This window comes from Oncorhynchus gorbuscha, linkage group LG02 (genome assembly GCF_021184085.1).
Source record: "Oncorhynchus gorbuscha isolate QuinsamMale2020 ecotype Even-year linkage group LG02, OgorEven_v1.0, whole genome shotgun sequence".
NCBI classification, from domain to species: Eukaryota; Metazoa; Chordata; class Actinopteri; order Salmoniformes; family Salmonidae; genus Oncorhynchus; species Oncorhynchus gorbuscha.
In genome coordinates this window covers 60,684,892-60,794,046 of record NC_060174.1, presented here as the reverse complement: position 1 = coordinate 60,794,046, position 109,155 = coordinate 60,684,892, and the positions used below count along the sequence as shown (strand labels likewise).

The 109,155-nt window shown below is 42.9% G+C and overlaps 3 protein-coding genes across 7 annotated transcripts; 2 read left to right on the top strand and 1 right to left on the bottom strand.

Annotated features, from left to right (window-relative positions):
• Positions 1–29,040: 29,040 nt before the first annotated feature.
• Positions 29,041–35,667, bottom strand: LOC124005753 (homeobox protein CDX-1-like). The gene is made up of 3 exons (XM_046315271.1): positions 35,139–35,667; positions 30,260–30,408; positions 29,041–29,852 (listed from the first exon to the last, which is right to left on the bottom strand). The coding sequence occupies exons 1-3, from the start codon at positions 35,548–35,550 to the stop codon at positions 29,655–29,657; spliced, it is 759 nt and encodes a 252-aa protein (XP_046171227.1). The 5' UTR covers positions 35,551–35,667; the 3' UTR covers positions 29,041–29,654.
• An 11,621-nt stretch (positions 35,668–47,288) lies between these two features.
• Positions 47,289–68,201, top strand: LOC124005726 (platelet-derived growth factor receptor beta-like). Of its 5 annotated transcripts, XM_046315253.1 has the most exons (24): positions 47,290–47,766; positions 50,641–50,719; positions 53,619–53,692; positions 53,869–54,150; positions 54,528–54,785; positions 54,932–55,062; positions 56,597–56,756; positions 56,968–57,151; positions 57,278–57,393; positions 58,956–59,076; positions 59,381–59,592; positions 60,026–60,120; positions 60,718–60,850; positions 60,985–61,089; positions 61,227–61,337; positions 61,438–61,600; positions 61,795–61,946; positions 63,673–63,791; positions 63,955–64,077; positions 64,733–64,844; positions 66,656–66,755; positions 66,869–66,974; positions 67,063–67,334; positions 67,600–68,201. In XM_046315253.1, the coding sequence occupies exons 3-24, from the start codon at positions 53,644–53,646 to the stop codon at positions 67,760–67,762; spliced, it is 3,267 nt and encodes a 1,088-aa protein (XP_046171209.1). In that variant the 5' UTR covers positions 47,290–47,766; positions 50,641–50,719; positions 53,619–53,643; the 3' UTR covers positions 67,763–68,201. The 5 variants fall into 5 exon arrangements, with proteins under 5 accessions (XP_046171192.1, XP_046171183.1, XP_046171209.1 ...); XM_046315236.1 differs by lacking the exon at positions 50,641–50,719 and having other exon boundaries at positions 47,289–47,766; positions 57,305–57,393; XM_046315227.1 differs by lacking the exon at positions 50,641–50,719 and having other exon boundaries at positions 47,289–47,766.
• A 9,071-nt stretch (positions 68,202–77,272) lies between these two features.
• Positions 77,273–106,629, top strand: LOC124005720 (macrophage colony-stimulating factor 1 receptor 1-like). The gene is made up of 21 exons (XM_046315214.1): positions 77,273–77,405; positions 88,422–88,688; positions 88,771–89,049; positions 89,154–89,290; positions 89,427–89,595; positions 89,861–90,071; positions 90,206–90,321; positions 90,462–90,573; positions 90,730–90,887; positions 91,080–91,207; positions 91,299–91,425; positions 91,511–91,618; positions 91,812–91,922; positions 92,035–92,215; positions 94,573–94,652; positions 104,378–104,487; positions 104,590–104,712; positions 104,820–104,931; positions 105,039–105,138; positions 105,234–105,339; positions 105,772–106,629. Exons 1-21 carry the CDS (start codon positions 77,354–77,356, stop codon positions 105,919–105,921), a joined length of 2,937 nt encoding a protein of 978 aa, XP_046171170.1. The 5' UTR covers positions 77,273–77,353; the 3' UTR covers positions 105,922–106,629.
• Positions 106,630–109,155: the final 2,526 nt, after the last annotated feature.

The following is a 109,155-nucleotide window of genomic DNA, read 5'->3' as shown; positions in this document are numbered from 1 at the left end:
CTCTGTAAAGTAGACCTTCCCATTACTTGTCCGGGTAGCACAGTATGTATTGAGTCAAGCTTTGAGGGTCACGAATATCAATCAGGGGATAGGATACAGAACAAAAACAAAAAAATAATAAATGTCTTCCGAAAGTATTCATACCCTTTGACTTATTCCACATTTTGTTGCGTTACAGCCTGAATTAAAAAAATGTATTACATCCCAAATTGGTTGTTGATTATTGCTGGACATCCATTTTCAAGTTTTGCCATAGATTTTCAAGTAGATTTAAGTCAAAACTGTAACTCGGTCACTCAGGAACATTCCCTGTCTTCTTGGTAAGCAACTCCAGCGTCTGGCAAGGAACCAGGTTTTCCTGTTGGATTTTGCCTGTGCCTAGCAACACTCTGTTTCTTTTTTATCCTGAAGAATTCCCCAGTCCTTAATGATTACAAGCACACCCATAACACGATGCAGCCACCATTATGCTTTGGAATATAAATGGTGGTTTCTCAGTAATGTGTAATTTGCCCAAACATAACACTTTGTATTCAGGACAAAAAGTGCATTTTTTTGCTACATTTTCTTGCAGGATTACTTTTATGCCTTGTTGCAAACAGGATGCATGATTTGGAATATTTAAATTCTGTACAGGCTTCCTTCTTTTCACTCTGTCATTTAGGTTAGTATTGCGGAGTAACTACAATGTTGTTGATTCATCCTCAGTTATCTCCTTTCACAGCCATTAAACTCTGTACCTGTTTTACAGTCACCATTGGCCTCATGGTGAAATTCCTGAGTGGTTTCCTTCCTCTCTAGCAACTGAGTTAGGATGGACACCTGTATCTTTGTAGTGACTGGGTGTATTGATACACCATCCAAAGTGTAATTAACGCTCAAAAGGGATATTCAATGTCTGCTCTTTTTTTTACCCATCTAGCAATAGGTGCCTTTCTTTGCGAGGCATTGGAAAATCTCCTCTTGTCTTTGTGGTTGTATCTGTGTTTGAAATGCACTGCTCGTCTGTACTGTGGGTACAGAGATTGTCACGTCCTGACCATAGTTCCTTTTGTATGTTTCTATTTTAGGTTGGTCAGGGCGTGAGTTGGGGTGGGCATTCTATGTTTTGTTCTTTGTTCTGTTTATATTTCTATGTGTTTGGCCTGGTATGGTTCCCAATCAGTGGCAGCTGTCAATCGTTGTCTCTGATTGAGAGCCATACTTAGGTAGCCTGTTTTCCCACTCTAGTTTGTGGGTGGTTATTTTCTGTTTCAGTGTTTTGCACCATTCGGGGCTGTTTCGTTTTCTTTATTCGCTTGTTCGTTTGTTTCCTGTGTTCAGTGTAATAAATATGGCGAACACTTACCACGCTGCATATTGGTCTGATATTTCCTACTCCTCCTCAGAAGAGGAAGACGACAACCGTTGCAGAGATGAGGTAGTCATTCAAAAATCATGTTAAACCCTATTATTGCACACAGAGTGAGTCCATGCAACTTATTATGTGACTTGTTAAAAAAATACATCTGAACTTATATTTTTATTTTTATTTTATTTTTATTTCACCTTTATTTAACCAGGTAGGCTAGTTGAGAACAGGTTCTCATTTGCAACTGCGACCTGGCCAAGATAAAGCATAGCAGTGTGAACAGACAACACAGAGTTACACATGGAGTAAACAATTAACAAGTCAATAACACAGAGAAAAAAAAGGGGAGTCTATATACAATGTGTGCAAAAGGCATGAGGAGGTAGGCGAATAATTACAATATTGCAGATTAACACTGGAGTGATAAATGATCATGTACAGGTAGAGATATTGGTGTGCAAAAGAGCATAAAAGTAAATAAATAAAAACTGTGGGGATGAGGTAGGTGAAAATGGGTGTGCTATTTACCAATAGATTATGTACAGCTGCAGCGATCGGTTAGCTGCTCAGCTAGCTGATGTTTGAAGTTGGTGAGGAGATAAAAGTCTCCAACTTCAGCGATTTTTGCAATTCGTTCCAGTCACAGGCAGCAGAGTACTGGAACTAAAGGCGACCGAATGAGGTGTTGGCTTTAGGGATGATCAATGAGATACACCTGCTGGAGCGAGTGCTACGGATGGGTGTTGCCATCGTGACCAGTGAACTGAGATAAGGCGGAGCTTTGCCTAGCATGGCCTTGTAGATGACCTGAAGCCAGTGGGTCTGGCGACGAATATGTAGCGAGGGCCAGCCGACTAGAGCATACACGTCGCAGTGGTGGGTAGTATAAGGTGCTTTAGTGACAAAACGGATGGCACTGTGATAAACTGCATCCAGTTTGCTGAGTAGAGTGTTGGAAGCAATTTTGTAGATGACGTCGCCGAAGTCGAGGATCGGTAGGATAGTCAGTTTTACTAGGGTAAGCTTGGCAGCGTGAGTGAAGGAGGCTTTGTTGCGGAATAGAAAGCCGATTCTTGATTTGATTTTCGATTGGAGATGTTTGATATGGGTCTGGAAGGAGAGTTTGCAGTCTAGCCAGACACCTAGGTACTTATAGGTGTCCACATATTCAAGGTCGGAGCCATCCAGTGTGGTGATGCTAGTCGGGCATGCTGGTGCAGGCAGCGATCGGTTGAAAAGCATGCATTTGGTTTTACTAGCGTTTAAGAGCAGTTGGAGGCCACGGAAGGAGTGTTGTATGGCATTGAAGCTCGATTGGAGGTTAGATAGCACAGTGTCCAATGACGGGCCGAAAGTGTATACAATGGTGTCGTCTGCGTAGAGGTGGATCAGGGAATCACCCGCATCAAGAGCAACATCATTGATATATACAGAGAAAAGAGTCGGCCCGAGAATTGAACCCTGTGGCACCCCCATAGAGACTGCCAGAGGACCGGACAACATGCCCTCCGATTTGACACACTGAACTCTGTCTGCAAAGTAATTGGTGAACCAGGCAAGGCAGTCATCCGAAAAACCGAGGCTACTGAGTCTGCCGATAAGAATATGGTGATTGACAGAGTCGAAAGCCTTGGCAAGGTCGATGAAGACGGCTGCACAGTACTGTCTTTTATCGATGGCGGTTATGATGTCGTTTAGTACCTTGAGTGTGGCTGAGGTGCACCCGTGACCGGCTCGGAAACCGGATTGCATAGCGGAGAAGGTACGGTGGGATTCGAGATGGTCAGTCACCTGTTTGTTGACTTGGCTTTCGAAGACCTTAGATAGGCAGGGCAGGATGGATATAGGTCTGTAACAGTTTGGGTCCAGGGTGTCACCCCCTTTGAAGAGGGGGATGACTGCGGCAGCTTTCCAGTCCTTGGGGATTTAGGCTTGCCATAACAAAGGGGTTGAATACTTATTGACTCAATACATTTCAGCTTTTCAGTTTTAATTCATTTAATTTTTTATTTTTTTTACGTAATTCCACTTTGACCTTATGAAGTATTGTGTGTAGGCCAGTAACAAAGAAAGCAGAATTTAATTCATTTTAAATTCAGGCTGTAACACACCAAAGTGTGGAAAAAGTCAAGTGGTGTGAATACTTTCTGAAGTCACTGTACCTACAATTCAACTGTGGCACTTGTTTTGGAAAAAGGTCACATTTCAACTGTAGCTGCATTTGGACTCTTTGCATTTGCACTGATGACACTGGCCGTCGCCATTTTGAATTTGAAAAAGAGGTGTCAGGAGACAAAGAAAAAAGGTACAAGTAATATCCTCAATTGTATGTCGTTTTGTTGCAATACTATAGAGCATTCACATTAAACATTCTATTCCCCCAAACTGCACTGATGTGTTTTTAGATGTGGAGGAGAACATTTCTATATTGAGATGCATGAGGATTTATACAGCCCAAACGGTCACAGGAGGAGACCAAGACCTACCAAGACACCCCCCATTACGGTAACTCACAGCAGAGAGTGACACAGTACATTTACTTTATATTTGAATTGTTCAGTAATAAGTATCATCACTTTATGATTATAAAAGTATATTTTGTAAGTTGTCCCTCTTCAAGCTCGGATAAAGCGAAGACTACGCAATTATTTACCATATTCACTGATCATATTTACCAATCAATGACGGTATTTTGAGGTATATATTTTCTTCATACAAATAGATAATAGTAGAGACTACAGGAGAGAAACAGTGCTATTTTTTATTTACCTGTATTTTGATATGGTATCGTTCCCTTATTTACATTACTTTAGTATCGTACTGGACCACTAGGTGGAAGCATTAACGTATGATAAAGAAACAGTGTTCATCTGTGACAATTGCTGTGAAGAAACATCTCAGGATTACTGTAATTACATCAATAGTTGTTTCCAAACATATGGACACACTTGGACAACTGGAAATTATTCCATTTCTAATTTTCAAACCAAGCTGTTCTGGCCATTAATTGTCAAATTTATGTTTTTCGTCTTCAAAATGAAAGTCGCCTATTCTAATGTTCTTCGTTACATAGTTCAAAATGTTTAAGTCAGCAGTCTAGTTTCATTTGAAGTGATGTTAGAATGAAGAATGTAAATACATGTAAATATTCTTACTAAAAGTACTCAAAGTGTCAAACAGACTACACATGCGTACATATCGTTTGTATATTTGTACAGTGTGAATTGCCATGTCAGCTTGGTGAATTGTTATTATTTTTAAACCTCATCTTTGCCGATTTTATCATTCAAGCCATTGCTGTCGGTAATCCTGAAGAAAACTATTCAAAGCAGTGTAGCAACAGATTTTATTGTGGAATTTAGTAAATAAGTACAAGGACTTGCAAAATTTAAAAAATACGTTTTGAGAAGACAGCAAAAATCAATGGTTGTATAGCTAATTACAATTGGAGGGTCATTTTTCATTAAATAACTATGTAAATAATTAGTAGCTTAACTATTTACACATCAATCGTCATAATAAAAGGCCATTTCAAAACTATTTTTCAAAATTGGTATAATGAACATATTAATATAGTTGATTTATTTCCCTTGATCTTCCATAGACGTGTGTACATGGAGAAGGAAATATGTGTATTTCGTTTTTTTTTGAAATACCTTGATTTATTTTTAAGTGCAGGTAATACTGCAGAAATAGCATGAAATGATTGCTAATGACTTTGTGCATTTCAAATCTCAGGAAATAATATAAGTTTAAAAACATGTGCTCAATATGTTTCTAAATATATATACACAAAATATGTATTATAAAAGGAAAAAAACTACTCAAATTCTGTAGCTTATAGAGTTATGGAAAATTAGCATTCCGTACTCCATTTTAGTATCATCTAATTTTTGGTATGTTATAAAAACCAATGAATTACATCCAAAACAATTCATATTTATATTTGGGACATTACTATTAGTTGGGTCTGTTTTGTAACACACTGTAAACGCTGTTATTCCAAGAAGGAAATGGACCTCTACAATTGACAGTCACCTGACAATCTATGAAACATCCTTGCGTACCCAAGGGATACATGCGTCTGTCACGTAACACTACACGCATGGCCAGAAGAAGACACCCAGTGCATCCACATTCTCAGAACGATGCAAATACTGCAGGGAGAAGAACATGTTGGGAAATCTGGAGAAGAGAGGTGTATAGCAAAACATGCATTTAGCTAAGGAAGCATTACATCCCCAGGCAGTTACCAGCATACATAAAACAAACAGATAAGCAAAAATGCAAAACACCCAACAACGACCTCTGGCTTCCACGTTTGTAGCTGCCAAGGGAGGTTAAAAGAGTAGGATCACATGCATATTGTGTCAAGGTAAGATCATGCAATGGGCCCCGCCCAGGGGGCAATAAAAGGCCCGATCTTTACGACCCACAATGATCAAACTTTCCATAAACTACAGCTTTATGACCTGGCTTTAGTTAATGATTCAACTGACAGGTGACAAAGATCTACAAAATGTACATGGCAAAAGGTCTGTCTCTTTGACTTCATTTATTTGACCTTCATTAATTTTTCTCATGGGAATCATGATGGGAGAGAGAGGAGAGAATAAATCATATATTGAGGTGGTAGATTATATTTCTTTCCCCCCACTTGTCCAAAAATACCTCACAGAGCATTGCAGCATGATAAACATTATTCCCGTTGTGACTCATCATCACAACTTCACATTTTAGCTCCCTAAAAACAAAGCACCTCACACATCTTAATACATTTAATAAAGTATGGTGTAAACTTTAATAAAAGTGGAAACAGGTAAATAAAGCACACATTTCTTGTTGGTCACTGTTAGGACCTACTTTTCCTTTTTTCAGAGAACTGTCATTAGTAATTACCATACATGGTCGGTATATCTCCTTAACCTTAATTTAGTTCTTAGCCTACCAAATACTTATTTTGGTGATTTCCAAAACAGAACTCAATTTAAATTACAAATCAGAAAAGGTTCCCTTTTAAAAATGTTATTCAAATAATATTTGGACTTTATATGGCAGTTTAAAATATACATGTCTTCTTTTTTTGAGCAATCTTGAGCAATGTTATACCATCCAATGCTCCTGTAGATCCAATTATAATTCCTTAACCAGCATTACATGTTGTCATAATCTACAAAGAACTGTAATGAACTGCATTACCATAAGTGTATTTTTTTACAGCTATCTACACACACTGAGGAATCCTACATCCGGAAATGCTGTGAAAACCCCTGAAAACCACCCACCCACTACTGGACTAATAGCTAAGCATATTCAGCAAGCCGCCTGACACTAAACTAAATGTCTCATCTCTGTAAAACAATAAATCTACCATAAATCCATAAAGACAAAGATAATCCCCCCACGGGGTGATTCTCTATATCGGACTGATTAGTCAACTTGTCACACAACAAATGCTGCATGATGGGTCTCCCTGCGCGTATTAAAAATAAATAATTCACATGAGCAACACGATTCCTGCATCACCCATGCTCTACCAAGGTTTTCCAACACACAGCTTTGACTGTGTGGTCTGTTGTACTTCAGAAAATGTGTAGGCAGGTTGCTTTAGATTCAAACCTTCTCAATCAGCCTAATTCATACTCTTAAAGGAGGTGCTCCCACAATCATGTGATTTGTACTGAATACAAGGTTGTTGGATTCTTCACCGCACCACACTAAGACATTATTCAGATTTTTTAGAATATGCTTATAAAGACTTCTACATTCATGTGGATGCTCCCATAATCACAGATTATTATTTCACCTTGATTTAACCAGGTAGGCCAGTTGAGAACAAGTTCTCATTTGCAACTGCGACCTGGCCAAGATAAATCAAAGCAGTGAGACACAAACAACAACAGAGTTACACATGGAATTGTCATGTTTTGTCTTATATTGTCTTGTCATTTTGCTTTCCCTTCTGTTCGTTTTCCCCCTGCTGGTCTTATTAGGTTCGTTCCCTTTTTTCTCTCTCCCTCCCTCTCTCTCTTCTCTCTATCGTTCCGTTCCTGCTCCCAGCTGTTCCTATTCTCCTACTCACTCATTTAGTCTTTCCACACCTGTTCCCTATCTTGTCCTCTGATTAGAGTCCCTATTTCTCCCCTTGTCTTCCGTTTCTGTCCTGTCGGATCCTTGTATATTGTTCGCCGTGCTGTGACTTCTTTCCCTCAGATGCTGCGTGTGAGCAGGTGTCTGAGTCTGCTACGGTCGGTGCCTTCCCGAGGCAACCTACAGTTTATGGTCGAGTCTCCAGTCTGTCCTCGTCACTACGAGTGGAATTCGTTTTTTATGTTTTGTTTTCTGCTCTGATTTGTCTAGGAGTATTGCCTATTTCCTTTACTGGAATAAAGACTCTGTTTTCGCCAAGTCGCTTTTGGGTCCTCATTCACCTGCATAACAGGAATAAACAAATGTACAGTCAGTAACACAATAGAAAAGTATATATAGAAACACAATAGAAAAGTATATATACAGTGTGTGCAAATTAGGTAAGATTAGGGAGATAAGGCAATAAATAGGCCGTAGTGGCGAAGAAATTTACAATTTTGCAATTAAACACTGGATTAATAGAAGATGAATGTGCAAGTAGAGATACTGGGTTGCAAAGGAGCTGAGGTAGTTAGATGGGCTATTTACAGGTGGGCTATGTACAGATGCTTTGATCTGTACGCTGCTCTGACAGCTGATGCTTAAAGTTAAAGAGGGTGATGCTGCTATTGTGACTAGTGAGCTGAGATAAGGCAGAGTTTTACTTAGCAAAGACTTATAGATGGCCTGGACCCAGTGGGTTTGGCGACGAATATGAAGTGAGGGCCAGCCAACGAGAGCATACAGGTCGCAGTGGTGGGTAGTATATAGGGCTTTGGTGACAAAACGGATGGCACTGTGATAGACTGAATCCAATTTGCTGAGTAGAGTGTTGGAGGCTATTTTGTAAATGACATCGCCGAAGTCAAGAATCGGTAGGTTAGTCAGTTTTACGAGGATATGTATGGCAGCTTGAGTGAAGGATGCTTTGTTGCAAAATAGGAAGCTGATTCTAGATTTAATTTTGGATTGGAGATGCTTAATGTGAGTCTGGAAGGAGAGTTTACAGTCTAACCAGACACCTAGGTATTTGTAGTTGTCCACGTCTTCTAAGTCAGAACCGTCCAGATTATGTGTTATGCTGGTGAATGAGGACCCAAAAGCGACTTAGCGAAAACAGAGTCTTTATTCCAGTAAATGGCAAAAGTAATAATCCTGGAACACTAAAGAAGAAAACAAAACAGGAAAAAACTTAAATCCACTCGTAGTAACGAGGACAGACTGGAGACTCGACCATTGACTGCAGGTTGCTTCGGGAAGGCACCGACCGTAGCAGACTAAGACACCTGCTCACACGCAGCATCTGAAGGAGACAAGACACGACAGGGCGAGACAAGGACACAGCACAGCGAACATCATACAAGGATCCGACAAAGACAGAAGTGGAAAACAAGGGGAGAAATAGGGACTCTAATCAGAGGACAAAATAGGGGACAGGTGTGAAAAGACTAAATGAGTGAGTTAGGAGAATGAGGAACAGCTGGGAGGAGGAATGGAACGATAGAGAGAAGAGAGAGAGGGAGGGGGAGAGAGAGGGATAGAAAAAGGGAACAAACCTAATAAGACCAGCAGGGGGAAACGAACAGAAGGGAAAGCACAAGGACAAGACAATATAAGACAAAACATGACAGTACCCCCCCCACTCACCGAGCGCCTCCTGGCGCACTCGAGGAGGAATCCTGGCGGCAACGGAGGAAATCATCAATCAGCGAACGGTCCAGCACGTCCCGAGATGGAACCCAACTCCTCTCCTCAGGACCGTAACCCTCCCAATCCACTAAGTACTGGTGACCACGTCCCCGAGAACGCATGTCCATGATCCTACGTACCTTGTAAATAGGTGCGCCCTCGACAAGGATGGGGGGGGGGGGAAGACGAACGGGGTGCGAAGAAAGGGCTTGACACAGGAGACATGGAAGACAGGATGGACGCGACGAAGATGTCGCGGAAGAAGCAGTCGCACAGCGACAGGATTGACGACCTGGGAGACACGGAACGGACCAATGAACCGCGGAGTCAACTTACGAGAAGCTGTCGTAAGGGGAAGGTTACGAGTGGAAAGCCACACTCTCTGGCCGCGACAATACCTAGGACTCTTAATCCTACGTTTATTGGCGGCTCTCACAGTCTGCGCCCTGTAACGGCAAAGTGCAGACTTCACCCTCCTCCAGGTGCGCTCACAACGTTGGACAAACGCCTGAGCGGAGGGAACGCTGGACTCGGCGAGCTGGGACGAGAACAGAGGAGGCTGGTAACCCAGACTACTCTGAAACGGAGATAGCCCGGTAGCAGACGAAGGAAGCGAGTTGTGAGCGTATTCTGCCCAGGGGAGCTGTTCTGCCCAAGACGCAGGGTTTCTAAAAGAAAGGCTGCGTAGTATGCGACCAATCGTCTGATTGGCCCTTTCTGCTTGACCGTTAGACTGGGGATGAAAACCGGAAGAGAGACTGACGGAAGCACCAATCAAACGACAGAACTCCCTCCAAAACTGTGACGTGAATTGCGGACCTCTGTCTGAAACGGCGTCTAACGGGAGGCCATGAATTCTGAACACATTATCGATGATGATTTGTGCCATCTCCTTAGCGGAAGGAAGGTTAGCGAGGGGAATGAAATGTGCCGCCTTAGAGAACCTATCGACAACCGTAAGAATCACTGTCTTCCCCGCAGACGAAGGCAGACCGGTAATGAAGTCTAAGGCGATGTGAGACCATGGTCGAGAAGGAATGGGAAGCGGTCTGAGACGACCGGCAGGAGGAGAGTTACCTGACTTAGTCTGCGCGCAGTCCGAACAAGCAGCCAAGAAACGGCACGTGTCACGCTCCTGAGTAGGCCACCAAAAGTGCTGGCGAATAGAAGCAAGTGTACCTCGAACGCCGGGATGGCCAGCTAACTTGGCAGAGTGAGCCCACTGAAGAACAGCCAGACGAGTAGAAAAAGGAACGAAAAGAAGGTTACTAGGACAGCGCGCGGCGACGCAGTGTGAGTGAGTGCTTGCTTAACCTGTCTCTCAATTCCCCAGACTGTCACCCGACAACACGCCCATAAGGAAGAATCCCTCGGGATCGGTAGAAGCCACAGAAGAACTAAAGAGACGGGATAAGGCATCAGGCTTGGTGTTCTTATTACCCGGGCGATAAGAAATCACAAACTCGAAACGAGCGAAAAACAACGCCCAACGAGCTTGACGTGCATTAAGTCGTTTGGCAGAACGGATGTACTCAAGGTTCTTATGGTCAGTCCAAACGACAAAAGGAACGGTCGCCCCCTCCAACCACTGTCGCCATTCGCCTAGGGCTAAGCGGATGGCGAGCAGTTCGCGGTTACCCACATCATAGTTGCGTTCCGATGGCGACAGGCGATGAGAAAAATAAGCGCAAGGATGGACCTTATCGTCAGACTGGAAGCGCTGGGATAGAATGGCTCCCACGCCCACCTCTGAAGCGTCAACCTCGACAATGAATTGTTTAGTGACGTCAGGAGTAACGAGGATAGGAGCGGACGTAAAACGCTTCATGAGGAGATCAAAAGCTCCCTGGGCGGAACCGGACCACTTAAAGCACGTCTTGACAGAAGTAAGAGCTGTGAGAGGGGCAGCAACTTGACCGAAATTACGAATGAAACGCCGATAGAAATTAGCGAAATCTAGAAAGCGCTGCAACTCGACACGTGACCTTGGAACGGGCCAATCACTGACAACCTGGACCTTAGCGGGATCCATCTGAATGCCTTCAGCGGAAATAACAGAACCGAGAAAAGTGACAGAGGAGACATGAAAGGCGCACTTCTCAGCCTTCACGTAGAGACAATTCTCTAAAAGGCGTTGGAGTACACGTCGAACGTGCTGAACATGAATCTCGAGTGACGGTGAAAAAATCAGGATATCGTCAAGGTAGACAAAAACAAAGATGTTCAGCATGTCTCTCAGTACATCATTAACTAATGCCTGAAAAACAGCTGGAGCATTAGCGAGACCAAACGGCAGAACCCGGTACTCAAAATGCCCTAACGGAGTGTTAAACGCCGTTTTCCACTCGTCCCCCTCTCTGATGCGCACGAGATGGTAAGCATTACGAAGGTCCAACTTAGTAAAGAACCTGGCTCCCTGCAGAATCTCGAAGGCTGATGACATAAGGGGAAGCGGATAACGATTCTTAACCGTTATGTCATTCAGCCCTCGATAATCCACGCAGGGGCGCAGAGTACCGTCCTTCTTCTTAACAAAAAAAAAACCCCGCTCCGGCAGGAGAGGAAGAAGGCACTACGGTGCCGGCGTCAAGAGAAACAGACAAATAATCCTCGAGAGCCTTACGTTCGGGAGCCGACAGAGAGTATAGTCTACCCTGAGGGGGAGTGGTCCCCGGAAGGAGATCAATACTACAATCATACGACCGGTGAGGAGGAAGGGAGTTGGCTCTGGACCGACTGAAGACTGTGCGCAGATCATGATATTCCTCCGGCACTCCTGTCAAATCACCAGGTTCCTCCTGAGAAGAGGGGACAGAAGAAACAGGAGGGATAGCAGACATTAAACACTTCACATGACAAGAAACGTTCCAGGATAGGATAGAATTACTAGACCAATTAATAGAAGGATTAAATCAAATCAAATCAAATTGTATTTGTCACATACACATGGTTAGCAGATGTTAATGCGAGTGTAGCGAAATGCTTATGCTTCTAGTTCCGACAATGCAGTGATAACCAACAAGTAATCTAACTAACAATTCCAAAACTACTGTCTTATACACAGTGTAAGGGGATAAGGAACATGTACATAAGGATATATGAATGAGTGATGGTACAGAGCAGCATACAGTAGATGGTATCGAGTACAGTATATACATATGAGATGAGTGTGTAGACAAAGTAAACAAAGTGGCATAGTTAAAGTGGCTAGTGATACATGTGTTACATAAGGATGCAGTCGATGATGTAGAGTACAGTATATACATATGCATATGAGATGAATAATGTAGGGTAAGTAACATTATATAAGGTAGCATTGTTTAAAGTGGCTAGTGATATATTTACATCATTTCCCATCAATTCCCATTATTAAAATGGCTGGAGTTGGGTCAGTGTCAATGACAGTGTGTTGGCAGCAGCCACTCAGTGTTAGTGGTGGCTGTTTAACAGTCTGATGGCCTTGAGATAGAAGCTGTTTTTCAGTCTCTCGGTCCCAGCTTTGATGCACCTGTACTGACCTCGCCTTCTGGATGATAGTGGGGTGAACAGGCAGTGGTTCGGGTGGTTGATGTCCTTGATGATCTTTATGGCCTTCCTGTAACAACGGGTGGTGTAGGTGTCCTGGAGGGCAGGTAGTTTGCCCCCGGTGATGCGTTGTGCAGTCCTCACTACCCTCTGGAGAGCCTTACGGTTGAGGGCGGAGCAGTTGCCGTACCAGGCGGTGATACAGCCCGCCAGGATGCTCTCGATTGTGCATCTGTAGAAGTTTGTGAGTGCTTTTGGTGACAAGCCGAATTTCTTCAGCCTCCTGAGGTTGAATAGGCGCTGCTGCGCCTTCTTCACGACGCTGTCAGTGTGAGTGGACCAATTCAGTTTGTCTGTGATGTGTATGCCGAGGAACTTAAAACTAGCTACCCTCTCCACTACTGTTCCATCGATGTGGATAGGGGGTGTTCCCTCTGCTGTTTCCTGAAGTCCACAATCATCTCCTTAGTTTTGTTGACGTTGAGTGTGAGGTTATTTTCCTGACACCACACTCCGAGGGCCCTCACCTCCTCCCTGTAGGCCGTCTCGTCGTTGTTGGTAATCAAGCCTACCACTGTTGTGTCGTCCGCAAACTTGATGATTGAGTTGGAGGCGTGCGTGGCCACGCAGTCGTGGGTGAACAGGGCTCAGAACGCACCCTTGTGGGGCCCCCGTGTTGAGGATCAGCGGGGAGGAGATGTTGTTGCCTACCCTCACCACCTGGGGGCGGCCCGTCAGGAAGTCCAGTACCCAGTTGCACAGGGCGGGGTCGAGACCCAGGGTCTCGAGCTTGATGACGAGCTTGGAGGGTACTATGGTGTTGAATGCCGAGCTGTAGTCGATGAACAGCATTCTCACATAGGTATTCCTCTTGTCCAGGTGGGTTAGGGCAGTGTGCAGTGTGGTTGAGATTGCATCGTCTGTGGACCTATTTGGGCGGTAAGCAAATTGGAGTGGGTCTAGGGTGTCAGGTAGGGTGGAGGTGATATGGTCCTTGACTAGTCTCTCAAAGCACTTCATGATGACGGAAGTGAGTGCTACGGGGCGGTAGTCGTTTAGCTCAGTTACCTTAGCTTTCTTGGGAACAGGAACAATGGTGGCCCTCTTGAAGCATGTGGGAACAGCAGACTGGTATAGGGATTGATTGAATATGTCCGTAAACACACCGGCCAGCTGGTCTGCGCATGCTCTGAGGGCGCGGCTGGGGATGCCGTCTGGGCCTGCAGCCTTGCGAGGGTTAACACATTTAAATGTCTTACTCACCTCGGCTGCAGTGAAGGAGAGACCGCATGTTTCCGTTGCAGGCCGTGTCAGTGGCACTGTATTGTCCTCAAAGCGGGCAAAAAAGTTATTTAGTCTGCCTGGGAGCAAGACATCCTGGTCCGTGACTGGGCTGGATTTCATCTTGTAGTCCGTGATTGACTGTAGACCCTGCCACATGCCTCTTGTGTCTGAGCCATTGAATTGAGATTCCACTTTGTCTCTGTACTGACGCTTAGCTTGTTTAATAGCCTTACGGAGGGAATAGCTGCACTGTTTGTATTCAGTCATGTTGCCAGACACCTTGCCCTGATTAAAAGCAGTGGTTCGCGCTTTCAGTTTATGATTATGACATACTAGCCAGGGATGACCCAAAACAACAGGTGTAAAAGGTGAACAAAAAATCAAAAAGGAAATAGTCTCACTGTGGTTACCAGATACTGTGAGGGTTAAAGGTAGTGTCTCATATCTGATACTGGTGAGAAGACTACCATCTAAGGCGAACATGGGCGTGGGCTTCCCTAACTGTCTGATAGGAATGTCATGTTTCCGAGCCCATGCTTCGTCCATAAAACAACCCTCAGCCCCAGAGTCTATCAAGGCACTGCATGAAGCAGCCGAACCGGTCCAGTGTAGATGGACCGACATAGTAGTACAGGATCTAGATGGAGAGACCTGAGTAGTAGCGCTCACCAGTAGCCCTCCGCTTACTGATGAGCTCTGGCTTTTACTGGACATGAATTGACAAAATGTCCAGCCAAACCGCAATAGAGGCACAGGCAGTTGGTGATCCTCCGTTCCCTCTCCTTAGTCGAGTTGCGAATACCTCCCAGCTGCATGGGCTCAGTCTCTGAGCCGGAGGGAGGAGATGGTTGCGATGCGGAGAGGGGGAACACCGTTAACGCGAGCTCTCTTCCACGAGCTCGGTGACGAAGATCTACCCGTCGTTCTATGCGGATGGCGAGTGCAATCAAAGAGTCCACACTGGAAGGAACCTCCCGGGAGAGAATCTCATCCTTAACCTCTGCGTGGAGTCCCTCCAGAAAACGAGCGAGCAGCGCCGGCTCGTTCCAGTCACTAGAGGCAGCAAGAGTGCGAAACTCTATAGAGTAATCCGTTATGGATCGATCACCTTGACATAGGGAAGCCAGGGCCCTAGAAGCCTCCCTACCAAAAACTGAACGATCAAAAACCCGTATCATCTCCTCTTTAAAGTTCAGGTAATTGTTAGAACAAATTGCCTCCCAGATAGCTGTGCCCCACTCTCGAGCCCGGCCAGTAAGGAGTGAAATGACGTAAGCAATCCGAGCTCTCTCTCTTGAGTATGTGTTGGGTTGGAGAGAGAACACAATATCACACTGGGTGAGAAAGGAGCGGCACTCAGTGGGCTGCCCGGAGTAACATGGTGGGTTATTAACCCTAGGTTCCGGAGACTCGGCTGACCAGGAAGTAGCTGGTGGCACGAGACGAAGACTCTGAAACTGTCCAGAGAGGTCGGAAACCTGAGCGACCAGGGTCTCAACGGCATGACGAGCAGCAGACAATTCCTGCTCGTGTCTGCCGAGCATAGCTCCCTGGATCTCGACGGCAGTGTTACGAGAATCCGTAGTCGCTGGGTCCATTCTTGGTCGGATCCTTCTCTTATGCTGGTGAATGAGGACCCAAAAGCGACTTAGCGAAAACAGAGTCTTTATTCCAGTAAATGGCAAAAGTAATAATCCTGGAACACTAAAGAAGAAAACAAAACAGGAAAAAACTTAAATCCACTCGTAGTAACGAGGACAGACTGGAGACTCGACCATTGACTGCAGGTTGCTTCGGGAAGGCACCGACTGTAGCAGACTAAGACACCTGCTCACACACAGCATCTGAAGGAGACAAGACACGACAGGGCGAGACAAGGACACAGCACAGCGAACATCATACAAGGATCCGACAAAGACAGAAGCGGAAAACAAGGGGAGAAATAGGGACTCTAATCAGAGGACAAAATAGGGGACAGGTGTGAAAAGACTAAATGAGTGAGTTAGGAGAATGAGGAACAGCTGGGAGCAGGAACGGAACGATAGAGAGAAGAGAGAGAGGGAGGGGGAGAGAGAGGGATAGAAAAAGGGAACGAACATAATAAGACCAGCAGGGGGAAACGAACAGAAGGGAAAGCACAAGGACAAGACAATATAAGACAAAACATGACATTATGACGATGCTAGACGGGCGGGCGGGTGCAGGCAGTTATGGTTGAAGAGCATGCATTTAGTTTTACTTGCAGTTGAAGGCCACGGAAGGAGAGTTGTATGACATTGAATCTCATCTGGAGGTTAGTTTACACAGTGTCCAAAGAAGGGCCAGAAGTATACAGAATACTGTCGTCTGTGTAGAGGTGGATCAGAGAATCACCAGCAGCAAGAGTGACATCATTGATGTATACAAAGGAAAGAGTCTGCCCGAGAATTTAACTCTGTGGCACCCCCATAGAGACTGCCAGAGGTCCGGACAACAGGCCCTCCAATTTGACATACTGAGCTCTGTCTGAGAAGTAGTTGGTGAACCAGGTGAGGCAGTCATTAGAGAAACCAAGGCTGTTGAGTCTGCCAATAAGAATGTGGTGATTGACAGAGTCGAAAGCCTTGGCCAGGTCGATGAATACGGCTTCACAGTATAGTTTTTTTATCTATGGAGGTTATGATATCGTTTAGGACATTGAGCGTGGCTGAGGTGCACCCATGACCAGCTCGGAAATCAGATTGCATAGCGGAGAAGGTACAGTGGGATTCGAAATGGTTGGTGATCTGTTTGTTAATCTTGCTGTCGAAGACCTTAGAAAGGCATGGTAGGATAGATATAGGTCTTTATCATTTTGGGTCTAGAGTGTCTTCCCCTTTGAAGAGGGGGATGACTGCGGCAGCTTTCCAATCTTTGTGGATCTCAGACGATACGAAAGAGAGGTTGAACAGACTAGTAAAAGGGGTTGCAACAATTGCGGCAGATAATTTTAGAAAGAGAGAGTCCAGATTGTCTATTCCAGCTGATTTGTCCAGATTTTGCAGCTCTTTCAGAACATCATCTATCTGGATTTGGGGGAAGGAGAAATGGGGGAGGCATGGGCAAGTTGCTGTGGGTGTTATGCTGGTGAATGAGGACCCAAAAGCGACTTAACGAAAACAGAGTCTTTATTCCAGTATATGACAAAAGTAATAATCCTGGATATATCAAGGAGAAAACAAAACAGGAAAAACTGAAATCCACTCGTAGTTGCGAGGACTGACTGGAGACTCGACCATAGACTGCAGGTTGCTTCGGGAAGGCACCGACCGTAGCAGACTAAGACACCTGCTCATACGCAGCATCTGAAGAAGATAAAACACGACAGGGCGAGACAAGGACACAGAACAGCGAACATCATACAAGGATCCGACAAGGACAGAAGCGGAAAACAGAGGGAGAAATAGTGGCTCTAATCAGAGGGCAAAATAGGGGACAGGTGTGAAAAGAGTAAATGAGGAACAGCTGGGAGCAGGAACGGAACGATAAGGAGAGAGAGCGAGAGAGGGAGAGAGGGAGGGGAAGAGAGGGATAGAAAGAGGGAAAGAACCTAATAAGACCAGCAGAGGGAAACGAATAGAAGGGAAGCACAGAGACAAGACATGATAACCAATGACAAAACATGACAGTGGGGGGTGCAGGGCTGTTGACCGGGGTAGGGATAGCCAGGTGTAAAGCATGGCCAGCCGTAGAAAAATGCTCATCGAAATTCTCAATTGTTGTGGATTTATCGGTGGTGACAATGTTTCCTAGCCTCAGTGCAGTGGGCAGCTGGGAGGAGGTGCTCTTATTCTCCATGGACTTTACAGTGTCCCAGAACTTTTTGGAGTTTGTGCTGCAGGATGCAAATTTCTGTTTGAAAAAGTTAGCCTTTGCTTTCCTAACTGCCTGTGTATATTGGTTCCTAACTTCCCCGATAATGCTGAATGAATTGTGAATAATGATGAGTGTGAAAGTTACACAGGCATAAATATCATACCCCCCCAAAATGCTAACCTCGCCTGTTATTGTAATGGTGAGAGGTTAGCATGTCTTGGGGTTTGATATTTGTGTAAAAACATTTCATAACCAAATATAGCTAGCTACTTTTCTGTGCCTGTTTGCGAGCTAGCTAGCTTTCAGCTGACTGGTGTTAGCTAGCTACAGAAGCTAGCTGCTGGACTTTGGAAAAGCAAGCTAACTTTAGCTAATTTTAGGTAGCTAGCTAGCTACCTAGCTAATCAAAATATATGTTTTCATTTATTGATTAACCTCAGCTTGAATACCACCATATATAGCTATCTACAGTAGCCTCGGTTTATTCTAATACACTTCTTATGACTGGCAACCTGGTGAAGCAGTAGTTGTGCTGTTGCTGGTTTCTTGACCCAGTGTTAGAACTCTGAGCTTTGGCTGAAAAATATATTAGTCGTTCTAATCCGACACCTAGATATTGAGCTAGATCAGGGAAGACGTTCTATTTTTTCCTAATGCTAATGAGCCTGTTATAAATCAGGTATCTGGTTTTTGGTAACAGCTGGACGGCTCATGGAGAAGCAGAGAGTGTGTTGTGTACCGCCAATCAATGAGATTTGCAAATTTTCATAAATGTTGGTGTCATATTGGCTTAGATATGATGGTAGGGAGATTTGAATTTAACATGGAGCTTCAACCAAAGCCAAAAATGTGGACATTTGCTTTGGTATTATGCCTCATTGAAACACGGAAATCTTGTTAGCTAAATGTCATACAGTCTTAATATATTTTGTAGGACCACTGGATTTAAAAACATATACATATACTTGAATGCAACCCCCAAAATAATACAATTGGAGATTTAAAAAACAATGTATTCATTTATGCACCAATTACATTACATTACATTTAAGTCATTTAATAACATAATGGATGTTTCAATTGATTTTTCGACCCCCATTTTACTTTTATACTGTATATTGTGGCGTGGTCTTGGAATATTTTTCTTTGTAGAAGAAAGGTCAAGGATTAGTGGAATGAAATACAAAGTAAAAGGCTTTGCAAATTACAAAACCAGTAATTACTGCAACAATATGTAGACATTTTGGAAATATTGTAAACCGAACTCATCCAAGTTTTATAAATATAAAAACCTAGCATAGGCGACATAATATTAACAGCAGGTGGTAATGCTATCTAATCATAATCCTCAACCACACATGAGATTTGTCGCACACAATAGAACAGATACCTAACTACTCTTTATGGTGCAATACCCTCGTTAACATCCTTAGCGTGTCATATACAACCACCTACAAGTGGTCTTATCATCCCAGAAGGTTGATTCATATTACCGGTGACTATAAATCTCATGAACCTTACCTGATATATTGTATAGCCTACTGAATGCTTACAGGAATGTTTAGTAGGGGTATTAATGGTATCCTAATTATTACACCTGTAATTATTAGACTCCATCCAATTTGATGAATTGCATTCAAACTTAAGGTTGTATAAACTACAGAATAGTGGAAATTTGGCCCGTTCATGCTCATGTAAATCTGTCATTGGATACCTCTGTCACAAAAGTAAAAAAGTCAAATATTCATATCAGATATTGTATTATTCTTACAGTGGACTTCTTATAGGTTTAATCTATACTTCCTGAAAGGAGGTGATGTATTGTCTTGGTTTTTTCTTTTTGGAACTCTCCAGTTCTCAGGTAAATGGGTGGAGAACAAGGGTAGGAGAAGGGGAAGGAGAAGGGGACAGAGCACAGAGACAGGTCATCCTGCCATCAAGGGCTAGGAAGTTCTTTGATCTCTGCATTTGAACAGCCAATGGGGAAGTGACACAGGAACAGTCAGTGACACAGGAACCATACAAGAGAGGCCAGGGCTTTCCACGGGAAACTCTGACCCTTCACTATCAACGGTAGCTCAATATAATGTTGTTGCAATGTTCTGGCCCAGAAATACAGTATCGTTAGGGTTTAACACTTCATTAAATGTTGGCGCTGGTCCATTCTCTTCTCTTTTGATTTCCCAGTTGGATCATTCCAATGCTTCCCTGAAAATGTCAGATGTAGTTGACTTTTACTGTTTATGAACAAATAATCGAAATGTGTGTTATAATACATGTATGTAAAATAAAATGCTGTTGTAAAATTGACAGGGATAATAGCAGTTATTCATCACCTGTGGAGTCTCACATATAATGGTGAATAAATATGAACTGTTTTTCCACAGATAAGTAACTGATTCAAATAATGATTTATTCAACCATTAAAGTGTCTTCTATTTCTTCTTGAGGTTTACAGAAATAGTTCCACATAGTAGCTCTAGCTATAACACCATGAGAAAACTTGCCATATGAAGAACTGCTGTGACACAGTGCGAGAAGTATCCCCTTTGAGCTTGTAACCGGAGTAGAAAAATGATTAACTTATATTGCATCTCACCTCCTCCAGGTATGTTTCTCTCACGTGGTCATAAAGCAATCCGTTGATTTGCACCTGACTTTCGCATTCGCTTTGAGGCGCCCCTGTCCCTGCCTGGCCAAGCTAATGCCAATGAAAGCTTGTTGACTCACAGCTAGCAGATTTACCCTGGCACCTGCTTAATGAGACTCCAGAGTTAGGGTGACAGAGACACCTAAAACCTCTCCTGTCTTCTTATAGGAGCTGGCTGTACACACACTCTCTTTGTAGATGTCTGTACAGCGGTGTCGATAATGAAAATTGAAGCACTACTTATGTTTCATTGAGCAGGGTACAGCATTCAATAAAAAAACGTACAGAATAATTCACACTCTTCTAGCGCTTGTAGTAATTGTAGTACTAAAATGAGGCAGGTGCGTTATTGAGACCACATGGCATCACACTGAACTGGTAGAGCCCCAGGTGCGTAGCCTAAACACTGTCTTCTCCGTACTGGATGTCTCCACCTCAATTTGCCCATATCCACTGTGTAGATCGATTGTGCTGTTATACTGGGCACCGCGGATAGCGTCCTCGACTACTTTCACGTTGGGCACGGAGAAAGCGTTTGACTGTGTCACACATTATTCCGTTGTCTGTAATTGACAAAGAAGCAATTGCCCTGATTTCCTTTCTTCACAACAACCACTGGGGCTGCCCGTGGCGAAGTTGACGGCAGGTTATTATCGTGAGTAATCTGGTTTCAAAGAGGTGCCCATGTGCCAGCACAGTGGCCATCTTAAATAAAAACCGAATATGTGCAGGGAAAAACAACTCTGTTTATTTGATACCTTTTTGTTCTGCAGCACGGAATCGGTCCCATCTTGTTGCAAGACGTGCCCCATTAAAATCCCTCCAAGGTAGCAGCAACATATCGAGGATTCCTATGTATTCAAAACATGGTGTGACAATTTTCACCTAGCACAATGGAATTTTCATTTGAGGTTTGAATATTGCAATGAGGTCCATTGGGACCATTCTATTAGCTAGAGGTGGAGACCTTTATGTAGCTAGCCCTGGGGGGGCTCTGATGCCAGGGTGAGTCCCTCAGTAGCACGCCAGCAGTAAAACAGGAGTCCATTCTCAGGTCAACTAGACACATCTGAGAATCGCCTGCTAAAACCAGGAATGACGATATAAAAAGCAGAGGCTGTCAAATAAATGAACTGAATATCAGAAACGTTTGAATGTAGCTGGTTCAGCATGAGGAAGCAGGATTCAGGCTTCTTCAACGTGTCTCATTACTTCACAGCTATTTCATTGTGATTACAACAATAATGAAACTCTTCAGTGGGGATCTGTAGCAGACATCACATTAACGATCAGTGAAAATTCAGCGGAAGAAAATCGTGGAAATGAAAGGGGTTAATAGTTGGCCTGTTAATTATTACCATGGATGCGGATATAACCTCAGTTCCTCCAATATGACTGTGTGTGGTGAGGCTGTGCATGGATTACTGTGCAGCTCAGTGACAGAGGGCAGGTCAGGGCCAGCTATTAAAGGCCTGTTAATGTGGTTAATTAGCGGACTGAGGGGCCATAAACCTCAGCCAGCCACAGAGATCAGAGCTCTGTCACCATGTTTGCTCTACACTGCTCATCTGTTAGCATGCTGGGAAGACTGGAACAATAAAAATAAAAAAAACTTGTTTTGATTATTCATGTGTTCCTCTATACACAGTGTTGCTAACTCTTAATGTTCTTGGGAGTTCGTGGGGGCAACAATATTCATATTTGCTTGTTATTAAATCAGTTTCCTAATTCTTATCTGTGTTTTCCCTGAAATAGGTTATCTGTGGTTCCCAGAATTTCTGGCCACCCTGTCTATCTTATTGACAGTGGCCGATATATAGGCTAATATGTCAAATATGACACTTGCTTGTATTCGATCACTCTGCGCACTGTTTCTTTAACCTTATTGCGAGGGAGAGGTCGACAGAGCCCTTGACCTCAGGCTTGTTGGGTAGTTTACAGAAACACTCCTTTATAGTCAAATCAAACGCGGAGGTAGCCCATTGTTGCCGTCTCAGAAACTGATTAACAATCGGCAGTAAAACACAACGACCTCAAAGGCTACTTATCGCAGGCTTGTCTTTGTCAAAAGACTGGCAGACGCAGCATCAAAGGACAGTGGAAAGGTATGGGGTCAAATATTGTTTTGTTTATTCATTTATACCATTGAGTGAAGAGTTTGTAAAATCATTTAAATATGTTCTGGCACTTACCGTCCCTAATCGCCTTTTAAATCATGATTAAATGTTGGTTTCAACTATTTGTTTTTAAACTAAATTCATTTTCACCTGAAATGGTTTGAAACACCAGTAGCAGATCTGACATGCCTTGGGAGCAGGCTTGTCATGGCCAATTCACACTATACTGACAGCCCTGGCCTGATGTTAGCCCATATCACAGACTTCATTCACAGGCTTTAGCAGAAAGACAAAGCCAGGGCATAGCAGGATCAGCAATGCTAATCATCATGTATGAGTGTATAGTGTCCCGTTCCCACCATTGTCTCCTACAGTAGACTGCATCTGCAATATCACTGATCCTCTAGGCCTCTTATCCTATCCAGAGAGCCGTGAAGTGTGGCTGACTACACCGGTTTAGTGATGCGGTGTGAACTTTGACACCAGGTCAGAGGAGGTGAGGAGGAACTCCAGCTCATGGAGCAGACAAAAAGACATATAAAACCATGTTATACGAACGCTCCCCATTCATTGTTGACGTCTGGTTAACGTACATTTCATCCGACTTCATAATCCATCTAAACCGCTCAAAGCATGGATCGTTCTTCGTGCCAATGCTTGTTGTCCGGTGTACGATTTCCCATCACAGTTTAAACACAGTTTATGAGTCCATATAACGAGACCATAGAAAAACGAAATCATTTGTGTAAGAAAAATCTTGAGAAATGCCTGCAGGTCTGACTTTAAAGGGAGAAGAGACAGTCTTCATGGAGCTCCTTGTACATCCCAGATAGCAAAACATGTGAATGTCTGAGTGGAGACGAGACGTAGGATTCCCTTTCCTCTCTTTTTATCACAGTCGGATCCTCTGGCTGATCAGGGGGAGCCAGGTTAAAAACTGACATAAATATGGGTTAGAATCCATCTAGGCATTCTCAGATGTGTCAGTGGCTTTTGCCACACTTATCGCCTGACGCGACGTCCTCTACACCTGACCAAGACAACCACTCTCCACGTGAAGTGTAAAAGAGGGGACAACGGTCACGAATTTAACCCGACGGCGAATTTCAGCATGGAGACATCTTGTCCATTTTCATTACAAAGCCTCAGCTGAAGAGACATTTCAAATAAAGTGTGTGAAGACGTCAAGTGAGCTCAGTAAAACATTCGAACACAATGGGTGACAAATTGTGTTTCTATTGGGACTTATTTTGTAATATGGGGAGAATATCAATATCTTTGACTGAAAGCGTACTGAATCTCCAATAGCCTACTGTTGAAGTGTAGACTTCAGAGCTCTTTTTGACATATTTACTTGATTACTTACTTCCTTTTACTTTTCAATGGTTAAACATTGACATTTTACTACCTATGGCACAGGGAGTATGTCAACCCCAAGCCCCATATCTCCCGAGTTGCCAAACATGAACTTGGTTTGGATTGGGTTCTGTAATGTCATGTCGAAATCGTCTAAATTACCAACAAGACAAAGGTTAATTACCCAGGCAAAAGGTAAGTCTGTCAAAAGTGCCATGAGGCATTTTCATGGCTGTCTCACTTGAGGAAACTAAGTGTACCCTTCTGCAAAGCCAAAAAGCCTCCATCATAACCATAAACCATGCACAAATGCCATGTCCAATTGACCCGTTATTTAACATTCGTATTAATATTACCTTACGTAGTGATAACTCTCGATGTGCTATTTACAATACCTCTAACACTTCATAAAATATTGGCTCGGTCACAACAATTGGCCAGTGTGAGCGTAGTATGTAGCATTAAGTCTATGTAGCCTGTTAGGGGGGATTCGGAGTTGATTGTTACAGTCTGCCAGACATCTGTAACTGGTACAGACTAAAAGCTTCTGGTATATACAGCTTCTGGCCTTAATCAGGCCCCGTGCAACTGACACACTACAATCAGCGACATACTGATAGGATGGTCATGACATTGCTCTGACATCGCTCTGTAATACCTTGTGTAAATGTTGTGTGAAACCTTCTATATTTTCACATATTGCCCGGCATAGACGTAAATATATATATATATTATGTTGTTTTTTTTATCCACATATATGTACTTCGTATTATTATTATTTTAAAATAACGTGCCGTTTATCATCCTTTAAAGAAAATATGTAATCTAATAAAGTGCCTTCAGTCCGTGAGTCTCTGCGTTCGTTGGTATTTCAACAGGCAGGCGCGTGCTGTGGAATACCAGTAATCTCAATTAAAGGGTTTACCTGACAAGGGCACTTAAGCATATCTAGCATTTATAGACAGCTACTGCATTAACCCTATTCTGATTACTATTACTTTACAGCTCCCGTGTTTATACAGAATAAATCTGACCAGTATAGAGGATATTAGGCAGCAGTAAGTATATTGTAAATGAACGTTTATGGTAAAACTGCCCCATAAACACGTGGCTATATAAGCTAGTATGAGCACTGCAGAGGCAATTGTTTTTTTATTGAAGGTGGTAAGAGTTATTTGCTCGGTTTGGTTTCTTTTTATTTGCTTTAAATAATTGTCTGTTTACATAGATTGTGATAATATTCCCTTCTTTGATTGTCTGTCAACAGATTCCATTCGGATTGTCTTAAAAGTGACAGTTTAAATGAATCCACGAGGGCACTCGTAACTGAGAGTCAATTTAGCACCTAAATAGGCTGGTTTTGTTAAAAGTGAACGTATTTTATTAAGAAATCATTATTTCCTGTACGCGCATGCAAGATCATTTGGTTTTGAACGGCCATCTTGATATTTGAACAGTAAAGCTACAGTAATTGCCTTTGGCTGATCCAGGTAGGCCTATTTATTTGGAGGTGTGCGGTATTTCAACATGTTTCCATAAGCCGCTTTTAGGAATCCCCTATACTATCAGAGCATCAGACTCTCTCAACAACCATATCTCTGTTACTGTGGTGAGGACATTTTTTTTAGCATTACCCCCCCCCCTCCCCCAATAACATTTACAGCCTTAAGGAAGCTGAGAGCAAGCATCCTATTGTTTATACAAATTATTATCTGTTTACCTGGGAAAAGACACCACTGAAGAGAGAAAAAGGCTTATCAAAAACGTTGTGTTTAAATTCATTTTCAAGACAAAATATATATTTTTAGCAACTACCTTTGAATCCTAGAGACTTTGGATCCAGTTTTATTTGTATCCTAGAGCCACCATCATGACTACTTCTTGGCAAGGACCAAATGATTATAATGGTAGGAAACTATCACATAAAAACACCATTACACCACTACACTGAACATGCCTCTGATGGTGCTGACCTGTGCGTAAAGATGCCAGTGTTTCTGTGGCAAGACCAACCTCCTAGCGAGACTCTGGGAGAGCTTGTAAAAGTAACTAAACATACAGCAGATCATCTGGGGCTTTCCTCTTGTCATGTCTTTAGTGTTTAGATGATAGACCGATAAGTCTAAAATACTTTCCCTTGGAGACCAGAGGAAAAACAACCCCACCCACCAATACCTGTCAGTCCAACCTCGTTGTGTGTCACTGGCAGTGGGTTCCAGCTCAAGTTGAAGGTTACTCTTTTTGGAGGTACTTCCTGGTGTTCAGGAGGGCACTGATATGGTTCTATCTCATTGATACCACCCGTGGTGTTTAACACAATACGGAACTTAGAGCTGCTGAAGTTCAAAGTTCAGAACCATTGTCATTTACAATTTCCAGGCATCCAAACAAGACCTGACACACAACAGGAAATGCTTTGTCCTAACCAAGTGTCACTCCACATTGGGTTGTCAAGTCTAGGTAGAAACGAATAACAACCTTGCCTCAGTGAGGGGAGATTACTGAATCCAAGGTTCCTAATGCATTTTTATGGTTTCAAAAATATGTATGAGGCAGATTTCTCTCATATATTAGATTTACAGTACCACATTAAAACACTTTACTTCTACATGTTATTTCATCCGTAGTATTACTTTTGGGTACCTTCCATGTGTGTGTAAAATATTACTGTTTCAGATTTTTTATTCATACATTTTAGATGTGTATGAAAATGTTTTTTTTGTTTTTTTTGCCAAACGCCATGTATTCATTGTTAAGACGGAATGGAATGTTCGTATGCTTTATATTTGACCTTGATATGTTTCCCCAAGCTACTATCTTAAGTTGAATTCCCTTCCTGTAAGTCGCTCTGGATAAGAGAATATGCAAAGTGACTAAAATGTCAAATGTAAATGTTTTACATAATGATCTCATTATACTTTATATCATTTTGAGTTTTTTAAATATTTTTTACATTTGTTAAATATTGATGTCACAAATGTATAATTTGTACATTTCTTTATAAAAATGTAGTTATTTGTTACATTTGACTGTGGAAAGCCTAGCATTGCTACTTGTTTCTCTGAGAGTGAGGGAGATATATAGCATTTTGTAAAAAAATCTAATAAATACTTATTAGTCTCTAGGAAAAGAAACCACCAAGTGATAGATTTGAAACAAATACCTGTCGCTCATTGAACAGTCTCATGATTAGATAGTGAAAAAACACATTGATTTCTTACATAATTTCTTTAAGCAATAAAAGCTAACATACAAACATTTCGGAGAATGGATATCCTCCTGAGAAATGAAAAAAATAGTTTGGGATTCTTATATATATATTATTACATTGTTTGCGGTGGGAAGGAAACATGTTAACAAGATTTTTAAAGATTTTGTTTGTGTTATTTATCTTTTATTGCAGGTACCAAATTGTCCTCTCTAGTGGTCATTAGGACATCAATATGAAAAAATGACATTACAGTCAATGGGTGCAGTAGGTGAAAAACATTAACATTACTGTCAATGTGTACAGTAGGTGAAAAACATTAACATTACTGTCAATGTGTACAGTAGGTAGGAAACATTAACATTACTGTCAATGTGTACAGTAGGTGAAAAACATTAACATTACTGTCAATGTGTACAGTAGGTGAAAAACATTAACATTACTGTCAATGTGTACAGTAGGTGAGAAACATTAACATTACTGTCAATGTGTACAGTAGGTGAAAAACATTAACATTACTGTCAATGTGTACAGTAGGTGAAAAACATAGTTGCGGCACCCAGGTGTCCAATACAGAGGACATTTCTTGATTAGCTCTAATTTAGAACATTTTTTATAAGAGCCAGGAAGATGAAGTTGTCAAGGTCACACCCACACGTGGTATCATTGTAAAGCCCAGAATGCCCTCTCCAATGTACAACAAGACTTAATACAGTGGCTTGTAGATAACGACCAAGAACTGATGTCTACTAGAGAGGACAGAAAATGTAGGGCATGGTGTTTTGGAATGAAACTTCATATCGCCCTCTGTCAGTCTTACAAGCAACACGTTGGTTTGGGCCTCATCATTCAAATAGGCCTTTCTTATCTTTGTGGGTGTGAGGGGGGACTAAAGCATGCTTACTCCATGTTTAATGACACTATAGAGATAGTTTCTAACATTGTCTGCTCACATAGGACTCCAAATGGAACAGTATTGGCTCTACCTTCACAGTTTACAGGGTCCTAGAATCTCAGCACTCTCTGTACTCCTTCCTGGGCTCAGAATCTCACCCAATGGCCTTCTTCTCCCTGGCCTTGGGTCAAGAGATGTTCCCAAACAGATGGATCCTCCTGCTCTGTTTACTCACCGCCTTTCGCACCTTGCCCTTTGGACGCCGCGCCCTGCCTTTGGTAAGTAGATTGGCAAATAGGCCTGTGCGTGGGACGCAGCAGGGCTGATACCGCAGGCCTCCACAGAGTGCGCCTCTCCGTCGCGGGGCCGTGATAACGGGTAGAGATGATATTAAAAGGACTCTATCCTCCTGGAGCCAATCGCTCCTTATCATGCCACTCAGTTTTACTGTGCAAACAGTCCTGCCTCCTTGGTGAGTTGTCACGGGCCCTGCCTGTCTCGCTGTCACTTTGACCACTGACTCTATCACTTTTATTTTATTTTTTATGACATGATACCTCTCTTTGAACCTGCTGATGTTCGCACAAAGACCCACACAATAATGATCCAAAATACTACATTGTAAATCTATAAGGTCACAACGCAAACCCCCGAATAAATTCAATTCGATACGCAATGATCACTTACGTAGTTTTCTTTAACTTTCTCACTTTAGGTGGATTCAGAGATGAAGTGTCGGCTGAAATCACATTTCTCCAATGATGTTCGTCCCAATCGTTCCCATTTGAAATGCACTGTTGCCACTTGAGTGCCTCGAAAACAACACACGCTGCACGGTACGCTTATGGCCACACTTATGTAGCCTTAAGACATTGAAGGAGGATTGTCCCATTGGGGACACTTTTGAAATGATGTACTCCTAAGTGTGTGACAGATGGTCATAATATAAACGTGTGATCCAAATCTCTTCCGTTGTCCTTCTGTAAAGAATGAGCTTCAGAGTTGACAATAAAGCTTTTAATACAAATGACTTAAAAAATATACACTTTATTATTCTGGCTTGGAATCAGAACCATTTACAAGTATTCCCAGTATGTGATGGGCAGAGCAGAAGAGATATCAACAACAGAAACAGTAGAAGCCATTATAACAGTGAAATACAACAATTTAATATCTATATATGTTTATAGCAGTTCTTTTTCTCTGTTCATTGTCTCCCTTTCGGACAAGACAGACCAACACGAACGTGTGCAGAGCGGGTGGCCGTCCTATCGCCTTCAACCACAGCACATGGGCCGCCATTTTCTGTTTATTTCCCGATGATTCTGCGAATTGAATTCGCCATAGTTTTTCGACACCCAGCAGGTGATCTACTGCGCATGGCCGACGTTCGTGTTGGTCTATCTTGTCCTTTAGACGTTTGTTATTATTATTATTTTTTTTTTACAGAAGCGAGGGAAACAGCAGCAAGTCTATATTTCTTGTCTGTCTTTGGAGCTGTAGACTCCTGCATTTGACCCCATGATGCTCGAGCTGTTGACTGGGGGGCGGGGTCACTATTGCAGGTTAGATTTGGACAAAAGTATTTTTTTCCCCATCAAGTCAGACCATCGTCCTCAGTATTCTTCTTTGATAGTCATTGGTATAGACGGAGACACTAAGCCGCCACTGCTGCTGGTCACCATGGCAATGTTGCCGGGCATGCCAGAGCCTGGGGGTGTAGGTGTTGTTGTGGACGCAGGCTGAGGCTGTTGCATCTTCTTCTTGTTCACTTTCCTCTCTTTGGCACGCCGATTCTGAAACCAGATTTTTACCTATGGAATCAAGAAAAGATTTGATGTAAGTGCTCCGTGACTGGTCCAGTAAACTTTTGAGAAAGGCGTGTGTGCGTGTGTGTAAGAGAGAGAGAGAGAGAGAGAGAGAGAGAGAGAGAGAGAGAGAGAGAGAGAGAGAGAGAGAGAGAGAGAGAGAGAGAGAGAGAGAGAGAGAGAGAGAGAGAGAGAGAGAGAGAGAGAGAGAGAGAGAGAGAGAGACACACACACAGACAGACAGACAGACAGACAGACAGACAGACAGACAGACAGACAGACAGACAGACAGACAGACAGACAGACAGACAGACAGACAGACAGACAGACAGACAGACAGACAGACAGACAGACAGACAGACAGACACAGAAAATTGAGAGATTGTCCCCTGTCCCATGATGTTGTGTCTGACCTGTCGTTCTGAGAGGCTGAGAGACGTGGCCAGCTCTGCTTTCCTCCTGATGGTGATGTAGCGGCTATAGTGGAACTCTTTCTCCAGCTCCAACCGCTGGTGATCTGTGTACACCACCCGGTACTTGTCTTTCGTTCTTGTCTTACCACCTGCAACAGAGTACGGCCATCTGTCAACTTTTATATTGCATGTGTCATGTAGAAAAACAACTTATATTTTGACTAACTTTTATCCTTAAGAGTCTATTGACGCCACCCATGCGTCGATCGAAGTAACAGTAAAAATCTGTCCATTACAGCTGGAGATATGCACGGGCTGCATCTCAATCCAACGCATCCGCCTCTGTCGGCCTTCCACATCTGCGGTGGAAGGTGGCCGAGCTACAGTAGTGTTTGTCACATGAGACATCCCGAAAATCGGTCTTCTCACGAAAATGTGTGTAACGTCCCGAACGGTTTAGCCACCAAAATGAATATGACCACAAGATGAGACTCTCACGAACACGATGTGTCATGGGACTCATCTGAAGGTAACCCATACAAATGAATGAAAGTACGGAGGTAGTTTTGTGCCAACAAAAATAATGGGTTAATTAAATATGTGTCCAAAAAAACTCAAACATTTCCTGAGCTTTCTTATATCTCCTAGATATAGGACAGACACTTTAAAACCATATGAAACATTTTTTTACTGTCTTTCTTACCATTTATGAATATGTTAGTCCAGTGGTTTCCAACGTTTTACGATTACCGTACCAACAACTGAATTTAGCTTTGCCCCGAGTACCCTTGAAGGACCCCTTCATGTGCATTTCAGAGGCAGGCCTATGGTGTTATGTCTCTTCCTGAGGATCGGCCAACAAATACCCCCTGAGGATCGGCCAAGTACCCCCGGAGGATCGGCCAAGTTGGGCACCACTGTGTTAGTCAATGCGTTTCTATAGACTACAGCAGTAAAGGGCACATTCAATATTTTATCAAATCTTTTTTTTATATACATAAAGGGGTCCTAAAATAATAAATCAAATAGCTAAATGATCCATGGTATGACCATCTTAAAACAACTCCATATGTTAGCTTAGTAGACCCCAGTATAAACTAGCCGAACAGATGTGATTCTGAGTAGGACTCCTTTTCACTAGGAGACAGGGCTTGACCTGCATTGGCTATAATGGGAGGATGACTGGCCTACTGTCCAGTCACATTTCACATTAACTTGCATGCCGTAAATAAACAACATTAGAAGAGTAAATAAAGATGACATCAGACATCTGTGAAAATGTGGTGTCTGCTTCATTTCATACATGAAACCTTTCACTAAAACACACACACACACAGAGATAAAGTAGCAAAGCTCTGGGATCAACCAGGCCTTTTTAATTAGGTACCGTAAATCAAAAGTCACTTCATTCTGTCCATAGTGAATGAGGCACCTAAGTGCAGACGCAGCGACCAGGTTAAAGATTAAAATGTGTGAGCTGAGAGGGTGGGGGGGCTGCCTGTGAGGGCGCCAGGCCTGACGACCAGAGAGTTATCCAGACCATTAGGCTGTCGAAACACAGAACACACCCTCCTGCTCCCATGTTCCCCTAATTGTTCCTCTTCACCTCCTGATTCATAATTCTCTCATGACCGTTGTTTTCAAACGTCCACGTTGACCGAGGAGGACCGCTCCTAAACGGACGGCATCTGAGGTTAAGTGAATGAGGCACCTAATGAGGCACGTCATTATTTACGGCATGTATGTCTACGGGTTATTGACCCATACAATCGTAATGCTGCGTTGATCAAAAGCTGTACTGATTGCAGTGGCTCTCATCGCCAGCGGCGACACAGTTTGCGGTCACATGGGAAGGCCACCAAGGGGCTCACTTTGAGCCTGTACATTAGCATTTCATTTGAATGTTAGGTGGCAAAGCATTGTAACGCTGCACTGGGAGAGACGAAACCGTAGAGGAGCCAGAAATATTCAACAGTCCGGTGATAGTTTCTCTTGATGGAACTACTAAAAATGCCAAACAGCTTTCAAAGAACCCATAAAAAGTAAAAACATAATTCAGTCCAAATGTGAAAAGTTTGAGAAGTGGTGGTGTTTACATTGCATAGATAGGTGGAGATAAATCTATAACTCTGCTTATTAAAAATGGCAACCACTGATGGCAAAACATTGCACTGTCCATTAATCTATGGAGCGCTGTACTTCTGTAATTACTACCATTGACGGCTGCTGAGATAAATGGTTAAGCAGTTGAGGTTAAGGAGATTTCCTGGCCGGTACGATGAAGTGACATGGAGATAATCTGTAACATGGACCGTAGAACTCTCTGTCTGGGACATCCAGATAACCACATGGACTGGAACGACGAATTTTGGATAAAAATGTACTTTTGAAGCATCCACGTCCAATAGGTACAGTAAACTGGACATTTACGGAAGCCCAAAGTCTGTGTAATTACAAAGAGTTTGTAATCAGAAGCGGTCCCAGGCAGCCATTGACGACAACTTGATTTCTGTTGGGTTTTCTACACAGGAAGAAAAGCGTTAAGAGTCATCTAACTCTCAGTCTGGGCAGTTTGGTCTACAGGATTCACATGGGTTCAACTGCATTCCTGTAATTCAGTTTCAGTTATCTACCTATAATCTATGAGGCCAGAAGGAGCATGCATACTCTGAAATGATTTGCTATTTTCTCTTCGGGCATGCTTTCTTGAACTGATAAATGAGATTTAACACAAACTACTCCTGCCTTGAGACATAATTCCTAACAAAGTATTACAACATAGAAAACTATTCTAGAGCCCTAGGTCGCCCTAGGTAGGACATACAAAAAGACAACAAACCTCTTAATTTGCCTAACAAGATCTTCGAACCACAGCAGACTGTTTATTTAATTTGATCACTTGCAGGTTTAGCCGTCTCAGCTGACTCTAAAGAATTCTTATTGAAATTATGAAAAAATCCTGTAACATTATGAAATATGCAGATGTCGGGGGAAAAGGAATGATTGCTCACATAATAATTGTGACGTCTAAACCAGACAAAATCCAAATGAATTTGATGATGTGTATATTATGCCTATTATAGACTACATTATGCCTATTATAGACTACATTGTGCCTATTATAGACTACATTATGCCTATTATAGACTACATTATGCCTATTATAGACTATAGTATGCCTATTATAGACTATAGTATGCCTATTATAGACTATAGTATGCCTATTATAGACAACATTATGCCTATTATAGACTACATTATGCCTATTATAGACTACATTATGCCTATTATAGACTACATTGTGCCTATTATAGACTACATTGTGCCTATTATAGACTACATTATGCCTATTATAGACTACATTATGCCTATTATAGACTATAGTATGCCTATTATAGACTATAGTATGCCTATTATAGACAACATTATGCCTATTATAGACTATAGTATGCCTATTATAGACTATATTATGCCTATTATAGACTATATTATGCCTATTATAGGCTACTAGCCTACTACTATTACTATTCACTACTGATGATAGGCAATTATAATCATAACTATAATCATTGAGCGCTTATTATTTGAATAGGTCAACACACAATGCAATTCAAATGCATACCCTACTTTACCCTCAACTGTCAATACATTGATTGCCGTGATTGGGAGTCCCACAGGGTGGAGCGTCGTCTGGGTTTGGCCGGTGTAGGCCATCATTGTAAATAAGAAATTGTTTTTAACTGACTTGCCTAGAGGTTAATAAAGTTTAATAAAAAAAAAAAAAATATATATATATATATATTTTAAACATTACATAGCCCAAACTACACAGCTGTAGGATCTTCATTTGGGTGAGAGTTTGCTACAGCAGGAAAATTATTCTGCAGCAACAGGAAATGTGAATTATTAGGCTATTGTGTATGATAGAGTTTTCGTTGGGGCAATTCAAGTCTGACAATTCAAAGTGGAAATGACCAACTTTAGAAGCCTTTTTAAAACTCAAATACACTAGAAATGTGCATTTTTGGGGCGGCAGGGTAGCCTAGTGGTTAGAGAGTTGGACTAGTAACCGGAAGGTTGCAAGTTCAAACCCCCGAGCTGACAAGGTACAAATCTGTCGTTCTGCCCCTTAACAGGCAGTTAGCCCACTGTTCCTAGGCTGTCATTGAAAATAAGAATTTGTTCTTAACTGACTTGCCTAGTTAAATAAAGGTAAAATAAAATAAAATAATTTCCTGCTGTCCAGAAAAATTTGCAGTAACAAAAGAGTGATCAAATTAAGATCCCACGTCTGTACCCATAAAACGCACGAGATAATGCACTAATTGAAGATGGCATGCGAGGTGTGATTCATGTGTTCACACAAGCACTTTAGTGATGAGCCAATGAGCGCAAAATATAAAGATTATGTCAATGACATTTGATATTATATGACAATACACAGCAATGTCAAATACTTTGATGGGATTGGACAAATACTAAATCTTCATTTGGGTTAGAACTATGAAAAATAACCCGGTATTCCATCTTTCTGAGTTGAAAAACGAACTCGTCTCTGAATTTAGAGAACAGGTGCACGCATCATTCAAGGAATGTGACTCCCAAGGGCAGTGGTTCTGGTTTTGCTTTTCCCTCTCAATACGGTGCCTACAGTATTTCAGCATCTTTGATTTGAGAAAGAAAATGGGCTAAGATATTGAATTTAACCATTCATATTTCATATGTATGTGATTTGCTACATATACATATAGTTTATTATTATTTTAATAAACATTTTAAAACGTGATTTAGGCTTTACTTTCTATGGTTTTATGGACAACCAAATGATCCACTTTTGATGATTGATTACAAAAATGTATGAAACACCTCAGTAACCTACCTGAATTTGCCGGTGGTACGCTCCGCCTCATCCAATCATAAGGGTTTCTGCGCTGAGAATTGGGAGACAGCTGCCCAACAGATGAGTTGATAGACGGGAGAAGCCCGGATTGTGGGACTGGAGAGAATTCTGGGGGACTATAGCCTATTGGCCCCGGATTAGATGTGGACGGTCCTGTCCCCGGCCCATAGGGTGACCACTCTTCCCGGCTCGGAGGGTAAGCGGGGTTCCAGGCCCCCGTCTGGCTGTGGTGAGGGTCATTGTTAATCCCAGCAACGTGGTGGTATCCGCTGAAATCCGAATACTGTGGAGGTGCGGGGACAAAGTTCTGATGGTTCAAGTTTAGGCTTGGATGTCGCACTGAATTTGGGTACATGCTGGGTTCCTTCTCCAAAAGATAACTCACGTACATCTTTCCGTATGGGAACTCGTGCGCATAGTGTGCGTCAAGCGCGTTGCTCCTGCCTCCTCTACCCCAGGTTTCTGTTGAACCAAGGCCTCCTCTACCTGGCTGGTCTATAGCCTACTCTTCAACTTCTTGTTTGCTAAACACGCTGCCAGTCAAAAGGTGTCGCGCTGACGTCAACATTTTATAGCCCTCATCTCCCTCCCTCACCTTATCCCACCAGGGACAATTTGCATTAGAGACGGGCCTGCATTTCAAAGGCAACAGAGCACCGGCATCAAAGCCGTCACGGGCATTTAGAAGAATGCTACAAATCGCACAGGAGAAACTAACATGAGTTCATGTTGATTGTCTCAATGGGAGAACCTGTCACTGCATTGTCCGCATAACGCCCATACATGCCTTGTGGAATATAATGGTGAAGGGTCGAGGAACGTGGTAGCAAGGCCTGGGGTGGCCATGGCCTTAAAAAAAAACAAAAAGCAGATAGCCTATCTATAAAATCATGTTGTGCATATAAATGTGCCCCAATAAATCCCTATTAAATGTAAAAATGACCCTATATACTAACCATACAATTTCCTTAGATAGCCTACATCCTGCCATGTGCTCATCTCTTACTTGTTTTGGGTGATATACTTCTTGTGATATTAGGCCTATATGTATATTTATTTCATGAGTTGACCTATATATTTTACTCTTCCGCTGGAGCATAACATATTTCAAGTGACCTTACGCGAGAAAGTATTAATATGTTCTTTCTGTGCTGTGCTGAAACAGGTAGCGCGGCTCCAATGGCTGTATCCGGGGATTTCAAACAGATCGCTGAGGTGATATGCCGGTCTAGTCTCGTTGTTCTAAACCAGGAGGAAGTGGCTCATGGAATATTTCGAATTTTAATCAAACTCATTGCTCTCTCGGTGCCCCGAGTTTAAGCTTCTCTGTTGTTACCCCTCTTGTGCTTTAGGAATTGAATTGAACCAGTGAAAAAACATGCAGGTTGTAGCTGAGTTTCATGAGGGTCACACATTTCAAATAGAATTTGTCTAAATTTAGATACCATTGAAATACATCGACTTTCAAACGAAATACGACTTGAAAGCTAAATCAAACCGTCTATTTTGTAAAAACAATTAAAGGTTAAACATTAATGTCCATCCAGGTCATTAATTATATTGTAATTCATTCAGACCTTAATGTTCAAGTCATAATTACTAACGAAATAGAATATAATATTTCAAGTTTTCCTTTAAAAAATTCTTTAGATCTACAATTAGTTTATTTCAGTTGTATGTTATTACCGGTAATACAAAAACGTAATGGAATGTCTAGAAGATTTTTTTTTCATTGGTTGAAGCATTTCAATAATACCGTTTTTAGCTAAATTGTTCTAAAAATATAAATAATTGTAGCTATTTATATAAAAAAAAGCTATTTATTTAAAAACGACATTTTTGATTTATGAAGATTTAAAATATGTAAAATTGTACTTTCATTCCTGTCATACAATAACACAGGTGCTCATCGTAACAACTTCAACAGTATAAACAATACAAACGAAAAATAATTATAAACATAAAATTAGAACGATAACTATATAATAATAATTCATGAATTCAGTGTATTTCAGTTCAAGTGACAGTTTTGAGCATTCTGTCAGTATCAAAAGAAAATCAGACCTAGAAGCATTTGATCTATAATTCAACATAATATATTGAAGGCTGTTTATTATATAACACTTTCTTTCCTTGTGGTGAAGTAAGGAGGTTTAACAACCAGCACTAATCATTTTAAACCGTTTCGCCAGTTTGAACCAGTTAATGTTCATATAATAACCCTATAATAACCTAGTAAGAACAGTAGGAGCATACTGTACACCGTGAAGAAGCATTTGTGGGCAAGAGTACATTGCTACAAAGGCTTTGAGCTTCCCAGTGTCTCGTGGCATTCTACTGTTCTCTCTCCTCTCCTTGTCACCTGTGTAGCTTTCTTGGGAGCACTATGTTCTGTGTGGGCTAGTGTGGTCACCTGTGCTCTGCGAGGAGAAGGACTGTGCTGTGAGGTGACCTCTGTCTGGCCCCTGAGGGGGTTCCTCCACCAGGCTGAGGGCCCAGGGAAGTGGCCCTGCTCTGGTTCCCCATGGCTCCCCATGGCTCCCTGTCTGGGACAGTGTTTGTCGGGCTCCGGGAGGACAGAGCGACACAATGACATGGGGAAGCCTCTCCCATCTCACCCGCCCTTAATGGTAAATATGCGTCCCTATCTGCCATTCTCCCACTGCTTCCCACAGACTACCAGTCTGCCTGCCTCTCTCAATTCAACTCAATTCAAATGGCTTTATTGGCATGGGAAAAATTGCCAAAGCAAGTGAAATAGATAACAAACAAAAATGTAATAAAATAATCTGAAATTGAATGTAAACATTACACTCACAACAGTTTCCCAATAATAAAGACGTTTCATATTGTTATATTATTGGCTATAATAATGTATAACAATGTTCGAAAGGGAAAATAAATAAGCAGATGAATATAGGTTGTATTTACAATGGTGTTTGTGTTCCACTGTTTGCCCTTTTCATATGGCAACAGGTCACAAATCTTGCTGCTGTGATGGCACACTGTGGTATTTGGCCTAATAGATATGGGAGTTTATCAAAATGTTGTTTGCTTTCAAATTCTTTGTGAGTCTGTGTAATAAGAGGGGAATATGCATCTCTAATATGGTCATACATTTGGCAGGAGGTTAGGAAGTGCAGCTCAGTTTCCACCTCATTTTGTGGGCAGCGTGCACATAGCCTGTCATTTCTCAACAGCCAGGAACGTGCAACATCAACAGCAAGGCTATGGTCACTGAGTCTGTACATAGTCAAAGCTTGTATTATTTTTGGGTCAGTCACATTGGTTAGGTATTCTGTCACTGTGTACTCTCTGTCTAGGGCCAGATAGCATTCCAGTTTGCTCCGTTTGTTGGTTAATTATTTCCAATGTGTCAAGTAATTATCTTTTTGTTTTTCCCGTGATTTGGTTGGGTGTAATCGTGTTGCTGTCCTGGGGCTCTATAGGGTCTGTTTGCGTTTGTGAACAGAGTCCCAGAACCAACTGGCTGAGAGGTTCTCTAGGTTAATCTCTCTGTAGGTGATGGCTTTGTTATGGAAGGTTTAGGAGCCACTTCCTTTTAGGTGCCTCTCGAATTTAACAGCTCTTTTCTGGATTTTAGCGGGTATTGGCCTGATTCTGCATGCATTATTTGGTGGGTTGACGTTGCACACAGATGATGTTTATGCATAATTCTGCATGCAGAGAGTCTCAATTTGGTGTATGTCCCATTTTGTGAATTCCTGGTTGGTGAGTGGACCCCAAATGTCACAACCTTAGAGGGCAATGGGTTCAATAACTGATTGAAGTATTTTTAGCCAGATCCTAGTTGGGATGTCAAATTTGATGTTTCTTTTGATGGTGTAGAAGGCCTTTGTTGCCATGTCTCTCAAATCGTTCACAGCTTTGTGGAAGTTACCTGTCGTGCTGACGTTTAGGCCCAGGTAGGTAAAAGTCTTTGCTCTAAGGCAACTGTGTCTAGATGGAATCTGATGGAATTTCTCTCTGTGTTCCTCAGTCAAAGACACAACTGATTTATCAACATGTTATAGATGAACATGAATGTGTATTTCACCATTTTTCTTTCCCTGAGAAATGTAATTGTGAATTTTGACACATTTCCATGGGAAGAAATGAATAACACTCATGAAAATGGGTAAGATGATAAAAAAGTTCAAAGCAGGCTGGGGAGGGGTGACAGTGTTAGGTCACACTTCACAACCAAGTGTGACTTCCTCGTCAACGCAGGGTGCCATGGAGACAGTCAGGGGGAATGACCCGACCTGTGTGTCATGGAGACAGTGAAGTCCTGACTGACTGGCTGACTGCTCTATTGATTCAGCTCAATGCAACAGGTGGAGAAACGAAGGTGTACAGCCAAGAGGTCAATGTAATTCAGTGGAACAAGAGCAATGGTAAATTCACATTGTATACGTTTGTACAACATTATAATTTGGTCATTGCTTCACATTTAATTCACGCTGAATGGCGTACTCCATGACTATTCCAAATAAAATGTGCCTTGAGAGAGAGATCAAATCGTTTTAAAATAAGAATTTGAGTTTCATTAGGGACTAGTCAAAAAAAGGTAGATAGGTTTAGTTGAGATTTGTTGTTTGGCATGTTATGTTACCATTCATTTCGACAAGATGAATGTTTTTAAGGCATGTAGTTGTAGTATTTGATCATATTTAGATCAGATTAAGCGAGGTAGACTCCATTTGAAGCATTATTACACTCTATGTATTGCTTATGCTTATAACTAAATCTAGGATATTAACTAAATATCAATGTGAATATTTTAAGGAAACCAGGTGAGATGTTTTAGAACGGTGCTCTCAAAACAAGGGCACCTGTGATTTGAGTCATCCACATTTCAAATAGTCTGCAGTCAAAGTTGAAAGGGCCAATCTGGAGTTTACAAAGTGCCTGTCTTTCGGCAAAAACCTGAGGGATGGGGATAGAGAAATTTGATCACTCTCAAATTCAAAGACAGAGCTATGTGTGTAAGGGACTGCCCATCAATGATATCAAAATTATAGTTTTAACCATTTTTGAGACTATATAGAGTTTGTTTACAGTTTGCTTTGTTTACAAACATTGGACCAAAAAAAACCTTCCATTTTGGGTTCGATATTCTTCAAGAATCAATTGGAACATATTGTATCATTAATTTAAGGCCAAAAATGGATGTAGCAAATGCTGAATGCTCCTTTAACGATTGCTTGACACTACAATTTTCAATTCTAATGTCATCACATTTACTAATCGTTTATTTCACAACTGCCCACACACAGTTGTGCATGGCGGTCATACGAGATTGTATGTGAACTGCCCTCTGTCTCCCCCTGTTGCATAATTTAGGAAATTGCATGGGGTTTATTTATTAGTCGCACACCGTAGCAAAATGTTTTACATCGTAGTAAAACGTTTTGCACCGTTTCTATTGGACACATTTAGGTAGGTCCCTCCCTGTTTCATTGTGTTTGGTTCTGTTTGGTTCCTACACCCCAGAAGTGAGGGAGCAGATAAAGAAGGCATTTTCTTTAAACATAATTTTGTTGAGATAGTAATAGCAAACAAAACCTTGCATAGGCTTTATAAGAACACAGCAATAGAGTGAATAGAGTGAAACTGACAAATTGATTAAAGAAATCTAAGTTGAGAGAAAAGAGTGAGTGAACAGCAAATGTAAAAATGTGCAAAGAAATCATTATTCTCTGAGCTGCCTCCTTGGTTTGGGATTTTGTCTTCATACGTCATTTCTTTTCCTTCAACTCCATTGGCCAAAAGTTCTCTTAACTACTCCAAGTTAAAAATAAATAATTATGACCTCATATTATCTCTGTTTATCGCTGCAGATCACCATGGAAACCGAGGGTCATACTCTGGGCATGCTCCAGTATTGGGATGGATCTGTGCTGCTGGTTTTCATGTGCAGGATCCAGTAGGTTCTCTCTCGCGCACGCGCACGCGCACGCGCACGCACGCACACACACACACACACACACACACACACACACACACACACACACACACACACACACACACACACACACACACACACACACACACACACACACACACACACACACACACACACACACACACACACACACACACACAGCTGAAAGAGTCTTGTGTCTGCCTGCGGTCAAGCCTCCGCTCCGCTCCCAGTTTGTCCCACTTCCGGAGGAACATATGGACCTAAATATCCCACGTGTTGACAGATGTGCTGAGTTAGGCTGCTCAAGAGAGCTGCTGGACGAACCTCCAACTCACAGAGCCATATGTACAGTGGGTGCTATAACCCATTTCATTTGGTTTCTTTACATCAGTCTTTTTAGATAAATTGCACTGTCAGATATAGATTTCCCCTAATGGTCTCCCTCACATTCATTGCCATCCCACTGGGCACTGACTTGCTTTATGCTAAAGAAACATTAGAATACTGCCCACTGGGCACAGCCATCAATTCAACATCCATTCCACGTTGGTTCAACAATATTTCATTGAAATGATGTGGAAACAACATTGATTCAACCAGTGTGTGCCCAGTGGGATGCTACTATAATGTGCTCTGGTGCTGTACACCGCATTACTTCTCATGTCTATCTAGGCTTTGAGCACTCCAAATGAAATGTTGCTCTACCACTCCTTACTTAAGTCATACATTATTCTCTGATAAAACTGAATGGCAAGCTTGACGACATGCCAGATATGCCCAAGCACCATTATGGCAACAGTAGAATATGATGAAAATTACAGGCCTCTCTCATCTTTTTAAGTGGGAGAACTTGCACAATTGGTGGCTGACTAAATACTTCTTTGCCCCACTGTATATGGCCCAGGAGGCCTGTAAACAGTAGCTATAAAAAGTGATTGAGTAGGCTGCATTTTTGTAAATTGAAATTTTCTATAGTAAATGTTAGCAACACCTACACCTTTGTGAGATGTGTGGGGGATATGGACATTAGTGTAACCAGGAGGTGAGGCCTCATTTAGCACAGTATATTCATCAGGCTTAAGCCATGTTTCAGTCAGGCCAAATCACATCAACATTATGATTAGTGATTAGTTCATTGACTATAACTGCCTTGGAAGTGAGGGATCTAACATTAAGTAGCCCTATTTTGAGATGTGAGATATCACAGTCTCATTCAACAATGACAGGAATGGAGGAGGTCTTTATTCCAGTGAGATTGCTAAGGTGAACACTGCCATGTTTAGTTTTACCCAACATAGATCGATGCACAGACACGGTCTCAATGGGGATAGCTCAGCTGACTACACTGACTGTGCTAGTGGCAGACTCCACTAAGCTGGCAGGGTGGCTAACAGCCTGCTGCCTGGCCTGCGCCCTTTCTCATTGAGGTGCCAGGGGAGTTAGAGCCCTATCTATGTTCATAGATAAGATGAGAGCACCCCTCCACCTAGGATGGAGTCCGTCACTCCTCAGCAGGCCAGGCTTGGTCCTGTTTGTTGGCGAGTCCCAGAAAGATGACCAATTACCTACAAATTCTATATTTTGGGAGGGGCAGAATACAGTTTTCAACCAGCGATTGAGTTGTGAGACTCTGCTGTAGAGCTCATCACTCCCCCTAACTGGGAGGGGGGCCAGAGACAATTACTTGATGCCGACACATCTTTCTAGCTGATTTACACTCTGAAGCTGTGTTGCGCTTGGTGACCTCTGACTGTTTCATTCTAACATCGTTGGTGCCGACTTGGATAACAATATCCCTATACTCTCTACACTCGCCAGTTTTAGCCTTAGCCAGCACCATCTTCAGATTAGCCATAACGTCGGTAGTCCTACCCCCAGGTAAACAGTGTATGATCGCTGAATGCTACTAATACTACGAGTAATACTACAGGAAATGTAGTCGCCATTGACTAGGGTGTTCAATTTGTCATAGCTAATGGTTGGAGGCTTCGTCGTCTCAGACCCCGTAACGGGTGGAGGAGAGACCAGAGAAAACTCGGACTCTGACTCCGACTCGTTGCTTTGATACGGCAACATTTTCTCTACGCCCCATAGCAAAATGTGTAAATTGCATAAAGCATTTTTATTTATCCCCACTGCCAATAGGGGGCTGCTAAAATGTTTTGCTCGCTATGTGGTGGGGGGTATGTACATAGATACGCAGACCCGTGAGAAACTGCAGCCCCTCATGATGAGATCAGATTTTTTTTGTGGTCCCAACCCCTATCAAAGTTGCCCTTCTCTGATCTAGGAGGAGGAGACAGTACAGGTGCATCAACGCTGGGACCGAGAGACTGACAATCAGTTTCATCCCAAGGTCATCAGACTGTTAAACAGTCACCAACAGCCGGCCCCCGCCGAGTATTCTCTTAAGAACTTTAGTCACTGTTACTAGCCGGCTACCACCAGGTACTCTACCCTGTGCCTTAGAGACTGCTTTGCCCTATGTACATAGATTAAAGAATGGCCCTCTGATTTAACACGATTCGGAAAGGCACGCACCTGTCTATATAAGTGTCACGCCCTGACCTTAGAGATCCTTTTTATGTCTCTATTTTGGTTTGGTAAGGGCGTGAGTTGGGGTGGGCTTTCTATATTTTTGTGTTATATGTTTTCTATTTGTGTGTGTTTGGCCGGGTGTGGTTCTCAATCAGAGGCAGCTCTATCGTTGTCTCTGATTGAGAACCATCCTTAGGTAGCCTTTTCCCACCTGTGTCTTGTGGGTAGTTATTTTCTCTTTACGGACCAAGCAGCGTGGTAATAGTGAACAGAGGGTTCAGGACTCCTGGACTTGGGCGATGATATTGGACGACTGGGACCCTGGAGACAGGCTGGACAATATGAGGCAAGGCAGCACAGCAGGCACGAGAGGCATTCCCCAATTTTTTTTGGGGGGTGACACACGGGGAGATTGGCGGAGTCAGGCAATAGACCTGAGCCAACTCCCCGTGCTTACCGGAGGCAGCGTGGTACTGGTCAGGCACCGTGTTATGAGGTGAAGCGCACTGTGTCTCCAGTGCGCGTTCATAGCCCGGAGCGCTACATGCCATCCCCCCGCAAACGCCATGCGAGAGTGGGCCTCCAGCCAGGGTGGATTGTGCCAGCTCAGCGCGTTTGGTCTCCGGTGTGCCATTTCGGCCCACGGATCCTCCGGGACACTAGGAGGGTTCAGTTTGCCCTATGCCTTGCGCGAAAGTGGGCATTGAGCCTAAGGGTGAGGTGCGAGTGGTAAGCACCAGATCTCCAGTGCTCCCCCACAGCCCAGTTCGACCGGTGCCTGCACTCTGGAGGGGCCGGGCTAAAGTGGGCATTCAGCCTGGAAGAGTGGTGCCAAGGCTGCGCACCAGAGCTCCAGTGCTCCCCCACAGCCTGGTTCATTCGGTGCCTCCTCCACGCACCAGGCCTCCTGTAGGTCTCCCCAGCCTGGTGGGCCCTGTGGCAGCCCCACACACCAGGCTGTCTCTGCGTCTCCTCCCTCCAGGTTCATCCTCCTGTCCGGAGCTGCCAGGTTCACTCCGGAGCTGCCAAGGTCGCCCTCCTGACCGGAGCTGCCAGAGTCACCCTCCTGTCTGGAGCTGCCAGAGTCACCCTCCTGTCCAGAGCTGCCAGAGTCGCCCTCCTGTCCGGAGCTGCCAGAGTCACCCTCATGTCCGGAGCTGCCAGAGTTGCCCTCCTGTCCGGTGCCCGAGAAGAGGGTCCCCAGTCCGGGGTCGGCGGCGAGGGTCCCCGCTCCAGAGGCGCCACCTAAGTGGACCAGGCCTAAGGTGGAGCGGGGTCCACGTCCCGCACCAGAGCCGCCACCACGCATAGATGCCCAACCCTATAGGGTTAGGTTTTGCGGCCGGAGTCCGCACCTTTGGGGGGGAAGGGGGGTACTGTCACGCCCTGACCTTAGATATCCTTTTTATGTCTCTATTTTGGTTTGGTAAGGGCGTGAGTTGGGGTGGGCATTCTATGTTTTTGTGTTCTATGTTTATGCCGGGTGTGGTTCTCAATCAGAGGCAGTTGTCCATCGTTGTCTCTGATTGAGAACCATACTTAGGTAGCCTTTTCCCACCCGTGTCTTGTGGGTAGTTATTTTCTGTTTAGTGTTTTCTGCACCTTACAGGACTGTTTCGGTTTCGTTTATTCACGTTGTTGTTTTGTGTTTTAGTGTTCAGTCAAATAAAAATCATGAACACGTACCACGCTGCGCTTTGGTCCACACCTTCTTCATGCAACGATGACCGTTACAATAAGGTTCCACAGTTGACAATGTCAGGGCAAAAAAACAAGCCATGAGGTCGAAGGAATTGTCCGCAGAGCTCCGAGACAGGATTGTGTCGAGGCACAGATCTGGGGAAGGGTGCCAAAACATTTTTTTGCAGCATTTAAGGGTCCAAGAACACAGTGGCCTCGATCATTCTTAAATGGAAGATGTTTGGAACCACCAAGGCTCTTCGTAGAGCTGGCCACATGGCCAAACTGAGCAATCGGGGGAGAAAGGCCTTGGTCAGGGAGGTGACTAAGAACCCGATGGGAACTCTGACAGAGCTCCTCTGTGGAGATGTGAGAACCTTCCAGAAGGACAACCATCTCTGCAGCATTCCAACAATCAGGCCTTTATGGTAGAGTGCCCAGACGGAAGACTCTCCTCAGTAAAAAGGCAGAAGTTTGCCAAGTGGCACCTAAAGACCATGAGAAACACAATTGTTTGGTCTGATGAAACCGAGATTGAACATTTTGGCCTGAATGCCAAGCATCACGCCTGGAAGAAACCTGGCACCATCCCTACGGTGAAGCACGGTGGTGGCAGCATCATGCTGTGGGAATGTTTTCAATGGCAGGGATTGGGAGACTAGTCAGGATCGAGGAAAATATTAAAATAATAAAATACAGAGAGATCCTTGATGAAAACCTGCTCAAAGAGTGCTCAGGACCTCAGACTGGGGCGAAGGTTCACCTTCCAATAGGACAACGACCCTAAGCAAACAGCCAAGCAGGGGTGGCTTTGGGACGTCTTGAATGTCCTTGAGTGGCCAAGCCAGAGCCCGGACTTGAACCTGATCGAACATCTCCGAAAACATCCGTGCAGCGACGCACCCCATCCAACCTGACAAAGTTTGAGAGGATATGCAGAGAAGAATGGGAGAAACTTCCCAGATACAGGTGTGCCAAGCTTGTAGCGTCATACCTAGAAGACTCGATGCTGTAATCGCTGCCAAAGGTGCTTAAACAAAGTACTGAGTAAAGGGTCTGAATGCTTATGTAAATGTGATATTTCAGTTTTTATTTGTAATAAACTTGCAAAAATGTCTAAAAACCTGTTTTGCTTCGTCATTATAGGGTATTGTGTGTAGATTGATGAGAGAAAAAAATTAACTCAATCAAATTTAGAATAAGTCTGTAACGTAGCAAAATGTTGAAAAAGTCAACGGGTCTGAATACTTTATTTATTTGTTCCGGACTCTGACATTGCTCATTCTCATATTTCTTAATTTCTTTCTTTTTACTTTTGAATGATGTGCATAGTGTTTTGTATTGTTTTCTAGGTATTATTACTACACTGTTGGAGCTAGAAATACAAGCATTTCGCTACACCCACGATAACATCTGCAAATCTGTGTACGTGACCAATAAACTTCGATTTGATTTTCGCGGTTACCCCCACACACTGGTCGAAAACTGGTGAGGTCAGTAATCAGGGTCTGCCTCATATAATGTGGGTGTGTGTGTGTGTGCCAGTCCTCCCACAGAGCAGAGCCATGACAAACACTGCTGTGTCAGAGAGAGCAGGAACATGCCAGCACTAACATCTCCTTCTCTCTACAGCAGTGCTATGTGGGAAATCTCATATGAATATGATCCCGAACACAGTCGGGATAAATAAGATCAAAATGCGATCTCTAAAAACTCATACAAGTTTTGAAGTATTGAATTTAGTTTCACTATTGTATTATTTTAGCTAATGGAAGACGATTAAACTCATGCATACACAAACACACACGGAACATTTAGACGGTATCTGTCCAAGAGTGACTTCACAGAAACCAGTTAAATCCCTCCACTGACCTTGCTTCCCCTTCCCCCAAAAAAAACACAAATAAAAAAGCTCTAGCCAAGGTTCTGGCGAGCGCCCTGCATTTTCTAGCCAGCCACTCACATCCTGAGAAGGAAAAGGAAAAAGAAGGGCTGAAAAGCCAAGATTGAAAACAGATATAGAGCTTGGACCCTCAAAGAAAGGCAGCAGCCATTCTCTTTTCTCGCTCTTTATCGGAATGGAATGATATTGACTTTTACAAGGCAATAATAGACTTCCGCCAGTGGATAAGATATTTATTTTGTATTGATTTGTTTGTCCTTTTGTAGTAAGAACGGACATAGCAATTCTAGCCAGAATGCTGTCCTGTTCAAGGAGGAGGAACTGTTTACCCTAATGGCTTCAAGAGAATTGTTGTGTATTGTTTACTTCCCATACACCCACTCTTCTAAAGCATGCGCCAGACGGAAGGTTTCCACCCATATATCCCTGCAAATTGAAGGAGCTCTCTCAACATCAAAAATCAAGGACTTCTCTCCAACTCAGAAAGGATACGAGAAATCATACTAGTCAACAGACACGACAGGGTGGTGAAAAATGTGGAGAGGAACTCTCCCAAGGTAAGTGACAACACCGTCCTTATCACCTTTCTTCTTCCCACCCTTATTCTAACACACAAAAAGGAGGGTTTCAAGGCTGCGTCTCTCTGTCTACAACCAGCCCAGACTATTGTACAACTGCCAACCCACACTTTTGCATGTGAGACAGTACTGGTTTCTCTGCTCTCAGGCATTATAAAACCCCCCGACTTGGTGATGGGTGACAAAGCTTATCCACATCCTGATGGGTCTCTCTTGTGGCATTGCCAGAGTGAACAACACAAACGGGTGTTCTTCCGAATAGCTTGTCTCTCAGTGCAGCTGGTATGTGTATCCCCTGCTGTGCATCCCTTCCCATCAGGCAAGGCAACTAAATGATAACGAGAGGATTCGAACCAAATAGTACTTCCAGACACGGAAGGCTACTCAAAGTACTTCAGTTCGACGGACAAGGTGGTCAAAACTTGTTCCCAAGATAGATGAAAAGAAAACAGCATATAACATGGGCTGAGAGCCACGACGGCCCACACACATCTATCTGTTGAAAGATGTACTGACCCTCTATGGATATCACTCATCTCCTTCAATGGGGGCTGTTCGACATGAACACTTGGTTGGATTTCAGTTCAATGGCAAAATGGTCAAAGAGCACATAGACATGGCGTGTTACCATGCAGTTGCATAATGTGCCATAAGCCACACAGCTCATTATATATTGACTATTCCACTGCGGTTTCAGTGGCATCATTTACCAACAGTGTATTATTCTGCACATTGGAGTCAACACTGCTGTGTGCTGCCAGTGCTTCTTGCACACTTACAGAAGAACGAAGGCACGAGAAAAGGCATGCGTGGAATGTCACCGCGGATACACAATTCACGCGAAAGCATCAACAACAAAAAAGAAAGGAACCCACTACTGTAGCTGTGATAAAAACAGCTCGTCTAGATCACATGGTTCAAAAAGAAACCAAATTGCAATAGCAGATTGTGCAGTGTAGAGTTTCATGCCCATACGCACTTCCATCTTTACTAGACACTTACTTTCCATCACAGAATGTACTGACCTCAATGGGGTAAAAGTAATACCGCAAGACTTCCCTCAACCAAAAACAATGGCATAAAATACTCTTCTAACCCAGAACTGGGTACCGCTCTATACCCTGTATCCTGATTACTCTACGACCACCACCTAGCCCTCCCTTCAATCCAGACAATGCATGGAACATGTGTTAAATTGATTAAAGCCTTGTTTTTGTCACAGATGAACATTTGCTTAGTACTGAAAACGACAACGATCGATATACTGCTGCAGGGTCGTTTATGTCACATCTAGACAGGCCAAACTCTCAAGGAGTACAGCTTATTTACGCGTATTTGAAACGGTGAAATGATGGCCTCTGTGCGATTTCATTTCCATTGCATTTTGCTATAGCGGCTACTCGAGCGCCTATTACCATTTAATGGTAGGCCTGCGACGATCTAGGAGGAGCTTGTGTTTAATTTAGTACATATTTTAAAAAATATAAAAAATACAAATATGCCATACCCAATGAGAGGGTCTGCTGCAGACTGTACGTGGGCTGAAAATGTACCAGTCATGGAGTCCTTGACTGCTAAATCGGATACAGAAGCGTAGGCCATATGAAACAGAGGTTCAGTTTGTTTTGCAGCCTTTCCGATTGGTGGGAAACACATGGCATGCAGTGCGGCTATGGTAGGGTGCCACAGATCAGCATCTGTGTTCTCAGGCTGGTTGCGTCTGGTGTGTCAGTCACTCGCCCCCCACACAAGGGAGGCCAGTGTTCCTCATCACAGAGACACTGTGATGGCCAGGTTCTGCCTCCCTCACAATGATAAGAAAGCAGCTGGCTTCTTTAGCTCAGCTCAGAGGGCTTCGTAAACACCATGCTCCAGACTATAACTGATTGAACTGATGAGGTGATGCCCAGTTCAGTTCCGTTGGCAATTCAGTCTTATCCCGAATTTTCCTAGACCTCTAGATAAAGTATCTCTCACTTACTCAGTGGTACCTCCCTGGTGAGGAGGTAGTATGAGTGTGAAATGAGTTTGTGTGTGTTCATGTAAACAGCCTTTATTTGATCTGAGGTCAGTTCACATAGAGACAGTTTATTTTGTTTTATTAGACATTTTGACTCACAGCCAGCCCCTCTTGGGCAGCGGCCAACTAGCATTATAGGACCTGGGCCAATGTGCTTACATACTATTGATGCTTTTCTGAAAGAGTTCATTTGCAAACCTTTGCCAGAGAGAGGTTTTGGTTTCTGGTAAATAATGTTTGTTTTAATTCCTCAAAGAGCACTAGTCCTGAGAGGATGCTTGATTAGAAAAGAGCTGTTTATCTCAACGAGGTATTTTGATCGCATTGGCTTTCTGGCTTTCTGTGGAAAATTCCCCCTATCTTTGGGGCTCTTTCGCAACATCTCCCTCTATGTGGCCTCCTCCCTTAACCACTCGTCCTCTACCTCTTTATATTTTCCCCTGAAAACACATTGCTTCTTTCAGATGGAATTTCCTTATACTTGGCCTGCGTGGTCTAGTCATTAAATCCATGCCATATTCCGTTTGTTTCCAGAGGGAACACAAAATTGAAATGATCAGGTAGCTAGAGCAATTCTTTTTAATTCAGTCTGAAATGCCTGGGGTCTGTTTATTGAGTTGTTCATTCCCCAGAGAAAAAGGCAGTGTGATTGATGAAAGGATATAGGGGGGGAGTCTGTTTTTAGCCAGAAGGAGGGAAACAGGGAGAGAGAGAGAGAAGGGAGAGAGAGAAAGAGAGGCTAACAGGGCAGTCACATCTCAGTGAGGTTCTGTCTGTCTGCACCTCTTGCCTGCGAGTTGCCACCAATGCCCCGTCTGTACTCTCACTTTCAGACATACTGTAGCTGGGAAGGACATTAACTTCACTTGCTGAGGATCACGATAGCTGCCTGAAGGGTCTTGTAGCAGAGAGGTATGCTTTTGATTCATGGTACCAGACAGACAGCAGTGTCCTGCTGCTTTTTTGTTCGGCAGCCAGTGGTCTGAGACAACCAACGATGTTCGACTCCGAATAGCAATGGCCTTGACAACATAAGGTTACTATGACTGAATGGAAAAGATGAATCGTACAAGATACCATGACTCAGATTGTACAAACAAAATTGCTCTCAATAGTTTAATACAAACCTTTTCTAAAAGTGCAGAGGAAGAAAGACCTGCTGGTTGGTGTAGTGAATTCCAGAAGCAGTATGTCATACATTTTGGGAAACCCCAGCCGCGACATCTCTATTTTGACTGTGAGCTCAGCCTGGTCTCAAAGAGAAGGAGAAACATAGTAAATGCAGTGCCGTGTATCCATTCAATGCCAAGGGAAGCCGGGCTTCCCCCAAATATTGACAAAGAAACAAAACAAAATATTTAGTCTCTCTGTGTTTCCATAATCGTCCTTAAATTCGCAAGAGCCTGAATCTACCTCACCGGAGAAAGCATCCGAGCAAAACAGCGCCCCTCTGTCTCTGTAGGCCATGTATCTGGTCATAAAGAGTATGGCATTGTTGCCGCAAGTAGCATTTAAAAAATTTTAACTAGGCAAGTCAGTCTTATTTACAATGACGGCCTACTTTGGTCAAACCCAGACGATGCTGGGCTAATTGTGCGCCACAATATAGAACTCCAAATCACAGCTGGATACAGCCTGGATTCGAACCAGGTACTATAGTAGCACCTGATGCAGTGCCTTAGACTGCTGCGCCACTCGGAAGCCCAATGCAAGGAAAGCCAGCATGCATTTGGCCTGCCTTGAAAAAAAAGTATAAAATAATAGCTAATCAGTGTTGAGCTAAACTGAGTGAGCTCAACTGTGAATGGTCCTGGTGCACCAAAAAAAAGTGTAAAGGGAAGCCAGTTTGGATTTGACTTCACTCCTATCACATCGCATCAAGTGGAATTCGTCATTGATAGAAACATTCTTGAATTGTTGCATCTCGTTGTTTGTTGTCCTCCGGTGGCTAGCTAGCTAGCTAAAATTGTCCCTTTCCTAAATTAGCCATGGATGAAGATAGGGATTTGGACTTGTGGTTTTTCTTAATTCTCCGTGCTGGCCAATGATTATAACGGCAACTCTGATCTAAAAATTAATTCAGAGATTGTGTCTGAGACTCAGACTGTGTGTCTGAGACTGAGAGGATGGAAGTTCAAAATGTATCTAGATGTAGAAGGCTAATGTTAACTAGCTTACACACACAAATCAGAACCATGGAAAGCCACATCATATTTAGCTTATGTTGACTGAACTAAATTGTTTTTGGTATCCTTTAGTTGTCACTGTATTAGACTAACTATTGGTGAATTTGTGATGTTGAAATGGTGCTGGAATAGTGGAGGCAGCTTGTGTTTTCTTTGCGACTTGCTGTAACTCTCCGTGGTTCTAAATAAATAGTTGTTTAGCAGTCTGAAAATGCCGGAAACATTAACTTGCATGACCATGCTGTTGGTCATGTAACCATTTGCAATATGCTTATGCCTTGTGGATTTCACCGGACAGAGGTTGCTCTGGTTTTGTGAGGAAACAAAGGTGTGGTTGAATTTATTCTGCCACTGTATCTTCTTATTGTCTCGGTCTTAGGCCTATATATCAAGGTCACAAGGCAAATTAACTAACAGGTCACAGAGCAAACAATGTAATTCTCTGACTTTTCTGACTTGGCTTCCCCAGTGATTTTAGCCACGCACCGCTACTGAGTAAATGTAAATCTGTGACAGATGTGTTATATTTCGTATGGTTATTTAAGCCAAAAATGAAAGAAGGGAGTTTGGGCGGAGGGCGGGCGGGGAGGGATGATGGGTGGGCGTATACCCAAAGTTTGCGTGTTCGGATCACATCACAGACAACTTTAGCATTTTAGCTAATTAGTAAGTTTGCAACAACTACCTAAAACGCTTTAGCTACTTTGCAACTACTTAGCAGGTTAGCTAATGATTTCCTTAACGCCAACCTTAACTCCTGACCCAAACCTTATCCCTAACCTCAACCCCTAACTTTAACCTTAACCCCTAGCCTAGCTAATTTGTAACATACACTCTTAGGAAGAAAAAGGGTTCCAAAGGGATTCTGCGGATGTCCCCACAGGATAAACTTTTTTGGTTCCAGGTAGAACTCTTCTGGGTTCCATGTATAATCCTCTGTGGAAAGGGTTCTACATGGAACCCAAAAGGGTTCTACCTATAATCAAAATGTTTCTACCTGGAACCAAAAAGTGTTCAAAAGGTTCTCCTATGGGGACAGCCGGAGAACCCTTTCTGGTTCTAGATACAATACAACTTTTATTTTCTAAGAGAGTATCATACAAAATGGATGATGGACATCCCCAAATTAAAACATACCATACGAAACGTAACATATCATACTAAATGGATGATGGACATCCCCAAATTAAAACATACCATACGAAACGTAACATATCATACTAAATGGATGATGGACATCCCCAAATTAAAACATACCATACGAAACGTAACATATCATACTAAATGGATGATGGACATCCCCAAATTAAAACATACCATACGAAACGTAACATATCATACTAAATGGAGGAAGACAGATTTACACTTACTATGTTACATCTACCCCTGGTTGGTGAGCTTCCATTTCACAGACCTTACTTACTTGAGTTGACATGCTCTGTGCACTCCCAGTACACCCACTCATTCCTGCCCCAGTGTCCTCGCCATCTTTGTGCTCTCCACTCTTTGATTTGAGCCTAATTGTTTCCAGACACGGCAAGTCCTCCATGCTTACAATCCCTCTAAAAACATCACATACATAGTATTTAAAGGCACTCCTTCACCATTCAATGTTTATTTTCCAGAGTGTTATCAATTCACACTGGCACTATGGAGTTGGTCTTGGCAAAGTCTCTGCCTTTGGTGGCCATCTTTACAGGTAAGAAAAAGCTAAATGGGTTTTTACACTGTAGTTGGATCGTGAATTGGTCAAGATTGCACATTTGTAACGTGTTCACGTTGTTCATCTTATTATGTTTGAACCCCAGGAAGAGTAGCCACTGCCTTGGCAGCAGCTAATTCGGGATCCTAATAAATACTAAATACATTTCCCAGTGCTGCTGCAGTTTTGTCCAGAGGTCTTCAGTCTAGAGCTCAGCCCCAGTGAGAAGGAGGTCATACTGAGCACCAACTCCTCCTTCACGGTGGTCTGTTCTGGTTGGAGCAAGGTGACCTGGAAGTCTCCCCACGACCCCAGCCTGGAGGGAGTGGCTGTGGAGGATAGGGGAACCACCAGTGTGCTGGTCCTCCACAACGTCACCTGGAGGCACTCTGGGAACTATATCTGTGAAGAGCCCTCTACAGAGGAGGCCAAGGACATATCGGTGTTTGTACCAGGTGAGACCAAACACCCTCTATGAACCTTCTATTTTTTTGTCATGCATTTTTATTTTATTTGATTGGATAGGACAAAGGTAGAGAGGAAATATAGAGGAGTGAGTGTGCTGAAATAGCAGTGGGCCGGATTCGACCCATGCTGCAGCGATATATGTGATCTGGAGGCAGTGGCTTAGACCACTAGACCATCCTAGACCACTGAACCTTCTATTTTAGGAGGACTATGGAGGAACAAACTGTTACAATTCAAAGCTAATACAAATTAGTGCTGGTTTCACAATTGACACCACCCCCTACCGTTTGAACACAATGTCCCCGTGTCTCCAAAGGCTATTGTAGAAATGTCATTGTTTTTACTTCCCTTTTTACTTCCCCAGACCCTGAGGAATGGTTTCTTCCGCTGGAGCAAGCAGTAGTGATGAAGGAGGGAGAGGAAGGTACCATTCCCTGCGTGGTGACTGACCCTGGCATTAACGTGACCCTGTACGAGCGGGCCAGCAAGGCCCGTGTGGAGGGAACATACCACCCCAGTAAAGGGTTCACCGCCATCCTGAAAGACAGCTCCTACATCTGCCGAGGTGCCATGAACGGAGAGGAGAAGGCGTCCCAGGTGTATTATGTCTACAGCATTGTGGGTAAGGCTCTGTGTCAACCCTCAAAGTGAAACTTCAACCAAAATAAAAATGAAAAGTGTCTCAACGCACAATTGAACGCTTATTGAAGACCAGGCTGCAGGAAGGTCGGCCTGTTATAATGTCCTCTTCCAATTGACTCTTTCCAGTCCCCAAATCCATGAACGCCTTCATGACACTCTCAAAGACGGTGCTGAAACAAGGCGAGGCCTTAATGGTTAATTGTACTGTAGAAGAAGCAGAGATGGTTTACTTCGAATGGGATTTTCCTCGTAAAGAGGTGAGTGGACAATATGTGACCTATATGTCGTGACGTTGTATTAGTTAACGTGACGACTGTTGCTCATCGAATTATTACAAGTTTCTAATTACGTGTGATTAACTGAATTAAGCAATTATTAACTCATAAACCTGGGGCACCATGGGAAAACTAGTTTTTATTGAGTTTCTGTTTCCCAAATGAACTCAAAGAATATCAGAATATCGATTTTACAACAGCCGCTAATTAACCAGTTGCCTCTATCAGTCTCATAATCTGAACGTCGTATAGCCCTTGCATCTGCACTTACCCGGGTCCCACTAATGAATTCGCACCACATCAATCTTAGTTGAATATTTATTTACTAAAAAGCTAAAATGATGATAAAAGATACACATAGACAAAACACATTATAGGCTATTGATTTGAACTTAGCATAACGGGCCAACACACTATGGCGCGTGTTACCCACAATGGGGATTTCAAAAGAGAGAGAAAAAATTAAAAAGAAGTACGCAAGAAGTACACATTTGGTGAACTCAAACTGCCGCTCTCCTGGGATTCTCTACGAGGACCTTTCCACGGTTCGATGACGCACTTCTCCTGCGCGTCCTCCCGGTGTCACTGTCCTTTTTGGCTTAGGAGTCTGTTCCTCCACCCCTTTCTCTGGAAAGAGGACAGACAGCTCTGTAGCTCAGAGCTCACAGCATAGGAATGACACCCTTTAGATACCACGATTCGATAGGAGATGGAGGCTAGGTGGTTCAACTTGAATTCACCCGCTTAGACACAGCTACTCATCCGTAGCTTGGGTAGAAAATGATTGCGTTGCGTTCTGGGTTGGTTGACTTTTTCAGACCCTGCTGCAGCTGGGGTCACGTAGTCCTGTTGTAAATTCTATACTCACACGTTTTATACCCTTGGGTCAGAAGTGGGCTTAGCCGCCTTTAGGGCAATTCTCTGGGCGTACCAAGTTAATGAGGCAAGGGCTAGATTTTTCTCAAATACCATTTTAGACAACTAACTTAACATTTCATCTTCCCCAAAACATGTTCTTTGATTTGGATATTTTCCATACAACGTACAATGTATAAACATCAAACATATACTAGGAAAACCCTTCATGTTACAATGTTTTCGTAATAACGTCATCTATTAACCTTTAATAACAGAACAAAAATGACATACATTTTCATAGTCCATCTATCTTCATGACCACCATTGTGGCTGACAGAAACCATTGTTCCAAAGTCCCTTTATTTCATGTTTACTGTTCTAAGGCTGGTTCTCCATAGTAACAGGACAAAGGAATTTGTCTGTGGCCTGAGATTCACCAGGGGTGTGAGGGGCCATAAAACTCCCCACGTCTTCAGACCCACAGATCTCTCCTCTTCTGTTGGGGTTGAGAGATAATCTGTAGGGTTGTGGTCTCCTGTAACCTGACCTGATCAAGACAGTCATGACATATATTACCAAGCATAATCATCTCTTTTGTTGATAATTAGGTTGTTGCTATGCTGTTCTTACCTCTGTTATAATTTGTTTCCATCTGAAGACAATTGAGCCACTGACAGACTTTCTATCGGAGATTAGAATCCGCTCCTTCTTGAACATCTCCAGTGTTACTCTGGAGGACTCTGGCCAGTACATCTGCCGAGTGCAGCACCCTTTTTCCGGAAAGTCAGCCATGGATAATCTCACTGTCACTGTTCTGGGTGAGCAAACACCCTCAAAGCTTTTCCAAACTCACAACAACATAAGCGGAGTAACTTTTCATTAAATCTAATGAAAAGGTGGAAATACTATGCACAATGTAATGGGACCTCAATGGGCTTTGTGTGTGTCTGCTTTGGAAAGTATCTAACTGATTGATGTTCTTGCCATAAGGTCTTCTTCTATATCTTCTATTCAAATGTCATTTTACAGAACGGGGCTTTGTGGATTTGGAACCCTCCATCAACACCAATGTTTCAGCGCTGCAGTATCAGAGCGTTGCGCTCACAGTGCAGATTGAAGCGTTTCCCAAACCTCAGGTGCTCTGGACCAGAGACAACACCACCCTTACTGGGGAAACTGTATCCATTGACACCAGAGAGGTGCATGAGACCAGGTACCCATCATATATGATCATGAACAGCCCAACAAAGAAATCTATTATTATGGTGACAATGAAATTGAGAATCAGTACACAAGCCCCATGATATTGATTGTGTTCTGTTTGACCTTTGACCTTAAGTTACCTCAGTACTCTGACATTGGTAAGGGTCCGGATGGAACAGAGGGGGCTCTACACTGTCCAGGTGGCCAATGAAGACGACGTCAAGGAGATAACCTTTGATCTTCAAGTCAAGTGTAAGATACACGCCTGAATCATTATCAACTCTGGACAGACATATCTACATTAGATGGGATCACTATTCAGCCATTTTTCTTTATTGAGTTATCATGTTTGAATGTAAAGGATGTTGAACAGTTTCTTCTATTGATTAAACAATCAACTACACTGAAACAAATGTAAACACAACATGCAACAATTTCCAAGATTTTATTGAGTTAAATTTAATATAATTCGAATAAATTAACTACACCCTAATCTATGGATTTCACATGATTGGGAATACAGATATGCATCTGTTGGTCACAGATACCTTAAAAGAAAATGCAGGGACATGGATCAGAAAACCAGTCAGTATCTGGTGTGACAACCACTTGCCTCATGCAGCGAGACACATCTCCTTCACATAGAGTCCAGCTACTCTTCAATGGATGTGCGAAGTTGCTGGATATTGGTTGGGAACTGGAACACGCTGTCGTACACATTGATCTAAAGCATCCCAAACATGCTCAATGGCTGGCATGTCTGGTGATTATGCAGGCCATGGAAGAACTGGGATATTTTCAGCTTCCAGGAATTGTGTACAGATCCTTGCAACATGGGACTGTGCATTATCATGCTGAAAACATGAGGTGATGGCGGCGGATGAATGACACGGCAATGGGCCTCAGGATCTCGTCACGGTATCTCTGTGCATTCAAATTGCCATCGATCAAATGCAATTGTGTTCATTGTCCGTAGCTTATGCCTGCCCATACCATAACCCCATCGCCACTATCGGACACTCTGCTCACAGGGTTGACATCATTAAACCGCTCGCCCACACGACATGTAAAAGAGCACACTTCTCCAGCGTACAAGTGGCCATCGGAGGTGAGCATTTGCCCACTGAAGTCGGTTAGGAACTGCAGTCAGGTCAAGATCCCGGTGAGGACGACGAGCACGCAGATGAGCTTCCTTGAGACGGTTTCTGACCGTTTATCCAAAAATTATTTGGATGTGCAAACCCACAGTTTCATCAGCTGTCCGGGTGGCTGGTCTCAGACGATCCCGCAGGCGAAGAAGCCAGATGTTGAGGTCCTGGGCTGGCGTGGTTACACGTGGTCTGGGGCTGTGAGGCCACATTCTCTAAAATGATCTTGGAGGAGGCTTACAGAAGAGACATTAACATTCAGTTCTCTGGCAACAGCTCTGGTGGACATTCCTGCAGTCAGCATGCCAATTGCACGCAATCTCAAAAGTTGAGACATCTGTGGTATTGTGTTGTGTTGTGTGACAAAACTGCACATTTTAGAGTGGCCCTTTTAATTGTCCCCAGCACAATGTTCTTGATATGTCACACCTGTCAGGTGGATGAATAATCTTGGCAAAGGAAAAATGCTCTCTAACAGGGATGTAAACAAATTTGTGCAAAGAAATTGAGAGAAATAAGCTTTTGGTGCGTATGGAACATTTCAGGGATCTTTTATTTCAGCTCATGAAACATGGGGCCAGCAGTTTACATGTTGCGTTTATATTTTTGCTCAGTCTATGTTTCACTACCTTTCACTGTCTCATTGGATATTTCCACTCCCTGCAGCTTCCCCGAAGATAATAGATTTGTCTGACCAGCACATAGACCAGGGCCACGGAGTGCTCTGTGTCACAGAGGGGGTCCCCACACCCACCGTCCACTGGTACAGCTGTGAAAGCATTGGAAAGTAAGGGAACAGACCCCTGGAAATACTGAACAACACAATGAAGCATATTCAGGCTTTTCAGTTGTGTTTTGACTTTTAACTCTCAATCTGTAGAGGGCAGTGTTACAAAGGGGTCACACGTTGTAATTAAACAATTGAGTGATATTTGTTAGACCTGTTGCTTATTTTGGACTCTCAATATAGTCTACAGCTGTTTTTTTTTCTCTCCCAGTCACCCCATATCTCGCTCAGACAGAAAGTCTCGCGACCTGAACAAGCATATTTTCTATCACCATTCGAAGCTAATTATGACATCTTCACCCAGATGCAGTAATAAGACCACAGCATGGAAGTCTCTGTCGGCTGACCAAGAGAACGTCAGCATCCAGATGAACGTCAGCTACATCGAGGCCTCAGGGGTCAACCAAGTCCGCAGCCTTTTGACCTTCCAGACCATGGGGGGTATTACATCAGTACGCTGTGAAGCCCGCAACGAGAGAGGGCGCAGGGCCTGGGACATCAAACTGGTCTCGAACTGTAAGCATTCATGCAAATAAGCGATACGTATTTACATAGATGCAAATAAGCGATACGTATTTACATAGATGCAAATAAGCGACACGTATTTACATAGATGCAAATAAGTGGTACGTATTTACATAGATGCAAATAAGCGATACGTATTTACATAGATGCAAATAAGCGATACGTATTTACATAGATGCAAATAAGCTATAAGTAGTTACAGTAACTCTCATTTAAAATGTTTCATTTAAAATGGAAACAATTTGATTACCTTTGATTTACTATTTCAAATCACAATCTATTTAAAGTGCATTGGTCAAAAGACTCAATACACTTTACAGACATATTTATACAAATAAAATTTGACTTTTACTAACAGAGTATGAATAAGGAACGCTGAGGTTCTCCTCTTGTATGAGCTCCTTCTCTGTGTGTGCATCTGCAGCTCTGTTCTCCCAGGTGGCTGTCTTGGCTGCAGTGTTAGCCCTGGTGGTCATTGCCGTCATCTTCCTCATCATCCTCATCGCCCTTTGGAGAAAGGTGAGCCCCCAAACAGAAACACATCTCCTTCCCAACACATTTGTCTTGATAGTGATGCTACTGTTGGGACTGTAAAATTAGCGAAGACTACAATAATTGACTGGAGCCTGGCCAGTAGGTCTGAAATCATGTTTAACTGCCTTAAGTCACAGCCTTGCATGGCATAACAAACTTTCTGTTGATTCTATGTATTCATGTATTTTTGTGGAAGTAGCAGCACTCTTTCATTGTCCAAGACAAATTTCCCCTCGGGGACAATGAAGTATAATTCTGTTGATAAACTGGGTGGTTCGAACCCTGAATGCTGATTGGTTGACAGCCATGGTATATCAGACCGTATACCACGGGTATGATAAAACATGACTTTTTTTACTGCTCTAATTACGTTGGTAACTAGTTTATAATAGCAATAAGGCACCTCAGGGGTTTGTGCTATATGGCCAATTTTTCACGACTAAGGGCTGTGTCCAGGCACGCGTCGTACATAAGAACAGCCCCTAGCTGTGGTATATTGGCCATATACCACACCCCCCTCGTGCCTTATTACTTCAATATATGATATATAAAACTCTGACAGCCTTTTGTACCTGCCTTTAGAAGCCCCGGTATGAGATCCGTTGGAAGGTGATCGAGTCAGTGAGCTCAGATGGCCATAAGTACACCTACATGGACCCCATGCACCTGCCATATGACTGTGTATGGGAGGTTCCCCGGGATAGCCTGGTCCTGGGTGAGCGACTACTACATTACAGGGAATGTTTTAGTATAATTGTGTGAATACTGCAGCCTATTTATGAATCATAATGTATTGATATATTTGACATTAGCTAAGCTAACAGTACACCTCATTTTCTGTCATACCAGGTCACACTCTGGGTTCTGGAGCATTTGGGAGGGTCGTGGAGGCCACAGCCTATGGCCTTGGTCACTCTCAGTCCACCACCAAAGTGGCTGTGAAGATGCTCAAGTGTGAGTGCTTTATGCATTACTATGACCAACAACTTGACATTTCCTCTATTTTACACACTGACCTCGTTACTCGTTACTCATTCTACCATGTGAAAATATTGCACCGCTGCATGTTCTGCTATTGTTTTGACTGACAGCCACAGCAAGGACAAGTGAGACTCAGGCTCTGATATCTGAGCTGAAGATAATGAGTCACCTTGGGCCCCATCTAAACATCGTCAACCTACTGGGGGCTTGTACGAAACGAGGTGGGAACTGGAAAGCATGCCACTGCTTATAGACTTAACATATTCTGATATTTTAGTCAAAGTATGTGTTAACAACTGCCTGCTTTCCTCTGTCCTGAAGGTCCCATTTACCTCATAACTGAGTACTGTTGCTATGGTGACCTGGTTGACTACCTTCACCGCAATAAGCATACCTTCCTGCAGTACTACGCAGACAAAAACCGCAGGGATGCTGATATGTGCAGGAACAGCACAGAGAGTACAGTCCAAATCCAGGGAAAAAGGCAAGACTGATGCCTTCCCGAAGTACACACTACTCATTTTACATTGCAAAATCACCCATCAACATTCAATGTTAAGGTGCATTGGAAAATGGATTCAGAGGCCAATGCTTTCTGTCAATGATGGTATTACATCTTTTTAAGTCAAATATGCACTATCACTTATTGTAACAAATTATGCCCTTGGTTATTGACAGTGAGTGCGATGGGGGTTACATGGACATGACCAAGGAAGATTCTTTAAATTATGTCCCAATGCAAGAGCTGAGTGACAACATCAAGTATGCAGACATCGAGACTTCAGTCAATGAGACACCCTACCATCAGGACAACAACTACCAAGGACAAGGTACATTTTTGTACACATTATCCACTGGGCACACACTGGTTGAATCGACATTGTTTTTACGTCGTTTCAACTAAATGATGTTGAAGCAATGTGGAATAGACGTTGAATTGACGCCTGTGCCCAGTGGGTACTTTCTTTTTCAGGGGTTGGAACCAATTCAGGGACCAGAACCGAAAACCTGAAAAATAACTTTACAAAACAAAAATAGCTTACAAGGAACAGAATCAGAACCGGGAACGAAAGTGATCTATACTTTCCTGGAACAGAACTGTTATTTGAAAAACATGGAACCGGTTAATAACATTGTTTAATGTTCTGGCTATTTCTTCCAGTCCCATAAAAAACCTAACGAAGCACCTATTCAAAGCCCTCTCTCTGTCAATCAGAAACTTCTTCCAGTGCCAGCTGACAATCTTTGCCAGTATGTGTTCATTTAGGCTACCTGCTCATCCCCCTCCAAGCATTGTCTAGTAGCCTACTGACTTAAGTATGATTCAGAAGATAGGGAGAGAGATGTTTTATTAGAGGAGAATGGATTCACTTTTTCAATGCTAGTTAGGGATTCTATAGTTATCACATTTCACATTGGATGTATTAACTACAAAAAGTTAAGAAGTGCTTTTAATCCAGGTGCCGCTCTCCACACACAAGCTTGTTAGCTAGCTAGCTCTGGTCCAACATGAAACCAACTCTGAAGTTCAAAGACATTCAAAGTTCCTCTATAAAAGCCGATCCTCTAGGTATGATTATGTGGGCCTAATTCAGATAATGCATGTCATCACAAGATGCCCAGCACTTCAAGCCAAGCCTCCTCCTCCTTCACCCTCTCTTGGACTTTCCACACCAGTAAAGTTTCAGTTGCATCTCGTGCCCTACACTTGTCTTTCTATCACAGCGTGTAAACAGCTCACCGAGCTATAGTTTTCCTGCTCCATAGCAAGCTGCTCTATCCGCAGTGCATGATTGGTGAATTAATTGAATGTCGAGCTAAGTGTTTAAAAAGTATGATTTCAGAGGTTTAGAAATGAACAGAAAAGAACGATATAAACTCCATTTATTTTGCTGATTGGAGCAGTGGAACAGAATAAAATAAATCATGGTTCTGTTCAAAATGAACCGATTGGAAATGTATTTTCATTCCAACCCCTGCTTTCTACAAAGAAATGTGTGTTTTATGGCACGTTATTCCCAATATAGTGCACACATTTTGACCAGAGTTCTATGTGCCCTGGTCAAAAGTTGTGCACTATATAGGGAATAGGGTGCCATTTCAGACACAGGCACACACTTTTGTATTAATTGGTTTAAGCAATATAAATACTGAAAGGCATAAAACACTTCATAAAACCAACATTGTATTTGATGAACACTTGGTTGTTCATCATGTATTATGGTAAGCAGCAGCAAACAATGGTCATCCTCATACTACTTTAGTCTGTTGAAGACATTTCAACATCCCTGTCAGGCAGATGGTGAGCAGACAAACAGACCCCTGATGTTGAAATACTACCGGAGAGACCAAAATAGGGAAGCTTTTCTCTCCACTTAGAGTTTTGACAACCAAGCATCTTTCAGAAAAATATACACATATGTTTCAACCTCTTGTGTAACCAGACAATGCCTTTTAACAGTGTTCCTTTGATAAACACCATCAGTTGATCAATTTGTTTGCACGGTCTGGCTCAAAGTTTATGACAATTTGATGTTCTCTTTTCACGTTGCTCAGGCCAAGAGAGAGCAGACGTCGCGTTGTCTATCAGTGACTCCCCAATTCTGAGCTACACAGATCTGGTGGGCTTTAGCTACCAAGTGGCTAAGGGCATGGACTTCCTGGCATCCAAGAATGTATGACATTGGAATAGCTTCACAATACATCCTTATTCACATCATGACATTTCTTGCCATGTCACATCAAACGTTCCTTAATTCTTGAGAACACGTGTAACTTACCTTACTGAAGCCACATGAACTTCAATAATAATCTATACTGTTGGCCCTGTCCTCACAGTGTGTTCATCGTGACCTGGCTGCCAGAAATGTTCTCATCTGCGAGGGAAAGCTGGTGAAGATCTGTGATTTTGGCCTGGCCCGTGATGTCATGAACGACTCCAACTACATAGCCAAAGGCAAAGTGAGTTCATTTTTTTTGTCGTTATGTATTTGTTTACAGGCCATTGGAAGATGTACAGTAAGCAAAGGAGGGGAAGAAACAACCAAACAGCCATTCTGTTCGGAGATGAAAGTGATTGAAACAAATTTTTTATAAGGAACTTCCAGAGATGTGGGTTAATATGACCTACTTATGCAAACTATCTGACCGACATCACTGTAATGTTTCAAATGGTTTTAGCTATTTTTTCCCCCTAACAGACTGCTGTATCGCTGGTTAATTCTGCACATCCTGAGAGTAAAATATGTTTAGGTTAAAAAGATGGCGCAGGCGCCATTTTCAGGGTTTTTAAATGCTAAACCTTCCTAGTAGGGTGAAGTTGTTTTTGCCAGAAATGCGGTTGAGTTATTGGATATCTGGGCTGCAGACTCTTTCCACTGGGGTTTTCTTGGCTTTTGGTTTTTTTGGTCTTAGATCAGAAGAGGATGTGAAACATCTTTCCAAAAGTCATTATGCCATAGATGGTACAGGACTTCGGTCAGAATACCAGAACATTGTCAATTTTCTTCACTGTACCAAAAGCAGAAGGCCATTTTCCATAATTACATCTGTAACTCTGTATCGCAACTGTCATTACCTAAAATGGATTACCCACAGTATGTCTCTGAAATCATAGACATTCCTGCCACTGAAGTGGATGGCTCCAGAGAGCATCTTCCAGAACCTCTACACAACCTTGAGCGATGTTTGGTCTTTTGGCATTCTGCTTTCAGAGATCTTTACTCTAGGTAAATACAAAAATCTCTGCATAGAACAGATGTTTTTTGATTCTTTACTTATTGCAACTAGAGACAATATCTATGAATGTATGTCTTGATATTAGTTACAGTGCATTCGGAAACTAATGAGACCCCTTGAATTTTTCCACATTTTGTTACGTTACAGCCTTATTCTAAAATAAATCAAATATGTTTTAATCTACACGAAATACTCCATAATGATGAAGCAAAAACAGGTTTTTACAAATTTTTGCAAATTTATCACAAATAAAAACTGAAATATCACATTTACATAAGTATTCACACTCTTTACTCAGTACTTTGTTGAAGCACCTTTGGCAGCGATTACAGCCTCAAGTCTTCTGAAACCCCACCTCTTTAAGGAATACCTAGGATAGGATAAAGTAATCCTTCTACCCCCCCCTCTTAAAAGATTTAGATGCACTATTGTAAAGGGGCTGTTCCACTGGATGTCATAATTTGTAAGTCGCTCTGGATAAGAGCGTCTGCTAAATGACTTAAATGTAAATGTAAATGATGCTATAAGCTGGGCACATCTGTATTTGGGGAGTTTCTCCTAATCTTCTCTGCAGATCCTCTCAAGCTCTGTCAGGCTGGATGGGGAGCATCGCTGCATAGCTATTCTCAGGTCTCTCCAGAGATGTTCGATCGGGTTCAAGTCCGGGCTGGGCCACACACGGATATTCAGAGATTTGTCCCAAAGCCACTCCTGTGTTGTCTTGGCTGTATGCTTAGTGTCGTTGGAAGGTAAAACTTCTCCACAGCTTGAGATCCTGAGCACTCCGGAGCAGATTTCCAACAAGGATCTCTCTGTACTTTGCTCCATTCATCTTTCCCTTGATCCTGACTAGTCTCCCAGTCCCTGCCGCTGAAAAGCATCCCCACAGCATGATACTGCCACCATGCGTCACCTTAGGGATGGTGACATGTTTCCTCTAGACATGACACTTGGCATTCAGGCCAAACAGTTCAATCTTGGTTTCATCAGACCAGAGAATCTTGTTTCTCATGCTCTGACAGTCCTTTAGGTGCCTTTTGGTGAACTCCAAGCAGGCTGTCATGTTAATTTTACTGTGGAGTGGCTTCCGCCTGGCCACTGTACCATAAAGGCCTGATTGGTGGAGTGCTACAGAGATGGTTGTCCTTCTGGAAGGTTCTCCCATCTCCATAGAGGAATTCTGGAGCTCTGTCAGAGTGACCATCGGGTTCTTGGTCACCTCTCTGACCAAAGCCCTTCTCCCCCGATTGCTCAGTTTGGCCAGGAAACCAGCTCTAGGAAGAGTCTTGGTGGTTTCAAAGAATGATGGTGGCCACTGTGTTCTTGGGGACCTTCAATGCTGCAGAAATGTTTTGTTACCCTTCACCAGATACAATTCTGTCTCTGAGCTCTACGGACAATTCCTTTGACCTCATGGCGTGCTTTTTCCTCTGACATGCACTGTCAACTGTGGGACATTATATAAACAGGTGTGTGCCTTTCCGAATCAATTGAGTTTTAATCAAGTTAGAGAAACATCTCAAGGATGATCAATGGAAACAGGATGCATCTGAGCTGAATTTCGAGTCTCCTAGCAAAGGTTCTGGATACTTATGTAAATAAGGTATTTCTGTTTTTTGTTTTTTTCTAAAACCCTGTTTTCACTTTGTCATTATGGAGAATTGTGTGTAGATTGATGAGGGGGGAAAAAGTAGTTATCAATTTTAGAATAAGGCTGTAACGTAAGAACATTTGGAAAAAGTCAAGGGGGCTGAATACTTTCCGAATGCACTGTATATACCTTGTTTCGGCCTAACTTCAGGAGGAACGCCCTATCCTGACATTCCCATGAATGAACAGTTCTACACTGCCTTGAAGAGAGGCTACAGGATGCCTAAACCTGCTCATGCTACAGACGAGATGTAAGGCCTCATCTGTCTCTCTTTGTCTCTAGGAGCTTTGTGGTTATAAGTGAAATAACTTCTGCATGCATAGGACAAGGTGAAATTCACTCTGAATAAAAATGTTCTTTCAGCTATGATATCATGTGCAAGTGTTGGGATGAGAAATTCAAGAAGAGGCCACTCTTCTCCTCTCTGGTTAATTTGACGGGAAACCTGCTGACTGATGCTTACAAAAAGGTATAGAAAACTAGAATAATTCTCAAAACTATCACTATTTTGATTGCTCATGTATTAATAACTCCATATAATTTCCAAACCATCCCAGAAATACACCCAGGTGAATGAGAGCTTTCTGAAGAGCGACCACCATGCTGCAATCAGGTCCAAACCTATACCAGCAGGGAACCCGGCTGTGTCTTCAGATGACCACTCCTCAGGGGATCGAACGGGTCAGGAGACAGGGGAGATAGAGGAGACTGGGACGGAGGCTGGCCCCTCCCAGACTGACTACATAATCGCCATCCCAGATATCCATGTAGCCGAAGAGGCAGAAGCAGGTGGTGAGGTGCTGGACACCGCCACACAGACTACATCAAGGTAACATAGGATCTTCTCTCCACAGAATATGTCTCTTGTCTGTCAACTCTGTGGCTGGCTGTTTGCCACAGGAAGAGTGTGGCTGCGTGAGTCAGAGGCAGCATTTGAGGACTTCCCGATTCTGCACAATCTTTCTTATGTTGGGTTTTTGTTTATTGCTTATTGTTTTTAATGATTTCCAGTTGACACTTGGTCTTATTGATTTTCCTCTGACATTAATAAAGCAGTAATAACGTAGAAAACGATCTTTGTTCTGCCTTCTTAGTCCTCCAAACACAACCGACCAGGATGATACAGCCTCCCTGGATGGACCAGAAGCACTCCAAGAAGAACCAGTACCCACAGAGGAAGCGGTGCTTGCCCCCACGCAAGAAGACAAGCTCCCCCAGTCTCCATGTACCCCTGAAGTGGAGGAGAGTTTCCTGTAGCCCCTCATTAGAGAGGTGAAGTTAGAGGTGTCTACTGTATAAGGACAATATTGTACATGACAATGTGTGTTGCTAGTTAAACACTAATGTTGTAGGCCCTTTTAGGAAACATTATATCGTTATTATTTTTGTATATTGGTAATATACTGTATATCTTTCAGGTACTTTTCCCCTTGTAATGCTATGATTCACAAAAAAAGCATCAGCAGTTTGACACATGGCAATGGTAATATTATTTACAAATGTAATCAAATTGAAGTTGTCAAACTGTAAAGAAAAGTATATTTGGCATGGGAATACATTTAATTTCAATCATTAAAAAAGTATCATTTAAAGAGTATGTAAGCTTGCAGTAATGCAGCTCATATTTGCACTACTCATTCTTAATTTTAGACAAAATAATGCTTTGAAAAAGAGATTAAATAAATTGAGGCATACATTTTGGGACTATTAAATGAATGATATATACCCATTGATTCTCGAAGAATATAACTTATAAATGCCTGCTTAGCTTAACTGTCCTACCCCATCAGAACCCAACATATAAACTTGCTTTAACTCCACTGTTTGTAAACAATGGGATTGTAAACAAACACTGTAACAAACACTGCCTCGAAACATGGGCCCAAATTCAATCAGATCAAGCCTTAACCTGCGATAGCAGACAGCTGCATAGGATGCTTTGGCGGTGTTGGAACTGCACTGGAGCGATCAAATCAGTCAGCAGCTGCTCTTGCGATCATTGTTACGAAGCAACACACGCCCCACTCGCGTTACAAGTGTAGGCTATCTAGAACCTAAAAGGGTTATTTGGCTGTTCCCATAGGAGAACCCTTTGAACAACCCTTTTTGTTGTCATTCATATTCCATTCACCCAGTTCAACGTAACATCGATAAGTTTAGGCTACTACATGATACTCTAATTTTCCCTGTACCCATCAGGAGTTTGCTAAAAACCTAGCCTATGAATGAGTTTTGCGCACAAGTCGAGAGTAATTTGAGTAATCAAGGTGACAGACAGTGACACATTCATCCGCCTTGCACAATCTTGCCTGCATCTGGCTGATCTAGGTTGTGATCATTAGTCCAACAGTTGCAAACGAGAGTTTCTATTGGACCAATTCAGTTATGTTTATCCCCATTTCAGCTTTTTTTCCCAACAGAATGGGCGGAATGAATACACCCCTGATCACACTCAAACAGTTAAATTTCATAGCAGCCACATACAAACAGCATGATCCCTTTGATCGTTGTAGAATTCCTTCTTGCATCTACTCCTCTCACCTTTTCCCTTCGCTTGTGGACTTCAGTGCACAACATAACAGCTGTTCTGTGACCAGGCGAAAAAAAACACAGACTACATCTTTGTCACCATATTATCTAATGTCAAGTCAACAGAGCTACTAGAACTAATGCGTTAATAAACCCACTGCATTGCCGTACAGTTAGCAAGCAGTTTAGCCGTTACATTGGCGGGCCCCGGTGGCAATAAATTAATCAAACCAAAAGCTTACCTTGACTTGGAAGAGATCCACTGTTGGATAGCCATAGTCAGCTACGTAACATAGCATCCATCTCTGTTTGGGCCGGGTGTTTGAGTAGGCTAAACTAGCTAGCTGCATTCCCTAGCTAAGAAAGTGAAAGTGAAAAAAAACAAAATATAGCTCTCCCTCTCTTTGATCTTCATTTTTGAAGAAATGTATTCGTTCTGTAAATGTAACTGTTCAACTATTGTCTTTCTCTCTCTTTCAGTCAACTACTCACCACATTTTATGCACTGCAGTGCTAGCTAGCTGGGCTTATGCTTTCAATACTAGATTCATTCTCTGATCCTTTGATTGGGTGGACAACATGTCAGTTCATGCTGCAAGAGCTCTGATAGGTCAGAGGACATCCTCCAGAAGTTGTCATAATTACTGTGTAAGTCTATGGAAGGGGGTGAGAACCGTGAGCCTCCTAGGTTTTGTATTGATGTCAATGTACCCAGAGGAGAATGGACACTAGCTGTCCTCCGGCTACACCCCCCGTGGTGTTAACCTACAGAGTGCTGTTGAGGCTACTGTAGACGTTGATTGCAAAAAACAAATATTTTTAGCATAGTTTTATCTAAAAAGGATAACTTTCTTAATGTTTCACCAAAAAAGAATATTCTGAAATTCACTGAGGATGGTTCTCTGAGGGCCCTCCACTGCTTTCGACAGAGGGTTCCACATGAAGCCCAATAGAGTTCTACCAGGAACCGAAAAAGGTCCTACCTGGAGCCAAAAAAGGGTTCTCCACAGCTGGAAAAACGGCAATTGCAGCAACGCTCCCCAATAATGCCAAAATCCTTTTTTTCTGAGAGTACATAGAAATCATTTTGCCCAAATTGAAAAATCATTCAACAAAATAGAGGATTCAAATGATCTTAATTGAGGTGTGAATTACATCACAAATTCCAGTGTTCGAACTTGGAATCCTCTATTGCGATTTCTTATAATGTGACTCCGTGCAGCCAATGTCAATGTCCGCCTTAGGTATAATGCCAGGATCCGCTTGTGGATTTGACAGCTCTAAAGCGTCCACATATACAGTGCCTTCGGAAAGTATTCAGACCCCTTGACTTTTTCCAAATTTTGTTATGTTACAGCCTTCCACAATGGATTAAATAGATAAAAATCTGCAGCAAACCTACACACACATCCCCCAATGACAAAACAAAAACAGGTTTTTAGAATTGTTTTGCACAATTAACAAAAAAACACTGAAATATTTTATTTACATAAGTATTCAGACCCTATGAAACTCGAAATTGAGCTCACGTGCATTCTGTTTCCATTGGTCATCTTTGAGATGTTTCTACAACTTGGTTGGAGTCAACCTGTGGTGAATTCAATTGATTGGACATTATTTGGAAAGGCACACACCTGTCTATATAAGGCCCCACAGTTAACAGTGCATGTCAGAGCAAAAACCAAGCCACGCGGTCGAAATAATTGTCCGTAGAGCTCCGAGACAGGATTGTATCGAGGTATTTCAGTTTTACATTTTTATACATTTACAAACATTTCTAACAACATATTATTGCTTTGTCATCATGGGGTATTGTGCATAAATTGATGAGGATTTTAAAAAAATGTAATGCATTTTAGAATAAGGCTGTAACGTCACAAAATGTAGAAAAAGTCAAGGGGTCTGAATACTTTCCGATTGCACTGTATATAAGAAAACTGTTTGGACTGGGAAGCAAATGGTAAGCTTAACATAGATCCACCTCAGACACCGCCAAAGCAGCTGCCTTGTGGATGTCGGCTAAAGCAGTCCTTCCATCCGTATCTCTGTCTATGAATTTGAGAGGGGTTGCATTTCTCCAGGCCCATCCCTCAGCTGTTTGCCCAAAACAGGGGCAGGGTGACGGCTTTGTTATTGTTTGAACTGCAGATTCCCCCCTTAAGCACTACATCTCATTCCTTCCAAGGGTTCTCATGTGGTCAGGGTTGTTCCATCAGGTTTCGTCAGCATATTAAAAGGTACTGATTGTAAATGCCCGAATTAATTTGTGATGTTACATTTTTCATCAATAGTATATATTCATTGTGCCTAATCTGTTTGCCTGGCTAGAGTACTGTCTTGTACAAAATGCTGTTGAATTTCCAACTCTATATTGAAAGGTCTGTGGCATGTATCCTTGAGTGTTAACTTGGACACATTGAAAGGGCAGTTGATACTTTACATGCAATTTATTGAACTGTACTAAATGACTTAGTTTTAATGTTGTTTTAATGATTTTTCATGTGGTTTAATTTCAAATGAAGTGCCTTTATTGTTAACATTTTCTTCATAATCTTTCAATTTGTACTCTCTGTATGGTATCATTCGTATACAGTCTGTAATGTATGGTACCTCTATATCAAAGCAATGATAGTATATTCTTATTTATAAACTGGGTAGGTTCCTGTATGCTGATTGGCTGAAAGCCGTGGTATATCAGACAATATACCACAGATATGATGCAAAATTACTTTTAATTATTTTTGTAACCAGTTTATAATAGCAATACGGCGCCTCAGGAGTTTGTGGTATATGACCATTATACCAGGCTAAGGGGCTATATCCAAGCCCTCCACATTGTGTTGTGCATAAGAACAACCCTTTGCCATGGTATATTGGCCATATACCACACCTCCTCGGGGCTTATTGCTTAAATATACACTTTTCATTACTGTAACCAGGGCTGGCAAAACATGTATGTGTTCCCTGTTCTGTTAGGTATCTAAATTGTAAATAATAGTAAGATGGAAAGGCAAACGGCAGAGGGATGTTTGAAAAATATTGCTGATATCTAAACATCTTAGACGGGAAAAAAGGTGCACATTTCTATTTTTAATGAACTCCATACGTTAATTGAGATGCATACATTGCTACACAGCAAATGCACTGCGATTTTTTTTTAAAGGCATTTGCTTGCATATTTTGTTATATCCGTTAAAATGAAGAATGGGCAGCCCATTCTACTGTACATGCAATAAAGATGTTCACTATTATTTCCACTCCTGTCTAATTGAATTGACCATCTGTAAATACATTGTATTAACTGTGAACGTTGTTATGTTGTAAAAAAAAAAAAAAAAACTATGAGTAAGTTTACATGCACACTAATAATTTGATATCAAACTGATTATAGCAGTAGGTCGGTTATGGCATTAGTCATGTAAACACCGTACTCTGCTGATCTTAATCGGCGTACGGTCGTAATCGAAGTAAGCATGCACTAATTAAAACACCTGGTTTTCTGAGCAACCTTTAGACTTACAGTGCCTTGCGAAAGTATTCGGCCCCCTTGAACTTTGCGACCTTTTGCCACATTTCAGGCTTCAAAAATAAAGATATAAAACTGTATTTTTTTGTGAAGAATCAACAACAAGTGGGACACAATCATGAAGTGGAACGACATTTATTGGATATTTCAAACTTTTTTAACAAATCAAAAACTGAAAAATTGGGCGTGCAAAATTATTCAGCCCCCTTAAGTTAATACTTTGTAGCGCCACCTTTTGCTGCGATTACAGCTGTAAGTCGCTTGGGGTATGTCTCTATCAGTTTTGCACATCGAGAGACTGAATTTTTTTCCCACTCCTCCTTGCAAAACAGCTCGAGCTCAGTGAGGTTGGATGGAGAGCATTTGTGAACAGCAGTTTTCAGTTCTTACCACAGATTCTTGATTGGATTCAGGTCTGGACTTTGACTTGGCCATTCTAACACCTGGATATGTTTATTTTTGAACCATTCCATTGTAGATTTTGCTTTATGTTCTGGATCATTGTCTTGTTGGAAGACAAATCTCTGTCCCAGTCTCAGGTCTTTTGCAGACTCCATCAGGTTTTCTTCCAGAATGGTCCTGTATTTGGCTCCAACCATCTTCCCATCAATTTGAACCATCTTCCCTGTCCCTGCTGAAGAAAAGCAGGCCCAAACCATGATGCTGCCACCACCATGTTTGACAGTGGGGATGGTGTGTTCAGGGTGATGAGCTGTGTTGCTTTTACGCCAAACATAACATTTTGCATTGTTGCCAAAAAGTTCAATTTTGGTTTCATCTGACCAGAGCACCTTCTTCCACATGTTTGGTGTGTCTCCCAGGTGGCTTGTGGAAACTTTAAACAACACTTTTTATGGATATCTTTAAGAAATGGCTTTCTTCTTGCCACTCTTCCATAAAGGCCAGATTTGTGCAATATACGACTGATTGTTGTCCTATGGACAGAGTCTCCCACCTCAGCTGTAGATCTCTGCAGTTCATCCAGAGTGATCATGGGCCTCTTGGCTGCATCTCTGATCAGTCTTCTCCTTGTATGAGCTGAAAGTTTAGAGGGACGGCCAGGTCTTGGTAGATTTGCAGTGGTCTGATACTCCTTCCATTTCAATATTATCGCTTGCACAGTGCTCCTTGGGATGTTTAAAGCTTGGGAAATCTTGTTGTATCCAAATCCGGCTTTAAACTTCTTCACAACAGTATCTCCGACCTGCCTGGTGTGTTCCTTGTTCTTCATGATGCTCTCTGCGCTTTTAACGGACCTCTGAGACTATCACAGTGCAGGTGCATTTATACGGAGACTTGATTACACACAGGTGGATTGTATTTATCATCATTAGTCATTTAGGTCAACATTGGATCATTCAGAGATCCTCACTGAACCTCTGGAGAGAGTTTGCTGCACTGAAAGTAAAGGGGCTGAATAATTTTGCACGCCCAATTTTTCAGTTTTTGATTTGTTAAAAAAGTTTGGAATATCCAATAAATGTCGTTCCACTTCATGATTGCGTCCCACTTGTTGTTGATTCTACACAAAAAAATACAGTTTTATATCTTTATGTTTGAAGCCTGAAATGTGGCAAAAGGTCGCAAAGTTCAAGGGGGCCGAATACTTTCGCAAGGCACTGTATGTAAGGGATAAACATCGACGTTCTGTACATTACCTTGGAAACAATGGATGAAGCAGGAGAGTCTCTTTGGGGAGTTCATTTTTCCAAGGTAATGTACATAACAGGTGTTTATCATGCATACACCACAATTGCCAAAGAAAACAATATTAAGGCACACATTTACAGGTATAAATTATATTTTCATTTTTAGAAGATAATTCATACTTTCGCATCTTTTGGTTGCTAGAGATGCGACCCAGTCTTTCGTTCGATTAGTTCAACATTTATGGACGCAACAGAGTTGTTCATTCTATATGCTCTGTTGCCATGCTCACTGGCAACATACTAGTCCTTTGCTTGCTACTGTAGCTAGCCTGCCAACTAGCTATGGCTAACACAGTCACAACCTATGCAGCCAGAATAAAAGCAAGTAGCCAGATTTGCGTTTGCTTAAGCTGTTTTCTATTGACATTCATTTGGATACATCCATAACAATGAGCTGATGATGCCCGATTGCTTTGGGTAGCTAGAAAAGGTTGCCTTCTTGTCATGACACTCAACACTGTTCATTATGAGGAGATCGCATTGCATATCTAACACTAGACTAGAAGCGAGCTAAATAGTTTGTTTCCAGAAAACCTACCAGTATGACAATCGAATTAAAAGATACCAGTAGCTGAAAACAGAAGTTCAAACTAGAAACATGTGGGAGGATTTGACAGCATAGTGCCACTTGTGTCATGACTGCAACAAAGGGACAGGAGAAATTCATGCTGATCACTCACTGCATTAAGTCACCAGATGCTCCCCCAAAACTATGTCTCTGTAAAAAAAAAAAATCTATGCTGGCTAGCTATGTTTTTCCTAGTTGGTCCAGCGTTTACAATGTATCCAATTTCGGTTTGTATGGTTGTAGGTTTTAGCTTTCTGTAACTTTGTAGCAAGTATGGCCTGCATGTGTAGGCGCATATTGTGTCATGATTGCAAGGTGTCCTGATATCTTTTCTAACTGTCCTGAAATCTTTTCCAACTGTCAACTCTAGAATGCCCTTCTAGCCAATCAGAAACGAGTATTCAACAATGTTGTGCTATAATTAAGCAATAAGGCCCGAGGGGCTGTGGTAAATGGCCAATATACCATAGTTAAAACTTCTTTGGGATAGGCGTGCCGCTAGCGCCCCACCTCGACAACATCCAGGTGAAATTGCAGAGTGCGAAATTCAAAATACAAAATTCGTAATATTAAACATTCATGAAAATACAAGTGTCTAACATCTTTAAAAGCTTAACTTCTTGTTAATCCAGCCGCTTTGTCAGATTTCAAAAGGCTTTACGGCAAAAACACACCATGTGATTATCTGAGGACAGCGCCCCGCATACAAAAGCATTACAAACATTTTTCAACCAAGAAAGTCAGAAATAGCGATAAAATAAATCACTTATCTTTGAAGATCTTCCTCTGTTTGCAATCACAAGGGTCCCAGCTACATAACAAATAGTCCTTTTGCTCGATAAAGTCCTTCTTTATATCCCCCAAAAAGTCAGTTTAATTGGTGTGCTTGACTCAGTAAACCACCGGTTTCCCTCATTCAAAATGCATACAAATGAATCCCGAAAGATAACAAATAAACTTCGCCCAAACAATTTAAACAACGTTTTTAATCAATCCTCAGGTACCCTAATATGTAAATAAACGAACAAATTTAAGACGAAGAATAGTATGTTCATTACCGGAGATAAATAACGAAGTGTGCGCCCTCACCGACATGCGCCTCAACACTACAGCCAAAATGGGAGCCACCTAGAAAAACTACAAATTCTAGCTCATTTTTCAAAAACCATAGCCTGACACTCTTTCTAAAGACTGTTGACATCTACTGTAAGCCCTAGGAACTGCAATCTGGGAGGTATTCCATTTACATTCCCATAGACCGCCATTATAATGAGTGGTGTGCTCAGAAACAAATTCCCGGATGGATTCTCCTCGGGTTTTTGCCAGTTTTGGAAACTTTAGAGTGTTTTCTATCCAATACTACTAATTATATGCATATCCTAGCTTCTGGGCCTGACTAACAGGCAGTTTACTTTGGGCACCTCAGTCATCCAAACTTCCGAATACTGCCCCCTATCCCAAAGAACTTTGCATTCAGGGCTCGATGAGAAGGCAACCTTTTCTAGCTATGCCAGGCATACTTAGCTCATTGTTATGGATGTATTCGAATGTCTATCAATAGAAAATATCCTGAACAAAAGCAGCTACTTTGCGGTTATTCTGGCTGCAGAGGTCGAGACTGTGTTGTCTAGTTAGTAAGCAAGGGACAAGAATGTTGCCAACACGTAGAACTGGGTTGCGTCTCAAGCAACCAAAAGATGAGAAATAAGGAATTATCATTAGCATTTTTTTTATTGCTACCCGTAAATGTGTGCTTTAGTATTGATTTCTTTGGCAACTGTGATATGGCGGGATAAGCGCCTCGGTTCTGTCCAAACGAACTCCTCAACGAGACTCCGTCTCGTCACGCCGTGTAGTCCATTATCTTCAAGCTAGTGTACAGAACGTCAGTGTTCATCCCTTACATGTAAAAGCCTTCAATCAGAATTATAGCGGCGCACTTGATCTGCGCATGTGCCAAGCGCAAACCTCTCTCTTTTGCACAACAGAAGTGAGCTCGAAATAGCCGAAAGTAGGCATCTTAGAAAGAGTTTTCACATACAAATATTATGTTTCCGAGCTCAGAATCAGACATTCTTCACAAGAAAATAGCATGGGCGCTGTGGTAGAACGTTTATTTTGATTGGGGATTTTCTGCATTTGTCAAAGTCCCATCAGGTAGCCTGATTTCAGATGTGTCCATGTCAACAGGATTATTATGGAAATCATGCACAGCTTGTTAACTTTTAAATCAAACTATTATATTAATCTGACTATTCACAGGAATCGCATTATTGTGTGCACACAACCGTACTCATTGACTCGTCCATCAAAAGGATGAAATAAAACTTTAACATGTACTGGCTGTATGCACTGTGCGAGGTGAGTAAGGGGAAGTTCTGATGATATTAGGCTATAAGGACTGAGAAGCCACACCAATCAACCAGTTCCTTAACTACCCTGGAGTAGAGCGACAGACATTTACACAGAGAGACAGAGCAGTCAGAGACAGACAGAGGCAGTGAGAGGGACAGAAGATGCTCTTCCTAGCCCTTCTCCTGGGCATCATGGTCTGCTGCACAGCCCAAGGTAAGCACATGAATCAAATGCTACCCTAGTAATACTGTAAGTAGTTGAAAATCAGCTCCTATGACTGCGTAATTTGTATTTTCACCAATCAGATCAGATCGTTTGGCAATAACTGGGCAAAATATCAGAATTGTGCTGCCTGCGTAAAGAATTGGGCTGCCTTTCTAACCAACGAGACCTAATTTAAAATCATATGGTTCTGTTAATATTCACTAAAATGTGTAATAAATGTGTCATGAGTTATTTTGATTTATAAAAATATTCATTTTATTGTATTTTTCACAGATAAATTGTCATCACATAATTCAAAAAAAGTCGTCCGAAAGTGTATATTTCATATAAAATGTTTCTGTAGTTTCTAATGAATTTATAAAACACATAAAAACCCACAATATTCTGTGTGGTTGTATTATATTTGACATATTCTACAATATAGATACATTATATTTTGTCTTAATTAAGAGCTTGTGACAAAGCATAAAAATGTAACCATGGGTGTAACAGAATTTTTACTCAAATTGATAGTGACTTTGAGGTGTTCTGCGTTAGTGAAGACGGTTACAGTGAGAACAGGTGTTTAGTTCGCTTTGTAGGTTCTGACATCCGAGAGCAGGGGGGGTGGGGTAGAGGTAACGGGACCTGTCCAGTTCCTGGTGACCCCCCCCCCCCCCCCACTCACTTCCCCACATCCTCATAAAAAGCAGAAGTAAGAGTGAGAATGGGAAACAGGCCCCCAAAGACCTCGATCCGTCTAAACAGGTCCCCAGCCCAATGTGTTTCCTGGAACTAGACGCTATGTGGGGTTTCGTTTCAAACCTTTCCACACACACAAAGACACACGTCAAACCAACTCAGGCACATTCTCATTTCCCCTTTCTCCCTCAAAAAAAAACTGAAAAGAATATGAAACAAATAAGAAATATGCCAAATAATTCTCTCTGTTGACGTTGGACCACACCGAGAAATGACATTTTCCTTGAATCATTCCTTTTTTTCTATGGATGATTTCTAAGGCACACCACTGAAGTAACTCATCATTCATCATTATGAGACAATTCTATCATGTCAGTAACAGCGAATTACATAACTTTGGTACTCAAGTGTTGGCATCATTCCTGACAGAGGAGAAATTCAAGAAGATGCGCTTCACTGACTTAAAGTAAGGGGATTGTTTGATGCCCATTTGGGTATTTTACACGAAAAAAGTGAAATACTATGTTGTACAGTAAAAAAATAAAAATAATTATTGCAGGTTTGTTGCCATGAATTAAAATGGGATGTCTTCACTCACCACAAAATCTCTTTGTTTTCACTGTTGGGGTTGTCGTGTCTTTACTATCATTAAATTGAAGACTTATAGTTTTTATCAAATATTCTCCTCCGGAATGTAAACATTGTTCGGACCTCAAGTTCTGTGAGGTGGAAGAAATTCCTTTGTTCTCTATGAAACTTCACTCTCTCTCTATACTATGTGGCCATGAGGAGATACTCAGGAATTTACGACTTCTCTCTGACCACAGCAGCCTAGTAGAAGGAGGAAAGGGGGAGGCAGGGAGAGGGGGATGGTGCTTGCTGTACCCAAAGAGGGCAACGTCATGACAGGGGCTACCCTGTGGGCCGGGTGTGTTACCCTGTGGGCCAGGTGTGGGGCTACATCATTGCCATTATTACTATATATATGTGATAACCTTTGTATGCTAGCAAGGCGCAATCTCAGGATGAGAACTGCCTGCCCGTGCTGATAGTCAGACAGCCTCAAGGCCGAAATAGCCTATAGTAGAGTGAGAAACCACAATCTAGACATGTTTTTCTCATCTTAGATACTTTGTATCTAATCCAATGCAACAATTTTATTTTACCTTTATTTAACTAGGCAAGTCAGTTTAAGAACAAATTCTTATTTTCAATAACGGCCTAGGAACCGTGGGTCAACTACCTGTTCAGGGGCAGAACGACAGATTTGTACCTTGTCAGCTCGGGGGTTTGAACTTGCAACCTTCCAGTTACTAGTCCAACGCTCTAACCACTAGGCTACCCTGCCACCCCAATGTTAAGGTATGATTGACGGTAGGTTGTCCACACCCACTAAAGTGTTGTCTCCTGTTTCGCCACACAGATCTTTACTATGGACTACTGACGTATGCTGTATGTGAATCTCTGTCTGCAGTTGTATTTTATTACTAAAGAGTTTTATACCAAGGTTCCTGTGTCTATGTCATCTATCTGGAAGACTAATTGTTGAAGGAAACTTACATCACCCCATGCAAAGAACCACCCAACATCACTCTCTTTCAGGTAACGAAGAAGCCCCTGCCAATGAACAAATTGGCATGACTATGGGGGCCCCTAAATCAGCTATCCTCCCTGCCAACCCAGAGTCCAGTCAGGCTCCCCCAGTGGTAGCCCCTCCATCCCTCTGCTGTGGCGTGGACGAGCTGAAACAGTTACTCTCCCAACTAACCCACGACCAGCGAAGAGGTTGATAGCTGGAGAGGAGAGGTGGTCAAGGTGCTGTCTCAACTGGTCCAGGAGCACCAAGTGGTGTCCTGGACCAGGGGAGGTCATCAAGCTGCTGAAGGCTATGAAGGACCAGGGAGCACAGCACCTGAGTGAGCCGTGGAACCTGGCTACACACCAGAGTCTCCTGGTGGAGAACCACCAGGCCCTGCTGCTGCTACCCACCTCCAGGACCTGGCCAAGAAACCCAAAGCTCACCCTGCCGCTCCCAGACATAACAAACTAAGCAGCTCAATACAGTTTTAGATTGTGGGCGTCAACCTGCTACTAAACCAAGCTTGGTCAATAAGGCATATAATTATTATTATTATTATTATACAGTCAATTTGCTTGTGATAGATTTAAAACCCATTACAGTCCAAGCCCTGTCTAAGCTGGGGGAGGGGGATCTACTACGCTATCTGGCATTGTTTTAAGAAGGTCATACCATGGATCAGTTTTCTATTTGATTTGACATTTTAACACCCATTGAAGTATATATACAGTGGGGCAAAATAGTATTTAGTCAGCCACCAATTGTGCAAGTTCTCCCACTTAAAAATACGAGAGAGGCCTGTAATTTTCATCATAAACACCGCTCTAGCTCTGTCACCTTTCACCGCAGATGCGGAAGTGTGACACCGGCTGATGCACATCGACTCAAGGTTAACAATTAGGTGATAAACCAATCACAGTCTGATACTCAAATAATGTGAATATAAGTCAAGGTTACTCTCCTATTCCAGGTTCTCTGATATTATGAGTGAGATATCTCACATATGGGATTCACCTGAATCTCGATATTTCGATATCTCACATGTGGGATATGACCAAATCCGTATGGCAAACATGCTCTTCAGAAGCCAGGTCGTCTCAACGTGCCAACCCTCAGAGGCCCTGACACAGGACGGTAATGCACCAAAGAAGGCGCAGTGATGTCTAGCCAGTAGAACCTCAACAAAAGTATGAGGAGATGATGCCCAACAAGCCACATTGCAAATCTCCTGTAAAGAGACACTCTTGAACGGTGCCCAACAAGCCCTCAGACCTTTCGGAGGCTGTAACTGCTTGCCATTATAGGCCAATATAATAGCTTCCGCAATCCAATGTGATAACCGTTGACAAGAGAGGGGCCTCCCCTTGCAGGGTCCAGGACACAAAGAGTTGACTCCTCTTGCGCAATGCTCTTGTTCTATCAAGAATATGTGCAATGCGTGTAAAAGGGAGGTAGAAAGCCACACGAGCCAAGGCGAAACAATTCTAATTGTCACTGACCTTAGGCATAAAGGCAGCGTTAGGCAACAAGGAAACCTTGTAAAACCCCGTGGCAAACTGTAGGCATGAACGGTGAACTAAAAGCACATGCAGCTCACTCACTCGCTTTGTGGCCATAAAGGGCAAACTGTAGGCATGGCTTTGTGGCTATAAAGGCTAGCAGTAAAGCGGTCTTGAAGAGGAGAGAACTCTCAATGCTTTCCAGAGGCTCAAAAGGCTGCTGTGATATACCCTCAAGCACAATAGACAGATCCCAAGCCGCGGCTCAAGGCTTGGAAACGGGACTTAATGAAACAACATAACAAGGGATGTTATCCCACCGTGTTATTGTCAAAGGCCTATATGACAGGACGAAAGAGCGGCTAGATAGACCTTAACCATTAAATACATATACAGTCAGGTCCATAAGGATTTGGACAGTGACACAATTTGCATCAATTTACAACGCCACAACAATGGATTTGAAAGGAAAGAATCAAGATGCGCTTTAAGTGTAAACTTTCATCTCTAATTTAAGGGTTTGGCCAAAATTATTGTATGAACCGTGTAGGAATAACAACCATTTATATACATTTATAACAAAAGTGCTTTTGCGCAAAAAAGCACAATCGTTGCACCAATGTACAGCCAAATACATTTAAACTCAGTTTTTCACAATTCCTGACATTTAATCCTAGTAACAAGATTCCCTGTCTTAGGTTAGTTAGGATCACCACTTTATTTTAAGAATGTGAAATGTCAGAATAATAGTGGAGAGAATGATTTATTTCAGATATTATTTCTTTCATCACATTCCAGTGGGTCAGAAGTTTACATACACTCAATTAGTATTTGGTAGCATTGCCTTTAATTTGTTTAACTTGGGTCAAACGTTGCAGGTAGCCTTCCACAAGCTTCTCACAACAAGTTGGGTGAATTTTGGCCCATTCCTCCTGAAAGAGCTGGTGTAACTGAGTCAGGTTTGTAGGCCTCCTTGCACGCACTTTTTCAGTTCTGCCCACACAGTTTCTATTGGGTTGAGGTCAGGACTTTGTGATTGACTTTGTTGTCCTTAAAACTTCTTATGGCTGTGGACAGTACTGAGTAGCTTGGATGAATAAGGTGCCTAGAGGTGCCCACAGTAAACTGCTTGCTACCTGGTCCCAGAAGCGAATATATTTGGATAGAGAACACTCTGAAGTTTCTAAAACGGTTTGAATGATGTCTTTGAGTATAACAGAACTCATATGGCAGGCAAAAACCTGAGAAAAAATCCAACCAGGAAGAGGAAATCTGAGGTTGGTCGTTTTTCAACTCATTCCCTATTGAAGATACAGTGGGATATTGGTCATGTTGCACTTCCTAAGGCTTCCACTAGATGCCAACAGTCTTTAGAACCTTGTGTGAGGCTTCTACTGTGAAGGAGGGGGAATGAGAGGGGAATGAACCAGGTTGTAACGGTTTTCTTGTGTCGAAGGAGAGGCGGACCAAAACGCAGGGTGGTTATTACTCATGGTTCTTTAATAAAGAAACTATACATGAATAGACTAACATAACCAATAAATGTTAAAAACCAAAACAGCCCTATCTGGTGCAAACACAGAGACAGGGACAATCACCCACAAAACCCAACACCAAACAGGCTACCTAAATATGGTTCCCAATCAGAAACAATGACTTACACCTGCCTCTGATTGAGAACCATATCAGGCCAAACACAGAAACAGACAAACTAGACACACAACATAGAATGCCCACTCAGATCACACCCTGACAAAACAAAACATAGAAACATACAAAGCGAACTATGGTCAGGGTGTGACACAGGTGTCTGTCAGAATGCCATGCACTCGTGACGCTCGTTCACGTGAGTGTTACCTTGCGTTCCATTGCAATTCTACAGACAAAGGAATTCTCCGGTTGGAACATTATTGGAGATTTAGGATAAAAACATCCTAAAGATTGATTCTATACTTTGCTTGTTTCTATGGACGGTAACGGAAATGTTGCAACTAGTGAACGCGTGTCATGAATTTTGATTTGTGAACTGAAAGTGCTAACAAAAGGAGCTATTTGGACATAAATGATGGACATTATCGAACAAAACAAACATTTATTGTGGAACTGGGATTCCTGGGAGTGCATTCTGATGAAGACCATCAAAGGTAAGTGATATTTATAATGTTATTTCTGACTTCTGTTGACTCCAACATGGCGGATATCTGCTTGGGTTGTGTTGGTCTCTGAGTGCCGTACTCAGATTATTGCATGGTTTGCTTTTTCCGGAAAGTTTTTTCCGGAAGCCATGGCAACATTTTCTGGAATTTTGTTAAAAGGCACAGTCAATTTAGTGTATGTAAACTTCTGACCCACTGGAATTGAGATACAGTGAATTATAAGTGAAATAATCTGTCTGTAAACAATTGTTGGAAATATGACTTGTGTCATGCACAAAGTAGATGTCCCAACCGACTTGACAAAACTATAGTTTGCTAACAAGAAATTTGTGGAGTGGTTGAAACATTTGTTTTAATGACTCCAAACTAAGTGTATGTAAACTTCTAAATTCAACTATAATTGGACAAACTAATATAATCATAAAATAAATTGTGAGTTTTAATACTTGTTTGCAAATCCTTTGCAGTCAATGACTGCCTGAAGTCTGGAATCCATAGACGTCACCAGATCCTGGGTTTCTTCCCTGGTGATGCTCTGCCAGGCCTTACTGCAGTCTTCAGTTCCTGCTTGTACTTGGGGTGTTTTGCCTTCAGTTTTGCCTTCAGCAAGTGAAATGTATGCTCAATTGGATTCTGGTCAGGTGATTGACTTGGCCATTGCAGGACATTCCACTTTTTTTGCCTTAAAAACGTATTGGGTTGCATTCGCAGTATGCTTTGGGTCATCGTCCATCTGCACTGTGAAGCGCCGTCCAATGAGATCTGAAGCATTTAGCTGAATCTGTGCAGATAATAATAGCCCTAAACTCTTCAGAATTCACCCCGCTGCTTTTGTCAGCTGTCACATCATCAATAAATACAAGGGAACCAGTTCCATTGGCAGCCGTACATGCCCACGCCATACCACTACCTCCACCATGCTTCACAGATGAGGTGGTATGCTTCGGATCATGAGCAGTTCCTTCCCTTCTCCATACTCTTCTCTTCCCATCATTCTAGTACAAGTTGATCTTTGTCTCATCTGTCCATAGGATGTTGTTCCAGAACTATACAGGCTTTTTAAAATATGTTTTTTTTGGCTAACTCAAATCTGGTCTTTCTGTTTTTGAGGCTTAACAATGATTTACATCTTGTGGTAAACCGTTTTGTACTTTCTCTGGTGAAGTCTTCTCTTGATTGTTGACTTTGACACAAATACACCTCCCTCCTGGAGGGCGTTCTTGATCTGGCCAACTGTCGTGAAGGGTTTTTTTCTTCACCAGGGAAAGAATTCTTCTGTCATCCACCACAGTTTTTTTCTGTGGTCTTCCATGCCTTTTGGTGTTCCTGAGCTCACCAGTGCGTTCTTTCTTTTTAAGAGCGTACCAAATAGTTGATTTGGCCAAAACTAATGTTTTAGCTATCTCTCTGACAGGTTTGTTTAGATTTTTCAGCCTAATGATGGGCTTGCTTCATTGGCAGTGACAGCTCTTTGGACCTCATATTGAGGGTCAACAGCAACAGATTCCAAATGCAAATGCCACACTTGAAATAAACTCTTGACCTTGTAAATTAACTAATGAGGGAATAACACACACCTGGCAATGGAACAGCTGAGGAGTGAATAGTCCAATTACTTTTGGTCCCTTCAAAAAGGGGGTGACCACATATAAAAAGTGCTGTAATTGCCACACCGTTCACCCATTTTAGATGTATATACCCTCAAATTAAAGCTGAAAGTCTTGGTGGTTCCAAACTTCTTCCATTTAAGAATTATGGAGGCCACTGTGTTCTTGGGAACCTTCAATGCTGCAGACATGTTTTGGTACCCTTCCACCACATCTGTGCCTCGACACAATCCTGTCTCAGAGCTCTACGGACAATTCGTTTGACATGGTTTTTGCTCTGACATGCACTGTCAACTGTGGGACCTTATATAGACAGGTGTGTGCCTTTCCAAATCATGTCCAATAAATCAAATGTACCATCTCACGGGTGATCAATGGAAACAGGATGCACCTGAGCTCAAAGTCGAGTCTCCAAGCAAAGGGTCTGAATACTTTTATAAATAAGGTATTTCTGTTTTTTATTTTTAATACATTTGCAAAAATGTATAAAAACCTGTTTTTGCTTCTTCATTATGGGGTATTGTGTGTAGATAGATAGGGGAAATGATTAATGTAACAAAATGTGGAAAAAGTCAAGGGGTCTGAATACTTTCCCGAATGCACTGTACTGTAGGTATTGGAGTTACAAATGTGTTAATTCAAATATGAAGTATATCATTACAGTAGACCAGTAGTTCCCAAACTTTTTATAGTCCCGTTCCCCTTCATACACTCAACCTCCAGCTGTACCCTCTCTAGCACCAGGGTTAGCGCACTCTCAAATGTTGTTTTTTTGCCATCATTGTCAGCCTGCCACACACACACTATACAATACATGTATTAAACATAAGAATGAGTGTGAGTTTTTGTCACTTCCCATGAGCAAAGTTGTGACAAAGAGCTCTTATAGGACAAGGGCACAAATAATAATATAATAATAATCAATCATTTTGCTCTTTGTTAGCCATCTTACATATAAAACCTTATTTGTTCATCACAAATGGTGAATAACTCGCCACAGGTTAATGATAAGGTTGTGTTTGAAAGGATACACATAACTCTGCAATGTTGGGTTGTATTGGAGAGTCTCAGTTTTAAATCATTTTCCACACACAGTCTGTGCCTGTATTTAGTTTTCATGGTAGTGAGGGCCAAGAATCCACTCTCACATAGGTATGTGGTTGCAAAGGGCATCAGTGTCTTAACAGTGCGATTTGCCAAGGCAAGAATCTCTGAGCACAGCCCTATCCAGAAATCTGGCAGTGGCTTCTGATTAAATTTAATTAGAATTAAAACCGCTTGTTGCAATTTCGATGAGGGTCTCTTGTCCAGATATCGGTAAGTGGACTGGAGGCAGGGCATGAAAGGGATAACGAATCAAGTTGTTTGTGTCGTCCATATCGGGAAAGTACCTGCGTAATTGTGCGCCCAGCTCACTCAGGTGCTTCACTATATCACATTTGACATTGTCCATAAGCTTGAGTTAATTTGCACACTAAAAAACATACAATGATGGAAAGACCTGTGTGTTGTCCTTGTTAACACAGACAGAAAAGAGCTACAACTTCTTAATCATAGCCTCAATTTTGTCCCGCACATTGAATATAGTTGGGGAGTGTCCCTGTAATCCTAGATTTAGATAATTTAGGTGAGAAAAACATCACCCAGACAGGCCAGTCGTGTGAGAAACTCAGTCAGACAAGTAAAAATGGTCAGTAAAGAAAACTTTAAGATCGTCTCTTAATTTTAAAAAACGTGTCAATACTTTGCCCCTTGATAACCATTACATGGTCGCTGCCCATATTATTGCATAATGCAGAAAACTCACAAGAGTTCAGGGGCCTTGCTTTAACAAAGTTAACCATTTTCACTGTATTGCCCAAAATGTCTTTCAAGCCACCCTTGGCAACAAGAGCCTCTCAGTGGATGCTGTAGTGTACCCAAGTGGCGACGGGAGCAACGACTTGCACATGCGTTACCACTCCACTATGTCTCCCTGTCATGGCTTTTGCACCATCAGTACAGATACCAATACATCTTGACCACTAAAGTCCATTTGATGTCATAAAGCTGTCCAGTACTTAAAAAATATCCTCTCCTGTTGTCCTGGTTTCCAGAAGAGGATGTCCTCCTTAATAGGGCAGTTGTACAACTAAATGCTTTCAACTGAAATGTGTTTTCCGCATTTAACACAAACCCCTCTGAATCAGAAAGGTGCGGGGGGCTGCCATAATCGACATCCACGTCTTCGGTGCCCGGAGAACAGTGGGTTAACTGCCTTGCTCGGGGCCAGAACGACAGATTTTTACCTTATCAGCTCGGGGATTCAATCCAGCAACCTTTCGGTTACTGGCCCAACGCTCTAACCACTAGGCTACCTCCCGGACATATATCAGGAGCTGTGCCAGGCCCGACACATCTGTTGGCTCATCCAGCTGTAGCGCATATCATTCACTGGCTTGTATGTGAAGCAGTAATTGTTTCAAAACATCTCCTTTCATGTCAGTGATGCATTGTGAAACAGTGTTTTTTGATGAAGATATTGTCTGTATAGTTTTTTGGCCTTTACCCCCCAGCAGTGTCCCAGCCATATCCACGGCAGCAGGAAGAATGAGGTCCTCCACAATAGTATGGTGCTTGCCTGTCCAAGCCACTCGGTAGCTCACCATATAAGATGCTTCTAGCCCCTTCTTATTAATGGTATCTGTTGCTTTTATACATGTCTTACTACTCGAAAGTCGTCTTTATTCTCGCTCAAAAAACTCCGGTGGCTTATTTTTCAAATGGTCATGTTTCGTTTCTAAATGTCTGCGCAAGAGTGAAGTTTCCCACAAGAGAGTAACGGTTAATGTGATTGGATGTTCATTATTTGACTAGGCTACCTGTATTTGGAATTTTGTTGTTATTTCGCTACTAGATACTAGATACTAGATAGTTTCATTTGATTTTTGGCAGTGAAACGAGGCTAGTCAGGCGAGAGAAAAAAATGTGGATTGCGGCCTCCCGGGTGGCGCAGTGGTCTAAGGCACTGCATCGCAGTGCTAGCTGTGCCACCAGAGACTCTGGGTTCGAGCCCGGGCTCTGTCGCAGCCGGCCGCGACTGGGAGGCCCATGGGGCAACGCACAGCGCTGTGGCAGGCCCGGGTACAGTGCGCACTGACCAGGTCACTAGGTGCACGGTGTCTCCTCCGACACATTGGTGCTGCTGGCTTCCGGGTTGGATGCGCGCTGTGTTTCGGAGGACGCATGGCTTTCGACATTCGTCTCTCCCGAGCCCGTAAGGGACTTGTAGTGATAAGACAAGATAGTAACTACTAACAATTAGATACCACAAAATTGGGGAGAAAAACAGGGTAAAACATTTTTGGGGGGGGGGCGTACCCCCGACGGCATTGTTTGGGAATAGCTGTGTAAGACTATGTCTGCATTCCATGAAACAGGAGATTGCTAGATTTGTTTATGTGTGTTATTCATTCCTGTTTCTGTCTTTGGTTTGTTGACAGAGCGGAGCCGTCCAGTGATCAAGCTGAACTCAGTGGTGCTGAGGGAGGCTGTGTGGACTATCCCTGTTGGAACCTCATCTTTCACATTGACCTGTGAGGGTTACAGCACAGTCGCCTGGTCAACCACAGCATTCAAACTCATGAGGAAAACTAGACTGGGGAGTGTGATTACCACCAGGCGCCTTACAGTAGACTACACTGGAACATACCAGTGCATGTATGAGAACCAACCAGACCTCATCTCAGAGGTCCACATCTATGTGAAAGGTACGTGTATAAGTATTGTCATATTCATTGCTCAACCTGAAGACTCACATGCACCATATATCACGTGTTATGTTCCTTATAGATCCCCATAACATCTTGGTGACCCCTCGAACCCTGGGAGATGTGAAGGAGGGCAGTGATGTTCTCCTCTGTCAGCTGACAAACCCCATAGCCACCGACCTATCCGTCCGTATGGCCAACGGAGACCCGACACCCCCCGACATGAACTACACTGTCAACCCAAAGAGAGGAATCCTCATCCGATACCTTCTGACCAGCCACAGCGCAGACTACGTCTGCAGTGCAAAGATCAATGGGGTCACGAAAGTCTCCAAAGTTGTCCCCATCTTCGTCATTCAAAGTGAGATGAGGTTGATGTCTTGTGCATTTGTGTTTGTTGGACATTGAGGTTATTAGCCCCAAAGCATTTCAACACATCTAAACACTTCTCTACGTCTGTTCCAGGCTTGCGTTTGCCACCATCTGTGCTAATTGAGGTAAATGGGTATGTTCGTATTGTTGGAGAGCAGCTCCTGATCCCCTGCATTACCAGCAACCCTAACCACTTCTACAACGTGACGTGGAAACACTCCTCCCTCAAAGTCAGTTAAACAGTAGCCTATTGTCAATTTATGTCATTAAACCATAGATGTTTTCCCTACCTAGGTGTGCTTTTAACTTGTATGATACAGTATATTTCTGAAGATCTGAACTGATATGTTGGTTTTGTTTTTATAGGTATTGGACTTTTCACATAAAATGATACAAGAGGACCAGAGTAATCAAGTGCACATCACCAGTAGTGTGACTATTCCAGCTGTGGCCATGTCTCACACAGGAAACTTCACCTGTACAGCCATGAATGAGGCTGGGTTCAACAGCTCCACCACCTACCTGCAGGTTGTTGGTAAGCATTAGGGAGTGTTGATCTAGCGTCTAATATGTTTCACTACACAGACACATACAGTAGTTATGTAAGCCTGCAAGATCGGGATGGTAGTACGAGGCTCGTGTTGATTTCCACAAACACCAAACACGGAAACCTGTTTTAAAAGTGAAACTCAGCTCGGCATCCTCAAAAGGAAATTGGTGTGTGACAATCTCAATTTTCAGTTTAGTTCAAGTTCGTGGTCACAATAACGTTCACTCTATTTTCCCTCTCACCTCATCAGATAAGCCTTACATGAGGCTCATACCCCGCCTGTCACCAGACCTCTACTTAAATGGCTCCTTAGTTGAAGTGAACGAAGGAGAAAACCTTGAGATAAACATTCAGATCGAGGCGTATCCCCAAATCAAGGAGCAGTGGTGGGACATCCCCATGTCTCACAATCACAACATCTCCACTCATGACGACACATGGGCCGTCCGATTCAATAACAGGTCATTGTTTTCCCATCTCGTTTCACTGGACATGATTTGTCTGATTCTGAATGTTTGTATCGAATCATTTATAAAGTAAGTACAGAATCTATTTATTGAAACTGCTGAAACCGACTGATACGGTCACCCTGTAGGTACGAGAGCAGCTTGCTGCTACAGAGAGTGAGGTCTGAGGAGAGAGGCCAGTACACCCTCCACGCCAGGAGCACATGCCTCAATGGCTCCATCACCTTCAATGTCCAAGTCTACCGTAAGTGATCTCACTCCAGCGTGATCGGTCACATCAACATTCAAACTGGCAGGAAAATATGGACCGCAATTGTGACCCGATCTGAGAATATGACGCCGACTTAAAAAGCGTGATGCCGTTTGTCCTCTCTGACTGAGTAGAGAAACCCAGTGCCATGGTGAGACTGAAGAATGTTACCACCCTGATCTGCACCGCATCTGGGTACCCAGCTCCCACAATCCTCTGGTACCAGTGCCCAGGAATACAAAACACGTAGGTGTAAAAACTGCTGATGTAAAAAGAAAAGGGCTGTATAAAATACATTTGATTGATGGATTGTAGATTCTCTAACTGGATTGCAATCGAACAAGATCTTTCCAAGGCTGTTTTGACTCTTCTGTGCTCATCCTGATGTTCCTCTGTTGTCAGGTGTGATGGTGATAATGCCACCGTGGAGGTGCAGCCTCTTCTCACCAGCACCATGGAGGTCCAGAGTGAGCTGACCCTCAGTCCCTCAAGTATGGAGGTCACAGTGGAGTGTGTGACCTTTAACCTGGTTGGTAAAGAGCGGGACATCTTCGTATTGCGTAAGACAACCTTTGCAGATATACAATATACTGTACAAAGAAAGGTTTTGTGAGGTTCTCACATGGCGCTGGTTCTATCACATCATGACTAGTATTAAAACAGCTACAGGTAGATTTATATCTAATATCACTTTTCAGTACTGAATAATGTCATGAGCTGACTTCAGGGGCATGTTGTTTATTACGTCTTAGGTGTCCCTGCTGCGACTTTACCAACATTTGTAACGCCCAAGCTGTTCACACCCACTTTCATTGGAGCCACCAGCACAGCAACCCTTCTGTTCCTTCTGCTTGTCATCGTCCTGTACAAATACAAGCAGGTGAGCTGCATTTACTGGCCCATTCACTGGCAATCAATGCCCAAAGACATGTGCAATTAGACCATTACACAACATGTGTTTTCTCCCATAGAAACCAAAATATGAAGTCCGGTGGAAGATCATTGAGGCCAATGATGGGAATAACTACACCTTTATTGACCCTACACAACTTCCTTATAACAAGAAGTGGGAGTTCCCGCGTGACAAGCTGAGGCTTGGTGTGTTTTATTGCAGTTTTGGGGGGTAAAAAACAGAGACCAGTACACTAAACAGTAATGACTGACTGAACACTGTGTGTTCCAGGCCAGATTCTGGGAGCAGGTGCTTTTGGGAAAGTAGTGGAGGCCACTGCCTATGGTCTGGGGACAGATGACAACATGACCACGCGCGTGGCAGTAAAGATGCTCAAGCGTGAGTTAGCCTCCTCATACTGTGTGTAAAATCTTTCCTTTAGCGTTGCATTTAAATTACAGGAGGAAGTCAAAGTTTTTGTACAAAAGATAACTGTTATAGGATACTTGCTGTTATTGGATACTTGCACCCATCGTAGAAGAAGCACTACCTCAGTACATGTAATAATGAAAAAATGACTTCTCCTCCTCAGCAAGCGCCCACTCCGAAGAGAGAGAAGCTCTGATGTCAGAGCTGAAGATCCTCAGTCACCTGGGATCTCATGACAACATTGTTAACCTGTTAGGGGCGTGTACTCAAGGAGGTGCAACAAACTCTTTTCTGTACTTGCATTTCCATACAACAAGGTCAACACGACTTGGCGAGTGTCATTGTTAACCAAATCGATCATCCCATTTTATTGTGTTCGACCACAGGCCCAATGCTGATGATCACGGAGTACTGCAGCTATGGCGACCTGCTGAACTTCTTGCATAGCAAGGCCAAGCTGTTCCTGTACTCTATCCCGAGCGGACCAGGGACTCCAGAGGATCCACGGGTTCCAGAGAACCGTGATCACTACAAGAACACATGTGCACAGGAGTCCCGTGTAAGGAGGTAGGCTGTAATGATCACTAACACGCCTCTCTCGTCTCAACTCACTCTTCTTTTTCCAATCTCCCAGCAGACACATGGTTCCTGTTTAAGTGAAAGCACACCAGAACGAGAAACAGATGTGAGACAAAGTTTCAGTCTCCACAAATGGTTTATGTAATGTGTATTCCACTAGTCAGTGACCTCATGTGCTCCGATTTTATTCACTGCTCTCTGTGGTGCCGTATCACAATCCCCATTCTAACAAGACATGCATGCCTCTTCACACGTGTCAAGGTCTTTATGCTTTCATTGAAACCACACATTATAATGCCTACACAGAATATATGTACAGTGTAGACCGTAGTGTAACCATGTCATGTAGCAGGCTCAGTAACATGAGGACACAATGGGTATAATTAAAGGGTATGGTTACTCTGCAAGCTTAGCATTCCTTCACAAACATCATCTGCACATGCATACTCTTCTTCTACATATCACTACATCATCTCCGTAGGGATGTGCAGTTCGCAAACGATTCGTTCTTTTTGAACGACTCTTTTTACTGACCCGAGATTCATGACTCGTTCATTTTAGTCGTTTGACCTGCTAGTGCTGGCCGCAATGAGTCCTACTGCAGGATTGATACACACTCCTCCAGCTCAGTGGCTCCAGAGACCTTCTCCGACCACCAACTGCCTGTCATTATGCTCGCGGAAAAATAGATAATGAGCATAGAGAATTTAAAAAAATACATGTTTAGAACTCATGATAGATCGCATGGTGCAAGAATGACTACAATTAATGTATTATTGAATTTTATAATGGACACAGCTTTGTAGAACCAAAACATACACGCCCTCTCCTCAAAAAGATTTAAACTCAGGAATTAATTGTTTGGGGGGCTGCGGTTCACAAACGATTGTGCTTATCACCCTCACAGCATTGCTGTGCCTTGGTTTCTCAAACGATTGCCTTGCCTGGTTTACCAACTACTTTTCTGATAGAGTTCAGTGTGTCAAATCGGAGGGCCTGTTTTCAGTCTCTATGGGGGTGCCACAGGGTTCAATTCTCTTGCCGACTCTCTTCTCTGTATACATTAATGATGTCGCTCTTGCTGCTGGTGATTCTCTGATCCACCTCTACGCAGACGACACCATTCTGTATACTTCTGGCCCCTCTTTGGACACTGTGTTAACTAACCTCCAGACGAGTTTCAATGCCATACAACTCTCCTTCCGTGGCCTCCAACTGCTCTTAAATGCAAGTAAAACTAAATGCTCTGACTTAGAATACGTGGACAACTACAAATACCTAGGTGTCTGGTTAGACTGTAAACTCTCCTTCCAGACTCACATTAAGCATCTCCAATCCAAAATTAAATCTAGAATCGGCTTCCTATATCGCAACAAAGCATCCTTCATTCATGCTGCCAAACATACCCTCGTAAAACTGACCATCCTATCGATCCTCGACTATGGTGATGTCATCTATAAAATAGCCTCCAACACTCTACTCAACAAATTGGAAGCAGTCTATCACAGTGCAATCCGTTTGGTCACCAAAGCCCCATACACTGCCCACCACTGAGACCTGTACGCTCTTGTTGGTTGGCCCTTGCTTCATAATCGTCACCAAATCCACTGGCTACAGGCTATCGACAAGTCTCTGCTAGGTAAAGCCCTGCCTTATCTCAGCTCACTGGTCACCATAGCAGCACCCACTCAAAGCACACGCTCCAGCAGGTATATCTCACTGGTCACCCCCAAAGCCATTTCCTCCTTTGGTCGTCTTTCCTTCCAGTTCTCTGCTGCCAATGACTGGAACGAACTGCAAAAATCTTTCAAGCTGGAGACTCATAATCTCCCTCACTAGCTTTAAGCACCAGCTGTCAGAGCAGCTCACAGATCACTGCACATAACCCATCTGTAAACAGCCCATCTATCTACCTACCTCATCCCCATACTGTATTTATTTATTTATCTTGCTCCTTTGCACCCCAGTATCTCTCCTTGCACATTCATTTTCTGCACATCTACCATTGCAGTGTTTAATTGCTATATTGTAATTACTTCGCCACCATGGCCTATTTATTGCCTTAACTCCCTTATCTTACCTCATTTGCACTCACTTTTTGTTTTCTTTTGTTCTACTGTATTATTGACTGTATGTTTTGTTTATTCCATGTGTAACTCTGTGTTGTTGTATTGTGTCAAATTGCTATGCTTTATCTTGGCCAGGTCGCAGTTGCAAATGAGAACTTGTTCTCAACTAGCCTACCTGGTTAAATAAAGGTGAAATAAAAATGTTTAAAATAAATCTGTTCTGTAATTCTGCCGCACAAAACAGAACAAACCTCTCAGTCCTCTGTGTGTCTGCAGTGACAGTGGGATCTCCTGCTCCAGCTCAGACAACTTCCTGGACATGCATCCAGCGCAGAGACCGAAACACTGTCCTATGGGTAATTAGCATCCTTTTACTCATCACAGTAGCATAGAGAGGTTTGTGGAGTGGAACGCCTTAAGGTTGCAATGCTACTGGTCATTTACAAAAGTTACCAGCATTTTCAGTACATTTTGTAATTAACAGGTAATCTATTGCAAATTTGGTCATTTATACCTGAATAACTTTTAAACATGTAATCATATAAAATATATTTTCTTAATCTTTATATCTGACCATATTGTCCATGAGTTTCTAGTTGATAGACCATATGGTACAAGACGAAATAGTTTAATTTTATTGTTGGGACTGTAGTAAGGTTCTATCTGCGCAAAGCATAGTTCTGAGGAATTGAGCATCAAAAATGTTTACAACCCAGATCTCAGAACTGTTTTGTAGTGAATTCTTCTTTCATAACCAATTCAGGTCTTCACCTTAAAGTACAGAGTATCAAAATACTGAGACGTGGGGGGGGGGGGGGGGGGGGGGGGGGGGGGGGGGGTTACAATCGCAGATAGAACCATATGGCTGAACCCAGATTGACATTTCAGAACAATAAGGTTCAATTTGATACAGAATGTTACAATTCTTTCAATTCCAATAGAACATAACAAAAGAGTGGGAGATGTTGTCGAGAAACACTGGCATGTTTAATCATGTTATCGACATAATTAAATGTCCATGTGGGCTGTTACGTCGGTCAAAACTCTCGTTCTCTCAAACAAAAAATTACTCAACGTAAAAGTTCAATCAGGAGAAACCACAGGGACTATCCAGGCGTAGTACATTTTAATGACATAAAACATGACATTTCCGCCTTTTAGATTATTTTGAGGCATAGAGAAAGTTAAGATGTCAGACAGGGGAGGTGATATAAATAATACTCTCAGCAAATGAGAATGTTTTGAGATTTTCACACTCCAGACATTATTTGCTCAAGGTCTTAATGACGAAAAATCGATGTATATGTTATGTTGTGAATGTGAACATAAATGAATCCCCCCGTTTCAGATTGCTCTGACGTTTTGCTTGCGCTGTACCCAATGATTTATGAAAACTTGCTTGGTAGGTTGATGTCCTCATTGTGACTTTACAGGCGTGTTTAATACATTTTATGTACACACTGTAATAGAATATTTGTGAAATGCAGATTGTTATATTTGGTAGCGCTTACTTGTTTTCCCTCGACTCCAACCCCATTCGATGCGTGGAACGGATGTGGTTGGGGCTAGGTCTACATAAGGGTGCAATTATTGTTTTTTAATTCACAAGATCTCTGACGAAGGCCTTGAGGCCGATGCCTATCAAGAGCAGTGATACTATCAAGAGCAGTGATACTATCAAGAGCAGTGTGCGGGTTTCTTATTTTTTTCACAATAGAAAATTACAGACATTTAATAAATAAATAAAGATAATACCCTTGGCCTCCCGGGTGACGCAGTGGTTAAGGGCACTGTACTGCAGCGCCAGGTGTGCCATCAGAGACTCTGGGTTCGCGCCCAGGCTCTGTCGTAACCGTCCGCGACCGGGAGGTCCGTGGGGCGACGCACAATTGGCCTAGCGTCGTCCGGGTTAGGGAGGGCTTGGTCGATAGGGATGTTCTTGTCTCATCGCGCACCAGCGACTCCTGTGGCGGGATGGGTGCAGTGCGCGCTAGCCAAGGTTGCCAGGTACACAGTGTTTCCTCCGGCACATTGGTGCGGCTGGCTTCCGGGTTGGATGTGCGCTTGTGTTAAGAAAGAGTGCGGCTGGTTGGGTTGTGTATCGGAGAACGCATGACTTTCAACCTTCGTCTCTCCCGAGCCCGTACGGGAGTTTTAGCGATGAGACAAGATAGTAGCTACTACAACAATTGGATACCACGAAATTGGGTAAAAAAAAATTTTTTTTAAAGATAATACCCTTACGTCTTTCTAAACACATCAAATATACTGTGACTTCGGAAAGTATTCAGATCCCTTGGCTTGTTCCACATTTTGTTAGGTTACAGCCTTATTCTAAAGTTGATTAAATTCATTTTTTTCCTCATCAATCTACAAACAATACCCCATAATGAAAAAGCAAAAAAACATTTTTTGTGTGCTAATTTATATGAACAAAAACGTAAATATTACATTTACATAAGTATTCAGACCCTTTAGTGCTTTGTTGAAGCACCTTTGGCAGCGATTACAGCCTCGAGTCTTTTTGAGTGTGAGGCTACAAGCTTGGCACACCTGTATTTGGGGAGTTTATCCTATTCTTGTCTGCAGATCCTCTCAAGCTTTGTCAGGTTGAATGGGGAGCGTCTCTCTAGAGATGTTTGATCGAGTTCAAGTCAGGGCTCTGGCTGGGCCACTCAAGAACATTCAGAGACTTGTCCTGAAGCCACTCCTGCGTTGTCTTGGCTGTTTGCTTAGGGTTGTTGTCCTGTTGGAAGGAGCAGGTTTTATCAAGGATCTGTGTACTTTGCTCCATTCATATTTGCCTCGATCCTGACTAGTCTCACAGTCCCTGCCACTGAAAAACATCCCCACATCATGATTCTGCCACCATCATGCTTCACTGTAGGGATAGTGCTAGATTTCCCCCAACCATAATGCTTGGCATTCAGGCCAAAGAGTTCAATCTTGGTTTCATCAGACTTTAGGTGTCTTTTGGCAAACTCCAAGTGGGCTGTCGTGTGCATTTTACTGAGGAGTGGCTTCCGTCTGGCCACTCTATCATTAAGGCCTGATTAGTGGAGTGCTGCAGATGGTTGTCCTTCTGGAAGGTTCTCCCATCTTCACAGAGGCATTCTAGAGCTCTATCAGAGTGAGTATTGGGTTCTTGGTCACTTCCCTGACAAACGCCCTTCTCACATTTGCTCAGTTTGGCCGGGCAGCCAGCTCTAGGAAGAGTCTCAGTGGTTCTAAACTTCTTCAATTTAAGAATGATGGAAGCCACTGTGTTCTTGGGGACCTTCAATGCTGCAGACATTTTTTAGCAACCCTTTCCCAGATCTGCACCTTGACACAATCTTGTCTCGGAGCTCTACAGACTATTTCTCCGTCCTCATTGCTTGGTTTTTACTCTGTCATGCACTGTCAACTGTGGGACCTTTATATAGACAGGTGTGTGCCTTTCCAAATCATGTCCAATCAATTGAATTTACCACAGGTGGACTCAATCAAGTTGTAGAAACATCTCGAGGATGATCAATGGAAACAGGGTGCACCTTCATTTTGAGTCATAGCGAACAGTCTGAATACTTATGTAAATAAGGTATCTGTTTTTTATTTTGAATACATTTGCAAACCTAAAAAAACTGTTTTCGCTTTGTCATTATGGGATATTGTGTGTAGACTGATGGAGTTTTTTTTATTTCATCCATTTTAGAAAAAAGCTGTAAAGTAACTAAATGTGGAAAAAGCCAATGGGTCTGAATACTTCCCGAAGGCACTGTATTTATTAATGTTCATCACACATTTGTTAAAGCGATAGTTCACTAAATTGACAAATACTCTATATCCTATGGAAAACTAGCAACATTGCTAAAGTTTAGCCCTGGGTGATATATTTTTCTGGTCTCTGACACCCGAAATCAGTAAACTATTTGCTAGTTATCAATAAACTGTAGTACATTTTTTATTTTAGTGAAATACCCCTTCCATGGAGGTTTTCATATTGCTATAGAACAAGTCAACAAAATAGCGATGCCTCTCCAATGGGCCTTAAACAAGCTGTAAAGCCGCTGCATGTATTTATTTTTACCACAAAGACCATTCTTCTGAAAAAGTGGTGAAAAAATTCTAAGTACTTGCAAAAGCAGACCAGAACTTATGATACGAATAATGAAGGTTCTGTCTGCAAAATATGTGGTTGGAGATAATTAGTATTTTTCAAGTCCCAGATCTCAGAACTGTTTTGTCTTCTTCTCTCATGACTCAATAAGTACATCACCTTACATACAATTATTTTTTATTTACAACCCAGCATTGTGTGATTGGATTGCAGTGAGAACCTTATAGAACCAAGTTCAAAGGTGTTGGCACAGACATAACTTTTTTTGTTCATTGTAAATTGACTTTTTAACAAATCTGACATCTCAGATGTGAAGGACCACCTGTCACGCCCTGACCATAGAGAGCCCTTGTGTCATGTTTTGTCTTATATTGTCTTGTCATTTTGCTTTTCCCTCTGTTCGTTTTCCCCCTGCTGGTCTTTTTAGGTTCGTTCCCCTTTTTCTCTCTCCCTTCCTCTCTCTCTTCTCTCTATCGTTCCGTTCCTGCTCCCAGCTGTTCCTATTCCCCTAATCAATCATTTAGTCTTCCCACACCTGTTCCCTATCTTTTTCCCTGATTAGAGTCCCTATTTCTCCCCTTGTTTTCCGTTTCTGCCCTGTCGGATCCTTGTCTATTGTTCACCGTGCTGTGTCTGTGTATCGCCCTGTCGTGTCGTGTTTCCCTCAGATGCTGCGTGGTGAGCAGGTGTCTGAGTCTGCTACGTTCAAGTGCCTTCCCGAGGCAACCTGCAGTTCATGATCGAGTCTCCAGTCTGTTCTCGTCATTACGAGTGGAATTGTGCTTTATGATTGTATATTTACTTTACTGGATTAAAGACTCTGTTTTCGCCAAGTCGCTTTTGGGTCCTCATTCACCTGCATAACAGAAGGATCCGACCAAAGAATGGACCCAGCGACTACAGACGCTCGTAACACTGCCGTCGAGATCCAAGGAGCCATGCTCGGCAGACACGAGCAGGAATTGTCTGCTGCTCGCCATGCCGTGGAGAACCTGGCCGCTCAGGTTTCCGACCTCTCTGGACAGTTCCAGAGTCTTCGTCTCGTGCCACCTGTTACTTCCTGGCCTGCCGAGCCTCCGGAACCTAGGGTTAATAACCCACCTTGCTACTCCGGGCAGCCCACGGAGTGCCGCTCCTTTCTCACCCAGTGTGATATTGTGTTCTCTCTCCAACCCAACACATACTCTAGAGAGAGAGCTCGGGTTGCTTACGTCATTTCACTCCTTACTGGCCGGGCTCGAGAGTGGGGCACAGCTATCTGGGAGGCAAGGGCTGATTGCTCTAACAATTACCAGAACTTTAAAGAGGAGATGATTCGGGTTTTTGACCGTTCAGTTTTTGGTAGGGAGGCTTCTAGGGCCCTGGCTTCCCTATGCCAAGGTGATCGATCCATAACGGATTACTCTATTGAGTTTCGCACTCTTGCTGCCTCTAGTGAGTGGAACGAGCCGGCGTTGCTCGCTCGTTTTCTGGAGGGACTCCACGCAGTGGTTAAAGATGAGATTCTCTCCCGGGAGGTTCCTTCAAGTGTGGACTCTTTGATTGCTCTCGCCATCCGCATAGAACGACGGGTAGATCTTCGTCACCAGGCTCGTGGAAGAGAGCTCGCGTCAACGGTGTTTCCCTGCTCCGCATCGCAACCATCTCCCACCTCTGGCTCAGAGACTGAGCCCATGCAGCTGGGAGGTATTCGCATCTCGACTAAGGAGAGGGAACGGAGGATCACCAACCGCCTGTGCCTCTATTGCGGATTTGATGGACATTTTGTCAATTCATGTCCAGTAAAAGCCAGAGCTCATCAGTAAGCGGAGGGCTACTGGTGAGCGCTACTACTCAGGTCTCTCCATCTAGATCCTGTACTACTATGTCGGTCCATCTACGCTGGACCGGTTCGGGTGCTACATGCAGTGCCTTGATAGACTCTGGGGCTGAGGGTTGTTTCATGGACGAAGCATGGGCTCGGAAACATGACATTCCTTTCAGACAGTTAGACAAGCCTACGCCCATGTTCGCCTTAGATGGTAGTCATCTTCCCAGTATCAGATTTGAGACACTACCTTTAACCCTCACAGTATCTGGTAACCACAGTGAGACTATTTCTTTTTTGATTTTTCGTTCACCTTTTACACCTGTTGTTTTGGGTCATCCCTGGCTAGTATGTCATAATCCTTCTATTAATTGGTCTAGTAATTCTATCCTATCCTGGAACGTTTCTTGTCATGTGAAGTGTTTAATGTCTGCCATCCCTCCCATTTCTTCTGTCCCCACTTCTCAGGAGGAACCTGGCGATTTGACAGGAGTGCCGGAGGAATATCATGATCTGCGCACGGTCTTCAGTCGGTCCCGAGCCAACTCCCTTCCTCCTCACCGGTCGTATTATTGTAGTATTGATCTCCTTCCGGGGACCACTCCTCCTCGGGGTAGACTATACTCTCTGTCGGCTCCCGAACGTAAGGCTCTCGAGGATTATTTGTCTGTGTCTCTTGACGCCGGTACCATAGTGCCTTCTTCCTCTCCGGCCGGGGCGGGGTTTTTTTTTGTTAAGAAAAAGGACGGTACTCTGCGCCCCTGCGTGGATTATCGAGGGCTGAATGACATAACGGTTAAGAATCGTTATCCGCTTCCCCTTATGTCATCAGCCTTCGAGATTCTGCAGGGAGCCAGGTGCTTTACTAAGTTGGACCTTCGTAACGCTTACCATCTCGTGCGCATCAGAGAGGGGGACGAGTGGAAAACGGCGTTTAACACTCCGTTAGGGCATTTTGAGTACCGGGTTCTGCCGTTTGGTCTCGCCAATGCGCCAGCTGTTTTTCAGGCATTAGTTAATGATGTTCTGAGAGACATGCTGAACATCTTTGTTTTTGTCTATCTTGACGATATCCTGATTTTTTCACCGTCACTCGAGATTCATGTTCAGCACGTTCGACGTGTTCTACAGCGCCTTTTAGAGAATTGTCTCTACGTGAAGGCTGAGAAGTGCTCTTTTCATGTCTCCTCCGTTACTTTTCTCGGTTCCGTTATTTCCGCTGAAGGCATTCAGATGGATTCCGCTAAGGTCCAAGCTGTCAGTGATTGGCCCGTTCCAAGGTCACGTGTCGAGTTGCCGCGCTTTCTAGGTTTCGCTAATTTCTATCGGCGTTTCATTCGTAATTTCGGTCAAGTTGCTGCCCCTCTCACAGCTCTTACTTCTGTCAAGACGTGTTTTAAGTGGTCCGGTTCCGCCCAGGGAGCTTTTGATCTTCTAAAAGAACGTTTTACGTCCGCTCCTATCCTCGTTACTCCTGACGTCACTAGACAATTCATTGTCGAGGTTGACGCTTCAGAGGTAGGCGTGGGAGCCATTCTATCCCAGCGCTTCCAGTCTGACGATAAGGTTCATCCTTGCGCTTATTTTTCTCATCGCCTGTCGCCATCTGAACACAACTATGATGTGGGTAACCGCGAACTGCTCGCCATCCGCTTAGCCCTAGGCGAATGGCGACAGTGGTTGGAGGGGGCGACCGTTCCTTTGTCGTTTGGACAGACCATAAGAACCTTGAGTACATCCGTTCTGCCAAACGACTTAATGCCCGTCAAGCTCGTTGGGCGTTGTTTTTCGCTCGTTTCGAGTTTGTGATTTCTTACCGTCCGGGTAGCAAAAACACCAAGCCTGATGCCTTATCCCGTCTGTTTAGTTCTTCTGTGGCTTCTACTGATCCCGAGGGGATTCTTCCTTATGGGCGTGTTGTCGGGTTGACAGTCTGGGGAATTGAAAGACAGGTTAAGCAAGCACTCACGCACACTGCGTCGCCGCGCGCTTGTCCTAGTAACCTCCTTTTCGTTCCTGTTTCCACTCGTCTGGCTGTTCTTCAGTGGGCTCACTCTGCCAAGTTAGCTGGTCATCCCGGTGTTCGAGGCACTCTTGCGTCTATTCGCCAGCGCTTTTGGTGGCCGACTCAGGAGCGTGACGCGCCGTTTCGTGGCTGCTTGTTCGGACTGCGCGCAGACTAAGTCAGGTAACTCTCCTCCTGCCGGTCGTCTCAGACCGCTCCCCATTCCTTCTCGACCATGGTCTCACATCGCCCTAGACTTCATTACCGGTCTGCCTTTGTCTGCGGGGAAGACTGTGATTCTTACGGTTGTCGATAGGTTCTCTAAGGCGGCACATTTCATTCCCCTCGCTAAACTTCCTTCCGCTAAGGAGACGGCACAAATCATCATCGAGAATGTGTTCAGAATTCATGGCCTCCCGTTAGACGCCGTTTCAGACAGAGGCCCGCAATTCACGTCACAGTTTTGGAGGGAGTTCTGTCGTTTGATTGGTGCGTCCGTCAGTCTCTCTTCCGGGTTTCATCCCCAGTCTAACGGTCAAGCAGAGAGGGCCAATCAGACGATTGGTCGCATACTACGCAGCCTTTCTTTCAGAAACCCTGCGTCTTGGGCAGAACAGCTCCCCTGGGCAGAATACGCTCACAACTCGCTTCCTTCGTCTGCTACCGGGTTATCTCCGTTTCAGAGTAGTCTGGGTTACCAGCCTCCTCTGTTCTCATCCCAGCTTGCCGAGTCCAGCGTTCCCTCCGCTCAAGCGTTTGTCCAACGTTGTGAGCGCACCTGGAGGAGGGTGAGGTCTGCACTTTGCCGTTACAGGGCACAGACTGTGAGAGCCGCCAATAAACGTAGGATTAAGAGTCCAAGGTATTGTTGCGGCCAGAGAGTGTGGCTTTCCACTCGCAACCTTCCCCTTACGACAGCTTCTCGTAAGTTGACTCCGCGGTTCATTGGTCCGTTCCGTGTCTCCCAGGTCGTCAATCCTGTCGCTGTGCGACTGCTTCTTCCGCGACATCTTCGTCGCGTCCATCCTGTCTTCCATGTCTCCTGTGTCAAGCCCTTTCTTCGCACCCCCGTTCGTCTTCCCTCCCCCTCCCGTCCTTGTCGAGAGCGCACCTATTTACAAGGTACGTAGGATCATGGACATGCGTTCTCGGGGACGGGGTCACCAATACTTAGTGGATTGGGAGGGTTACGGTCCTGAGGAGAGGAGTTGGGTTCCGTCTCGGGACGTGCTGGACCGTTCACTTATTGATGATTTCCTCCGTTGCCGCCAGGATTCCTCCTCGAGTGCGCCAGGAGGCGCTCGGTGAGTGGGGGGGTACTGTCATGTTTTGTCTTATATTGTCTTGTCATTTGGCTTTTCCCTCTGTTCGTTTTCTCCCTGCTGGTCTTTTTAGGTTCGTTCCCCTTTTTCTCTCTCCCTTCCTCTCTCTATCGTTCCGTTCCTGCTCCCAGCTGTTCCTATTCCCCTAATCAATCATTTAGTCTTCCCACACCTGTTCCCTATCTTTTTCCCTGATTAGAGTCCCTATTTCTCCCCTTGTTTTCCGTTTCTGCCCTGTCGGATCCTTGTCTATTGTTCACCGTGCTGTGTCTGTGTATCGCCCTGTCGTGTCGTGTTTCCCTCAGATGCTGCGTGGTGAGCAGGTGTCTGAGTCTGCTACGTTCAAGTGCCTTCCCGAGGCAACCTGCAGTTCATGATCGAGTCTCCAGTCTGTTCTCGTCATTACGAGTGGAATTGTGCTTTATGATTGTATATTTACTTTACTGGATTAAAGACTCTGTTTTCGCCAAGTCGCTTTTGGGTCCTCATTCACCTGCATAACAATAACTATGCAACACTTCCAATGATTTACATTTCTCACAACTGACACCAGTTTGGCACCAAAACATTTACAACAAAGACCTGTTGGCATTGTAAAATAAATAGAAGCGTGTGCAATATATAAAGGATATTTCATGCTGAAAAACTATCATATTAAACCAACGGTATTCACTTAGTTGATGGTATATATTTAGGATAATGTTTTACAGCTTTGTCATTCCATTTGTGATATTACAATTCCATAAAAATGTCAGTAGTTTACCGGTAAACTTCGAAGGTTACCTGAAATATACCCTCCCTTTGCAACCCTAGGTCTCATATCCTCTCTCTCTCTCTCTTCCTGATAGTTTCCCTATGTGAGGATCCAGAGACAGGCACCTGGTCGCTGGACATAGAAGACTTGTTGAGGTTCTCCTCTCAGGTGGCTCAGGGAATGGACTTCCTGGCATCCAAAAATGTAATAGAACAATACAAATGTAACGAATAACATAACTCATGTAGTGTAACATGCAGATGCACACGCGTACATATGAATGACGCCTATGTTGTCTTCGTGCAGTGCATTCACAGGGACGTGGCGGCTAGGAACGTCCTCTTGACCGATGGCCGTGTGGCTAAGATCTGCGACTTCGGCCTCGCCAGAGACATCGAGAATGACTCCAACTATGTGGTGAAAGGAAATGTGAGTAAATAACATATCAAGATATCACTTTAGTTTTAGAGGCTCCGATCCTTGAATGATTGCGAACTATGATATGATGATGATCTCTAAATCTATTGTATTCCCAGGCCCGTCTGCCAGTGAAGTGGATGGCCCCTGAGAGCATCTTTGAATGTGTGTACACAGTGAAGAGTGACGTCTGGTCCTATGGGATACTGCTGTGGGAGATCTTCTCTCTGGGTGGGTCACACTGGCACGTGATGACAAAAATACTGTCTTATGTTGAATTAATCAAAGTTTGTGTCCAAATGAAATATCTGAAATAAATATTTGGTTGGTATTTCTAGGTAAGAGCCCATACCCTAATGTTGTGGTGGACACCCGGTTCTACAAGATGATCAAAGATGGATGCTACATGTCTCAGCCGGACTTTGCCCCTCCAGAAATGTGAGTATTGTACTTCAAGGTGGGTATATCAGTGAAGAGATATGACGTTACCTGACAGCCCTGCTGCACTATCTGAAACTGATTGTTCTCCTCAGATACACCATCATGAAAATGTGCTGGAACCTGGAACCAACAGAGCGTCCGACCTTCAGTACCATCGGACAACTTATCCAAAGGCTACTGCCTGACCAGCCAGACCATGTAAGATGGACTTAAGTGACACACTGCCTAGTGGTTAGAGCATTGGGCCAGTAACCGAAAGGTTGCTGGATTGAATCACCGAGCTGACAAGGTAAAAATCTGTCGTTCTGCCCCTGAGCAAGGCAGTTAACCAACTGTTCCCCGGGCACCGTGAATGTCGATTAAGGCAGCCCCCCACACCTCTCTGATTCAAATGCGGAAGACACATTTCAGTTGAAGGCATTCAGTTGTACAACAGACTAGGTATATCCCTTTCACTGTAGAAAATATTTTAAAGTTTAGTCTCTCTCTTAGCATTCCACTAACTTCTAATCATTCCCTACAGCTAGATATACTGTACTTCTAAAATGTATTTAGAGTTTGTGGAAGAATATCATTTGGTGGGAGAAAAAAAGTTTTTGAATGTGATATAAGTATCCTGACTTCTGCCAGACCTACAGGAATGTGCAGGATAAGACTCCACAGCAGGGGGCAGGAGAGCAGGGGGACCCAGCTAAGACGAATGGGGATTGTGATCAGACACTGAACCAGGAGGGAGAGAAGGAGCTCCTGATGAAAAAGAACCACTACCAGTTCTGCTGAGAGCACATCAGGCCATCATCAATGACTATACATTCACGTTAACATCTGTCAATCACAGGCAAGAGATGGGTGGATACACACCAGTTTATCCAAATGTCTTGATTCTCATTGTACTGAACATGATTTCAGTGCCATACAGTAGCTGCCAGTAAAGCAACATTGGGAACTAAGCTTTTATGCCTTGATCATGTTATGCCTTGATCATTGATCAAATGACCAAAAGCTCATAATTAGGTCATATGAATCGAATTATCTTTAAAAGCTGCAATATGTACGCTTTTGGGTGACCCCACCAAATTCACATAGAAATGTGAGTTATAGATCTGTCATTCGCAGTGAAAGCAAGTCTACGAAGCAGTAGATCTGTTCTGTGCACTATTTCTGTTCTGTGCACTGCTTTTCCGTTCACAAGTTTCGTTTTTGCATCTTTCACTCAATTTTGTACACAAGCTTCAAGCAGCTGAAAAAAACAATATATTTTGTTATTTCACAGCGGTTTAGACGGTACAATGATTCACAACACTATACTTGCTTGTTTTGTCATAAACTGAAATGAGGCATGCTATTAGAATGTTAGCAACCAGGAAATGGCTGAGCGATTTCTAGATAATGTACCTTTAAGATTTATGAGATACTTTACTAACTGATCTAACCAGCTTGATATATTTGATGACTGTCTATTGGATAATAAAGGCAGTTACATATGCAGCTTTATGTTTCCAAAAATCCCAAAATTCTCAACACCAATTTTACTGAGCACGCCTAAGCTGCACAAAAAGACATAGTTATTGCAAACGTTTTACTATTATAGTGTATAGTAGCAACACAGTCTCTTTTGAAAGTTTTTCTTGAGTGTTTGAAAATCTGAAGTGTGTGAACTTCAATGGAACCAAATGATTTCTGTTTTTTGTCTTGCCTTCAGTGTAAGAAATGCTTTCAACTGAAACGTACTGTAACTCTTGGCACGCTCAACACCAGCTTCATAAGGTAGTGACCTGGAATGAATTTCAATTAACAGGTGTGCCTTGTTAAAAGTTCATTTGTGGATTTCTTAATATTTTTGAGCCAATCGGTTATTGTGCGGAAAACTTCAAGAACTTTCAAAGTTTCTTCAAGTGCAGTCGCAAAAACCATAAAGCGCGATGATGAAACTGGCTCTCATGAGGACTGCCACAGGAAAGGAAGACTCAGTGTTACCTCTGCTGCAGAATATAAATTCATTAGAGTTAACTGAACCTCAGATTGCAGCCCAAATAACAGAGGAGGCTGCGTGAATCAGGCTTTCATGGTCAAATTGCTGCAAATAAACCACTAATAAAGGACACCAATAAGAAGAAGAGACTTGCTTGGGCCAAGAAACATGAACAATGGACATTAGACCGGTGGAAATCTGACCATTGGTGGATGAGTCCAAATTTCAGATTTTTGGTTCCAACCGCTAAAGGTGAATGGATGATGTCCACACGTGTGGTTCCCACTGTGAAGCATGGAGGAGGAGGTGTGATGGTGCTTTGTTGGTGTCACTCTCTTATTTATTATATTCAAGGCAAACTTAACCAGCATGGCTACCACAGCATTCTGCAGCAATACACCATCCCATCTGGTTTGAGCTTATAATTAGACTTCAACAGGACAATGACCCAAATCACACCTCCAGTCTGTGTAAGGGCTATTTGACCAAGGAAAGTGATTGAGTGCTGCATCAGATGACCTGGCCTCCACAATCACCCGAACTCAACCCAACTGAGATGGTTAGGGATCAATTAGACCGCAGAGTGAAGGAAAAGCAGCCAACAAGTGCTAAGCATATGTGGGAACTCCTTCAAGACTGTTGGAAAATCATTCCTCATGAAGCTGGTTGAGAGAATGCCAAGAGTTTGCAAAGCTGTCATCAAGGCAAAAGGTGGCTACTTTGAACAATCTAAAATACATTTTTTAAAGTTTTTGGTTACTACATGATTCCATATGTGTTATTTCATAGTTTTGATGTCTTCACTATTATTCTACAATGAAGAAAATAGTAAAAATAAAGAAAAACCTTGAATGAGTAGGTGTGTCCAAACCTTTGACTGGTACAGTATATATATACAGTGCATTCGGACCCTTTGACTTTTCCACATTTTGGTACATTACAGCCTAAGTCTAAAATGCACTACATAAAACATTGTCCTCAATCTACACACAATACCCCATAATGACAAAGGGAAAAAAGGGTTTTATATTTTTTTTGCACATGTATATTGTAACGGCCCTGGGTTTATAAGCACAGAAATAGACTCTGCCGCACGAGCGTGCTTTTGCGGCACAGTCGATAGCGCGCCGGACCTCGGACTCGGAGGTCGAGGGTTCGAGACCTGCTCCCTGCTTTTTCATTACAATGTAAAAAAATGAAATATCATACTCACGTAAGTATTCAGGTCCTTTGCTATGAGACTCGAAATTGAGCTCAGGTGAATCTTTTTTTCATTGATCATCCTTGATGTTTCTACAACCTGATTGGAGTCCACCTGTGGTAAATTCAATTGATTGGACATGATTTGGAAAAGCACACACCTGTCTATATCAAGGCTCGCATAGTTGACAGTGTATGTAAGAGTGAAAATCAAGCCACGAGGTCGAAGGAATTGTCCATAGAGCTCCGAGACAGGATTGCGTTGAGACAGATCTGGGGAAGGGTACCAAAAAATGTCTGCAGCATTTATTAAGGTCCCTAAGAACACAGTGGCCTCCATCATTCTTAAATGGAAGAAGTTTGAAACCACCAAGACTCTTCCCAGAGCTGGCCGCCTAGCCAAACTGACAAAATCGGGTGAGAAAGGCTTTGGTCAGGGAGGTGACCAAGAACACGATGCTCACTCTGACAAAGCTCCTCTGTAGAGATGGGAGAACCTTCCAGAAGGACAACCATCTCTGCAGCACTCCACCAATCAGGCTTTTATGGTAGAGTGGCCAGACGGCAGCCACTCCTCAGTAAAAGGCACATGACAGCCCGCTTGGAGTTTTCCAAAAAGGCACCCAAAGGACTCAGACCATGAGAAACAAGATTCTCTGGTCTGATGAAACCAAGATTGAACTCGAAGGCCTGAATGCCAAGCGTCACGTCTAGAGAAAACCTGGCACCATCCCTATTGTGAAGCATGGTGGTGGCAGCATCATGCGGTGGGGATGTTTTTCAGTGGCTGGGACTGGGAGACTAGTCAGGATTGAGGGAAAGATGAACGGAGCAAAGTACAG

What these genes read in the sequence shown, in the direction of transcription:
- LOC124005726 (XM_046315227.1), top strand. Translation starts at nt 47,744, where the DNA reads ATGTGGAGAGGAACTCTCCCAAG. An exon ending in GCTCATGCTACAGACGAGAT is followed by an intron (nt 66,756 to 66,868) that starts GTAAGGCCTCAT and finishes ATGTTCTTTCAG; the next exon opens with CTATGATATCATGTGCAAGT. An exon ending in GCCACACAGACTACATCAAG is followed by an intron (nt 67,335 to 67,599) that starts GTAACATAGGAT and finishes CTGCCTTCTTAG; the next exon opens with TCCTCCAAACACAACCGACC.
- LOC124005753 (XM_046315271.1), bottom strand. Translation starts at nt 35,550, where the DNA reads ATGTACGTGAGTTATCTTTTGGAGAAGGAACCCAGCATGTACCCAAAT. An exon ending in CGTACCACCGGCAAATTCAG is followed by an intron (nt 30,409 to 35,138) that starts GTAGGTTACTGA and finishes ACTCTGTTGCAG; the next exon opens with GTGGTAAGACAAGAACGAAA. An exon ending in TCAGCCTCTCAGAACGACAG is followed by an intron (nt 29,853 to 30,259) that starts GTCAGACACAAC and finishes TTGATTCCATAG; the next exon opens with GTAAAAATCTGGTTTCAGAA.
- LOC124005720 (XM_046315214.1), top strand. Translation starts at nt 77,354, where the DNA reads ATGCTCTTCCTAGCCCTTCTCCTGGGCATCATGGTCTGCTGCACAGCC. An exon ending in CACCTACCTGCAGGTTGTTG is followed by an intron (nt 89,596 to 89,860) that starts GTAAGCATTAGG and finishes TCACCTCATCAG; the next exon opens with ATAAGCCTTACATGAGGCTC. An exon ending in ACTTCCTGGCATCCAAAAAT is followed by an intron (nt 104,488 to 104,589) that starts GTAATAGAACAA and finishes GTCTTCGTGCAG; the next exon opens with TGCATTCACAGGGACGTGGC.